Source organism: Mchenga conophoros, linkage group LG2, assembly GCF_057382185.1.
Source record: "Mchenga conophoros isolate Kocher_MC1m ecotype Shallow Benthic linkage group LG2, M_conophoros_male_GT1.1, whole genome shotgun sequence".
In the NCBI taxonomy this organism is placed as follows: Eukaryota; Metazoa; Chordata; class Actinopteri; order Cichliformes; family Cichlidae; genus Mchenga; species Mchenga conophoros.
In genome coordinates, this window is record NC_140527.1 from 8,411,729 (window position 1) to 8,555,907 (window position 144,179).

The 144,179-nt window shown below is 41.5% G+C and overlaps 1 protein-coding gene across 2 annotated transcripts; it reads left to right on the plus strand.

Annotated features, from left to right (window-relative positions):
- The first annotated feature begins 12,065 nt into the window (after positions 1–12,065).
- fat4 (FAT atypical cadherin 4) lies at positions 12,066–111,995 on the plus strand. Of its 2 annotated transcripts, XM_085285473.1 has the most exons (17): positions 12,066–17,662; positions 62,844–62,975; positions 68,442–68,703; positions 69,326–69,676; positions 72,092–73,014; positions 75,078–75,252; positions 86,057–86,237; positions 87,975–88,225; positions 88,450–92,799; positions 94,381–94,485; positions 94,906–95,213; positions 99,501–99,586; positions 101,193–101,372; positions 101,829–101,953; positions 103,950–104,167; positions 105,785–106,046; positions 108,820–111,995. In XM_085285473.1, exons 1-17 carry the CDS (start codon positions 12,560–12,562, stop codon positions 110,727–110,729), a joined length of 14,922 nt encoding a protein of 4,973 aa, XP_085141599.1. In that variant the 5' UTR covers positions 12,066–12,559; the 3' UTR covers positions 110,730–111,995. The 2 variants fall into 2 exon arrangements, with proteins under 2 accessions (XP_085141599.1, XP_085141606.1); XM_085285480.1 differs by lacking the exon at positions 94,381–94,485.
- The last annotated feature ends 32,184 nt before the right edge of the window (positions 111,996–144,179 follow it).

Here is a 144,179-nt window from a genome sequence, read left to right on the forward strand (position 1 = left end):
GCCTAGACCTATTGCAGCATAACTGAGGGAGGATTCGGGGTCATCTACATTGATATAAAAAAAAAACACACAGAAAACATTAAATCAACTGTCTTCACACCCAACATTTACCACAGTCCTGAGTAGTTATGTCAGTATCTTGGTTAGGTCTTGTTTGCAGAGTAGCATTAGCTAGTTTTCCCATCCAGGAGGTGTAGCTTTCCATTGAACAGTGTTTCATAACCAGTGACAGGAGCTTCTTTTTAATATCCTAGTAAAGTATGTTGGATAAGTCAACCTGTAAGACTCTGCCAATGATGTGCTTTAAGTGCCAGCTATCCTATACAGCATCATCGTTAATCCTTCACACTTTAATAATATTAAGTGAAGCACACGGACAGATCTTAAACTCTTAACCAAAAAAAGGGAGCAGCACATTTAAATCTTTGTCATGTTTAAAGTTGTCCTTCAACCATGTTCAGGGCAAATGCAAAATCTCTAACCCAGCACTTCTAAAGGACGTCCAAAAAAACAGGGCCCAGTGCTAGTGTGAAATGGAATAAGGGGTCTAATGAACAGCAGCACACTCCACTCGCTGTGATTTGTCACTGTCCGCCTCACTCCTCTGCAGCCTCAGTCAGAGTACAGTTTCATATCAGTTTCAAAGGAATCCAGAAGCAGTCGTCTTCATTTTTCTTATCTCCACTCAGGATCATCTGCACAGCAAAGCAATTTGCAGTGTTTGTATAGGAAAGCCACCTCACTGCATGATCCCCATCTGAACCTATCAAAGGTCAGATTGTTATTTAAATGACTTCAGTTAATTTAAATTGGTTGCTTTGTGTAACCTCCATCTGCTCCCTGGAAATACTGCATAATAACAGGCACAGCCAAGGTGGCAAGGTATTTGAAGTTTTAAATAAATCACACAGATTTTAGCTACAGACTATACAGAAGTCAACTAAAATGCATTTGAATTGGTACTTCTCATAGCTTTGTGTTGGTTTCAGCATTTTCTCAAAACCAGTCAAATATCAGTGACCCCTCTAGTGCAAAAATTACGTGATAGTTCATTAAGCATATAAATGTCTGATTATCTTGCCATTTTTGCATTATACACACACATGCAATCCCTTTGTTGTCTTACAAATAACCGAAGCAATTAATGAATGAAATTTATGGCTTCTGTGCCAGTGCTGTGTTATTTTGGCATTCCTATTTGCGGTTTGTGAGATGAAAAGGCAGAGAACTGGCCAATTCCCCTCTGGACTCCCATAAAAATATTCTGGTTTTTCCATATTTCCATTAACATAACTCGGCTATAAACAGGCCTGTGTCCTGAGGAATAAACAGTTTTTAGTTTCCCTGCTTATTTCTTGATGGGGGTGGGGGTTAAAAACTTGCACTGTCTCACTGGAGCTCGGGGGTCCTGATCAAAGACTTTTTAATGATGCAGCATTGACCCCTGTAGGTCAGCTGTGGTATTGCATGTAGAATGGCAGATATTCCCTGCAATATTTATTGTCTTTAAGTGGTCTTGCTTTATTTGGCTGAGAGGTATCGGCTGTGTAGATTTGTGGCAGATTTTAATTGTCACCTGAACGTCTGTATGTTGCTGTTTTTACTAAGAATCAAAAACAGAATGCAAAAAGACTCTTATAGTGCTATCCTGGACATTTGTCTATAATTGTGTAAAAGCATCATTGTACATATACTAGCAATCTTGCATTATGGTAATTATAGTTTAAAGCAGTGCGGATCTCTAAATGAGAAAGGAATGAAGTGACATTGTCCTGTTTGTTTGTGGTGTGGTCAAATACAAACCAATACAAAAACATTAGGCCCAAAAAATGACAGTTGACATTTTCATTTTACAGTTAGGGTGTGGACACTGGTTACATTTTTTGCCTCTGTATGCTACCATGGTGCATTTTAAATCAGGCAGTTAGGATTGGCGTGTAGACTTTCAGCTTTATTTCACGGTGTCAGACAAACGTACTCTATCAACTGTCTAGGTATTGCAGCTATTTTTTACACAGTCTCCCATTTTCAGTGCCCCATATGTAATTGGGCTATTGACCAATAAGCAGTTTCTTGGCCAGTTGAGGTCATACTCAATAAAAATTTAACAAATGAAAGATGTGGAGTGGATTCCAACTGCTGTTGAGTGAAAAATTCATTACGAGGTCCAAAGTTACACTAATATGCAAAAACTTTAAGAGTGATGGTGTACAGATGCTAAATTTAAAATCTACATATACAGTGGCTTGCAAAAGTATTCGGCCCCCTTGAACTTTTCCACATTTTGTCACATTACAGCCAGATCTGGAATTTGACTGGGCCATTCTAACACATGGATATGTTTTGTTTTAAACCGTTCCATTGTTGCCCTGGCTTTATGTTTAGGGTCGTTGTCCTGCTGGAAGGTGAACCTCCGCCCCGGTCTCAAGTCTTTTGCAGACTCCAAGAGGTTTTCTTCCAAGATTGCCCTGTATTTGGCTCCATCCATCTTCCCATCAACTCTGACCAGCTTCCCTGCTGAAGAGAAGCACCCCCAGAGCATGATGCTGCCACCACCATATTTGACAGTGGGGATGGTGTGTTCAGAGTGATGTGCAGTGTTAGTTTTCTGCCACACATAGTGTTTTGCATTTTGGCCAAAAAGTTCCATTTTGGTCTCATCTGACCAGAGCACCTTCTTCCACATGTTTGCTGTGTTCCCCACGTGGCTTGTGGCAAAGTACAAACAGGACTTCTTATGGTTTTCTGTTAACAATTGCTTTCTTCTTGCCACTCTTCCATAAAGGCCAACTTTGTGCAGTGCATGATTAATAGTTGTCCTATGAACAGATTCCCCCACCTGAGCTGTAGATCTCTGCAGCTCGTCGAGAGTCACCATGGGCCTCTTGGCTACATTTCTGATCAGCGCTCTCCTTGTTCGGCCTGTGAGTTTAGGTGGGCAGTCTTGTCTTGGTAGGTTTACAGTTGTGCCAAATGTCTGGAATCATGTATGATTTTCATTCCACTTCTCACGTGTACACCACTTTGTGTTGGTCTTTCATGTGGAATTCAAATAAAATTGATTCGTGTTTGTGGCTGTAATGTGACAAAATGTGGAAAAGTTCAAGGGGGCCGAATACTTTTGCAAGCCACTGTAAAAAGCTAAAATCCACTAGAGGTAACACTATATAAAAAGCTTATGTAAACCCCAATAATGTTTCATCTGTCTAACACTAATGATATGAAGAGGAAGTCCAAGTAGTAACCCAAAGTTACTATTCCTATAGCAGAATTCAAATACAGATGTAGAATTTAGAATAGGTTCATTATTTTTATTCATTTTTACATAACTCATATCGCTGTAAACATATACTTATCCGTGCCTAATGGCTGGGTCCCACTAGAGTAAAAATAGGATGGCAACCTCCTTGCAACTAGGAAAAAATCATGGTTGTTTGGTGATTGTATGACATTTTTTTCATTCTGCAACCAATTGCAAGTATTTGCGATGGCAATTTTCAAGTTATATATAAGTAAAGGGTAAATGGACTGGCTCTTATATAACCCTTTTCTACTCTACCGGACCACTCAAAGTACTCTATACAACTTGCCTCACTCATCTGTTCACACCCCTTCATACATATATATAGGTGCTTTCCATCTAGCATTCTCATTCACTCATACTGTGATGGATACAAAAGAAAGCAAAAGCAAGGTTGCCAAGCACCTAAATCTAGTTAAATCATTTTCCCACAGCAACAACATTTAGAGTTGCCGTTTCACATAATTTAGGTTCTGGTTGGAGTCTGAACGTAAGCAATTAATATGAATTTTGATTGTGTCACAGGCACCAACTACTGTTTTTCTAGTATTACCCGAGCTTCAACCACCCCCATGCATTTCCACCAGAAAGATTGGTGCCTTTCCCAAAAACCTGGCACCAGCTTGAAATTAGGTTGCAGCCTTTGACATCAATGGCTACTGCATGACATTCACAGATTTCATCCTGAGATGCAGTCATTAGATTCTGTCTGCTATGGTTTTCTTCCCACAGAACTTATCCAAACTTCTGTTATTAGATTGGTCCTCAAGAAGCACTAAAGCAGATCTGCATCAGTCAAGTACCGACAAAGTGGTTCTATCTTAGCAGCTAAAGATCTAGTTGATAGAGGGCAAAAACAGAGCTAAAAGAGTGTGGATGTTAGACTTGCATTCACCAGTTTGCCAGAAACGTAACTAAAACTGAGCCAATATATTGCTCCATAACAACTAGATGCATGAATAAGCTACTGTTTGCCAAGTTTTGTTCACAGTTTTGATTTTTATGACCCCCAAGTGGCAATTTTTTTTCTCTTATAGGTTAAAAAGACAAAATAAGGATATGTAGTTGGTTTCCAGCATAAGGCGCAACCTAAGAGTATGAGTGAAGAGCAAGAGGTAAGTGGAGTGGTGGTAGCTTCTTTTGTTTCATGAAAAGACTAACAAAAAGGTGCATTACTGAGGTCTGCCACTGATGTTATGTGATAAAGTTTAGCTCTTAGGTAGGCTGACCATATTTTCATTTCAAAAAAAGAGAACACTTGGCCCAGTCATGAAGAACTTTAATAATACTGTTTGCTTAAAGAAAATTTTAACATATTTGAATTATGCCTTCTATGTGCGGATAATGAATGGTAAAATAAAAAATGTCATATAGGCTTTTACAAGTCAACAATTGCAAAAAAGAGGACAGCTGGTCACTCTATCTTAGGTAAATTTCCTATAGTTATTTAGCACGATGAAAACCACACATGCAATATAAATATAAATTTTCTTAAACTCCAGCATATATCATTAACCCACGCTTTCCCCATCTGACTAAATCTGGTATGAAAATATTGAAAAAACCTCCTGCACACTTCATCGGTGAGGTACACTGCAGTTTACAGTCCTTCACCCCACAACGAGACATTTTGGTTTATTTGGCAAATGCTGGTGAAAATGACATCTCATTTCTCACTACCCGTTTATTTCCTCTTCCTGATATTTCTTCTTGACGAGCAAATAAGGGAGATGGAAAATGGGATGAAGTGAGCATGCGAGGAAACAGCAGGCCCTCACATTAGACTCAGCAACAAGGAGTTACTGGGAAAACTAGCAGAAAACCAGGACGACAATTTAAAACCCAGAAGCAAGTTAAACAACTACAGACATGCAATAGATCGGCTGTCAGCATTAATGCTTGGCCGTTTCACACACTTGTTATTAGAAAAGAAGGCAGTGTTGTTTTGCTGGCTCTGGCTTCCCCGAGGCATACAATAACCTTTTTGTAGCTCGCTTTTTAAAAGCCTATTCAACTCCAGCCCCTGTTGCAATGATTTGCTTGTTTAAAAAAAAAAAAGTACTATTCTACTTCCCTCTTCAACCTGGTTTCTCTACATTTTAGCAAGGATGAGACACGACTGACCCTAAGGACTGCAATCAAGTGTCGGTGAATGAAAAGATGATGATTAACATTCCATTATCTGTCCTAATTTTTAATTTAACTCATGTTCAAACTCGATTGCGCTTTTTGCGTCAGTTCATCCAGGTCACATCCCGTTTCTGTACCCTTCAAGGGAGACACGACGCAGTGCGTGAATGGCTGCTTTGGATTACAGCAGCCCTTCATCTTCTCACTGATGCCTGCGTTTGATCTTTATGACCGGGCTTTGACTTTACAATATGTTGATAGATTTTATGAGAGTAGGCACTGTAGTTGCACTGAGCTTTTTTAAGAGTGAAGGAAACAGCCTTTGAACGTCTGAAGTAATCTTATTGAGGGGATTTCACTTTTCTGACATCTGCCTGCCTGAGCTAAATGTTTGGCTAACAACAGCGCCAAATATAATTTCATTTCACTTTTATTTTATCTTTCTCCCAGACTTATTTTGCATGCAGCTATCTACAAGGCATCAGAAAAAAAAATTAAACACTCCATAAGCGCTCACCATTTTATGTCTAATTATGATCACAAAAGTGCAGATGCCAGATTTTTGCATTAATGAACTAGTAGAACTGGTGGTTAGATCCCTGCATGGCTTAACTTGCCCCGCGCATGTGGTGATTTCCCCAAGCAGAGCATTGGCCCTCAAATAGTTTATAAGGCTCTACTTTATGTTGGAAAACATTCAGGAGAGAACTGCTTACTAAACAGTATAGCTGGATTTCATTAAGATATGACGAAGAGCGACCTGTATTCATGTGTTGTGTCTTGTCTATTTCTTTCCTTTAATGTCACCATAGTACAAATGTTGAGCACAAAGACACAATTTGCTGTTTGACTGAGGGAGCTAAAGGAGATCCTGAAGATTTTTATTTTTTGGAATGCCAATATTTTTCCAAGTCTGATCAATTGTTTGATTCAGCTTTGTCTTGATTGTTTCTCTTTGGATTCAGTACATTCAGAAAAAATCTACTTAATCCATGTAGACCTTACCACAGAGTTCATTAAATTGGAAAAAAAAATCTGGATAAGCCATATGGAATAATCATCACCTTTCAAATCAATTATGCCTAACCAGTTCTGTTATTTATGGTTTACTTTACTCAAGCATAATTAACATTTCACATATCATTGACTAAAAATTCCAATATTGGAAGAGGGATAGATTTATCTCATATAAGGTAATATATACTCATTGCCTTTAATATTCCAGTTGGCCCATTGTAAGCATTGGAAAAACCCTAGGTGGCGTACCCCAGATGTTGGATTCAAACCCAGGACTTTCTTGCTTTAAACTGGACGGATGGATCAATGGATGGATAGATGAAAAATGGTCAGATTTATTAAAACTAGGCACATGTAAGTGTTGGTTTTGGATAAAAAAAGTATGTAATTAATTTCTGCTGCCCTTTTTTTCCCCCTTACGGCGCCACCACATCAGATTAATCTGCATATTAGAGCCCAATGCTCTTCCTGACACAACTGTCCCCATTTATGATGACTTGAGACTGACACTTGAGAAGACTAGCTCACTTGTTTTGGTTAAAATATTAATACATACTGCAGTTTAACCATGTCTGACAAATTCAGACATGGCAGGAATGTCTTAAAGACATAAAGACCTGGATGGCCGCTAACTTTCTGCTTCTTAATTCAGATAAAACTGAGGTTATTGTACTCGGCCCTGAAAATCTTAGAAATATGGTATCTAATCAGATTCTTACTCTGGATGGCATTACCTTGGCCTCCAGTAACGCGGTGAGGAACCTTGGAGTCATTTTTGACCAGGACATGTCCTTCAACGCACATATTAAACAAATATGTAAGACTGCTTTCTTCCATTTGCGCAACATCTCTAAAATTAGAAATATCCTGTCTCAGAGTGACGCTGAAAAACTAGTTCATGCATTTATTACTTCCAGGCTGGACTACTGTAATTCATTATTATCAGGATGTCCAAAAAACTCACTGAAAAGCCTTCAGCTAATCCAAAATGCTGCAGCAAGAGTCCTGACAGGGACTAGAAAGAGAGAGCATATTTCTCCTGTTTTGGCTTCCCTTCATTGGCTTCCTGTTAAATCCAGAATTGAATTCAAAATCCTGCTCCTCACATACAAGGTCTTAAATAATCAGGCCCCATCTTATCTTAATGACCTTGTAGTACCATATCACCCTATTAGAGCGCTCCGCTCTCGCTCTGCAGGCCTACTTGTTGTTCCTAGAGTATTTAAAAGTAGAATGGGAGGGAGAGCCTTCAGTTTTCAGGCCCCTCTTCTGTGGAACCAGCTTCCAGTTTGGATTCGGGAGACAGACACTATCTCTACTTTTAAGATTAGGCTTAAAACTTTCCTTTTTGCTAAAGCATATAGTTAGGGCTGGACCAGGTGACCCTGAATCCTCCCTTTGTTATGCTGCAATAGATGTAGGCTGCCGGGGGATTCCCATGATGCATTGAGTTTTTCCTTTCCAGTCACCTTTCTCACTCACTATGTATTAATAGACCTCTCTGCATTGAATCATATCTGTTATTAACCTCTGTCTCTCTTCCACAGCATGTCTTTATCCTGTCTTCCTTCTCTCACCCCAACCGGTCGCAGCAGATGGCCGCCCCTCCCTGAGCCTGGTTCTGCCGGAGGTTTCTTCCTGTTAAAAGGGAGTTTTTCCTTCCCACTGTCGCCAAAGTGCTTGCTCATAGGGGGTCATATGATTGTTGGGTTTTTCTCTGTATCTATGAAGCGCCTTGAGGCGACTTTTGTTGTGATTTGGCGCTATATAAATAAAATTGAATTGAATTGAATTGAAATTCATGCAAATGGATCTTTCATTTGACCAAAGCAGCTGACAGCCACAAGGCAAAAACCTTAAGATAAATAACATAAGCAGATGAGTGTGCTGGCATAAAGAAAATTCGGAGAATATCTTCAAAAGAACCCAGTCATATCTTCTTTTTAATCTTAATATGATATGATGGCAGGATACAAAGTTAAGCAGCCAGCTTTAGAGAATGTTGAACAGGCCGCTACAGAAGTCACCTCAGCTTTCACTTTGCTACTGTATTTGCATGTGGTTCACTTTAACGTCAAAATTAGGCCTCGGATCAGTGACGGCGCATAAGAAACCCATCAGTCAGTATAAGGGAATTAGCTCAAACATAACAACAACTTGATATTTCTATCAAAAGCATCCTGCAAGCTCCTGGCTTAGCTGGTGTAATCAGGTTAGCTAAACATCTCCCGTGAGGAAGTAATCTACTTTGATGCTGCCCGTCTGCTACCGAAACATTAAATTTCTGTCAGGCTATACAGTCTGAGCAGCAACCGCCAGTCCAGCCCACTCTGTAATTCAATTACATATGTTGACTCATGTCCTACTTAGCGTCCAGGCAGTCAACGGCCTGATTACGGAAGCCACAAATTGTCAAATACCAAACCTGAATAAACATTTATGTCTCTCAAAACCAGGAGGGTTGTAATTATGCTCTGTAACGTTATTTCAGAGGACATATGAAGTGTGGTGCAAGAGTTCAGCAACAAACTTCATTTCTCAGATCATCTGCATGGAAATTTGAACAGCTGCTGCAGTTCCAATTCTCAGTGAACTCATGGACCCTGAACTCTTCCCAGAAGCTATAAACATTTAGGAAATAGAACAACATCAATCCCTGCAAACACAGTGTTTGTTTGTAGGATTGGTTACAAAAATTATTTTGTATTTTTTTTAAAGTATCTGGAATAAGCTGGATTTTTTTTTCAATTTCAACTGAGATTTTCTACCATCTATGTCATGCAGTTACTGAATGTACAGTGTGAACACCGATAGATATCCGAAGTGACCATAAAACTTTTATATACAGCACAGCACATGTGATGTATGCAAGTTAGCCACAATATTAGAACCGCTAACTGAAGTATAGGAAATCATTTAATTACAGTTTATCAGCGCAATCCCACCAAAGCTGGAGCGACCAAATCCCAACAAACTAAATATAGAGCAGAGTATCTTTTTGTGGAAGAATATGGGAAATTCCTTATGATGACAGGTAAACACACACAAACTATTTAGACAGATCAATCATGCTTTATTCCATCAGAATATTTTTTTTTCTTAATTGTTCCCTAAATAACTGCAATTAGTATTAGTGGAGGTTAGACTTTTTTTGATTGTCTTAAGCAATAGTCTTTGTACACGTGTGTGCTCCCTTTTTCTATAACAGTAATTGTTAAACTGCTAACTGTTACTACTAATGTTAAAGGATTCACTCGGCTTCAACATCACTCTGGGTTCTTGGCTAGCTGTCGGTGCAGATGCTTACAAAGAATTGAAGTTGCGTTAGCAGCATAATGCAATTGTTTCTATCCAGGATGCAGTTTGCACTTCACAATCGGGCTCTCATCTTTTTGTGCAATAAAAATAAAGTAACACTAGCGTCTATGTCCCCGCTGTAGACTGTTACACTATTTCCTCCTCTGGCACAGGGACTGGACAAGCTGATTGCAGAGCAAAGGCAAGCAGACTAACTATTCCAAGAGAACTTAATCAGTTCCCGATTCCCATCCGTAGGCCCCACCCCACAACCCACGGCAAAGTCCCCACTTACACAGGTGCTGTTTCCATGCTTGTGAGCCATTTTGGTAGCAACTAGTGTACCTGTTCACAGTAATGGTTGCTTTTAATGTTGAGATTGCTCAGTGTATATACATTGGTGGCAATCTTCTTCTCTTAAACTATGCATACGGGCCACATAAATTGACTGATTTTTATATAGTGCTTTTCTACTTTAACTGAGCACTCAAAAGGCTTTAAATTACATGTCTCATTCATCCAGTCATACAAACACTAAGTGCTATCTAACATCGGAGAACAACTAGGGGTTCAGGATCTTCCCCAGGGATGCTTTACAATGCAGACTGGAGCAGCCAGGAATCAAACCACCAGCCTTCCAATTAATAGATGATCTGCTCTGGACTCCTGAGCTACAGCCAGTCCCAGTACAGGGAGACATACATGCGAGTTTGGTCTGAAGGGAAATAGACCATAAAAATAAGAAATAAAAATAAGAAATGCAATTTCAATATTTTGCCTCACTGTTTCTCCATTCAGTCTGTCAACTCTGCTCCCTCTAACCAGGAAAACACAAGGGTTTGTCTCCTTGGTGTAACCATGTTACTTTTGTGTGCTGACATTAATGGTTTGGAAAACCACTCTCATGACACAATTCATTCTTAAAAACTTCAAAAATTGTGCTCTCCTTCTCTGCAGTTTTCACACTTTGAAAAGCAAACCACTGAGCCAGACAGGATGGCTCACTGGCGCCTTTGGCGAGCTGGTTCTGACCCGTGGGCCGTATGTTTGACACCCACCAGACTGATGGAGCAATTATGGCGTGACTGAATGTAATGTAACATAAACTTACACAGCAAAAACTCTATTTGTGCAGTTTTTATACAAACGGCAACAGCCTGCCTCCTGAATGACCACATTTCCAGTCATGTATCTGCCAGTAATTAAAAAATAAGTATTAATGTTCTGGTTCATGAATGTAAAATAATATGCTGTTCATGTTGTCATTAATTTACTTATTTGTAACCCTTAATTTATCCAAATGCTGTTTAACCATTCTATAATTATTACCAGTCTATAATATCTGAATTATATTTCTCTAAACAGAGTCATTGAAGATGGAAAATTTTGCTTTAATATTCTTATTTTTGGAGCATTTTTGATGTATTGGTTTCCACAGTGAATTAATTCAAGTGTTGCAACCCTCTTTCTGAAATATTAAAATCAATTTGTGTACTTATTTTATATATTTTTCAGGAGTGGCTTTGTCCCGTATTCACTATAGTGTTACAGTTTGTTCGGAAGTACCATAATCTGGCCACTAGATGGAGCGACTCACCTATGACTTGGACGCTCGCTGTACCTTACATTATATGCAAATATCTTACTTGATCGTATGATTCAGTGAAGAAAAAAACTTACTAATAAAGCTCTAATAAACTCTTAATTATAACATCTTTCGAAAGAACGTGGCCTTAATATATATAATATAAATAAGAATTATTTTTTGTATGTTAATAGTTCTTCTGCAGTTCAAACGCAATATGTTATTTAATAATGATTCATCTGAATTGTCATTTTAATTCAAGCAGCTACTTCCAAAGCAGCTTGTGAAATTTCGACATTTCTTTAAGTTCGTGCAGACTTTATTGTGTTTTGTTCACCATCTTTATATTTGAAATCGTTTATACATTCTGATAATGTGGTCTGGCATGTCAAAGAGGACTTTACAGCGCCCTGAATGGTTTTAAAATGATTATTTTGAAGAATTTCACCTCGTTTTATGCAAAGAATTTGTTAAACTATGCCTTTACTGTATACATTTATATTCTATATAAATAGTTTCTGTGGTGATCACTGTCTCCTTTTTTCTGCAGAAAAGATAATATGTCTCATATTATTTGACAATTAAGATCTCTTGGGGCATCCTTACCTGTCGTGTTTGACTGACGTCCTCTTCCACAAGCGGGGATAGCGAGCTGTACTCCACAATAGAGGAGGAAAGGCTGTGGGCGGGCAGGCAGGAGCACCGCTATCCAATGGGACTGGGGATGGGAGGGAGTTTGGCGAACTCCGGCTTTGTTCTAACTTACTGGGACTCCAGCACAATATGACTGAAGCGTCTGCACCGTTATTCTACGGGACGGTGCGTAGGCTCGCTCGCCTGCATACAGTTAACACCGCTGACTTGCGCTCCAACTTTGGATAAACTTTTTTTTACGCATCTCCAAGGAGTCGGGAACTTTTATTTTCTTTTGTCTTTCATCGGATTGTCTGATTTCTTCTTGAAAATGCTATTTAAAGAGTTGAAATGAGACTTTCCTGAGCTGCAGGAATCATTCTCTCCGTTTAGAGGATCTTTTTGCAATTAAACGGCGCGGTGCGCAGGATAAAATAACACTTCTGGAGCACTTTGGTACACTGACTAAGTTTCTCGTTGAGTTTTGTCTGCACATTTTCTGGAATACAATGATTTAGTGACTCGTCCAAACTCAGTAAAGTTGATGCATCATAGGCATGAACTCTGTCTGAGAAAGGTGGACTGGCTAACTGACCATGGCGCTCACAGGTATGGGCTCAGGCCGGCTTCATTTGATTCTACTGATGTTATGGACTCTGTCGCGGTACTCAGCATCCAGCCAAGTCCGTCAAGAGTTTCAAGTCCTAGAGGAACAGCCCATTGGCACCTATGTGGGCACGATAGGGACCAAGCCCAGCTTCACGTACCGCTTCAGCGAAAATCACAAACTTTTTGCAATTAACGCCACCACGGGAGTCATTTCCACTTCATCTGTGATTGACAGAGAGGTTTTGCAAAGTGATGTCATCAACGTTGTGGTGCTGTCCAGCCATCCCACCTACCCTACTGAGGTCAGGATAGTAGTTTTGGATATTAACGATAACTCCCCGGTGTTTCCAGACGCGTCAATTGTCGTGTCTTTTAAGGAGGACGCCAGCAGCGGCAGGCAAGTGATCCTGGACACTGCTACAGATTCCGACATAGGAAGTAACGGAGTCGATCACACCACGTACAGAATAGTGAAAGGCAACGAGCAGAGGAAATTCCGCTTGGATATTACAGTCAATCCTAGTGGAGAGGGGGCATTCTTGCACCTTGTTTCAACTGGAGGCTTGGACAGGGAAGTTACTCCCTTCTACCAGCTCCTGATTGAAGTCGAGGACAAAGGAGAGCCGAAAAAGTTTGGCTACATGCAAGTAAACGTCACTATTCAAGACATAAATGACAACCCCCCGATTTTTGAGCAGGACCAGTATCAAACCAGTGTTTTTGAGGATGCAGCTGTAGGTTCAAGCATCCTGCAGATTACAGCATCAGATCAGGATGAGGGAGCAAATGCCGAGATCAGGTACTTTTTAGATGATGGGACACCTTTCCAAATTGACCCCAAAGCAGGTACTATTATAATAAAAGAAGGTTTGGATTATGAGAGTAAAAAAGAATATTCTCTGACTATTCATGCTGTAGATAATGGGGTGCCCTCTCTGTCAGGCAGAACAGAAGCCACTATCAAACTTTTAGATGTGAATGATAATGACCCTGTCGTGAAATTCCGTTATTTTCCCACTACTTCTAAATTTGCCTCTGTAGATGAAAACGCACAGATTGGCACAGTTGTGGCTTTGCTTACCGTTTCAGATGCAGACTCCTCTACAGCTAATGGTAACATATCTGTTTCAATCTTAGGAGGCAACGAGCAGAGGCACTTTGAAGTGCACAAATCTCCTGTGCCCAATTTAAGTCTGATCAAAGTGGCCAGTGTGTTAGACAGAGAGAGAATTTCCTCATACAACTTGACTGTGTCTGTGTCAGACAACGGTAAACCGATGGCTAGGTCTTCTTTTGCTAGTCTGGTTATTTTTGTGAATGATATCAATGATCACCCACCCATATTTCAGGAGACGGTGTACAGAGTAGATATCAGTGAAGATATACCAAAAGGCAGCTACATTAAAGGGGTTTCTGCAACAGATGGTGACTCTGGGCAGAATGCCAACCTGCGCTACTCCCTTGTGTCTGGAAATGCTTTGGGCTGGTTCTCCATCAGTGAAAACAGTGGTCTGGTAACCAGTGCTGCTTTGCTGGATAGAGAAATAGCATCTGAAATTGTGCTCAATATTAGTGCCAAAGACCAGGGGCTGCAGCCCAAAATGTCTTACACTAAACTGATAGTCAACATCACAGATGTGAATGACCAAGTGCCTACATTTACACAGAGCACCTATCATGTTTCACTGGTGGAGCACGCTCCGGCCGGCACAGAACTGGTGGTGCTGTCTGCCTCAGATGACGACCTTGGGGCCAATGGAACTATCCGGTTTTCATTTGATGCAGAGACGCCAGCCAGCGTCCAGGAGCTGTTTCGCCTGGATGTCGTGTCAGGGCGATTAAGCACAGGCGTGGAGCTTGACAGGGAGGATCAGGCCTCCTACTTACTCCACATCCAGGCAGCAGATGCAGGCAGCCCCCCTTTGCACTCTGTAGGAAAAGTCAATATCACCCTTTGGGATATCAATGACAATAGGCCAGTTTTCTATCCTGTACAGTATTTTGCAAATGTGAAAGAGAACGAGCCCTCTGGTTCTTATGTAACCACGGTTTCAGCCACAGACCCCGATTTGGGTAGGAACGGCACAGTCAAATATATAATTACAGCTGGAGACTCTTCCAAATTCCGCATTAATAGCAATACAGGCAAAATTACCACACTGGTGCCCCTGGATAGAGAGGAGAAAACTGCTTACCAGTTGCAGGTGACAGCAGCAGATGGTAGTGGCCTGCGCTCACACACACCGGCCATTGTGACTGTAACTGTAATAGACACACAGGATAATCCACCAGTGTTCAGCCAGAAAGTGTACAGCTTTGTCATGTTTGAAAATGTAGGTGTTGGGACAGTTATAGGGACAGTGTCAGCAACCACAGTTGATTTAAATACAAACATTTCATATCTGATCACCTCAGGAGACCAGAGAGGGCTTTTTGCTGTCAACAGTGCAGGTCAGATCACAGCATCAAGCCAGATAGACAGAGAGGAGCAGGGCTTTTATCAACTCAAAGTTGTAGCCAGAGCTGGGGAGATCACAGGAGAGGCCTTTGTTAACATAACTGTAAAGGACTTAAATGATAATGCTCCTCATTTTATTCACGCTGTGGAGCATGTGAGCGCAGTGGAAAACTGGAGCACAGGTCATGTAATATTCCAGGCCAAAGCTTCAGATCCTGATGAAGGTGCAAATGGCATGGTGGTCTACAGCCTCAAACAAAACCCCAAAGGACTGTTTCATATTCATGAGAAGCATGGCCTCATCACGCTGACCGGGCCGCTGGAGATCACGACAAGTTCCTATGAGATTGAAGTCATTGCATCAGACACGGGAGTCCCTCAGCACACCTCCAGCCTCATCCTCATCGTCAGCGTATACGACGTCAACGACAACTCACCTGTATTTGACCAGCTCTCATACGAGGTCATCATCCTGGAATCTGAGCCTGTCAACAGCCGTTTTTTTAAAGTGGAGGCCACTGACAAAGACTCCGGTCTCAATGGCGAGATTATGTATGACATCGCTGGTGGGAACACAGGTGATGTGTTTGGCATTTTTCCAGACGGGCAGTTGTACATCAAAGCGGAGCTGGACAGAGAAATCCAGGACAGATATAACTTGGTGGTTACAGCCAAAGACAGGGCTGTGGAGCCGCTGAGTGCCACTGTAAATGTAACAGTGATTCTAGATGACGTAAATGATAATCGTCCTCTCTTTAACAGCACCAATTATGTGTTTCATTTTGAGGAAGAACAGAAGAGAGGGTCGCTTGTTGGGCAGGTTTTTGCTGAGGATAAGGACTTTGGCCCAAACAGTGAGGTCAGATACACATTTGAGACTCCACAGCCCAACTTTGAGCTGAATGCCATCACAGGGGAGTTGACTAGCACTTTGCAGTTGGACCGGGAGTCACTCATGAGACAAAGAGGCGCCGCTGTGTTCAGTTTTGTGGTTGTCTCGTCAGACCAGGGTCTCCCCAAACCCCTTAGAGACCAGGCCAAAGTGCAAGTTTACATACAAGACATCAACGACAACCCGCCCAAGTTCACCAAAGACATATTCCAGGCCTCCATCTCTGAATCAGCTCAAAACATGACACAGCTGCTACGGGTCTCTGCCTCAGATGTGGATGAGAACAAAAATGGACTGGTCCGCTATCACATCGCTGAAGGCAACGAGGAAGGCCAGTTCACAATCGATAGTAGCTCTGGACAGGTGACTTTGGTTGGAAAACTTGACTATGAATCCACATCTTCATATTCACTAAAAATCATAGCTGTTGATGCTGGGGCTGTGCCCTTATCCTCCTCTTGTATGCTTAGCATTAGCATCTTGGATGAAAATGATAACTCTCCCATCTTCCCTAAATCCTCACTGTCGGTTGACGTCCTGGAGAACATGAGGCTAGGGGAACTGGTGGCCTCTGTGACCGGCACCGATGCAGATTCGGGTCAGAATGCAGACATAACGTACAGCATCACAGCCACAAACAACCATGGCACTTTCAGCATCAGCCCTAACACTGGCAGCATTTTTTTGGTTAAAAAGCTGGATTTTGAAACGCAGTCATTTTACAAACTCAACATCACTGCAAAGGACAATGGCAGAACTCCCCGCTCCTCATCCATTCCTGTGGTTATTCGTGTCAGGGACTTTAATGACAACCCTCCCATATTTACCGCTGGAGACATTTTCAAATCCATCCCTGAAAATCTTCCTATCACTGCCTCAGTTATGACCATTACAGCTCAGGACACAGATGCAGACATAAACGGCCAGCTGCAGTACTCGATTATTCAGCAGATTCCACGGGGAAACCACTTCAGCATTGACCCAAGCACTGGGCTTATATACACCAGCAAGGAAATTGACAGAGAGTTCTCAAATCTCTTTGAGTTGACAATCAAAGCCACTGACCAAGCAGTTCCAGTTGAATTTCGTCGCTATGCCCTGAAAAATGTAACAATATGGGTCACGGACATTAATGATAATGTTCCCACTTTTGTGTCCCAGAATGCACTTGTGGCTGAGCCTAACATAGTCATCGGCTCCATCTTGACCACAGTGGTGGCCTTTGACCCGGACGATGGTGCGAATGGGGAGGTGGAGTATGAGCTTGTGGAAGGTGACTCGGACACTTTCATCATGGACAGGTACAGTGGGGATATTCGCCTGGCGTCCCAGCTGGTTCCATCCCGACTCATGTACACCCTCACAGTGTCAGCCACGGACCACGGCACTGACCGCAAGACCTCCAGAACTGAGCTGACCATCATCCTTCAAGGAGTGGATGGACCTGTTTTCTCCCAGCCCAAATACATCACCATCCTCAAAGAGGGCCAGCCACCGGGCACCAACGTCATCTCCCTGGATGCCTCGAGTCCTAGAGGCTCTGCAACCAAAGTGGAGTATTTCATTGTGGCGGTGCGCAGCGGCGGAAAAGCTGTGGGTCGCCTTTTCACCATCGGCCGACACACAGGAGTGATACAGACAGCTGCAGAGCTGGATCGAGAACAGGGGTCTGACCTCTACCTGGTGGATGTGTACGCCATTGAGGCAGACGCCAGCCAGCCGAGAACACAGCGTGCTGAGGTAAGGACACTGCTGACTTTTCTATTCTCTGCAGGTACTGGAAAGCCACCTTATATTTTGCACTATTGGTCTACTTGATCTGTTTGGCAGGAAAAGGGCATGAACTCACCCACTGGCACTTGTTAGAGACATTTGGATTAAATAAATGTAATGAGCAAAGTTGGAGGGTGGGTGACTGTCCAAGTCACACATAAAACAGAGCCACCAATTGCATTTGGGTGTGCATTCATTTTTTTTTTTTTTACACACACACTTTGCATTATATTAAATCATAATTTTGTTGGACACGACTAAGAAAACCTTGTTCTTTGGCACGATAACTTTATTGTTCTCGTTTCCAAAGCATTCTAGCCATAACAATTCATCTTGAGTGTGGCTCCTCTAATATTTGAGTCTCGGAAAGGAAATGAGCATTGCATGTCTTCTGCGGAAGCTCCTCTAGCGCTTTCCTGAACTGAAATATTCTTATCAGCAGGTTATGAACTGCACAAATCAAAGAAAGACCACTTTTTAATTTCCCTACAGTTGACATAATTCATTCAAGGCTGCTCAATTTCAAGACCCACAATGGTTTCTTTTGTGTGTGAAGCAGAAATGAAAAGGAGAGCCATTCATACGGTGTTCCAGTACAGGTATGCATCATCAGCGCTGGTATTACTTTGAGCCTTTGGGCCTAAGGCTGTTTTGGCACTGGGGTGGTCTTTGGGTGCCTTTATACCACCAGGAACCGCTCCACAGGCAATAAGTGACCATTAAAATTAGTTGACCTCTTAAGACTTTGTAAAAGGATCAGGACAGAGAGAATGAAATTTAAGCTTTCCATTGATTTTCTTTGCATTATGCGATGCACTGTTTTTAGGTTTTCTCTGAAGGAGATGGAGTTAATTCTCTCAAGTGTCATGTGGAAACCCTAAGGCCAGTTTGGTTGACTAATACCTAGCCGCTAGTCAAATTAAAAGCAAATGTGATTCTATATATGTTTTTGAAATTTTAGCCAGGGCTTAAAATACCATGTTGTTACAGACTCGATGACACACATACCTCATATATTTAAAGAAAAAATGTGTTTCGTGTTAGTGCATTTCTGAGGATGCCTGATGCAAAATGATTTAGGAGTTTAGGATTAGCAGTTCAAGCTTGATGCCTTTTCAACCAAGACGCATATTGAAACTGAAATCCAATACAGCAATCTGTTATTTGGAGACAAACTCACATATTATTGAAATCAAGGATTACTTGGCAAAATCGTGTTAGCAGAGTTAACTTAAAAGTTTGCCCAGGCCAAATGGGAATATCAAATGTTCTCTCACTTTGCCTGCAGCAAAGATGGCAAACTACTTTCCTGCAGACTCTGCTGTCGGGCTAATGAGAGAATATAGTGCTTCACTGCTTCATTCCCAAACGTTAAACTCTAGATTGGTTTCATGCTAAGTTTGAACTTTCTCACCCCTTGGAGAGATGACTTTACCATACCACCTGGCCGAGTAGTCAATCTCTCCCGTTTGAGAAGCGTGAGATCTAATAACGTAGTGGAATTCAAATGACCGTCCACATTTGGATACACGGGCTGGTTTTTGTGCTGCAAGGCAATAAGCAGTCGGTTTTATGACCACATTTTTTTAACAGCACAGATGAACAGGTTCTGTTCAGACTGTTTGGGTCTCCTCTGTCAATGGGACCTCAATGCACAGTGTGGTACAACAATGTAAACCTTCTGACTTAGACTAATGTTTTTCCAGTGCAGTGTTTATACACCAGATACCCGGTAGCAACTTGGGGAGTATTTCCATCCAAGAGGTTATGACCCTTTCACATTCTCCATTTCCCATTTTCCCCATTGATTGGATGCATGAGAGAAAACTGGCATTTTCTCCTGCACTGTGCACCACGTATGATGTTTTGGAAACACTTAAACACAGAGAATCTAGTTGGACATGCTTTATCAGTGGCTGCAATCTCAAACAGCTCGGGATGTTTGTCAGTAATTGTTGGTTGGTGCCTTCTGGCAAACATCTGGGTCATATGTAATATCCAGTGAGGTCTTCATTTAACCAAACAGCGATTCTACTTAAAGTTTGTTAATCGTATTTTTGCTGTTGTCATTTTGCATTTGGAAATGTTTTTCCTATGACTTCATTACCCAGAGATCTGAGTTTCTTTCTCCTGTTTCCTACTTTGGGTAAATATGCTGGGGAAAACATGTCTTGGCGGCAGCTTTATCTATTGTTGATGAATTCATTGAGTGTTTAGAAGGATGTTTTTCATTTGAGTCAAAGTTTTGATTCATCACATCCTGGAATGTACGTGTTTACAGGCGAAGAAATATGTTGGTTCCACTTTGGGCCATCGGCAACATGACAGGAGGTGTTTATAAGCTAGACGAAACACCTGCAATTAGGGTTTATATGTTAACCGCCAAAAGTAAAATGGCCATTACATGCAAATGTCACCTGCCATGTGACAGTGGGGCTGCAGCAGACTATTGTTTATTATTGTTCTTTAGAATGGCAAAAGCATCCATCAAAATGACCCAGAAACCGTGTCTTGTATATTAAAATCATATTTCGGCATTACTCAGAGTCATAGCCTTTGATCAGTAAACGCTAAGTGACTGAACAGTTTGCTGGTTCTTAGAGGAGAAATGAAACTGTAGTTGCAAAAGCAACTCTGTCTATCTCCACTGTCTGTATTGTACTTTCTGGGTAAAATATGTCTTTGTACCCTTTAAATGAACTTAAGCATCCTAGACATGTCACACAGCTTCCATTTGTGTTGGCAGTTTTTGCAGACTTTTCATTGCCACCTTTCAAAATCTATTTTTTCTTCTTTTTCAAGTTGCATATTTGGTTGGAGCATTCCTTTGCATAAAGGAGTGAATGCTGTTGTAGAAACCAGAGGTCTTACTGGTCTCTGTTTCTTATCCTCTCTGCACACTCTCCCTTCATCAGCCTCCTCCTCACATTCAGATGCATCAGCCCCTATACAATGTAGTGCTACAACTGTTTTCTTAACTCACTGTGAATCAAAATGAAGTGCTGTTTTTTGGACAGACCCTCAAGTGCCACGTCAGGCCTTGCCCCCTCCTCCTAAAGGCATTGTTCCCCCCTTAAAAGTAAACACAGTCGCAGTGTTGAACAGGCCTTCCTTTGTTTTACTTTCGCGGATAAAGTGTTGCGCTGCCCCGGCCGCGATTCGAGAGGCTTTTATTATTTTTTTGTCTGTGCCAGCGTCTTTCTTTGGCAGATTTAGGCATGTGTATGGATGCCCCTGTCAGCCAGCTTTCCTCCCCTGTCTGCACCACTGAGCGACGCACAGTCAATCTGTTTGGGCTCATGAAACTGAGGAAAGAAAAGAGTGTTTTGGGAGGGTTGTGGACATGTCAGACGGTATTATTGGGAGTTGTGGGAATAAAGGAAGAGGTGGGGTGACGGGAAGCGTTATTAGGAGGGTGTTCGAAGTGCCAGACACAGGGACCCTTGCAAGGACATGGGAAGTGAGAGGCACAGTTGTGGTCCAGGATCATGTTCCAAGCAGGTTCAAGAAAGAGGGATCAGTCTGCTAGCAGGTTTTGGACATCATAGTCGGGGAATGCAGTCAGATACTAGGCTCAAATTAGTGTTGGTCTATTGTTATGGATAGTTTGAACTCCATTACTGTAGATTCATCATCCCCTCCTCGTTAAAGCTGTATATCTTCATGTCTTTACATCTCATTTGTATCTGCGTGCCTGTTTTGTGTCTCTGAGAAACTGCTTGTAGTCTCACTGTCAGATTCATAAATCTCAATGGTAGCAAAATGTCAAAGTCCTTTCGCTTTCTCCATATTTCATGATGCTGAAGCTCCTCTAATGTGAATTCTGAGGGAAATGTGATCAGAGGCATCGTTGGGGTTGTAGAGAAGACAAAAAAAGCCTCCCTGAAATACAAAACCTGTAAAGCCATCCAGGTCAGCGAGGCAGGAGAACAAGGTCACGTACATGATGATGTGATATGCATGCTGGTTCTTCTTTGTGCATTCGTGTCGTTTTGTGAGTGTAATAAAGGCTGAAATATTGATGACTACAGTTTCCACAGAAAAGAGGGAATATTATTACCGATAACTCCAGCTGTGCATTTAAATTTCCTGCATCAAAAAAATAGGAAAAAATGCTTTCATTAGATTTGAGTCATATGCAAGTTTAGTATGAAAATTTCATGTTTCTCAGAAGGCACATTTTACAAGAACTGGATGAAAAATGATGCAGAACAAACTGCATCCTTGTGTATTGTAATTCATGCTTTAATTGCGATATTTTGCTTGTGCACATGTGCTTGAGAGAGGGTGGTAATACACTATTCTAGCCATTACCCGGGTTGTAATTCACCCCGTAATCTGGCTGGACAAGCGATTTAAAATGGTGACCGAAGAGGTGACGCATCTGCTCAGCTCTCCTGGTAGGTGGTCTCTTCGGGTTTTGGGTGAACCTGTGAGTGAACTGGTGTTGGGGAGTGCCGGTTGTCTCAGAGCGTCTATTCGTTTTAACGAGACGCAATCGCTATAAAAGCTGAATAAACATTCACTCATGCGTAGACGCCTGCAAGCAAATGCTGCCAGAAACACAAACACACACACACACACACACACACACACACACACACACACACACACAATCTCACACAGACTCATGAGCAGAAATATGAAATGGTAGCAACAGTCAAAATAATTGTTTAATTTTAATTAGTATGATTATGTTACTGTCAAATAAGATCATTGAGAACTCTTTTCTGCGGATTCAAAGTCAAACTTATGTCGGCCTTTTATTGTATTGAACTGTCTGTTTGCGTTTGCCTTTTATTTTGTGCTTTGCTGAAATTTTGCTTGTTTTACGTTCTTACAGATGCTTGTATTAGTGATGAAGATCAAAAATACTGTGCTATACATTTTTTTCTGAAGAGCTCTTGTACGCTAGAGTAGTTGCTACAGCAGGCCTCCTCAACATATGACTTTTTTCTCATAACACACACTTATGAAACTCGGGCCTGAAAGGTCAAGACCTGGATCATATTGTTCTGCTGTGCCATGTTCTATAAAGTTAAGCCAACCATCGCATTAGTAATGAAACGGCTAAAGTAACCCTTTTTTTGGCACAGAAACTGGTAAATCCCACAACTCACTTTCAGTTTTTCACCTGTTAAAATGAATAAGGAGTCAGATTCTTTAATCATGGTATAATCATAAATGAATCTCCATGTGTTGTGTAGCAGTTAGGCTTGAAACTTTCCTTTATGTTATAGTTGAATAGTTAGAGTTAGAGCTGGATCAGGTAACTCTGAACCATCCATTAGAAAGGCGGCTGTGGGTTCAGGCTCCTGGGGGACGTCCCATGATGCACTGAGCATTTATTCTCCACTTTGTCTTTTCACTCACGTTGTGTATGTATGCCACTACTGCAGCGGTCCCCAACCCCCGGGCCTCGGACCGGTACCGGTCTGTGAATTGTTTGGTACCGGCCGCGAGAGTTGAGGCTCAGGTGTGAAATGTGTGGTTTTCAGGGTTTTTATCGGTTTTCAGCGTTATTTTGTTATCGTTTTTATCGCTAACTCGGTTTTCCTGGGTCTCTTCACGTGTGTTATGAATAACTCTTCTTTTTTTCAGTTTCACTAGTTTTATTTTGTTGTATTTTTCCGCGACACCTTAAAGGCCGGTCCGTAAAAATATTGTCGGGCATAAACCGGTCCGTGGCGCAAAAAAGGTTGGGGACCGCTGCACTACTGCATGTCATTACCTTTTTTAAAAAAATTTATAGTTGTGTTTTGTCCTTGTCTCTCTACGCTTGTATTTTTTTCACTTTGTCCTTCCCCTCACCTTCCAACCATTAAGAGGAGATGGCTGCCACTCCCTGAACAGGGTTGTGATCTCTTCCTGTTAAAAGGGAGTTTTTCGTCCCTACCATGCCAAGTGCTTTCACATAGGGGAATGTTTGATTGTCTCTAATATTTTAAGGTTTTCCTTGGAATATAAAGTGCTTTTCCTAGCTCATAAAAGTTCTTAAATGTTAAATATTGTGCAAAAACAGATAATTAAAATAAAGTTCAATCAAGAAGTCAGGAACAGAGTCATATTATGTATCTGACCTGCAGTTCAACTCAGTCTTTTGGTATTTGGGAATTGGCAATGGTGCTTTGGACACATGTCGAATCCAGTAAAATAAACTGACATCCAAGTAAACGACATCACTGTTAAGATTTCACTGGCATTGTCTGAACTTTCTAACACTCATTGTATTGTCTTCTGCGGGAAACTGAATTGTGCTGGTGTGGTAACCCTACCCTGTTCTACTCTAAACAGGTTAAAACAAAAATTATTTACATATTCTATTTAAAAGAAAAAATGGCTAACCGCTAAATTATGTTCGTGAAAGGAATGTACGTGTGTATTAAAAGAAAAATCTTTAACTCTGCAGTTGACTGTCCGCAACTTAAAAAAACAAAACAAAATAAGTTTTTCCCCCTGCTCTGCCTCATGAAAAGTCAATGCAGGACCTTCGGTTAGAATAATAAATGAATGCGGCCAGAGCTGTGCATGCTCTGCAGAGTTTTGCATCATTGCGTTTATTTTCACTTCAGAGATTCATTTCTCTTGTTGTGTGACTTTGATTGTCATGCCTCATTTGGGAGGGGGTCATTCCTCTGTCTTAAGCACACATGCTCGGACCAAATGTGCGACTGAAATAGTATTAATCTCCGCTGGGAATGCCTTTCTCCTTTGGTCTGCAGGATCTGGCGTAATCAAAAGGGAGACCTTTATTGTTTGGTACTGTAGCAGGTGGGATTTCTTCAAGTGCAATCAGAAAGGTCGATGTGAAGCTGTGATCTAAAGTTTCCAACCTTTCCAGTCACTCAACCGCAAAAAAGTTAGATTGGGAGTAGCTGAAGTGGGAATGATCAGGTAGAGCTATGATTTGGTTTGTACATTTTGCCTGAGCAAGTGCTACATAAGGATATAAATCTTTGAGAGTATGACTACATCCCTGTGATTTCTTCATCACTCCTCTCTGCTCTGCTCTGACTGTGAAGGGACCATAAAATATACCCAAGTCTCTCCAGCTGAAAAAAAAATGTTCCACTACTTTCACTTGTAAAACGAATGGAGTTTGAGAGAGAGAGAGAGAGAGAGAGAGAGGCAGAGTGGTGGGTTGATTTTGGCACATATTCTCAGTGGTAATAATGGATCCCAGCTACAGAATGATTTGTTCTTCCACGTGACTTACCGAGCTCTTTAGCATCAACAAACACTCCACATGCAGAAATACACACAGCAAATTTCCATTGTTTTCAGAGCTCAGACTTGACTGTGGTGCCTGGTTGACCTGTTCGTCTGCTTTGTGTCCCAGAAAAAACAAAAAAGAGCTACTTGCTGCTCTTTTTGCTCATCTCACTTCCCTCTCCCTCACGTCCATCAGTGGCACCCCTTGAGTGACATTTGGTGCTTTTGGCTCACTCACAGATCCTCACATCTTCAGGGACATCAAACAAAAAGGACACAGAGAAGACTTCTGCTGTGCATGCAGAGTTCTCACGTGCACAGCAGAAATGCATAGCCCTCATCTCCCCTGCTTGCGGTAAGATGAGTGACCCGCAGGCAGGAAGGGGTATCTCCCACAGCCTGGGCAGATAATTTAGGATCTAGAGATGGAGGGAGGTGAAAGGAGGAGGGGTAAGGGGAGTTAAGGTTGGAGCTGGGAGAAAGGGAGGGAGGAGTGGAGTAGGACTTTAGTGTCAGGAGAAGGAGACAAGCAAAAGATAGACTGGCACCAGAGAGCAAGAGCTTGTGTTATTGTTATCTCCCATCTTATTTTACGAGTTTTCCATCAAGAGAGTCACTGTAGCTCATGCTCTGCGTGCGCCACACTTTTAACTTTATTAAGAGGTTAACCATACCGTGATTTAGAGTCTAAGCAGAACTTATTTTTTTATGTTTTGTAGCTGTGTTGTTGTGATAATATTACTTTTCAAGCTTGCAAAATCTTTGCAAGCTTTGTCTTGCTCAGTCTGCTGTGCAGGTCTTAACTCAAAAAATAAGCCAAGCTGCGGTTGATTTGCAGCTGTTTTCAATTTTAGAATTGAAATATTTCAGCTCTCAAAATGTCCCTGCATGACTTTTCCGGCACTCAATTTCTGTGCAAGTTGTTAGATTTTTAGAATCATGCAATGGAGTGTTAGTCGTAATTCTGTTCATGCTCTTCATTTGACAGCTTTTTGGACGTTTCTTGGACTTTGAAAATCCGCTGACCAATCTAATGTGATCTAATGGGTTTTCCCCCCATATTATAGCTGATTTTAATGTTTTGTTTCTTTTTGTTTTCTAATCCTTTCTTTTTCTCCTCTTAGAATTGTGTACTGTGAATATTATGGAGTGCTACTGAGGTCATTACAGACTCACGCTGTGCAGCCAGACATTGTTTAAAACCACATCATAAATCAATATATCAGCCTTAATTTGATAGAAATGTGTACAATGTATTTTTTTTTAATAGCTTCAGCTGAGGAACCGAAAGAACAGCCTATGGCTGAGTGTTTAAAGGGTTGGTTCACCTAAAAAACAGAAATGTTATCGTTATTTGATGAACAAGTTAAAATAAGCCTAGAGAGAGATTAAAAAGATATTTATGTTTAAGGTTCTACTTAACTGACAGGTGCCTCTTATCGGGTGTTTCTGGGCAGATTGATTGCTTCTGAACCACCTTACAAACAATCAGAAAACTCAAGCTGCTTAAATTCCCCATATACATCCTCCTCCACTGGGTTGTTTTGCTCAAACGCTGTGGTTGTTTGAGCACGTAGTCGAGTGCAACGTCCCGGGAAAATTGCTCGTGGTCACCAGGACAATAACTGGAGAGTATGAGCTTCACTTTGTAGGATTATTATCTCATTGAAGGAGATTCTTGGATCCGAGTTGTCTCCGTGCTGGCGCTGGTGCGCTGTATTTCCAAAGCAATAATCTTAAAGCATCTTTGATGGTGAAATCTCACAGAGTATGCTGGGTGCACGCTTCGCCTTCAAACGTTTCCGTCTTGCACGGCATACTGTGTGGCTCTGCATGGCAGCTAGCAAATGCTGGCCCTTGATAGCAAACAAAACACAGTGTTTACACAAATTTCGAACAACTGATCTGCTGTCAGAAACAGAGCAGCAAGAACTCCTGGCTTGAAATAGCTAACCATTTTGGTGAGCGCGGCCCTGCTCTCCCCTCCTTGGTTGGTCAGTTTAATTGAAACCAGCTGGTGAGGGTTCTGGGTAGCGATGCGCAGGGGTCGACTCAGCGTGACTCAGGCTTTTACCTGAGCTGCCCCCCTTTTGCTTTGTTGTCAGACAAAAGTTATGTTTTAAGTTTGTGATATCTCATGCAGCAGACTAAAGGAAAGTCTGACTGTTTTCAGCTCCTAAACGAGAGGGAAAAAGCTGTGGTTCTGGTTTCGATTACATTCGTTGACATTGTGCTATTTTCGCTTTTTTTTTTTTTTGCCCACTCTGTGATTTTCCTATGCAAATGGATGAAGTGGCCTAATTTCAGCAGGTTCTTTTGTGTCGAGGTGTAATTTAACAAACTGCTGCTCTCAAAGTTGACTTTATGGTCTTTCCTTTCAAACACTGTTGTTGACTTTGTATACATTTCTTAGTTATATGTGTGTTAAAGTGCAGATACGTGCCTGATTGCTCACATGCACGCGTCCGTATGCATGCCTTTAACCTACTGTTCTTGCATACTTTTTACCAAATTTTTCTGAAGTTATCCTGCTCGCTGTCTCTGGCACTGACATGTAGTTCACTGAGATGGGAAAAAAAAACTAAACAGCCCACTGAACAATGAATCATCCGAAACATCGTCTAAACTTGGCTGGCCGGCTGTTGACAGACAGATCATAATGAAGTTTCCCTCCCACGACACTAAGATTTAACGGTATTACATAGAGGGTGATCAGATATTACATTATGTTTCTATCTGCTCCGGGGGTCTTCTGCTATTGAGGGCTTCACTTACAGTGAGGCGTGCAGACTGAGCGCAGATGCCTGTGGGTGTATGAGAGCAAAATAGCAACAACTCAACACTTACAATTCAAGCAAATCGAAATCTGCTCACGTTCTTCTTAAATAGCCAAAAAGATCTATTATTCTTCTCATTGAGTCTTTTTTTTTTTTTTTTTTAAATATTTGAGTCTCTTTGTAATCATTGTAAATGCCATACTGAGGTAATCAAAACAAATATTTATTCTAGGAAAATGTGAAGCAACTGAAGTGAGCTGAAAACAGTGCCAGCTTGCTCTCTGCGTTGTCAGTTTCGTTTCACTAGATGAAGGACTTTAAAAAGAACTGCACCTTTTTTGCACGTTAGCATTTTGGCGCACGTTTTCATGCATCTAACTGATGAATTATCAAATTATCAAGGCTATGAATAAGCTTGGACTTGACTCCTGGAGTGTTTGTTTAATGATCAGTCATACTAGAGTACCAGCGTCTCACCTGGAAATACCATCAACGACCTGCCCAGCACCCTGCTTCACACCCAGTGTCAGCTGACATTGGCTCCGGGGCCCTGGTTGGATAAGCTGTTAAGAAAACAGATTGATGGAATTAATGTAAAAGTATAATTGAATCAAGGAAACTGACATTTCTGAGAGCATCAATATATCCAGTGTGTGCCTGACGGCTTACTTAATGAACTCTGAAATCACATAACTGAGCTGTTCAAAGGTGCAGTGCTTTTTTAGAGATATCTACTATTAAAGACACTTACATTAGTTTGCATTTTATTGAAATATGTCTCTTGTCAGATATTAAAGTTTATTGAAATGCAATATACAAGTGATGTCTGCATTCTTCAGGCGCGCCAGCTAGCTCAGTGCTAATCCGTCCTCCTGCAGATTTACACATGATCCTGCACAGGTTTCGTGCCATTCGATGCAGCTATTTGATAAAGACTCAGTGATCCGATGAAATGCGACACTCTCGGGATCCTTCCCAGTCACTCTTGTGACCTTTGACCCCACTTGGCAGAACTGGAACGGAAGCACAGCAACATCTCTTGGCAGCTAAACAGCCAGCTATGTGTCTGTCACAGTGTCTGTGTGAGTGGATATACTCTTATAGAAAGTGCGATTGTGTTTCATCAGGCCGAAAAAACACTTGTGCGTATGTGTGTGAGAGCATGTTAACATGTGACAGAGTCCTGCAGCGTGGTAGACTGGCAGCCTGAGCGTGAACTCTGCATGCTTTCTTTATGTCTCTGACGTCTGACAAGGCTGAGGCGCTGTTGGTAATGATGTGGTTATTACTTCCCATCATGCCTCACTGCAGGCCGGGCCGTAAAACAGTGCGGTATATTCACTGTGTCCCTCACCGACTGCCTACTGTGGCCAGCACTTTGTGGCTGTTTTATGAAGCGTTTTCCACTTAGGGATACACTCATGGGACCTCGTTCACCAAACTGCTCTTCAATGTGATATCATCATGTTGTGTAAAAGATACAATTAGAATTTTATTTGCTTTTGTCATGTCTTTGAGACAGTATTTTAAAATTTGATAGCTGGGAGATATTCTACATTAATAATAAAAAAGATACATTTCACATATGAAAAGTTTGAATATTTTGTTGATGTGTTGTCTAAAGTCAAATGGCAATGCAGTCTTCAAAGGCTATTTGCTAACAAATATATAATATAAATGGTTGCTTATAATAGGGAACAGACACCCGACAAAGAACTGTCAACTGATTTTGCATTTTTCCTCACTTATGTCCCTCAGTTTTATAAATCCATAATCAATAATGAGAAAGAGAAGTATCACAGGAAAAGTCTAATTTTCAGGGCTTCCGTTACCTTTTTTCCACCTGCGTAGTGCCCAATCTTGAAACTTTTCCACAGGTTTTGACAAAAAACAAAAGACTGGTGCCAGTGCCAGAAAACTAGCACTCGGCATGCCACCACGGCAATTACTGGGCCCAAAGTTGTAACCACTTACATTAGTGGCTCTGGGAGGGGCTACTGCAAGAATTTAAACAGTAATTCATAGATGTAGACTCCAGATATCCATCTTCTGTGACTTTATTCCCACAAAAACTACTCCAATTTCTCCCATATAACACTACATAACATTAGGTGCTTAAATCGGACAAAATGTGGGCTTGTCTAAGGTAGAGCTGGCACCACCACTGGTGGAAATTAGGCGTATTGTTAAATTGACTTACATGTGGTCATATCAAGGGATACACTATGGAGGACAGCTTCAAGAGCTGAGTGCAACTAGAGCAACTTATTCACTGAAGCTAGGATTATCTTGTTATTCTTATGACAACATATTCATGCCTTAAGAAATGTTCAAAGAAGATTGTAATGACACATTTTTTTATATTTAATGGCTTTATAGTTTTTACAGTGTTTTCTTTGTCTCGCTTGAATTCAGGGTATTCTCTTTTGGGAATTATACTCTCGCCGTGGAATGCAATCAGTAAAAGGGGCTGGGCATCGGATTTCAAATTGTCTTTGAAACTCAAGATTTATTCACAGGCTGCATACATAACCCCCGCTGCTGAGTTGCACGAGCTCTCTACTTAGGCTGTGAGGAAACCGTGGTTGCCCCGGGCCTGGAGAAATGCCAGCTGTGGTCATATGGAACCAGTTTGAATCTCTAACTGTCAAATTCTCTGCGTTTCCCCCAGCATATAACTTCATATAGAGGATGCATGGACATGGTGCTGTTTGGCATTAACAAAACAACGACGTCAGTTTCTCACGAGAGTTAAGATTGTATCCAGCTTACCTTAATGATGTATGGGGTGCATTTGAGAGTGATAACATGATCATTTTAATTTTTTTAAACCTTAAACTCACTGCACATTGCTCGGGATAATCTTCGGAATGAAATAAATTTTAGAGTTCACAGTGGTGAAATCCGTTAAATTTGCACAATCTTGAGTTCAGTATCCTAAATTTATGCTAAAAAAAAAAGGCAAAAGAAGGACCAGCATCCCTTCTGCGCCATTTAAAATCTTCTTCAAAAAAGTATTTGTGTCTCCCTCATTAATCTTCCTCGTCTCGCAAAATTAAATTCATATCATTATGACACAAATTAGCCCCCTACAATGATTACCCTATTGTTGTGTTGTTTACATTGTTATTTTTCCGCTGCTCTGCATACATCAGTTCGCTCCGGTTTTAATTAATTCTTGCACAGAAATGAACATGGGAGCAGTCCCGGGGTGATTCATTTAGGGTGTATATGATTAGGACCGACCTCGAAGATCAGAGGTTCTTTTTATTCTGTGGCATTGATGCTAATTCATTTACCAAAACCCCCACAAGTCTCCTCCTTCTCGCAATCCTTTCCTGTCGTGTTGAGGTTTTATTCTTTCCGATCATAAGAGTCCCAATTCCACTGCGCTGTTTGTGTTGGATGGAAATGAGGTCTGTCCATTTCTTTAAGGATGGGTAGATCAATGGATGGGGGTGGAGGGTAGAGAAGCTAGTGTGCAAGCTGTCTCTCCAGGTCTCCATTGAGATGAGATTACATCGTTGGTTGGTGGCTGCAAAATGCAGCACTCTGCTGGCAGACACCAAGCAGGACTCACAGGAGTCTTTTCAAATCTCACCATTGTTAGCGAGGGATTATTCTTTGGGTTGTTATCCCATTATGCTGTAATGGTAGCAATTTTCTGCTTAGGAATTTGGCTTTTTCTAGGGGGAAATACATGCCAGAATGTTTTTAAATCAAGCATTTATCATGTGCAATTTGTAAAACCTGTTAAATTGTATTTCCACAAAGAGTGACATTTTAGACAACTCTGAGTTCTCTGCTGGATTTATTGGGGAAATATTTGTTTACACTGATATCCTGATATCTTGCATTTCAGCATTTTCTTTTAGTTTAGCTGAAACCTTATATTGTCTTACAGAAATACTGTAAAACGGGACAACGGTCAGGTTGTTTTTAAAGTTCCTCTCTGCACAATGCTGAAGTCAAATTCTTGAAATATTTTGGGTATTAATTTTTTTCCTGACGTTAGGGAATTGTCCTTTCTTTAATATGGGATGGGACATCAACAAGGCTTTTCAAAGTAATGCTCTTAACAGGTCATTAAGCTTTTTTTGAGTTTTTCTGTAAGTTTGCCCAAACACTAAAACCTTGTGTCTTTCACGTCTGATTAGTGACACTTTAATAAAGTCGTTTAAAGTTCAGCGGACTGAATTTTCCACCTTTTCTAGTGTTTCTATGGTCACAGGGAAACGACCTGCATTCAGGCCTGTACGCAATCTTTTAAATGCAAATCCTTTAAAAGTAACTGTGTAATTCTGTCTATGGGGACTCTCCCAACTTGGCTGTGAGAGAAAGTGTTCTTTTTATATAAGGCAACCACGGCTGTTTTTCTTTCTGTCTTCTTGATCTGACAGCAATTGACTAAGCCAGTCCTTAAGGCATGACAAAAGCTTGGCAAAATCTTTACATTTCTTTTCCTCCTCTCTCCCCCCTCTCTCCCTCGCTCTCTCTTTTCTAACTTTTCGTGGATGGGCCAAGGTAGACAAAGCCTGTCTTCTCTTCCACTTGATTGGGTCAGAAGGCTGAGGTTAAATGTTTGGTTCAAAATTGTCTTAGCATTCCCAGCGTCATGTTTTTTCTTTCCTCTTTTTTAATGGCGCTCGGGGAAGCTCGGAATACTATGTCGAATCGGCCACAATCAAATCATTTACGGTGAGCTCACAACGAAGGAATTAATGCATTTTATATGAGGATGCCGAGTCTGAGGTGAAGTCCCCTCAGCAACATGTGAGAAAACGCTCTCTCTCTCTCTCTGTTTTACTTATTGAAATTATAGCTGTCACCCATTTCACAAGGAGGAGAGCTAAGGGGAAGCAGGTCATTGACTTGATTTTCATGGGAAGGCTGATTCGGCCATTCAGGGTCTGATAGGTCCAGTATTGACAGCCCTTTGCGCGAGGGGAGGGGAGCATGCCGCCTTCATTGTACCCACGGTTTGCTGAGGAAAAACAAGAGAACGCCTGGGAGACAAAGACCTCAATGGGAACAGTAGCCCCTGTGTCCCCTTGCTTCTGACTGCTGCTGCTGGGAGGCTTGTGTCTTCCATTCTGGCCTCAAGTGCTACTCCCACCCTCTCTCAAACACCCCGCCACCCACTTCTCCCGCTCTTTTTTCATCCTGTCAAGTGGCTGCAGAGGTGTTGCCGTTTTATCCTCTGACCCTTGACACCCTCCCTCTGAGTCGTATCGTCTCTGGGTGCAGAGGTTGTTTGTCATCTTCATTGGACGAAGAGTACTCTTCAGATCTATTTGTTGCCGACCGTGCTAGGAGCATTACTAGGGTTCTCAAGTGGGGCTTTTGCTGTAACTGGTCACAGGTGTAGGCCCAAAAAAACAAGACCATATCTCACCCTTATTACTTCAAATGTTGTACTGCACTTTCTTAGATCCTCAGTACTGCACCAAGTTTGTGGTGCACCAGAGGAATGATTGTCGATATAGCAAAGAACACAAATACATGCAGAGGTTTTGTGTCACTCCTTCTTGCTTCTTACCTTTCATTAACCTATTTCTTTTCTCAATAATGTATGCAGTCAGTGGGTGTTGGCAGCAGTTGTCCAGCTGCTGTCATTTGTATTCACTTCAAATCCTGCTCTCAAGCCCTTGCTCTTGTATTAACAAGTTTGTGTCAACCAGAGAGCCTTGGCCAGCCATCAGAGTGTAGTACATTGGTCTAGGTTTAAGGTTATCGGGTCAGTCTTATCGAGCCCTCTCTTTGAAGTAATCCCTGGCTCTGCTTCCCTTCTGATAAATACTGTATGTGGGCTTTGTCTGGGCAGGCGTCCAGCATGTGTGAAGGATGGAATATTTGCTGGTAGTGCTTACTTAGAAGTGTTCCAAAGCCCCAGCTAATATATTACCAAGGTTTGCCAGATATAATTTTAAACCTGACTTGGAGCTTAAGAACGCAGTTGTTGGGTGAAAACACATTTGAGCTCCTCTGAGTTGTTTCTACAGATGCAGAACTCAAGCTAATCAAAACAGTTTTTATTTTCCTTCAGTCTGATATGATCCTAGGTTTCGTCATTGTCACTCATGCTTACTTATCTCATGCTTTTTCACAGCTAAATCTGTAATCTCTCACACCAATTAAAAGAACACACTCAACAGAAGGTGTTATGCGATTACAGAAAAAGATGTGGGTCAGAAGCTAGCTTTTACCAGGGTTTCATGAGCAGGGAAATGAAATACGATTGCACTTTAACCCTTCCCGACTTGGCATCCAACCTTTAGAGCACTTTCTGACCTCTAACCTTTGGGCTAACCCAGGAAATTGTCCCGACTCCCTTTGACAGCGAGTAAGTACCATCTTTCCGACGTTTGAATTTCGAGAACACACACATCTTGGCTCCCTTCAGATTTTTCCTTTCTTTTGGTTACCGCAGTGGATCGGCATGGTAGACTTTGTAGGGGGACTCTATCTTCCACACATCCCACACACCCTCCTGCTCCCTTTCCCCCTCAATCTAATACTGGCTTCTTTTGAAGTGAGGATTTTCTGGAGAAGTGCTTCAAAGCCCCTCCCCGCCACCCCACACCCAAATCTGTCTATTGAAGTATGAGGGCCCCAGCTTTCATATGGGGATATGGTCCTTCGATTTTGGGTCGTGAGCTCTTTATCGTAATTTACTGTATCAGGGAGTGCTTCTCTCCTGGTATGTGGAGATTGAAAGGAATGGTCATGTGCTGAACTGATTAAGAAGTTAGCAGTGACCCGAGGTTAAACCCTTTGAGTGGAAGGGGGGCTGGGGGTGAGAATACAAAAGACGAGTTGGAGTGGGCATAGTGGGTGGAAAGAGGTGGTAAAAGATGGAAAAATTATCCCAGTTCCAACTATACCACTCAAGAAGTGAAACTTTGCAGGAACTAAGGTCAAGGATTCTTTTCACTCGCTACTCCCAGTGCCTACACCCTTAAAGAATTTGAGATAATGCCATTAAAACTAACCTTTCTATTGTCACAGTGACTTGTTTTGGTAAGGACACATTTTCCTTATCATGTTCCATTAACTTGACATTACCTCACTCTTGTCTCTCCCCTCTCTGTAGCCTCACTCCTTTTCACGATTCAAGGCACCACCAGACTGTTTTTGTAGCTGGCTTGTCTCTTTGGAGGACCGGAGTAAACTGAATGGTGACAGCTTTGCCTGCCAGGCGAGTTGTGTGGCGCAGTGTCTGTATTGAGTCTAGGCTTGAGTTTTTTTTCTTCTCCCTCTGCCTCTCCCCTTTCTGTGTTTGATGAGAATCAGACAGATTTAGCCGAGGTTTGAGCAAGCACAGAGGCCGGCCGGCTCTCCGCGCACCACTGCTGCCATGCTAATAGTGGCACAGCCTGGGACCGCAGAGATTATCTGTTACCAGGCAGAGATGTCACAAACCCAGGGGGTATTTGTTGCCTTCAAAGAGACGCCTGGTCAATCTTTCCCCTCGTTAGTTATCACACTGATTCAAATGAAAACAAAAAAGGGCAAAAACAGGGGAAAGAAGTTGTGAACTGTGACACATCTCATCAGCCAGCATTTCTAGTCTTTCTTTTTCCATCCCATTATACAGTCTATTGACTATCCTAGAAGTTTTTATTGCAGGATTTCCGCTTTTCACTTTGACAAATAATTGAGGGCTGATGTCCTTCCTGGCAACGGATTTAAATTAAAATGCTCTGACCCGTTTTGATGGTTAACTTAACCCAGCTGAGCAAAGCTCGCTCCAGCAATCAGATGTAACGGCATATTGCGTTTAATTTGGAAAAAGTGTGTTAAGGAATCTTTTCTTTGAGCCTAAGTTGCCTTAAAGGGAGGGCGGATCGGAAACTTTCTATGCCAAATCGGTGGTCAAAGTCACAGTTTCTCTGCTTCAGCAGCGTGACAGTAGCCTTATCGAACTTTAACAGCTCTCCCACAGAAGTGAAGATGTCTCAATGCTGTCTTTGTAGCAAACTCTGTCAGTCAGTGCTCAGTGAAGACCGTGCAAAATTGAGCTAAGTGGAATTAATGAGCGAATTTTACCCTGGAGACCTGAGCTGCCATTGTCTTTGTTTGTTAAAATGAACGTTTTCACTGCAGTCCTCTCACCCTTGCATTGGACTTGCCAGGATTGCTTGGGTCCAACAGGTAATTCCCAGACATTTCCCCTTGTTTGGCTAAGGGAAAAAAAGGAGCATCCACCCGTACTACCCATCCATGTATGTAAAAGTCATTAGCCATCGGGAGAGGAAAAAAATAGAGAAGAATTGAGGTTGATGTGTGCAAGAGTGTCCTTAATGCTCATTACTTCATTCAGAAAAGATTTGTCACATCTTGGGAAATGTTTTAAAAATGGAGACATTAAGAAAAAAGGAGAGAAGTGGCTTGTCAAGTTAGGGTACATTTTCTACATTTGTCTCAATGCATTTAGCTTTCAGTAATGGAACAAAGTTTACTCAAATATTAGATGTCAGTTGCCAGGATTTCCATTTAACTCGGCATATGTCTGAAAAAGAAGCAGTACTTTTAATTCTGCTAAAACGTGAACTTCCTTAAATGAAGCCGTCTTGAAGTTTGGTTTACATAAAGCTTTGACAGTTTGGCATAATGGAAAGTTCAGTATGTCTCATTGGGTTCATGTCCATGATACTCATATCTCATATCTCTATTCTTTTTTTTTCAGCATGCACTATACATACTCATTTTTGATGATGCAACATGTGTGTGTGGCAGTTTCAAAGCAAACTAATTGAGCTATCGGGACAACAAAAGTGACAAAGAAGGACAAAAAAGCCTGATTTCCAAAGATTTGTTCTGGCCAGATCTTCCTGTAGTAGTAAATCACATCCTCGTTTTCTTCTGGGTTGCATTATGGTGTGTAATTTAATGAATTCTTACAGTATCTGATAATTTCTGTGTCTATAAGGAGATAGCCATGTCATGCATCACTACTACAAAGCATTTTCTCTACAAGAAGAAATTAAAAATCCAAAGATATCTGCTTTATTTTCACCTAACATAAAGAAAAGCAATAAACTGTAACAATTTCAAAGCTGTAAGTAAAAGACATTCTGAATTTTTGCAGTAAAATTGGTGATTAATTGGTAATAATTGAATTTCTATGAATGTGTAAGTATTTGTGAATGTGTATTGGCGAGGGGCTTTGTGGGTCTTAGTGGGGATCCTCTCGGGCCCCATGGGAAAATGATAAAAGCCTTGTGGGCACTGAATCACCGGCCTTTGAGGATTTCCACAGGCCTGAAAGGCAACTGTGATAATTCAGGGACAATCCTATCCCGGTGGTCTTCCCACTGGCATCCCTTAATAACTATATTAGCAATTAAGAGAGGACGCTGAGCCGCACTCGGAGCCTATAGATTGTCCCGTTTTCCCTCATCTCGGTCAGCTGTGGCAAGGCTTAATGGGCTGTGAGAAGACATCATCCATGTACTCTTTAACCCTCATCCATTATGGTCTCACCATAATAGATAACAGACTTAAGATAATGTCACTTGACGATATAACACTATATGCGGTGTTTATTTTCAGTTGCCGTCCCTCGACGGTTGCTCAACATTATAAATGAGCAGATTGTAGAGCAGCTGAGGGTGACTTAAATTTAGAGTTTGAGGTTACAGATATGGGAATTTCTCCCCTGATTTCAACACCTTCAAGGAGGGTGAGTGATGTGGGGCCCAGGCAGGATCTCATGACGGATTCTGGGTAGCATTCTTCTAGACAGGCATTAATGTAATGTAATGTAATTTTACCTAATTCACCAAGAGGATAACCCAGCTTTCATTCCATAATCATAGTAAACCTCACATGTGCACATTTCTCGGGGATGATTTGCAAACCTCCCCTCACAGCCCAGTGATCTGTCAGCTTACCTCTTTATGAATCTCCCCTGAGGGTTCATAGCATGTTTGCATAGAGCTGTTGTTGGATGAAGCCCACATGTAAGATACATAACTGGGCGCTATCATATTCAGTGCATACTTAAAATTTGAGCAAGCCTTAAAATGTTACAAATGTTTCCTAATAAATCTGTATTATATGTCTTATGTGAGAGACCAGTGATTTATGCCCCACTATTACCTTACTGGTTTGTGTCATTTAGCTAATTTTTTAGTCTTTGGTTTAGTTTCCAAAATTGTGCTTGTCACTACCGTTTATTTTTGGGTCGATGTACATCTGTAGGTAATATTTTGGTACTTCATTATGTTACCCACCCACCACAGAAATGAGGCTTTAAATATTGTTACATACTTTGTTTTTTTTTAAATTTAGGTTCATTTTGATGGTAGTGTCTTTTCTTGCAGGTTTTGTTAATCTAAGGGAAACTACAAGACAAGCTCAAGCATTTTTCTGTCCAAACTACTGACTCAACTTCATAATTGTGGCAAACTATAAATAATCCATAAACTGCAGTACTTACCAGTATATACATTGCCTCATACAGAATTGTTGTACTGTATTTGAAAAAGAGTTATCTTGTAAAACAACAAAGGAAAAACTCAAAAAATACAAACATAATTTTATCTAACGAGAAGTTATTCTACATTTTGCATGCTCTGAGATTTACTGATCGGGTCCAGACCCTAAGGCTTGGAAACAGTTTTGAGTTGATTATTTACGGCATTTTATCGTATTAAATTTCTTTCCTTCCTTTATCTTTCAGTCCATCTAGATAAAATATGTGTGTTTTATATTCCTAAATCAATACTATGACTTTAATTTTAATTGCAAAATGGCCAACAATAATAAGTAAGCACATTTCTCAGCTGATGGATCCGTGTGAGTCACAACCATTTCTGTGTGAAGAACTAAAGAGCTTGTGTGTAGAGCTCAGGTTGTATCATAGCGCCTGGAAGAGAATAGATGCTGTGAATTATTTGCTGACAAAAAAAGCTAAATTTGCCATCAAAGTTTAAATAAGTTTCTGTGTAAGCAATTCTTTTTTGGTTTTTATTAATTCTTTTTCTGGCATTTGCTACCTCGATTTGCCTCCTCTTACCGCACAGCGTTTCTGAAACCCTGTGGTCAGCGAACGTTAAGAAGTTATGGATAAGCATACTGATTCTGCTGATGAGCAACACTACCCCCCCCAGCCCCCCCCCATCCTTCCTCTATTCTGTCCTAATAGGAAACAGGGGAGATTCATCCTCCAATCTGCTGTCCACCCTCGGAGGCCCATGATTGGGGATGTGTATGGTGGGGAGAAACCAGGGATGACAAATAAAGGCTGAACTCTTGAATGGCAAGGTTCTGCTTCCCGTGGCTCTGTTTGCAGCGTGGACCCCGGAGGCCATAGCCCCTCCACCCGGGGGGTTGTCAGTTACTGATGGCACTGTTGTTGGTTCCAGTGTGAAGGGGGCCGAAGAAGCCCCACCACAATCCCACTTGTTAAATAGCATGAATTAATGAAGTGGCAGAGCTGGGAACTTCCTACCCCTGAGCGACTTGGGGGAAAAAAGAGGGCCACTTCCTTAGCATTTCTATGGGCCCCCAACTTCTTTTCATCCTGTCGGCTTTTTTCCTCCCCAAAACCCTCACCCCCACCCCACCCTTCTACACCCTCAAAAAGTTTTTTTTTTTTGAAGTCCTTTAATCCTCGGGATTTATTCCGGGTTGGTAACAGCAACTGATAAGCAGCTTCAATAAGCAAAAAATAAAATGGCTTTTGCAGAGTCGTATATGTAAATGCAAATGTGAACAGTGGTCATGGCTAACGGCACGGAAAGTCGAGATGAAAGAAAGTTTCTGCTTCTTCTTTTTTTTTAACTCCCTGACTGAAACGCATCCTGCAACTATTTTTTCTTGTAGCTCATTTTACAGTTCATGTTCCAACTTTGTCTCAAACTTTGTCTCTTCTCACACCAACTGCGCTTCTTTAAATATCCTTTCATAAGACTGCAAAGAATAGAAATTGCCTCAGCAGCAGGACACCATTCCCATGGAGCACCGGTCTCTATTTTTATTGCCAGCCTGCCTTCTTAATATATGTAATTTATGAAAGTTTCTCAGACTTAGTTTCTGGTTTATTAGCCTTGTGTTACTTGTGATGTCAGTTTCTACACACCTGATTTACAGACAGGCAAAGACAGAGTAACACTTTTATAGAACTGTAAACTGCTCTGGTGATGCTGATGAATAGCAGTACTACAGTGCCTTTAGTGTTGTGCATGACCACAGGGGCAAAATCCCCTACAATTACAGATTCAGAACAATATTTATCAACTCTTAAGTAGAAAACTCCAAAGAAAAATCCCACCTTTTTAGATATGCGTCAGGCTGTTCTAGATGAGACTGCTATTCTTAATGGTCCGTGAGGCTCATACTTGTTGATTTAATGCACACTTGAACTGTAAAGGTTCACACAGAGCAAGTGTAGGATTGCTTTGAGAGGCGACACACATGGATCCAAACACGCGGACATCTCTTGTTCTTTCATTTTGAGAGTCAATTTTATGGAGATAGATTGGCCTTTAGGCCACGGCTGCACTGAGACCTGGCTCGTCTCAAAGTTCTCTCCGGCAGTCCCCAGTGAATCACTCGGACTCAGGCCGAGGCTGCTTTGCAGATAACACAGATCACTTTGAGGTAAAGGTTGGTTGGCCGCCAGTTCCCTAATGGGAGCATGTTTATACTTTGAGTTTTTATCTGCTGTTAAGAGTGCTCTGCCATACAAAGGCTGGAATTCCTCTCATAAATGCTTGGTACCGCAGCGCAAATCATGTGAATAAAAAAACGAAAGGGCTCATTCGTCAAGGTGGGTGGAAAGGTAGATGGATGCCTATTGTTCACATAATGAAGGGGCTTCGATGTGCGATGATATCTCCTCCTCTGCCCAGACATTTACGGAGGGTCCACAGCCTCAGAGCCTTGGTTTGTTTCCTTTTTTAGGGGCAAAATACTTTAAAAACTGTGATCCTGAGCTTTGATAGGGAGTTTTCCACAATACCTTTCTTCCAAGTGAGCACCACTTTGGGACGGCAGCTGCTGCAGGCAGAGTAACTGATGTAGACATGTCTGGCTGCACCAATTTCGAAGGCGGCCATTTAGTGTTGTTATTATTGAGTGATTATAGTTGGCTGTTTTGGTAATACACAATTATTGTTAATTCATTGAATGTTATTTCAAGCGTATTCAGTCTATTTTCAGCTTCATGTAGAAGAAACAACTTCCATGGTTGGCAAATAAACATTAACACTCTTGTGCACAAAGCCAAATGACTCTTGTGTGAACAAAATGCAGTTCGGCCAAAATTAGAATCTGAGTCACTTCACTTACTAAATGAAATAAGCACAAGAGAAATTTGTTCTGGCAACACTGGTGCATGAACACATAGCCATGAATATAATTCCCTGGACTGGACTCCACTACTTATTTATAAGTCCAAAGTTTTAGGATATGAAGGAGCTTTAGTACTAGTGCTAGTTAGCTTTACCGGCTAGTTTAGGTAGCTTTTAAATGTAGCCATTAAAATTCAGAATAGACTTAAAAAAAGAGCTGGCAGTGTATTCAGTGGATTGTTTTATACACAGAAGAAATAGTTTTTAGTTGTACTTGGTAGATATGTAGTGCTAAAATATCAGATTTAAGTGAGCCTAGTAGTAGTTAGCCTATATTTATTAGCATAAATATATTAGCATCTCTTTTTGAAAGTTTCTCTTGCTGTAGCAGTCATGTGTCAAGCTAACATTAGCGTGTTAGTTAAGCTTCTTTAACTATGTAAGGTGACAAGTACTGGGTGTGACTAATTTATCTCAAAAACTTTCTCTACAACCAATTTAAATGTAACATTTGAGTTAATTAAGTAGTTTTGAAGCACTAATGCACCAGGCTTCCTAAATTCTATTCCTATAAAACAAAACGCAGGCAGTGTTCTGTTCAAATAAACCTTGCCAGGCACGACACCAAATGTGCTCAATTCCCTGACCGGCTTGTTAGCTATGATATCACGACAGCACCCCAGGTTGAAATAATGAGCAGGTCATAGACTTTTTACCATAGACAAAACACTGAGAAGTGACCAGCTTCGCTCTGGGCTCAAAGGTCTCCCCGTCTGGTCCGTGCAATGTGCCCATTATCTCCGTGCTGTAGTTCCCTGTGAAGGAACCCCCTGCAGTCGCTGTCTGACTCTCATCCCCCACCGCCACAAAGACGCGAGGATCTGCAGGTAGCGATGCTGAACTGGCTCCTGTTTTTTCAATTAGGGCCTCTGTGTGCACCCCTTTGAGAAGTTTATGAAATTAACCAATTAGGACCTGCAGGGTAGTGAGATAGAGACAAGAAAAGAGAAAGAAAGAACCTTCTCTTTTGCTCCCTCTCTCTTTTCTCACACACACTGCCCACTCTCCCAAAGCCCAGCATGGATTAATCACTCTGTCTGGGAGAATGAATGGCCGTTCACATCGCCGAGGCCTGTTATTTACAATTAAGTAGTTAGACAATAAAAATTACGCCACAGAGTCTGCTCAGTCCTCAATGGCTTGCTGTGAAGTACTTTGTCATTTTATTTTTTTACCCTTTCTCATAGTTTTCTCAACTGTTCACACCCCCTTTATCATCTCTGATTGGTTCTGTTTTTCTGCTACTTTCTTTTTTACTCTTTCCTCTCTCCATCTACATTTTGCTATTTTTAATTCTTTTTCTTTGTTCTCTCCTATTTTTCTGAGAAGAAGCAGAACCAGATAATGAGGCGAGGAAGGGTCCCGGCCCATTAGTTTCCGATGGAGGATAGCATCAGATTTGTATGCCTCTCATGTTTTTATGGAGTCGAATCACTTGAGTCAAATCGCTCAGAAGTAAACATATTGATATGCTGACTCATGTAACCGTAGACACGTCAGAACATATCTGCACCGCAAATACTCGGCATGTGTTTACTTCTCTGTACCCCTGTGTATATATTACCAGCAATTGTGCAGTGCTGGCTGCATATTTTTAAACAAAGTTTCAAGTAATTTCTTTCACTGAGAAATAAATACAGATAAATTGCTACTTCTGAGTGTAAAGGAAACAAGAAAGAAAAGCAAGGATGTTGGGAGCTTCAGATGAGTGGAAACAAATTCAAAGCGCTGCACTTATCCACAAATTCTTCAGAATGGGTTCAATACCGCAGAAAATGTGAATTTTTTTGGATATTTTAATGTCTATTATACGACGGATTTTGTTAGTGTTTGAATTTCTGAAAGGCAAAAAAGAGAGATTAATGAGAGATTTTATTGTTCATCCTGGCTGCTGTGCCATCATTACTTCTATTGTATGCATGTGTTTTTGGTAGATCTGCATCCGTTTGCAGCACTGCTCTTCACTAAAATTTTCTGAATTCCATACAAGCAAATGACCATATAAAAGTCATTAATAATGCATATGCAAGTTGACATTCATTGAAAAATGTGAAGCAAAAACAATAAGCTGACTCAGAAACAGCGAGTCACGGCACATTCAATTCTACCCGTGCATTCACATACATACGACCATATGTCTACTCACACGGAGTTATGCAGACAACAGTGGCGGTCAGAAGACAAACGGCGACTTGTGTCCAGCATTACGGTCACTCATATCCCCCCAGAGAGTCAGCGTTTACTACAAAACAAATAACAGGAAGCGGCGCTGGCAGTGCTCCGAGAATTCCAACAATCCCCACCCTTGTGTTTCGTTCCTTCCCTTCTGCTGCTGACTTAACTTTATGACCTCCTTCAGCCTCGTGTCACCTCGGTCAAATCTGGCCCAGAGTGGTTTGACACTAGGCAGTGGCACTGGGTATTGTTTCAGTCACATTGTGACTCAGAGGCTGTTTGTTTGTCCAGTCACAGTATAATTTAGAAGCAATGACCAAAAATGGAAAAGAAGTGGACGGAGTGTGTTTACGTGTACATACATTGTTCTTCATAGAAATGGCGCTTAAAAAAAAACAAAGCAAAACAAAAAAGAGAAACTATCTGAACTCTGGCTTGTTGCAAGCTTTGTGTGTTTCGGGCTCAGCTGCTCTTCGTCAGGGTATCATTTTCCTCTACTATGCTGTATTTATTCTAACTGCAGAAGTAGAGTTTAACTTGGATATGCTCACTTCCATCTTAGATCTCGCTCACTTGAGGCAACTTTTTTCCCCCCATGTAGTGTTCCTCCAAGTAATTTGTAAAAGTAGTCCACTAAAAGCTTTTCTGCCTTTGAAGCTCATGTTCTGAAATGGATAAAGACGCCATTTGAAAACTGTCACATTTCCTCTGATTAAATTACTCCTGAGATCACAGTAAATGGATGAGTTAGTGGTTACTCTGTCTACTATAAACAGCCCTGTGATTGATAACTGAGCCAGCTGTTGTCCCAAAACTTTCAAATAATATTTTCTTAGAAAGTAAGTGCAGCATTTAAGCTGTTATTCCTCGCTGTTAATCTTCACACGTATAGTATGTCGTATATGAGCATATAGCTTCCAGTGGCGAATACAGTGGGCTAGGTTGTAAATCCCACATACTTGTAGTCAAGCTGATTAAGAGACATAGGAGCCACAGTTGGTTACATTTTGAATTAAATCTGGCTCAGCCCTGTTTATCTTCTAAATCTGGATGCTGGAGAACCTTTAATTACTGTCAGTAGTGGTTTAATTATTCCATTTGTTCTCATGTCTTATGTCATGGGCAGCATATATACATTTGTGTCACTCTTGTGGAACACATGAAAAATGATCTTGATGTAGTACCCATAAATTTGACATCCCCCCCTTACTCACCAAATAGAGCCTGATCATCCTCAGAAAAGCTAATCATTATTTACTCCGTATTTATCCTGCTTTGTATTTCATTTAAACAAAAAACAGGCCTTTCCTGCCAGAGTTTTTAATCATAATGTAAGAGTATGGGTTTGAGAGTCTTGATGTTTCATCCTTAAGCATGAACCAACTTTGGACAATGTCATCAAGATAGAAATAAACAGCCTGGCCGAGTGAAGGCGGGGAGGTTTGGAAAACTGATTACAGGCCTTCGATTTCTAACCCACATTTGCCCAAAGAATCAACATATTTACTGTATAGCATTTCAGGAATAGATGAGAAGAGAGAGCAAACACACACACACACACACACACAATAAAAATAAAACGAAAGAGTGTTTAACAGAAAATAGCATCACTCGATAGGATTGCCAGCTACAGAGCATTTGCCAATAACAACATTGAGGGGAGTCTGTTGCAAAAAGGAGTGCACTCCTTTTGGGATAGATTACATTTACAACCTCTGTTGTAAGAAAGAAGAAAGGAAAAATATAACCACTGTCAGTCTTTTGGAAGCTATGGCAGCATGTTGCAAACACTCTGCTTTTATCTGCTCCTGAAAGCAGCGATACCACATTTAGAGTGTTTGGGGGTACGTTTTACCCTCTGTGCATTCGCTTTACTTTTGCCTTGGTTTGACTTATTGGGGATATATGACGTCTGTAATCGCTGTTTGTTTTCATGCGTGTGTGTGCGTGCCTGCTGGTGTGTGAGTGTAGGTGAGATAATGCGGCATACATCAGCTGGGGCTTAGATTAAGTTTAGAGCATGTTGAATGATTCACTTCTGGGTTATCTTAATTCTTTAAGATAATGTGGACAGTTCTCAGACTCCCACACTCTCGCTGCTCCACTGTCCCCGCTGCCTTGGATCCTACCTGTAATGCAAATTAATGGGAGCAATGGGAATTTGCCATTTATGCAGATAATTGGGCTCAGAAAGCAGCAACATTTGGACAGCAACTTGATCCGTTCAATCAATTAAATTTTCCAGATTGAGCCAGAAAGCTCACATATTACGCAGCACTCACCAGGCAAGAATTACGTTCACATTTGGGTTTGATTCCCATGCATATGCTACATTGGCCTCAAATGGCTCCTAGTCAGGGCTCCAGCCAATGATCTATTCTCCAAAGACAAATGGCAAAACTGTATACCACTTATTTTCTTAACCCTAGCCAAAGTATAATGAACATCTGCAAAAATTACACATCTTAATAAGATTTTCCAAACAGTTCTCCATGGTTTGTTTGACGTCACTTCAACTCGTTTTCATCCCGTTTTTACCTCGAAATTCACAGTTCCTTTAAGAAGCAGGCGTTCCCACTCTGTGACAGACACCATTCATTAGTCGCCCATATTTGTCCATGCTGTTCATCCTTCTCTAAACAAAGGAATTGAAGCAAACACCCAGGAGTGTCTAATGGTCTCTCCAGCTGTTGATACACTAATTGCGGAGGCCTCAGCTCTCAGCGTATCTATCTTAGAGGCTGTGATGGATCTTTGAGAACAGTTGCAGATCAAATTGGTCGGCAATGAGACGACGCATGCGGGGTTAGCATATATCGCTCCCCATTTTTGATAAATCATTTCCTTTCAAAAACACAGCTGCCTAGTCAAATTTGGGCCCGTTTTTTCCCCTTTTGCGCTGACGCCCCAAGAATAATGAAGAGGTTTTTATAAATGTTACTGTCCAGCACACCTGAAATTGCTCACAAGCGCTGTATGGGATGGATTATCCATGTGTGACTCTGCAAGACCGTTTGACCATTCTCAACCATAACTCATCAAGAAGTTGACATGCCCTGAAACCCTAAAATTATTTTGTAATAGAGATGTGAAAATGTGCAGAAATGTGTCAGAAAATGACTTGTTTTGTTGTTGTTTTTTTAATTATTGAACACTACACTTACAAAAGATGAGAAAATACAGGATAGCAAGTATAAGTATGTTGAAAAATCATACATTTGGGGATCTTTGACTCTTTGTTTCTTTGTCCTCGTACTTGAATTCCCACATACTTGGTCCCCTCTGGTATGCAGTAATAGCCACAGAGTGTAAAGCACAGCACTTGATGCCATTCGTCATTGTTTGAGAGGTTAATCCCAAGCACCTCACAGTGCCACGAGACCTTTATAAACTTGGCAGTGTGCATGATATACTCTAATCTCACAGTTATGTCTGACCACAGTTACAGAGTGATACAGTGAGGCTGGAACCCATGCTTATTCATCAACACTGGCAGGCATCAGGCATTCCACACTGAAATATTGTGTAGTGGGCAAAATAGGAACCAAAGCAGAAAATAATCCAGAAGGGTGGAGCAAGAAGATGTAATGATATTCCATGACTGTGGTCCCAGCCTCGACAACCAGCCTCTGCAATACTGGATGGCAAGAAGCAACCTTTTAAAAGCAACCATGCTACATCACTGGTGGTAGAGTAAGTCGCAAGTTTGTCAACCAGCAGAAAGTGGTTTGTGGCTTCTTTGTAAGCTTTCTCACCACGTTGTTTTCATTCGCTGTTTTGTTTCTTTTTCATTGTACTTTTTCGCTGCTTGGCTTGGTTTAGGCACCCAAAAGTTCTTCATTAGATTAAGGCAATACAATCCATTGGTTGTGTTTGGAAAAAGATTCTGATCTGGGTTAAATCATGACACCTTACACCATAAACATGTTGAAAAATGATGCTCGCAAGTGCTTTTGAGTCTAATGCAAAGGGGTCCTTTATATTCGGAGCGAGACCCATCTCACTATCTCCAAAAACTTAGTGCTTCGTGTCACTGACACCAAAGGACATCTTGTGTGCATCTGTTTAGTCCCAAATGCCCTGGGGTTAGGAACAGGCTGGCTTTACACATGAGTGGGTATCCTACTGAGTGTATAGAATAGTCCAGCTATATTATAGCTTTCACTCTTCTATACTTTCACACATTCAGAATTCAGTGAGGGGTGGATGAATCTCCCGCTGTTTCATTGATGTGAAAAAAAGACAAAAACATTCAATATATTCTGTAGGTGGTGCTGTTGCTGGAGTAACAGAAAACTATTTAGGATTTTGCCTGTCAACAGTACACTCACGAAGAGATGTTGTGGCTCTTACATTTATCTGTTGAGTGAAGATGGGATGGATGTGAAATGCAGATAAAACTGGGAGAAGTGTGTCTGTAAAAGAAACGTACTGAGTGAGAAAGTCTGTTTGTCTACGGTCAGCAGATAAGTAGAGGGTGAATTAGACACAGTTTTGCTATGAAACCGATAGGCGTGCACTTCGCATCTGCTAATGCTATCAAATAACCCTTCGTCTGCTCGCTGCTCACACCTAACAATTCTCTCGTTAAATTTCCATTCCTGGATCAGTCCAAACAGACATTTCTCACAGTGATCTTTGTCTGGTTTGGAGCCTTAGTTTAGCAGAAAACAAACAAACCAGTAAGTTGTTGGTGTGAGATTATGTCAAAATCTTCTCACGGTGCGACAAAACCCTGAGTCCATTTGGTGTTTGTTTCACGTGAGCATGTTTGGCTTTCAAGTAATGAGCCCGATCTTTAAAGGTACTCAGCAGGCTGGGGAGTGCCTTTGACAATTCCATTCCCCGCCTGGCTGACCTTAATCTGGATTAGTTGATTTTCTTTCCTTGGATTAACAGCTTGTGGTTCAATTAAACATCACGCAGCCCAATGAGTTTGAATCATGGCTTTACACAGTGCTGCAGGGAGCTTTAAGCGTAACTGAAAAAGCTCCAAGCTCAGTGTTTCCTCCGTGGGAATCCAGACCTCCACTGTCCGGCCAAACCATCTGGCTTGGAGAGGTTTTTTTGGTCTACCAAGTCTAAGGGATGCAGTGCTATGTAAAGGCATTCCTAGACAACGTGGAGACATACAGAGCAGCAGTAGCTAAAGAGTTAGAAGGACTAGTTAGAAAGGGAGTTAATGAGAACATACCTTAGAAGTATTATTGCTTGAGTTGAACCATTATGGACAAAGACTTCTTTTTTTTTAGCAAGCTTTAGGTTCAACCAAACCATGTTAGCCTACAGAACACTGTGTAGAGTTTGCATGTTCTTCCTGTGGTTGTGTAGGTTTTCTAACTTCCTCCCACAGCTAGGACATTTATGGTAAGGCTTGAATAAGAAACACTTGCTCAATGTCAAGCCTTTAAGTGTCCTTGAGAAATCAACTCATTCAAGCTACATCAACTTCAATAAAACTTCCTAGGTACCAACAGTAGATGGTAGTAGTGTTAGCACTGAGCAGCTGAATGTGTGTAGATTTATGAGCGTGAAGCAGACTGTACTTCAACGTCTGCACAGCAAAGCCTCCCTGGGTAGAAAGATGAGAATTCAATGGTCCACTGATGAACCAAGCTTGGTGTCAGATGGAAATTATATCACGCTAATAGAAAATAAACCTCTTGCTGTGTGACAGTCTGGTGTGCTGAATTTCACACAGTGAAGCCATACAGTAGTGTTTATTGTCTTAGAAGTATTCTTAGAAGTATTGTTCTCAACTTTTGAGCTATTGTTCTGTCAGGTAGGAATAAACAGTTGGGGTTCAGAGCTGGATTTACTTGAAACCTTAGCTGCGTGTCAGAGGAACCTCAAATGCAAGAGGAGCTCTTGTGTGCTGTGAAAAAATAGAAAGTGGAATCAAGAATAGAGTGATGTGCATGTGAGCATAGTGGATGGTTTGGAGATACACAGTAAGACTTAGTTTGACTGATAGTGGACGTGGTTAATATATCTTCTGGCATTTTCACAATAGCTTACAACAGCTGAGATTTTCTGCCTTACTTTGGATGTCAGATCCTATTTATGGTTTAGTTTACAATTAAATTATTTTTCAAATGCCAAAATAATCAGCTTAAGAATTATTTGCACATCTGTAACAGGACATGTACTAAAAAATTAACTTTTATTAGGGAAACTTGGCTTAAAGTCTACGCTGTTTAGGAAAAGACTCCTCCAATAAATTAAGCATATATAGTTTAGAGGTGCTGATTTACCCTTAATGTCTTTATAAATGCTGTTGTTTGCATACACCCACTCTTGTATACAAATGGATGTTTCTGTTATTGAGCCTACCCTAATTAGATGGACAAAATAATCAAGATTAGCCAATTTAAAGGTCGCATGAGAAGGTATTACTTCCTCAATTTGGTCTTTTTCCTGTTCAAACAGGATGCGCAGGCAGTATATAGCACAATGAAGGATCAATCTTGAGTCCAAAACAGTCTAAAATGGGAGGTTATGATGTTTTAGCGTATGTCTAGAAGTGGAGGATGAGATCACCGCTATAGAGTAAGTGGTTACTTTTATTCGAGGCGCCGAAAGGTCATAGCAGTGTTATTGCAGAACGGTTTGTACTCTAATAATGTCTGCAACTTTTTTTGAGGAAGAACATCCCCCATATCCGGATATTTAGTGCATCGCCTCAGCTTATTGGTATAACACTACGCTGTAGAACAAACCCTGCAGGACAGCTGAGAGACAGACTGAAATAAAGTGTGTATATGTGTGTGTGTGTGTGAAGAAGAGGCTAAGAGGAGGGGAGCGTAAAGGGAAAAAAAGGCGCAGAGAGGGGAAACAAGAGGCCCGATTGACTTTAGGGCCTCACTTGTCTTTTTCTGCCTTCTCAATTGCTGCCCTCATTCTCTTTTTCCACTTTCTAAGCCCCCCCTTTTCTCTCAGTCCCGTCAAGCCAAGTGGCTGATTTCATCCATGCATGCCATGCCACGGCTATGGAGGGGGTTGGATGGGTGGAGGTGGAGGTGGTGACTGCAACTGTCGGTGACTAGATCATATGTGACACGGTAAGCCTTTTTACCCCGCCTCGGCCCTTCTTAAATCCTCTTCTCTGCACTGAGTGACAACAACCAGACGTTCTCCGGCTTAGACGTTAGGAGCTCTTTTCCCTTCTGCGTTTCATGACGTGCAACTGTCAGTCCGGCATTTCGACTTTTTGACATGCACCGCCTGTTGCATGGTAGTGATACTGGCGCAGTTTCCAATCACACGCTTTGCCCAAATCCGCAATGAAGTCATGAAAGGGGTACTGACAGTTTGTGGGTAAACTCTGGCTTCGTTATGGGCTCATCTGTGACATCCCGTTCGAGTTTCCCAAACAAAAAAAAACCCATATCTGATGTATAACATTGTACATGCCCAGGATCAAATCTTGCCCACTGTGTATTTGTGTTTTCCAAAGCCACTCAGTCTAAACATATCTCATAAAGATTATGGTTCCGAGGGCAATCCGCCTTTCCCTTTGTTTAAAATGTTGTATAAATGTTGAATTAATATGCCACTTCTCAGGCTCTGTTTGTGTGCTTGCCTGGGTGAGGAGTGAGTTCTGGACACGCTGTATATGTTATGTTTCATCTCCACATTGCTTGCCACAGATATTGATAATGACATTTGAATTTTGTTGTTGCTGTCTTTGCTAGACTAAACAATTTCCCCACTAGTAAACATCAACGTTTTTTTTCTTGTTCACCGTTGTATGAAGTCCTTTGTTTGAATGCTTGCTGATTGCTGGTTTCACTTCCCAAGTAAAAAGAAGAGAAGAACAGCATTGCTCTTTTGTTGTCTGAGTATTTATTTCTGTCAAATTCCCAAATACCCACAAGTCCTGTTGTCTGGGCAGTCTGTCTCTTTTTTGAGGTAAAAGTCTGGAGGATTTATTTAAAGCAGCAAGTGATAGAAATGAACAACAGAAGTCATGTGCTCTCCCTATCCTTTTTGTCTTTCCCCCGATCGACAAAATGCTTGTCAGAGCCGCAAGAAAGGTCAACTAACAAATGACACCCTTGTACTAAACTGAGCTTTTGACCCCAGAGTAACCAAGAACTCCCACAATGCAACTTCTCAGAGGAATTAATAATAACCTCCTGACCTCGTGCTCTGACCCTCTAAACCCTTGAGAAAACCTAAAGGTGTTATGGATAATAGTAGAGACAGCTAAAACTGACGAGGAGATTGAGAAAAAGAGTCCCAGAGTATGAGGTGCTTCCTCTCACATGGGGCGTGTATGGGGCCTTTATGAGTTGACAATTAATAGCCTCTGTAGGCGTCCTGAAAGCAGAATTGAGACGAATTGTCTCTTGGCTATTCAGCTGCGTTCAAGCGTGCCGCCAGACAAAGAAAAAGAAAGAAAAAGAAAAGAAGAAAGCAATGGCTGTGAAGGCAGATTACCCATAAGGCTGTTTTTGAGACATTTCCTTTTTGTTTTCCAGACATAGGCCCTATGGGAAGACCCCATGCACTCAGACGCACACACCACCCAGAAAAGTGACCATTTCGAAAGCCAGGCATCTGCTAAAAAGGCGCCACTTTAACATAGTGATCTTTCAGCGGCTCTTCTTATTGCGAGCCGTAGCTTCAGAACTGGTGAGAGAAAACAGATCATATCGAGGCTGACGTTTGTTTGTTCGTGCCTGACGTCTAAAGGCAGAAATTATATTCACTCGTTTCGGTAGCCGCAGAGCGACATGCTATACGTCAGTTGCTTTAACTTTACAGACGGCGAAGGCAGTGATGTTAAGGCCGGGCTGTAAATCAAGAGGAGAGTGCCTCAAATTATGTTGAACTTTAAAGGAATGAGAAGCAAGGCTCTCGCTGCATGGAGAAAGTTTTGGAGCTCATTGGTTAAAAAAGCCCCAAAAACCCAGAGGATGAAACTGGGAATTGCCACAAACAGTGGGAGATAATGAAATATGCAGGCAACATGGGAAGGCCGTTAAAGGCCGTTTCTTTTTTTTTGTTTTTTAATCCACTAATGATGTCTTAGAGCTCTAGAATTCGTCTTTGGCCACAGGATTTCTTCCCATGCTGCTTTGTCGTGGGGGCTGAAGCGCATACAAATGGCTTGTTAATTAAGATGGATGGTATTTCTAAAAGGCCCATCTTCATCATAATAATAGGGAGTTAAACATGTGAGGCCTTGTAAGACCTCTATAATGTGGAAGCGGAGGTATGTGTCCGGAATAAAGGGGGGAAGGGTGGCCATCACGCATGTATGAATGAGCATGTCACGGCCTCCTGTGTGATCGGTGCAGAGTCTGCATTTTCATCCGTGATTGTATCTGTGAGTGAGAAGAAGAAAAGAGAGGCAGAGCTGTCTCCAGGCCCTCCAGCCCGTTTCCATGAATGACTTCAGCAGGGGAAACTGTCCCTCATTGTCAAGTTATTTGGCAGAAGACTTTTTTTACACCACCTCATGTTAAATTCATCAACATTTCTCCGTCAATTTTTTTCCTTTTACCCCTCAGAATGTCTTCAGATCAGGTTTTCTTGCCAAGCTGTTTCCTGCTGAGGCCTAAATGACCGAGGCAGATGTATAATACACCAAAATTACATTTCATGGCAGTGAAGCAGGAATAGGAATAAGGTATTTATAGGATCAGGAATAACACGGTCAAATATGTGACGTGGAGCTGTGATTTTAAGAGCTTTATTAGTGTGGTCACTGGGCAACTGGTGGTCACTATTTTTTTAATGTTATTACATGATCTGGTCAGTAGAATCAGAATAGAGGGCAAAGGGGCCACTGTTATGGCTTTTAGCAGTCGATTTTACAGTGAGGCTGAGGCTTAAGTGGGATGAGTTACTGTGTGATATTTTTGTGTTGAAATTGTGCCTTTTTTTACAATAATCGACAGGACATGATACATTTAGCTTAATTTGGTATACAGATGACTTTTCCAGGAATTTGCGTACTTTAGCTTTAAGACCGAGAGCAGGTGGAAACACTGATATAATCAACGTATATACATTAAGAAAGGTGTTTGTTTTTTTTTAGGTCGTTTCCCGTTTTTTGGTGTTTTTTGATAGAATGCAGATGTTATGCAGCTAACAGAAGTCCTAGGTGGATGGATAAACTTGCTTGTAGTTACAATACGTAACTCCCCATAAAACCACAAATTGCCGTTTTTACATTTCAGTTTGTGTTTCCATTTTATGGTCAGCTCAGCTAACCGCTGCCCGGTTCAGGCTCCATGCGTAACACACAGACGTGAGAGCGGTGTGTATCTTATCCAATGCTCGGTAAGAAGGAAAATCAGATTTCCCGGAGCGTTATACACTGAAAATTCCCCATATTTATCTTCAACGTACTAAATGGCGTTACATTTAAGCATCACACAAGAATAGAAACATCTAAGACCATCAAAATGTGAAACCTAAACGTCCGCCCATTGTTCCAAATTATCACTTAAGCTACCATGTTATTTTTCATTTAATCAGCAGGACCTTGGGTGGCAGTCAGGCTTCCTCCTGGAGCACAGGTCAGCCACAAGTTGACTACTAGAGCTCCCCCACATTCACACACACACACAAATATATCCACTCTACCTACCCCCACTCTGCTGCTCCTCTGCACTAATGTTTTCAGGGCTTTTTCACATAAACAGGGGCTGCAGGGGGTGCCTGCAGCTTTTCACACAACAATCCAAGTCCTGTTTTGGATTAAAGCCGGTTTCTACACCACCGCTCACATAGACACGCACAAAACCATATGTGTACTTATATTCCTGACCCTTCCACTCATGCACTTTTTTGTGTTTCGTTCAGTTGATTTCTTTTTATCTTTTGTAACTTTACTTGCAAAGCAGTTATTAAATATAGACCCTCTAAGTCAGTGGAGGGATACATGCTCTGTTACTAACAAACAGGTAGATGAAACGTCTGGGAGGGAAATTTCCTTTCATCTTCTTCCAACACGTCACCATGATGGAAGTCAGATCTAATGGACAGATAATCTGATCAGTCCTAAACATCATTAGCATAGGCTAATTGTTTAATTATCCTCAGAAGTAGCAGACTGCATTGGGGATGAAGGGGGAGAGTGTTATCGCAGATTTGATTTATTAATAATTAGGTCAAATCCAAACAGAGATCCTTCGTTAATGTGTTTTTTCATTCCCTCAGCTCCTGTAAATCTTATGCATTTATCAGTGGGTGACAGTAACAATGAAACTGATGCCATAATGGTCTTTAAAGCCTCGCACAGACCTTCCAGAAGTCTTGGAAACCAACGCTGGCTTTAGAGAAAGATGCCTGATATCTACTGTATGTCACTCAGATTGAGCATTTATCTGTAAAAATCCCACTACTGCGAGGTCTGTGATTACGTGCATTACTTGGAACAATTTTCCAACGGCTCCAGACATATTGAAGCAAATTTGCATTATTAGAGAAAAATATTACTTGGTCCTTTTTTTGAGCACCGCATTGAAATAATAGTTTGTTCATCTAAAGTAAAAAATGTACAAGAGCCTTTACTGAAGAACCTTCCCATTAGGTGTGTTAAGTAGTTTATGTAGTAGTTTGTAGGCCCTGTTTTTGATGTTCTAAGTGATCCATTTGGCACACACTCTGTCTTCATTACTGTTAAAGAATTTAATCTGTGGCAAAGCATCTGACTTTACTGCAGCTACAGTACGGGATGAAACATGAAGCTTTGTTTTTCCATTATTTTAAATCAGTTTATGGATTACAAGCTCATCCACAGGCTGGGAAATATTCTCAAATCTCTTACCCTTTGCAAAAATGTGCTGTCATTAGGAGCATTTTTAAACAAAGCAGTATGTTAACCCTTAAGAAGTAAACAGTAGGACTAGATGCATTATTTTGCTCTGAAACATAGTGCAAAGTATCCAGAAATGATACTGAGGCTGATGAAAAAGTCACTGGTCACAAGTCGTTTTCTATTAAGCTTTAGGCACGTTGAGCCATTTCTACAATAATTAATGGCTTTTTTTTTTTACAGAAATCAGTCCCAGAAATGGTTAAAAATCTGAACATAGTTGTGTTTTTGATCTATTTTTAGGGGTAACAAAGTGCTGTGTTTCTCATTTGCTCTGCTTTCCATGGTCTGCACGGCTTGAATGCCGTGATTGGAAGTAATTGTAGCGAGAGCGAGTGAGAGTGATAAGGCCATAGACTCACGCAGAGTCAGTGGCACCAACACCGAGACAGGCGGCCATTATGGTCTCCTTCCATTTTTAAGAACTCCTTCAAAAAGACAGACAACTGATAAAAACAAAATACATTTCTTCTCTTATATCTTCAAAGCATACTTCTCACAAATAGGCTAATTATTTTGTTTTTTAACTTTCATCTCACCAGAAGGAGAAAATGCTTGTTTTGATGTTCTTCTAACCTTTTAATCCATGGATACAGAACGCGCTGCAGTTAATAGGCTATGGTAATTTCAGCGATGGCTTTGAATTGTACTCCAGCTTCAAGGAGAGCGAAATCTTGTCTCTACTCTGATCTTGCGCAAGGTCTAATTAAACTTTCCATCTAACTCTCCCAGGTAGGAATAATGGAGAAAGAGTTATGGCTGTTTATAGTGAAGAAGAACCCCTGTATGCGCTGCTCGCAGCCGGATACAAGACCATTAAAAATAGCAATCCATCACAATTTTTTTTCACTCTGCTGTGTGCAAAGATGGCCCAGAGCCTGGGTGAAACAATACGCTGGCCCACATGACCTGGAAGGTTATTTGTTCTGTTGGATTATACAGTATATTCCGCTCGAAACACTTGGAGGGAACCTCATTTGGCAAGAGTTCGCAGGGGGCTTGAAGAGGCCTGCTGTAGACAAACAATCTTTTAACAGTTGGTGAAGTGGTCCACCGAGAGCAGAGTGATCCCTTTTATTAAAACCACTTGTCCAACATCGTCTCTCCCCTTGTTGGTTGCTTATGGCCGAGGTGCTCTCTGATCATTTGCAGACTCTCCTGGGTTTTTTTGTGTTGTTTTGTCTCTCATTTTATTCCTTAGTGTTGTTCTTTTTTCTTTTTTTCATGGGACTGCAGAAAATTTTAGGGGGGACTTGAGGGGGATATGATCGTATCCTGACTTTTCCCTTACACTGTGCGTTGAGGTTTGGCTGACATCCAGCTTTGTCTGCTTTTTCCCGGGCACGTTCCCATCTCCAGCAAATTCCTGTCTCCAGGGCGCGCATGCACTTTGCCGAGCCTGATGACTGCGGTTGGAAGATGAATTACTCTGCAGGCCTTTGTTTGACAGATGGAGCCAGTTGCGATTGTACACGTGTTAAAGAAGCCGTACAGAAGAGCTCCATTTGACCTTGTCTTAATTATTTAGTTGTGTTTCCTTTTGTTGTTAGAAGACTGAACCACTTTTACCAATATCCTTGACCCACAGAACTCATGACTTCTTTAGCTCCATAAATCTGGAGCCAAGAGTCTACGATGTTCGGTCTAAACAGCTGAAATAACCACAAGAAGAGCTAGAGGAGGAAGTGAAGATGAAGTGAAATAATGCTGGTCTTTGTCTGTGTGTCTCTAGAGCTGCGGGAAATGTATCATGTTGAATGTGGCCTTCTATCATTCAGGTCCTCTTTACAGTTTCTCTTTATACATAGCAGGGAATTCATCAGATGCACATGGATCATGCCATACGGTTTTCAGATTAAGTAAGGCAAACACAGACACGGGCCTGGGCTTTTTCTAGACGGTCGGTAATCCATTTCAGTTCAGAGATGACAGATTCCTTCATACAATACAGTGCCCCTTATATAGTGCAGGAAGTGTGGAGACTCCATGATTTTCCAGTATGTTGCGAGTTAGTTCGAAGTTCCTGGAAGTTTGATGCTTTGTCGAATCAGTTGTGGGAATTGTTTCAGATGTCCTTACTGACCTGCCTGGGTGTGGTTCCTCAAAGGTTTCCCAGTTAGTGGTTGGAAGGGATGTAACCTCTCAGAATATGAGAAGGCTCACTGATGACTCTTCTGCTCCTTTTTGGAAACGCAGCACTTGAAGTATTTTTCAGCTTCTGTTGAAATACTCAGCTAACCGCCACGAGCTGTACCAACCTTCAACTCTTTATAGTCCTTGCATTACACCAGCTGAAGTGTTAGATAAACAGAACCTTAGACGTCCATCACGTCGCTCTAAAGAGACAAACATCGATGGAATTCATTTTGGTTATTTATTTCTTACACGTCATCATAATCAAAGGCTTTTAGTGTCAACTCTTTTATGGCTTTGCAAAAATCTCTTTGTCCAATTTAACAGTTTCGACTCGGCCAAAAAAGCCTGAATAACTTTAACAGCGTATGATTCTGGCTCAGACTCTGTGATGAAGTGGAGTATTTTGGATTGCTTTGTGATCCCAGTTTTTAACACATTAGGCCCAAGTTGATCTTCGTGCACATCAGTGAAAAGCGGATGATGCAAAGTGGAATCGTTCAATCTCAGAGGCCGAGTATAATGAGCACGGGAAGTCGGTGCTTCCCCCAACCCTTGACCCCAAGTCGTCAACAGCATCTAATGAGACATTTAATCAAATGATTATTTCCAGCAGGAGGCGCACCCAGCTCCAGCAATTTTTTCTACTTTTTTTAACGATCAGATGATCTCAACATTTACAGGCCAACTGTTGCATCAGTTGCACTCAGAGGTCACATTTTTTTCAGCGAGGTTGGAAGAAACGTTTGTGCTAATGATGTGAAGTTCACCCTTTTCACTCAGAGGTTCGTGGCGTTCAGTGGAGCAAGCATGCACTGCATTACTCATTTTTAATGCACACCATTGCTCACTTAATTATCAGACTCTCTACTAGTTATTAAAAACAACTGAGTCGCTAACTGACAAAATGTGTGTGCAGTGTACATGGGACCGGACTCAAATAATACATCTTTTGCTTCTACATTAAATCTCCCCCCTGCCTGTGTCTGACTGTCTGCAGTGGACCTGGCAAGAGAGCAAGTATGAGATTTTTTAAGTGGGAAACATATGAAAACCTGTGCAACTTCCACTTTTTAGATGTGGTGAAAATGGCATTCAAGGACGCAGGTGATAGTTATATATTTTTTTCCAGCTGTAACCACAACTGGTTCCTTCTCATTGTGGAAAATAAAATGTGGTGGAATCGAAGACGTGTTCTGGTATATGCTGTTACGCTTGAACTGAATTCCTTTACTTTGATATTGCTTTTAATCTACGAGCAAGTATTTCTAAAGATGGATAAATGTGGAGTGTTGGTACCTGGAGGCAGCCTCTCGTGTTGAGAAACTGAAGCAATATGGAACTGCAGCCAGAAGCTGCAGTTCCTTGTATTTCCACTTTATGTCACGCTCCAAAAGTCAATCGACCCCCACTATGTTAAAATTCCCAAATGTACAGCAGAAATAAGCATGTCTACAACCTTATGCCAAAAGCAGTTTGGGTTTCTATGGCTGTTTTATCTCTTTATAGTAACTGTATAGGGGTTGAAGTTTTTTCTTATAAATGACTGATTAGAATTTATTAAGACCCAAAGTTAGGGCCTTTTTAGCTGCTGGGTGTTTGTTAGGCTTCACCTATTAGGCAGCTATATGGTAAGATTCACTTACAAGCCATCCAAGTTGTTGATTTTATGCATTTTTGATATATTGCTTTGCAATAGTTTTTAGTTTTAGTGTAAAGTGGTCATGAGCAATAGTTTTCTAGACTTTCTGAAAGAAAACACTTGCAGTGGAAAACTACCAGTCATGGATTTGCCTCGCCACAGTGCGGACCTCAACATTATTGAAGCAGTGTGCTATCATGTTGACAGAGAACAGGACAAAAAACACCCAAAAAAGGCTTTGAATATCCTACTTAAGGACTACTTAAAGAAATTACAAGAAAGTTTAGGCTGTGTTGAAGAATAAAGGTGGTCACTCCAAATATTGACTTTAAAGCTCATCAGAATTGTACAAACTCTGTTTCCATGTATGTACCCACATGCTTCAATAAATCTCTGCACCTTTTTCCCATTTTCGTAGCAAAATGTAAAGAAATGAGGTGTGGCTCAAGATTTTTGCACAATACTGTGCAGATTTTATTTGTGATGATTTTTAAAGTTTCAGTTCATCATCTTTAATCGTCCCCAGTGTTCTGTATTGGTAGAAAGAGTAATGTTATATTGTAACAGGGACATTTGTACTAGAAATACACATTGCTTTTGAAATACTGAAATATATCATTTTAAAGCTCTAAGAAAAGCAAATTTGACAGTTCCTTCACTCGATCTGTGTTGGACTCGCAATCAAAACAGAGGTCGGTGAGAAAAACGTCTCTTGTGGTTTAAGGTGAACTTACTCTTTAAATTTCAACTTTATGCGCAAGAAAAGAGATTTGATTACATAACATGAGCTCAGACATCTAACTTTTTCCACCTGTCATTTCTGCATGCATCATACAAGCTCTGGGAATTTTAGATGAATTTATCACTCCTGAGCTCTGGTCTCAGGCTCTCGGACAAATACTTTCCATCACTTACGGTCTTATAATCGACAGCACTCAGGAACCGCTTGACACCTGAATCATTCATACCTCTCCATAAATAATAAAACTCTGGCGGCCAGTTAGCAGCACCTGCAACTTGAAACAGTAGTTCGTGAAACACAATCTTTGCCTTGTAAACTAATGTGTTTCACCTGCCTGGGCCACGGCATCTGGGTTAACCGCCTGCTCGCCATGAGCAGCAGACAGGTAGGGGGAACAAAACCTCTCTTCCTGCCTCTCTCAGCCTCCCTCTCCTGACCTCGCTTCCTCTTCCTCCGATGAATTTTTCACCAGAGCGCTTTGATATGTTGCTGTCCCGTGGGAGCCTGGGTAATGCAAACTGGAAGCATAAGGCGTAATTATTTCTCAAAACTGCACTTCTACCCTAATTAGTTCACTCCTCAGAAGTGGGCCTTGCATTATTTACACATCAAGGGGACACACAGGGTTGGAGATAAATATTCATTGTTTGTTGACTTTGCCCCGGTCCCTCGGCTCGGGCGCAAGTTGAGTCGAGAGCCGCTGTCATTGTGGTTGTTTATGAGACTTCTGTATTGCCGGTGCCCGGGACATAATCTGTCTTGTTCTTCTGTAATTATCTCCACTCATGCAGACAGACAGACACCAACTCAGAGTGGGTTTAATAAGTGGACAGCATCCTGGCATCCAGGCAGTGTTAAGCGACTGGATTCATTCTAATTGTGACCTTGCTCAGACTTGCCCTCGCGGTGTCACATTAGTGAACAGCAGAAGAGTATTTTATTCAGTCAGGCTGTGACACTATTTCAGCCATATCCCCCATCAGGCTTTTTGTTCTGGGTCAACTTTAATTAAACTTTTCCCAAAAGGCGTCAGTGGCAGCTGTTATGAAGCGCTTCCTGTTTCTGTTGGTTGCAAAGCAGATTTGTGGGACATGTGAAGGCCGCTTTTCCTGTAAATAGCCCAGTATGAATAGACCGCTGTGTTTAAGCCCCCCACCTCTGTGGTCATACGGCCTTGAGGCCTGTTGTCTGCTCTATAAATGCCCACTGGGAAACTCTTGTTACCTCAAAAAAAAAAAAAAAATGCGGCACCCACTGTAGACTTTTAACAACTGTTCTTTTCCCATTTCTTTATATCATCTCAGTAATGCCTCGCTGCGTGCGCGTGTGTGTTACAGTGATGCCTGGCACAAGAATTACCATAATCACTGTCAACATTAATGGAGATCCTATCACTGGAGAATTTAAACACGGCTTTTCCATATTTATAGAAGCAATAAACAGAGAATGCGCAGCAAAATGTCTGTTATGATTCAAAAGCGAGCCATGTTTACTGGCTTTGAAATGCATATTTGGGTTAGTAGATGAGGTGGAAGGGATAGCAGTTTAAGTTGTGGGATGCGAGTGGAAATGTAATATCACCACGCTAGACGCAGAACATCTGAAGCCATAAATGTGTCACTCTCACTGTCTCCAGGGTTTCCACTTTCCCCCTCAGACGGACAAACGGGGTCATGTGACTGCTCATACTGTGCTCCTATACCATAGATGGCCTGCATTTGTATAGCGCTTTTCTAGTCCATAGAAAAGCGCTATACAAATGCAGCGCTTTACACTACATTCAGTCATTCACACACACATTCACACACTGGTGATAGCAAGCTACATTGTAGCCACAGCTGCCCTGGGGCGCACTGACAGAGGCGAGGCTGCCGGACACAGGCGCCACCGGGCCCTCTGACCACCACCAGTAGGCAAACACGGGGTTAGTATCTTGCCCAAGGATATTTGGCATGCAGCCAGGATGCAGCCTGGGATCGAACCACCGACCTTCTGATTAGGGGCTGACCTGCTCTGCCACCTGAGCTACAGCCACCCATGGTTGAAAGCAAAGCAGTAAACTTATTGCACAAACCACTGAAAATCCATAATGTGCATGTCTGTTGCTTCTACCTTGTTGGATTTCATTCAGTTTTTTTTGTAAGAAGACCTGGCTCACGGTTAGCATTCTAAATTATCGATGGAGTACCGATTGCTTCTTTATCATCTGCGTTAAGCTTTATCAGTGCGCGTGCTGGCTAAGTTGAGCATAAAAGATCATCAATTCAAGAGTTCCTTTACTATGAACAAACAACTTGTCCAATCAAAAGCACAACAACAAACATTCTTGAAAGGGACGTCCACACATGGAGTATTAGCTGCAAGCCGGGATGGTGGCGGAGGGTTCTCCACGTGTGGTCACAGAACGTTTGTGCTCCACATGGTCTTGAGTGAATGAGCAAAAGCCAACGGACGCTTTGATTCACTTGAAATCGTATAATTTCTATAAACAACTGATCTAATCATAGGTTTCACTCTTCCCACTGTCGCATCTGTATTAGATTTAATTTATTAGAACAAGTATTTCAGTGTGGGGGGGCAAAGTTTTTCCACATGGGGGGTCCGTGGTCTACTGTAATGTGTGTTTATTTTGGTTTGTAAGACTTGAAAGTGAAAATCCCTGCGCTGCAGTTAGTTTGCTCTACTGTTACATTTGCTGCGCGTCTCTGCGGAAAAGAGCCTCAAGTCAATTTGTAAATGATACAGTTTCCATGAGCTCCAGTGACAGTGGGGTATATGAGGTCTACCATAGACCCACAATGCACTTCTCTAGATATGTTGGTTTACAGAAGCTTATCGTGGGTTGGTGTCGCACCTAAAGCAGCACCAACTTTCAGAAATTCACTTTTTCTTTGAACTATATTTATCATCACATTTTTATAGAGCATTCACTCTCGAGCATTTATATAGTTCTGTCAGTTTAAGATGTGACTTGTTCTGTTAGTAGATCGAAAAATACACGAACTTTGGATGGGAGAAAAATTCAGGCTTTCTTGTTTGCAAGCTTTCACGGCAAGACTCGCAGCTGATAATTTCACACTTTTTCCTCTCTATACCCCGTGGAGCCAGAAAATGATAAATTTCCCTGCTAGTGCAGCTTCTTCATCTTCTGAAACCCGAGACGACTCAGACGGGGTTTTTTTCTTTACAGCGATCTCAACAGCTGTTGCAGACAGACTGTAACAGGTTGGCAGTACTTTAATGGAAAGTGTGCTGTTTATTCTTCCTCCACAGGTGGAGATCACGCTGCAGGATGTCAACGACAACCCGCCCGTTTTCCCTAATGACATTCTTGACGTGACCATCGAGGAAAACGTTGGAGATGGCTTCAAGATAATGCAGCTAACAGCCACGGATGCGGACGAGGTAATGGCTCGGTGTCTTTGTGCTTTTCTTTGCCCGTTTTCCACTTCACTGCTTTCGGAATAGATATCCTGGAAGCGATTTGAATTAAAAACGTGCTCTAAATTTTTGTTCCTACAGTGTCAAAACCACTAAAAATTCAAATGTTTTTTTAACATCGTTGTCAGTTGACCATTTTCATACCAAAATTGCAAATATTCAAGGCAAAAAGAAATGGAAACAGTCTAGACTGCATGTCCCTGATTGATTATGATTGTGAGTTCATTATTATTCTGATAAGGGTAGTATTTATTTTTACAGCAGTTCTTAATTTTACAGTCGCTGTCATTGGCAATAAAAGACATAACCTGGTATATGGAAAATCTCAGCAGTATATTACCTCAGGATTAAAAAAACATTATTGTCAATTTTCTGGGTTTTTGCTGTGATTTAAAGATGTTGCCTTTAGCTGTGGGAAATTGTATTTTTTACTATCATCTATAGATATTGCTAATTATTTGATTAAATTTCATTAAAAATAGGGAATTGCCTGTTGTAGAGTACAGCGTTAGTTGAGTTCAAGGTCAGATGTGCACGTGCTCGCGACTCCACACAGTGATACAAAGCAGCCAAGACAGTTTGGGAAAGCACCATCCTTGCCTGCCTCAACTCTTACGCACTACCACAAAAGCATAAATCACCGCTTTGTAGCAATTAATGTGCTTTCCCCTAAGACACACGCACATTTAGAGTCTGCTCATTTTCACCCTTAAATGTTGATGTTATCTGAGATGTCTTGAGTCCGCTGGTGTCGCAGAAACATCGATTGATTCTTCGTCCTGTCATTCTGATAGTCCCTCCGCGGTCCCCGTAGTTCACATTACATCAGCAGTATCACTCTGAATTAGTCAAAGGCTCCATCTTTGGCTGCTTTCGGCAGGATACGGACATTAAATCCTGCCGCGAGCAAAAAGCAGGCCCTGCCGGCATCTCAAAGGTCTGCGGTCCCTCGCCAAAGCCAAAGGACACAGTTGAAGTGAGTGGAAAGACTCGGGCCATAGAGGGGCGAGAGATTAGAACGCAGGAATATGGACTCAGATTTAATGTTAACTTATGAGGCCACACGTTTTTATTGCACAGCTGTTACCTCGCTCCCATCTCTTTGCTCTGAATGTGAGAAAAGTCATACAAAGTCCCACTTTATGCCAATTCTCTTTTGTCAGAATACTATATTGACTGTAAATCTCGGACCTGGAGGCAAGTCAGTCTTTTCAGTAGGGGGATTTAAGGACGTTATTTGATTATTTTCTTTTTTCAGTTCCAAACTATTCACAGTTTTGATCTTGAAAGGCTTAGCATATGGTATTGAAATCAAATTGTGCAGTTGTTCACTTTTTCCACATATCTGAAGTTAAGAGAAGCTTGACCTGTGGTGCTTAGGCTGAAATCGAAGGCTTTTCGGTAATTTGTAGAAAATTAAGAGTTCATTCTTACAAGCACGCATATGCATATGAGCCGTGCTTGAATTACCCACCTAAAGAACTTGAATTCAAGAGAAGTCACATTTCGCTTCCAAGCAGGGATTCAAATGAAAAAAAGAAGCACTTAAAGAGAATGTAGAGGAGCCTTTTTAGGAATTACAGATTCTAGTGATGTTTACTCCAAACTTCAGCGCTGCCATGAATAGGCTGCTAAATAGAAGCCTGTGCTTCATTCCAGCTCTCACTCAGAGCCAGATATGAGGCCAGCCAAGCTTTTGCCCACATCCTTACGCAGGAAACTTAAGTTGCGCTGACACTAAGCGTACGGAACGCATTGGAGCTCTTGTTGAGAAAGCCACATGTGTGAGCCAGCGCAGAGTAGCCAAGAGTGCAAGCTGTTGGCCAGCTGACGGGCTGAATTCAGACATCATAATGATCCCATCCAATTTAACAGCGCTACATGTGGGATTCATGTGTGAGGGTATTAAAATGCTGTTTCTACCCATCCGCTTTTCACTGTGCCCATTTCCACCCCAAAAAAGGAGGAGGGGATTGCAGTGGGGTTGAAAGGAAATCAATATAAAACGCTGCTCTTTTGTGTAATGCAAGTTAGGCCTCTCTGAGAATGTTTCTCACCTCATTTAAAAGAAATATGCAGCCATTTGTGCTTTTGGAGAGACTGTGAGCATTTTATTAGAATTCTGACCTTATGTGGAAAATATGTCACAGGTAAAAAAAAAAAAGAAAAAAACTTTATTAATGAAGAAAAATGCAACAATAGGGGTTTTAGGAGAGATCCCTGCAAGGAAGCACAGGCTCCAAGTGAACAGTAATGCATTCCAGAGGCCTAAAAACCCACAACAAGGAGATTTCTGGCTATTTTGCACACTTGTAGAATGGATTTACACACCAGCAGCACAGACTGTTGGGTCATCCTTACCTCTCTGTATCTGTAGCTGTTAGTGACAACACATTGCTTGTTTTCCAAGAGTCTATGTTATGATTGGCTTGCTGTCTTGGTGCTGTTGCATACAGGAAGCTTGCTATCCCCACCGGCGCTGTCTGCTTCGCACCTCTCGCTTCTCATAGGAACTGCGTGCTCCCAAAAGCCACTCATCTACTAAATGAGTTTCCTTCTGCCCCTGCCTGGTGCGCTTCGCTCCCTGGAATGCTGCTGTTTAATTGGCCAGCCTTCGTTTTTTTTTTTTTTTTCCTTTTCCTCCGAACAACCCTCCGTGTCTTTGGAGAGCCGTAAAGTAGTCAGACTCTTGAGTGGAGGTCAAGAGGGCGAACAGTGTCGATGTGAGTGTGTTTGAGTGCGTGTAAAGATTTTACGAAAAGAGAAAGACATGGGATTGTTCAGCAGAATCAAACAGTTTTAAAAGAGAATAAACCTATTTTTAAATGCATGTGTTTATAGTTTTTGTTGGTATGTGTGTGTGTTGGACTGAAGCCTAGATGGACCCCCATCTCGGCCTCTCCCACCTTCCTTGCTCTGCCTTTGAACCCTATCAGAAAATTAATTGGCAAACCATGGTGTTGGGTTCCGGACTGCGGCCCAGGTGGCTAATGAGGTTGCCAGATCTGGAGCCACTGATTGATGACAGCAGGGTCCTTCGATGAGCAGAACCTCACTCCGTCCTCCTCATCGCCCCCATTTTTTATTGGGCCTGGATCTCAGACCAAGTCTGGTAATGCAATGAGAGACGAGGTCAATAAGACGTCAATAAGAGTTTTTATCTATCATAAAAAACAGGCCATGGGAAAGAGATAAGAGCAAGTAAGAGAAGTTAGCCCTGTGATTATATTTACTCTGTGTGTTAACTGTCTGCTTTTAGGCACAAGGCCTAAAAGCAGACAGTTAAAAAATAAAAAGTTAGACAAGGGAAGAGAATATTTTATAGTTTCTTGTGTTTTTCTTCTGTCAGACATGGCCAAACAGTAAAATCTCCTCTACATTCACTTAAAGTTTTTAACCTTTCAGAGTTCACTGATTTAATGACAGGATCACTTTAAAGAATCCTACAGTAAAACATTACATTTGCATTTGACTATGTACTATATGTATAAATAGTTTGTTCAATCCCACATGCATTTTAACAGTGAGCCATTTAAACTGTGATTACCTTTCAAATGTCTTTCAACATCAAAAAGTAAATAACAAGTTCCAGAATTCTTAAATCAATTGAGGGATACAATCAATAAGATGTGGCTCTGTGGTGTAGAGGGGAACACACATATCAAATCCGGTTTGATTCCAGGAGGAGAGATGGACTCATGTATTCCTAGTGCCAGTCCCAAGCCCTGGATAAATGGGAGGGTTGCCTCAGGGAGTGCATCCAGCATAAAATCTGTGCCAAATTAAGCATGCAGATCCATTCCCTGTGGTTTCCCCTTGAGAAATAAGGGAGCAGCTATTTTCTTACACATGCAATTATATGCATTATAATACTGTAATTGAAACCAGTTAATGAAATAAACAGTTATAAATAAATATTGTTCATATTAACAAATGCAAGTTCACTATCTGTTCAATAGATTTGGAAACGTTAAAAACCAAAACAGTGATCTGATCGACTTGAAATTCTTTAGTTTTACAAAAATATTTGTCTGAAGACTGCTTTACTGCCAAAGAGAGGTTGAATCTGTAAAACATGGAGGAGCTTTATACCACAACGGCCAACTAACACATCATTCTCCAGCTGATTTTACCATGAAGCACCGCTGCGTACATACAGTTTATTTCAACACAGCTTATTCACTTAGGCAGTAAATGTGTCAATACGCATATAAAAACCAGCTTAATGCAGCACTTCTACCCTATAAGCCTTTCCATTGTTCCAAGGGGATCAAAAAGCATCACACAAACATCAGGCATAGCTGAAAGAGTCTCTTTTAGCTTAGCTCTTAACCAACTGTAACCGGAGCCCTCGCTTCATCTCGCTGAGCAGCAGTAGCTTTTTGATGTTGCTTTTGCTTTTTTGGCAGAAGACACAGAGTGAGACAGTTGTCTGATCTCCTATTGTCCCCAGCACAAATGTAAACGTCAAGCTCTGTCGTCAGCCTCATTCACAGGTCATAGTGCATTCAGTCCCCGTCTCTGATTCCAAAGCCTCTCGCTATAGTGATCGCATGTGTTATGGCGCTTGTACTTGTCCGATGTAATAGATGATCTATTAGTTGCATTTATAGACGAACACTATACCCCCCAAAAGTTCAAAGAGGAAGCGCAAGTCTCTCGTGAATATCACCACTCAGCTCTTGTGTTTCTTCGTATTTTTTTCTGACTCGTTTGACCTTTAATCGTAAAAAAGGCCATTTAGGTTTATCAGCTTTCCAAAAATCTATTATTCCGTGTCATTTATGCTTATAAAGGGGTCCTCTGTGTTGTTCAGCAATGTTGCCTTCGTCCAAGAAAACCTGTTCCTTCTCTCTACACTGCTAGACATTTTCTCTTAACATAAAATCTTAGTGGTAAAGCAACAACATTAAGGTCCTGATAAGATGGGTGGATTTCTCATTAGCATGCTCAAAGCTTGTTTGTTTGTGAAGGTCAGTGAGATGTAATCCCTTCAATTCAGTGTTTTCCCACTTGTGCTTTATTTGGTGTCACTATCTTGATCTGTGATCTTCTTCATGGCCTTTTTGAAATCACAAGACTCCACTTTATGGACTGTCTCTGTGGAAAAAGGCCATGTTAGGGGTTTCATTCATGCTAGACAAGCAGATATTTTGTCCTAGAGACATGGCATGCTAACATGTAATAAACAATCTAATTTCCTAGTAGATAGATTTGCTTTGATGCCTGATGGTCTTCCTCCTGTATCTGAAGAACTTAAATTTCAATCATGGTTCAGCACAACAAATCAAACTGTTTTTATAAATCCTCACTTGCAAGTAATGAGTTTGGGTTTACTAGGAACCCAACAAGGAAAAATCATATTGGAGTGAAATAGATGACTCTATCCCAACTTGTTGTTTGGTGTTATCGCATTCTTTTTAACCTCAGGGTCCCAATGCTCTTGTGACGTACACGATCATCAGTGGGGCAGATGACAGCTTCCGTATCGACCCTGAATCCGGAGATCTCATCGCCACCAAGAAACTAGACCGGGAGAGACGTTCAAAATATTCCCTCCTGGTGCGTGCAGACGATGGAAAGCAGTCATCTGACATGACGCTGAACATCACCGTCAAGGACGTGAACGACCACACGCCAAAGTTCTCCCGTGCAACGTACTCATTTGATATCCCTGAAGACATGGTGCCCGGTAAGATGTCTTTAAAGATTCAAGATTGCAAAGGCAGACAAGCAATGTTTGATCTCATTCAAAAGCCCTTCAGACTAGACTTCTCTGTTAAGCTCATCAGTTACAAATTATTGGGGGTAAATTCTTTGTAGTATTTTTTTTCCTGTGCATCTTCCTTCAGGGGGAAATCATGAGTTTAATGGGTCAAAGTGACAGTAACTGATATTTGATTTATATGGAAATCTATCAGCAACAAGCAGGATTTACTACAGTACTGACAGTTCTCTGGCCTCGCGTCCTCACTCCTTTCTCCACTTAACTCTCAAGAAAAAGACGCATAACTTTGGTAATCAAAGATTAATGAGGGTGTCATTTAGAAATGTTTCATGTAAAGCTCTAATAAAACACTTAATGATTAGCTGTGTGCTCAGCCTCAGCTGTAAGCTGAAAACATCAGAGACTGCTTTTAGTCCAAAGCAGAACAGGCCAAGACATTAAAAAATCATCAGTTATTTTAGCAACTGGCGCAGCAATAACTGAGTCACTGGTATTAATAAACCTCTCTCTAACCCCCTGCAGTTAGTTTTTTTCGAAAGGGCCATAAAGAACTTCTCGCCTCTGTGTTACAACTCGTGTCTCACAGGCTCCATCGTGGCAGCAATCCTGGCCAGCGACTCTGACTCAGGGGTGAATGGAGAGGTCACCTACTCGCTGGAGGAAGACGACGAGGACGAGACGTTTCTCCTGAACCCCGTGACGGGATTTTTCAACGTGACACGTCTGCTAGACTACGAGACTCAGCAGTACTATATTCTGACAGCGAAGGCTCAGGATGGTGGGGGGCAGGCCAGCACAGTCAGAGTGTACTTCAATGTGTTGGATGTAAATGACAACGCGCCTGTTTTTAACACTACCGCGTACAGCACGTCTGTCTCTGAGATTTTGCCGCCTGGATCCAGTATCATCACCGTGGGAGCCACTGATGCTGATGATGGTATGTATATATAAGAATTTACATAGGATATGGTAATGTGCTAACACCTGACTAGTACTTTTGAGCTCATCCAACCACAGGACCAGCATATCAGTCTGAGCAGGTTCACATGAGCACAAATGTGAATGAGTCTGGAGATGTTATGATGAGCACTGCAGTATGTTGCCAGCGTGACTGGTTTGGTAGTGGGTCAGTGAAGGTGCCCTTCAGACCTCCACATGCTAGCCAACAGTACCCTGACTTTTGTTAGGTAGTAGGACAAAGTCCCAGTGTCAGACATTATACTGGTGCAGTGGGTTCCTCCTGGTGCAGGATAATATCTGGTGGCCAGAGTATCTAGGCAATGGTGAAGGATGATGAAGGCATTGATCCCAGTGACTGGCCCTCACGTTCCCCAGACCTGAATCCAACAAGCACCTGAGGACACATTACTGAGCAACATTATGACAGAACTTGGATGAACCTGCGATTTCAATATTTAACCTTGACTTTGGCTGTGATTTTGAGTCTAGGTCTCAAAGGGTTGATGATTTTTTTCTCCCCTGATTGTTGGTATGTCGTTCAATATTTGGAAAAAAATGATAAGATTTACATCAGTAAAGATTCTTTCGTTTGTCAAATCAAGGTGTGATTTAAGTATTAATTTTACATATACTTGTATATATAGTGGAGTGTATATATAAACACATACACTGCTCACGTCATTGTGTGTAACCATATTAAATATGACAAAAGGGCAGGGATACCTCAGTAGGTAGAGTGGTGGTCCCCTTCTAAAATAAGCAATGTGGAATTTTCCCATGCTTTGATATATAGTGTTTATAATTATATATATTTTTTTCATTTCTTGTAAGCTTAGTTTCGTATTAAACATCACTTATCAGACAAAATGAGAAATACTAGTGCAGCTGTGGCACTGATTTCACTCTATGCAACAGTTCAGATGACTTAAAACTGATATGCCACTAAATGTTTTGCTACATTTGGAACTATTTGGCACTTGTTGAAGATAAATATGTCTGAAGATGAGCCTTTTTTAACTGTACTTGAAAACACAGTCGTCAAGTTAAGTCCTGGAAGTATTCCGGTGATGTCAGTGTACTCATAAACGCTGCTCAGTGGGCATGTTTAAAGCAGTAATGTACTCTCATCGTATAAATCAAGTGTGAGCTAGCCTTAGTAGATTAATTTAACAGAGGCCTGTCACTTTGTTATGACAGCTGGTTACACAGAAGCTCTCAAGCCTACATTTTATTTTTCGTTTTTATTTTGAGTCGCACATAATTGATTTGATGAAATACAACATCTTCACCATGTGATTAAGCGGCTGGAGTTATTTCTGCGTTTCAGGTGGTGGGTTTCATGTCTGTGAAGAAGCGTGTGGTATTTGAACGGCCACCGCTACTCTCCTCTGCTGTAATTATCGCTTCACCCGGGCCTAATGTGGTTATTGTGACCTACATTCCTGGGAAATATGCTGCCTAGTTCTCAACCAAAGTCTGGCTTCTTTCTCCACTGTCCACATAATCTGACCACGTCGTCCTCTCAGATATATAGCTGCCGCTCTGCACTGTCAAAACAAAACACTGCCATTGTTAGCGCTTCCTAAGCCCTGACCCCTGACCCCCAGACTTTGGCTCTAGACAGCGTAGCCAAAACTCAGATAGAAGTAGCACTCAAGCTTTTGATAAGAGATTACTTGTAAACTGTAAATGCACACAAGAGTGTGGGAAGGTGGCGGCGTTTTCCGCATGAATACCCTGTTGAGTTGAATTACAGATGCTCAATTTAAGCTTGTTTTAACCCCCACTTCCAGGGCGGTTGTACAGATTAGGCCAGATTTCAAGGTTGGATAGTTTAGTGCATCCATCCATTCATTCACAGACATTGTAGTTATGTCGCTTAAAATAAATATTTCAGTTCAGAGGGATTTTCCAAAACTATCAGTTGAGGAAGTGGTTACAGTGGTATTTCTTTCTGATAGCAATCTGTCATTTTACATGAATAGATTGTCTACTCGGATGATAAGAGTAGCACAGAGCTGTTGCACATGCACAATTTGTGGAAATGGAAGTTGATAATGTATATAAGTGCCTAATTCAAAAACATGGAGAATATCTAACAGTTATATCTAGAACAATGGATGTCAGTCAGAGTTATCAGTATTTGACCTCCACCATGCTGTCCTTTCTGTTCAAGGCCACATCAAATAATTTCATTTAAACTCAATTTAAAAAATCAGAGTGTAAAATGAGGTCTTTTAATTTGAAAGAAGTAACTGCATGGAAGATGATATTTAGGTATTTTCAGTTATCATATTGGTTTGGTGCAGAAAATCTAACAGATTAATCTAACTTTCACCTTCCTGATATTGTTTTTATCTTCTAAAGACCTGCATCTTGCCATGTTTTTCAGGCCAGAATGCACAGCTCCTCTACAAAATCGCATCTGGGGATCCCCAGGGCCACTTTGTCATCACCAAAGATGGGGTCCTCCAAACTAAGAAGTCTTTGGACAGGGAAACCCAGTCTTTCTATAACCTGGTAGTCACAGTAAATGACCTAGCCCCACCTCCCATTACCCGCTTCACCAGCACTGCCCAAGTGTCGATCATTCTTCTGGATGTCAATGACTGCCCACCGACCTTCACTTCTCAGAAGATGACTTACATCCAGGAGAACACTCCAGTGGACACAGTCGTGTTCACGACCCAAGCCACAGATGCTGACAGTGGGCCCAACAGCTACGTGGAGTACTCCCTCAGAGGCCCGTTCGGTAACAAGTTCAGCATTGGTACAATAGACGGAGATGTCCGGTTGATTGGGGAACTTGATAGAGAGGAGCTTTCCAACTACACGCTCACAGTCGTAGCTACAGATAAGGGCGAACCGCCTCTCTCTTCGACAATGGATGTGACTATGGTGGTTTTGGACGTCAACGACAATACCCCGAGCTTCTCGCAGAATATCTATGACATCGAGATCGAGGAGAACATCTTGACGGGGACCGATGTCATCCAGGTGTTTGCTAGCGATGCTGACGAAGGCACCAATGGGCAGATCCGTTTCTCTATCTCTGGGGGAAACACCAACTCTGATTTCCGGATCGATTCTGTCACGGGGGTGATCTCAGTGGCCAAACAGCTGGACCGAGAGGCGCGTTCATCCTATTCATTGGTGGTCCAAGCTGCAGACCGTAGCAGCAGCCCCAGGGTGGACCGAGCAACAGTCAACATTGTTTTACTGGATGTTAATGACTGCTCACCTGTTTTTGAGCTCTCTCCTTACACTGTCAATGTTCAAGAGAACCTTGAGAACCTACCGAAAAACATTCTGCAGGTTAGTTTTTGGGCTTTATTTATTTTCATATGCCAAGACATTAAGTGAAATTCACAGAAAGGTCTTCCAGGGTGAAAAAAGGTTCTAACAAGCTTAATGCCTCAACCAAATTCGTAGTAGTTAAACTAACTTAATAAGTGCAGGTGTGTGAGTGCTATTAGGGCACTAAACCACTAAGTTTGGTGATCTTATTTTGCTAAATGCTGCAGCAAATACTTGGGTGAAATGATAAAGAAATGATATACAACTATCATTTGTTCTGCTCAATTAGGGCTTTATAGGATTTCAGCGAAATATGAAACTCAGCTAAATTGCATGACGAGACGATTAACATTCTAACCACCCTGATGACTAAATGAGCCATACATAAAAAATGGACTGGAAACGCAGATTTCCGGTGACAGAGTAAATTGCACTTTCACTCGTGTACCCAGTGAGGAAATGAGGATACAGTTATGGGCCCAGGCGCAGTGGGTTTACCCACAAAATGTAGCTATACCTAACTGATACATGCACAGGAAAGCCCACAATGCATCTGGGCACACCAGTGAGTAGTTGCAGCAAAGTACGATTGGCAAATAGTTTTATACTTTAGAAACCATTAAATAGATGTCTGTCTGCAATTCCCACAGCAGCCCACAGTGTGTGACTCTGGTTTTCTTCTTGGTGGATTCCCTTTGAAAGTCTGATTCGACAAAGTGAATAAGTAATGATCTTCCTTCCCTCAGCAATTACCTTCATGGTGCCGCTGAACACCGTGAAGGTAATTAAGCCTCAACTGTGAGATTCAGTGAGGTCCGTGGTTATGCTGGGTTACTTGCAGACAGGGTTAAATTGATGCAGCTTTGTAAATCAAGCTCCCTGGGATTAGAAAAAAAGGAAAATTGAAGTTTGTTAACAGCTTATTTTTGATTTTAAGAATATAAGATCTTTTACACCATGTAAAACGGTCTATTTGCTCAACACACTGAAATGTCAAGATTATTTATACAGACCAAGAAACTTTTATCTGTGCGTACACACAAAACCTGTACCTGAACCTAATTTTACAGAACTTACAGAAATAGATAACTTTTACCATTATCCTGTACAAGACATATAGGTTGAGAGGAATTATTCATCACTAACCTCATTCAGTTAATTTAGCTGCATATAAATCTCAGTCAACATGTTTTATTGCTTTTCGTTCATAAGAAGAAGGTGTTGTATCTTCTTTTAAAAGGGACACTGTTTTACTTTAAGTATTTATATTTTACAGTTGTATTTTTCTTTCATTTGCATTCTGATAATGTGCCCAAAGCCTGGAATAAGAAGTTATTTAATAGATTTAATTATGTGGTTAAAATGAACTCGTCTCATAAAGCTGCAAAATTGAAAAGTTAACACATAATAAAACACATACTAAACACATAATGAAAAATTAACAATAATTACAATCTTTTCTTACATAAAAGAAGAAATATCAAATTAAAATAAAAATGTTACAAAATAAAAAAGTGTGTTTACTGAAGTAAAAGAGTATTATTAGTAAAGTTTAGTTCAAAATACTGACTAATGAGGCTCTCTGTGTGTTGTATCATTACTAATAGAGTAAGTTTAATGATCCAAATGCAATTACAGACTTATTTTAAATTCATTGACTGCCATATACTGACTAATCTGTTAGCATATGGCTCATCTTTTTCCCCTTCTGCACCTCACGTTTACATATCTTATATAAATCCTACATTTAAGATGTTTCAGCCTGCCCACAGACCACTGTCTCTGCAAGCTACTTCACAACCCACCCTATCAATTTCATGTCTGTTTTGTCTCAGTTCTTACTTAGTTCAATTTTATCTAATGTTCTCATGATAGTAGTAACAGCAAATCAAATGTAGTAAAAAGCATCATGCGATTTCTCACCGTAATTGGAATTATGGCTGGAATTTGTATAAAAAACGAACACAAACTTAAATTACTTTAGAATGATCCATTTTGTACTTTTCACCTTTTGCTTTTTGTATTTTTTTTTAAATTTTTTCTGTTTGTTGTAAATAAACATATTTTTTCATGATTTCCAGGTTATTGCTAGAGACGATGACCAAGGTGCAAATGGTCAGCTAAGCTACATGCTCAGCGGCGGGAACGATGAAGGCGCGTTCACCCTGTCCTCCAGCGGTCAGCTGAGCCTGACCGAGACGCTTGACCGGGAAGTGCAAGAGAAATACATCCTTCTGATCACAGCCACCGACTCAGGTATGACTGCATTGAAGGTTTCGAGCCGCGAAGGCAGCCGATAGCATCTTGAAATGTTTGGCGCTTTTTAAGCAAAAGATTATTTTATGCAGGCTCAGCCGCCTTATGTTTCAGTATTCCAGAATCAATTGTTTACATCTGAACTCATTCCACGTGTAACGTGTTCAAGTTATCATCCATGATCTGGTTTATCTAGTGAGCTCTAAGTATTGCATATGTCCCTATATGGACATTGTTGAATTTAAGCAAAGCACAGGCAATATTTTGTAATCAGCCTGCAAAACACAGCTGAAAAAGAATATTGTCATGAAGTAACAGCAATGTCAACAAACAGCATTTTGATTTCATAGTCTGCTCCGAGGTCTTTTTGTGTGGCACAATAACCCAAACAATCTGGAGTTTTTAGCTTGCAAACTAGTGGGTGTTTTTTTTTTTTTTTTTTTGACCTAATCCACAGAAGTCTTTTCAGCGGGTTCAATTGAATAGCATCCTCTGTTTATTTGGATACTGCGGTAGAGCTTGTTATAGCCAGATAAAAGGTTAACTTGTTATTGCATAGAGGCCAGTTAATGTGCAGTTAAAGCAGTACATGCATATCCCCGTTGCAGCCAAATCACATGGTATCCCAGTTAAATATATGTTTCCCTGAGCTCCTCTGGTGCGGCCGTCATGGTCTCAGGGTGGTTCCGTTTCATTCCTGGATTGACCATGTGACCGTTCATAATGCTGTGTATTTTTGACTTTATGCAGAGACTTTGGTGAGAATTGGCTCGGTGTTGCCTGGAGTATCTTGTTTTGAAAAACACTTAAGCAGTATATTCATTACCTCATCATTTAATCATTGGAATATTAGAATATTTATTATAAAATTGTCTATAAATCACGTAAAATCAAGTCCCTGCTCAAACATCTTTTTTTTTTGTTTTTGTTTTTTTTTGTTTTGTCAAAGTAAGCTGTTGTGAGATCTGTGCCACATGGAAAAAGTTGCTTAACAAAGTGAACATGCTAATTAAGATTTGATCTCATTTGTACCCTTCACGCTGCGTCCATATTTAAAACCCTGACAACAATTCCAAAATATTTTGACAGGACATCTCAGTACAATGCCAAGGCAGAAAGAGGGATTTGGGGTAGAATATCTAAATATCAAAAACACCATAATCATAGTACAGTCCAAATTACCCAGCAGCATTTTCTCACATTTTTGAGGCCTCAGTCAGTGGAGGGAAATGTTTCTCCCAGGCGCTATCTGTCAGGAAATGTTTGAAGGTGGATGGGGCAGACATGTCTCCAAGTCTGCCGTCTAACGTGACCCATTTGCAACCGCACGCATTCATCTTTACATGTTAAAGCCCGCTTTTGTCTGTCGTAACATAAAGAACATAGAGAAAAATAAATCCAGAGGATTTCTTATGCAAAGGCGTCCTATTCTTTCAGAAAACGTCTCGATTGTCTGCTTGCTGAAAAACTGGTGTCGTGGTTGTTATGTAAAATCCAAGGGAAAATCTCCCTGCAGCCATTGTGCCCTAAAAACTTGATTATGACTAAGAGAAACTGCTACATCCCAAACTTCTTCTTTCTTTCTAACTCAGCTTTTTTCTTTATACATTCTATAAATAGATCCTAGTCTTTTTCTACACTGATTTCTAGAGCTGTGTCCCTGTGCATTTTTGATTTAGTGGTCCCTTGTCATGTGAACTCATTAAGAGAACTCCTGTATTCTCCCTCTGTTGTGCTAACGGCGAAATCTGTCATGAAATGGTTGGAAACAAAGGCGCCCACTGGGTGCTTCTCATAATGTGTTCTGGCTCGTGAGAAGAACACAATTTGGTAAACTTCTGCAATTATTTGAAAGTCTGTGCTCAGCCCCCACAACTTGTGGCATCCATACAAGCTGCGTAAAGGTGTTTTACAAGGCATCATGTAGAGAGGAAATCTGACACAGAATATTTCTTCTCCTTTTTTTAAGTCTCCCTTCCTTGTTTATGGGAATTTGTTTTGTTTCTGCATTTTTGAGTTTACTAGTTGTGCAGATACATGAAGATATTTGGGGTTTGGAGTACGCAGACCCGGACTGTTGTTTTTACTCAGCCAACATCTGGGATCAGCTGCAGGCAAGTCAGATTTTCAAGCCACTGCTTAGTAATGTACAAGTTTTGCCTGCTCGGAAGAATGCACAACAGTGAGATCTCCCACAGAGTCGCAAATGCTTTTGCAAAACAATGTTGCTGTTATGGCTTTAAGTAGGCATCTGTGGTTGTGGAGAACATATTTTCATGCACACGGCAGTTTGTCGGGTTTGAGGTGATCTGATCAGCTTTAAAGTTAACCCTAATGCTTTTGATTAATATAATCTATTTTCTTATATTGTTTTTCCTGAATCCATGAATTTTTGAGACAGTAATATAGCCAAAAGCTTCTTTTTTCATACAGGAGTTTCTTGCTGTCTGCCTTGCTTTGTTAATCTCTTGGATCTTTTTAAAAGTAGGTATTCCCACTTGAACTTCCTCTTTTTCAATGTTTTTGGAAACCCTTTCAACTAATAAAAGTTATAAAAACTGACCTAATTTGATTTACATTAGCGATTAACTGATTTGTTGCGTGCTTATGCTTGTGTCTGCAGATTAGTAGACACGCAATGATTATTTGTTCATACATATGTTTTTTTGTGCATTTGTGTGTTGCCTTCGAGTTTGTGCAAGTCTGCGTGTGGTGGTGAGAGCATCCTCGGGGCGCATTGACATGCAGAGCGTTTGACCACATTTATTAAAGAGAAGGCACAGTAAATCCCTTGGCCCATGCCTATTATGGCGGATACGAGCGCATAGAAATCCCATGTCTTTCACATCCCTCCAGCACATCGCTCCATAGTGCCGCGCTGTTTGTATATGGTCTTTTGGCTGGTGGGTGAGGGGAGAGTTTTGGGGGGCTAAACGACCGCTTAGCAGATAAAGAATTTTAATGACCATGCCTATTTAAAAGCAGAATCCTTTATGCTCTTAAATGGCTCCCATGAATCTGGCGTGTAAACCCTTCCGTATTCTTGAGTTTTCTTTCCCCTGGACTTGTTTGGTTGAATAATGATCTGTCAATCTCCAGCCTGTCGTCAGGTTTTGAGCAAAAAACAACAGAGAAAATTTAATGCCAGCATATATCCATCAGTCTTTGTCATATTAGGCAAACATGGACGGAGCAAACAAAGTCCTGCGCGTACGCTGATAACGTGGCGTTAAAACGTGGCCGAGACATCGCTAGATCACTGTCCAACACTTGCCATAAAAAATCTTTAATAGGGTCCATTTCTGATGGTTTCACCCAGTCTGCAGTCTAGTGGCAACAAAGGACTTGGCCAAATAAAATATCAGGTTCCTCAAATGAACTTTAACAGAGCAGTAACATTCTGGATCAGCTCTTAAAAAACTCTGCAGTAACAATGTGGTCTTGCAGAGTTTTTTCCTATCGCCTGTTTTCTCTTTTCCACTCTCTGGTACACACTAACATTTGCAGGATCTGAATGTTTGTGTAAATAGCTTTGGTAAGTTGTGGAGGAGGGAGAAGGCGTGTATTAAAAAGGTGGTGTGGGCTGAATGATTGGTGCTTCGGCCTGGCAAGATCCACTTTTTAATGATGTTTATTCACCGAGGAGCCTGGCTACCACATCACTTTCTCACAAAAATAAACCCATCAGAACTATATGTGGCCATTGCTAACGCACTTTTTTTTTGCTTACTGAAAATCTGTGTAATATGTATGTGAATATAAGTGCATGCTTTCGCTCTTAAACACTTTTCCAAAGTCATATTTCAGCTTTATGTGGCCCATGTATGAACATTATAGAGTTGTGTTATGAGCAAGTTATTCTGGCAGTATAAGTTTTCCACCTCTCACACTATGTTATGATCTGCTGGTATTGCTGTGTCACCATAAAATGGAAAGCAGTCACTGAATGGTGCACAGACCCAGTGCTAGATTGGGATTTCCAAATATTCTTCAACACAGCAAATAAAAGCACCACAGTAATAAAAACACAAAAGGCAAATCACTTCATTAAATTTCACCACGGGCCCTAAACTATGAAAAAAAGCTCCGCTCTGTGTCTGTCGATAGGGTTTTTTTTTTTTTTTTGCATGCTTGCAAACCGCCAACCCGTATCTGTAACATATGTGGAAGAAATTATGCAAAAGCATTCAGACGCAGCACTCCATAAATAACCAGGGAGCTGTATAAGATTCTAGGTTTAATTTGATGGATACCACTGACATTGCCATATTATTAGGAATATTCTAGCTCCCTTTATGCTGGGTAGCAGCTTTGAGTGTTCTGCTGAGATATCCCTTTCACTCTGTTGCTTGTTAACTGTGAGAAAACCTCTGTTTACTCTGTTATGTTTGGCAAACTGTGCAGTGGGACAGCTTGCACCCTGCTCTCGGCTCCATGAGGTCTTTCATGGGTGCCGGACAGGGTTGCATTAAAAGAAGCTTTGTCGCAAAGCAACAGGTTCTCAGAGGCAGAAAAATGTCAATTTTGGCTTGTTGGCAGCCAATTCTCACCCCCCCTGAGTAATGATGTGTTTTATTTACGCTGTCCCTTAAGAGCACAATCTAGCCGCAGTCCATAAACCGTAATTAACCGTTTAGCCTTAAGCTTCAGGCTACAGATGGGCTGTCTCATAAATTTACACATTCATTCGTCTTCCCAAAGTCAACCTGTCCTCAACTTCCCACTTTAATGAACCTGGCTGTTTGGACATCCCAGCTTTGTCCTTCCTCATTTCTTTTTTCGATAAAACATCAGGCAGTCGTATATTAAAGGAAGAGATTATCTCTTGTGCCAGCACAGACACTCAAACCTTCTTCTTAGCACGGCTTAAGCTGAGCAACTCGGGGTGACTCGCAGCTTTTCCCAGGAGGTGAGCGCTGCTGTCTCCTTCAAAACCCCCCGTGAGGCTCTCACAGCGCCGTGCACCCTCATAGCAGCTGCGGCGGTCAGAAAACACGTAGCTTAATCATCATTAACACGTGTATTTGTACCCCCTCTAGTTCAGAAAGTATGGCCACAGCACCTTCTTAAAGGTTAATGTGATTTGTCCAGCGGTAATGTACACTAATAAGGTGCTTAGACCCTGCCATATGTTTTTGCTAGACAATGCTTTCTGACTTGAGAGGCTTATGGGGAAACCTCTCTGTGGATCTCTTCGATGGAGGAGGCTACAACAGATGGTCAGTTGGTCTACTTTAGTCAGAAAGCTTGTTATTTTGCACACTCCTTCCTTGGGGTTATTCTAGGCTTTTCCAGTTTCCCCCAGTTGTGATTCGAACTGAAAGAAAGCTCTTAGATGTGATCTCAGATGCAGCAGTGAAATATTAGTGGGAAGGTTTAAGTGTCAGTCCCATTGCCAGTTTAACAAACACTTTAAGTTCTTTTAGGGTTATTGTGAAATATCAAACAGAGGACTCTGTTTTAGTTGTCACTGATCCAGCTGTGTCATTCCTAGATCTGAAGGGGATGCGCTGCGTTTAATTAAATGGTAATGGTGCATCGAGATTCAATTAAAGCAAGGAGGAATCGGCTCGAGCACTTTGAGCGCCCCTTTGTGTGCACTGACGCCTGTGTCTTTTTCCTTTATCCTGTAGTGCAGCGGTCCCCAACCCCCGGGCCTCGGACCGGTCCGTGAGTCGTTTGGTACCGGGCCACGAGAGTTGAGGCTCAGGTGTGAAATGTATAGTTTTCAGGGTTTTTATCGGTTTTCAGCGTTATTTTGTTATCGTTTTTATCGTTTACTCGGTTTTCCTGGGTCTTTTCACGTGTGTTATGAATAAATCTTCTTTTTTTCGGTACCGGTACTAGTTTTATTTTGTTGTATTTATCCGCGACACCTTAAAGGCCGGTCCGTGAAAATATTGTCGGGCATAAACCGGTCCGTGGCGCAAAAAAGGTTGGGGACCGCTGCTATAGTGTAATGGCTGCTCACGGATAAAAACCTTTTATCTGAACACCATCGGTCTGATGTCTTGCATTGGAGAAAACCCTTGAACAGAAGGCAGAGTTATCACATCAGAACTTAGTGGCTCTGGTACAAAAACACCTCATGGAAACATGGTGCCAGAGAGTTCACTATTTTCTTTACTGATTGAGGCAGCACACTCCTCTCGGCTCAAACCTCGATTCCTTCTGTGCAACAATAAATAATACTAGGGGCAGTAGCTTTGAAAGCAATTTTCTTTGACATTTGAATGAGATTTTAATGAGACAGTGCGTAATAATGCGAGGTTTTACTCACCAGAAGTGTAGTGTCGGTGGGGGGGCAGGTTTGCTTTCCTAAATGACTTGAGATTAACCCCTGAAATAGGATTACGCTCATGGCACAAACATCGGCAAGAGGTAAGGTAGTGCCTTGATTACCTTATCTGTCTTATGGCTCTTAAGGCATGCTGGTGCTATGAATGCAAACAAAACTGATCACGCTTTCCTAATATCAACTTGAATATGCTAAATATGCTGGTACATATGTTGTTGAATATTGTCTTGGATAGTTTTTGTTTCATGGAGGCTAATAGCATTAGATTACCTTTACAATGTCTTTAATGTCTGTGGTTAATGCAGCCCTATAAAAGTTTAAAATTTACCTTAAGAACTACTGCTCACATAAAAGAAAGGGTCTGGGGACAGGACTTGCCAATGGAAAAAATATTTGTCTAACCGCAGTGCATGGCTGCCACTGGTAGGCAGCTGACTTCCCGCTGCAAGTTTCCACCAGTTCTCTTTCCATGGTAAAATGATGTCATTTGTCGTCCAGCGGTGGGCCAAATTGTGCTCTGCCAGATCCAGGCAAATTTCCTCGCCATATCCCTGCCGTGCACGAGGTGACACCTGCCTTGTCTGCAGTAATCTAAATCATTGACCCTGACACTCTTCCCTGTGCTTTGCCAGATTCCAGCGAAGACTGTTTGGAGGAGATGCTGGCATTTCTCAGCACTCTTGGAGAGCATTCCTCTCCTGTTGAGTCACTCCCTCCACAGAAAGAAGAACTGGACGGAGATTATTTTGTACGTTTAAAAAAAATGCTCTGGGATTGATTTCTTACTATTACAGGTACAGGATGCAGAGGAAATTTAAGAATCGGAAACAGATGATGACTTACTCGACTGCAGCGCTGACCCTGTTATTTAGTCTGCCGTCATATGAATCTCAACAATGTCTCACACCAGCCATAACTATTTGAAACAACTGTCATCTACATACATTTGCATACCTGCCAAGATATAGTGTTCCTTTACTAAATCTGTCATCCCACGCAATGTAACAAGATAGATCTGAACTATTTACACATCGAACAGGATGCTTGGAGGGGGTAACAGCTGCCAGGGGGTTATGTGATATCAGTTAGCCCCATGAGGCCAAGAAGGCACGTTCAGAAACTGCACGGAGTTGCATGATGCTGTGAGAAGTGATACACCAAGAAAGATGTGAAAAATCCTCAATTTGAGCCCATGCCTATCATCTGCTGGGTCAACGCAGGTTCAGCTTTGGACAGAGCGTTAGAGGGGGTGGGGTGTCTCTGTTCTGTGCTTGCTAAGGATTAGCTGGTGTAACAGTGCCCTGGGCCCCAGAGTCCCTGATGTGTTGGGTGACAGAGTCTTTGAAGGTCCCAACAGAGAAGGCTGACCGTTCACAGGCAGTAAACAGGTTGTGACATCACATCCTGTGCAAAAATGAAATGCCTAAAAGGAGGGCGGTGTGCTCCACATACACATAGATGCACACAGTCGGTGCTAGCGTTTTAGCTTGGCTGGCTTCCTCTCTTAGTGAGGGGAACAATGCTATTGAAATGCGACTGCTGCGCTCGGTCGGTATCAGTTAAGTTCAGAAAAATACTGCGGTGCGCTTGATATTCAAAAACAAATCATTCCTGCATTGACTGCATTGGTAGACAAAGCCACTTAGCTCTCAGAGCCTCTTATCAGCCATCAGCAGCTCCAGCCTGTACAGAACATCTTTGATCAACAGCAGTCTTAGCGAGTTGCTGACTGTCAAACACACTTTACTTACCACCTGCGGCTCCTTGCTGGTTAATTTAAAGTGATACAGACGCCTTGCTGACTTGGATCGCTCCTCAATTAAGAGGATCACCTGAGGAGGAGCGAAAGCTGCTCTAATCTATTGCCATAACAACCTCCTGAATGATGATTCATGTCAAATGAAACTTGCTGAGACAAACGATACCTCGGGTCCAAGTATAGGCGGATTAGAAAGCTACAGTAAAGCATGATGTTAATTAAATAATCTTGCTGACACATGTTGTGGTTATTACATAATAAGTCTGCGATGAAGCTATATAGAGGGGATTGGTTTACATTTTATGCTCAGATTATGTTTCCGCCACTGTTAATTCTTTGTATTTGGCACCAAATTTGTGGTCAGATGTCCCGTGTAACTAGCTGCAGAGAATGTTGTTTATAAGCGGATTTTTCATAATCACAAATATTTGTAAAGGTGGAAATACAAAATTCAACATTGCCTATGTATGGGTATAAACACGGGAGTCAGTATAGCTAGAGCAGCAGAGGGCTCTTCAGTGATTCGCTTTGGTAATGAGTCACTAAAGATTAGTGTTGTATGGTTTCTGGGTCTCTTTTGGGATGAAATGTGTTTACTGTCACCTCTTTTTGTGTCATTTATTTTGCTTCTGGAATTCAGCTCTGTTTATTCTGAATGCCAATGTTAGCCACTTCTGTTCTGACCAGAAAACCTGGGTGCATTACAAGCCTGAGGCCAAATGTCTGTTTATTATCATAAAGCCAGGCAGTGAAGTGATGTTACGGTAAACTATCACAAATCTCGTTTTTTGAGGAATCCCCAGCCCTCCTGAAAGAAGTGGCTGCGGTATCCAAGCCCCACAGTAATGTTCAAATTTGTTGATGTTCACAGGGAAAGATCTCTTTTGTGCTCTCTGCCCGCAAGGACCCAGAACTCAGTGTCAGCAATTCCCAGCTGTAGAGCCTGTGGAGGATTTTCTTTGTGCTCAAACACACAAACACACACACTCTTAAGTAGTTTGAGCATAGTTTGCAGGGAGCGCCGATTGCATGTAATACACAGGTCTCTAAATTATATTGCTTTTAATACTGATAAGGTAGTAGCAATTGATATTCAGTTTTATTTATATAGCGTGAAATCACAACAACAATTGCCTCAAGGCTCTTCATATTGTAAACTAAAAAACCCACAATAATACAGAGAAAACAGAGAAACCCCAACAATCAGATGACACCCTGTGAGCAATCGCTTTGGTGACAGTGGGAAGGGAAAAACTCCCTTTTAACAGGAATAAACCTCTGACACAACCTTTTAGTGGCGTATAAATATGACTGAAAAACATCATTGTGTCAACAGCACTCTCGGGAGACTGCAGCAGCAAAGATGTTTCATCTGACTTCCAAATGAGAAGAACTGGTGCAAAATATAACAGCATGTTGGCCTGATTTCCTCATATTTATAACTAATCCATGCTGGCTGTGCAATAAAGCCATAGAATCCCTCTAGCTTTCTTTCTGACCCTCCACCCCTCGGCACCCACTTTTCTCTGATTCTTTATTTAAGAGCATTAAGAGAGAATCTTGGTGGCCACCATCCAAATGTTTTTTATTATCTCTTATTAATCCAGGCCTCCACGGTACACAAGTTCAAGCATCTGATGTTTTGAGCAGCTGAGTACACAGGGACATGAGACACAAGATCGGGATCGTGTATGTTTTTATTTGGTTGTATTATAGTTGACATATTCACACAGATTCCTGAAGAGAGCTACAGGAGGGAACAACTACATGTAAGAGGTGGGAAAAATAGCTCCTACGGCTTTCACATCTCAGCTTTTTTCAGTCCTCAGGTGCTCTCTGTCCTTGTATTATTCATACTGTAAACCATATGGAAATCATTAAGAACTCAAAATAGCATCAAGCTTTTAAGGATGTCTCCAGATCCCATATTGTGACTTTCAGTAACAAGCCTGAAAACTCGCGCTTATGTTTGGAATATAGATTAGCCAGTTCGCTGTGCCTTTTAGGGATGTATTATAAAGGGCAGCTCAAGCAAGGCAGATGCCTGAATGTCTTTTTTCTGTTCAGGTTTTTCTGCATTGCGGCTCGTTTTCATCTGCTATTGATTTAAATCCATCCCCCCGGGTCGCAGCAAACCGTGTTTCGTCACCTGCTCTGGGAAAAAAAAACGGTCGGATTTTTGCTGAAAATAGCACTTCTTCTCGCTCTAATATCTCGCACAGTGCCGCGCACCTTAAAATAGATACCTCTCTGTGGAGATTAAATCGGTGAGCGTCCAAGACCCCAGGAAGGACGCCTGAAAGATTTGGTTTCAGAGACATTGAGCCCCTTTGATGTGTTTTTCGCTGATGTGCGTTGATGTGACAGTACAACCCGTGGAAAGTGCATACCCACGACTAAAGACATTTTCTTGAATTAAATGCAGCAGGAACAGTGTGGTCGAGCCTTTGCAGGAATGTGAATTGCTTCAGTGTGGATCTTGCTGCAAATGACAAGTCGTGTACAATAAATCATGTGTCCAAAGTCAGAAGGGGACTTAATGGCACTCACGTGTCCCCACAAAAACAGAGTTTGTAATTCTGTCACTTGGAATAATCTCCATATTCGGTTTGCTGAAAGGTTAATGAGTTGTTTCTGTCCCAACAAGTGAGTCAGTTTCTCCTTCACTTCTCTTTAAGGTGATCACTCAAGGAGAAGTAAACTGCTACTGTCAGTCATGTTTCTTTTTTTCTTTCTTCCATCTCCAGGCACTCCATCACTGAGTGGGACAGGGACGGTAACAGTTATGGTGGATGACGTTAACGATAATGTCCCCGTTTTCACTTCTTCTATCTTTCACACCACCATCATGGAGGATGCCCCAACTGGGACAGATGTGCTTTTGGTCAACAGCTCTGATGCAGACGTGGGAGTTAATGGTGTTATAAGGTATTCTTTTTCATTTTCAGTTGTTTATTCCAACCAGACTCCAACTTATTGCAGTCAGTGGGACCCCTGGTATGCTGTAGATATTCTGATCATTCAAAGTGGGAAATGGCTCTTTTGAACAGGATTCATAAAATGAAACCACTCAAACATATTCAGATAGTTGAAGTTTGAAATTCCCTGAACTGACTTGGAAAATCCGAGTTTTCCCAAAGATCTTTTTCTAAAGAACATGAAATATCAAATAGAGTAAAATAAAAACATTAGTGTCCACACGTCACTGAAGCCACTTCTTATAAGATGTCACTCTATATGGTCCCAGGAACTACTGAGTTCCACAGTCAGGCCAGCTTCAGTTTGATTTCATGCTCTGATTTTACACCCTGGTGTGAAAATACCCTTTTGGGGCCATACAGTAAAACTCTTTAACTCACTTCCAGCTCTGTAAAATTCCAGACCAATGTTGCAATGGATGATAGAAATTTAGTCACGGAGTGTAGCGTCATAGTCAAAACCCAAAGTCATTGTTTTGGGGTGCGATTTTCAAGCTTTTTCACACTCACAAGCCCCTCCAGGGGGAAGCTTGTAAGAGTTTCTGGCCAGTCTCTCTCAGGCCGGACACTGACTCAAGTCCAGCCCCCTCTCTTTCTTCGGCAGCCCCACTGGGTACACATTTGGGGGTACCGCAGCGTGCTCCAGTTTCCCAAAACATAGTAATGAGGATGTTAATTGTCTATGACAGAACGAGATGTACCCATCAGGGGTTCGGGGCCCAGAACTGGTTACAAATAGTTATTAGTTTTGATTTTCACAGCCCGTTAAATGTAAGTCCCGAGCTTGGACTTGTCTCTGGACTATGTTCTGACCACAAGCATCTGTGGACAGTTTACATTGTTTTCAATGTCCAAATAAGCTTTGCACCAGCACTGCATTCACACATTGTTCTGCAATTTGTCATCCCATCTCTGGAGGGGGATGCTTTTTCAAGAAACCTTTTCAAAATATGCACTGGTGTGTACATGTATGTGTCAGCTTACATTTATGTCTGGGTCCTGCTGGAGACTCGGGAGATACAGGGTGAAACCTGATATTTGTTTGAAAGCAAAAGATTTTAGCCCCCTGAGTGTTGACTTGATATTATGTATGTTTTGTTTGCTTTCTGTACCATGTATTTTTATAAGTATTAAAATTCTTGTCATTTTTGGATTACACAATAACAAATATAACAATGAGGAAGATAAATCAAATGCATGATTCTGGAGAATGCAGCCTAGACCCCACAGAGCATGAAAGCAAATGGACACTTTAGTTAAATATGTCACTGATTTGATGTGACCGCAGTGTAGTGTGGGGACCATCTCTGACCATATTCCCCCCTCACTGTGCTAATGTGAACCTTGAAACAGTGCCCTCTATAGGCAACTTTGTCGCACTGAACAAGGTGCTTCAGTCAGTGCAGAGTAGCAGACTACATAACTACAGTCTATATATATGCAAGTATTTGATGTCAGAATCAGAATACTTTAATAATGCCCAGGAAATTATGTGTGGATGAATTCAAAATTGCTGTTTCAATAAAGAATAATAAAAGATATCCAATAACACCAAATGAATAATATTGATTTGTATTAAAGATGACTGCAAAAATTCCTGATACAGCATCATTATCATCATCAAATTGGTATGCAGTCTTTGTTTTTGTTTTTCACTAAAACATGTCCTTCTGTGTTTATCCTACAGCTACAGCCTGACCGGAGGACGCGGTCAGTTCTCCATCAACCCAGCTACAGGACAGATTATCACCAGCTCCCTGCTGGACCGAGAAGACAGGGCCAATTACCAGCTGCTGGTAGTGGCAACAGATGGAGGCCAGCCCGAGGGCTTGTCCAGCTCTGCTACTGTGTCCGTGACAGTGGCCGACATTAATGACAACCCCCCACGTTTTCACCACCACCCCTATGTCACCCACATCCCCGCATCTACTGCAGCAGGTGAGCACATGCATTAAAAGGTGCTAAATAAAAGTTGTGGTGTGCACCTTTTCGCTCTGTCATTGTACTGTGTTATTAGGCATAGCTTAATATTTTAACTATGTCAGAAAATGCTAAAATTAACTAAAATGCTAAAATAAACTCTATTTTTTAATGTCTACATAAGTAATTAGTCTGCTAAATCACTGTGCCAAAGACTCATTCATTCACATTTATGTCTTCAGGGTCCTTGGTCTTTGCCGTTACTGTCACTGATGAGGACTCTGGTTCAAACGCCCAGCTACACTACTCCCTGATGGGCCGCAATGCTGAGAAATTCAAGATCGACCCAGTCAGAGGTGCCATCACTGCCAATGAGAGGCTAACTGGAAATTCAGAAGTTACACTTACAGTTCGAGTAAAAGACGGCGGAGCTAATCCCAAAACAGATACGACTACCGTGACTGTTCGCTTTGTTACTGGAGGAAACTTCCCTGTCATTAAGTTGAGGGAGCATGCATTCACATTCCCTGAAAGCCAGCCAAGCAACCACATTGTTACAACTGTGACCGGGTCTTCTATGAGAGGCGGGCCGCTGTCATATTACATTGCCAGTGGGAACCTGGATAATGCTTTTCATATCGACCAGCTGTCAGGCAAGTTGTCTATCAGACATCCACTGGATTATGAAAACATACAGAAGTATGTCCTCTGGATTGAGGCCAGAGATCAGGGCTTCCCACCTTACTCCTCTTATGAGAAATTGGAAATAGCTGTGCTGGATGTGAATGACAATCACCCAGTATTTGATAAGGATCCCTTCCATGCTGAGATACTGGAGAATCTTCCACCCAAGGGGGTGCTTATGGTCTCTGCCGTTGATCTGGACAGTGGGCCAAATGGACAGCTGGAATATGCCATCATTGAGGGCAACAAAGAGAACAGTTTCAGCATCAATCGAGCCACCGGTGAAATACGAACCACCAGGCCACTGGACCGGGAGAAGGTGGCTCTGTACACTTTGAAAGTCAAAGCCACTGACCGCGGTTTGCCACCCAAAAACACAATAGTCAAAGTACTAATCAACGTACTGGATGTGAATGACAATGCCCCCAGGTTTTCCAAGATCTTCAGTGCTACAGTGGCTGAAAATGCCCCTGTGGGTTACACTGTCACCAGAGTCACCACCACTGACGAGGATGCCGGTTCAAATGCCATTAGCCGATATTCAATTACAGATACCAGCCTTCCATTCAATATTAATCCAAACACAGGAGACATAACAATTAGCAGGCCACTCAATAGAGAAGACACTAATCACTACATTGTCAAAGTGTCTGCCCATGACAGCGGCTGGACAGTAAGCACAGATGTCACCGTATTCATAACTGATATTAATGATAATGCCCCCAGATTTAGTCGACCGTCTTACTATCTGGACTATCCTGAGCTCACAGAGGTGGGCTCTCTGGTCACACGGGTGTCCGCCACTGATCCCGACGAGGATTTCAATGGCAAAATTTTCTATTTCATCCGATCCCAGTCAGAGTATTTTAGAATTAATGCCAGCACTGGAGAGATATTTGTAAAGCAGCAGTTAAAATATCAGAACTCAACAGGTGCTAGCAGTATAAATATAAACCGCCACAGCTTCATTGTGACAGCCTCGGACCGAGCACTCAAGCCTTTGATGAGTGAGACAACAGTTATTGTGAACATTGTAGACAGCAATGATAATCCCCCTGAGTTTAATTCCCCCAGCTACTTTACACCTGTCACTAAAAGTGTAAAAGTTGGCACCCGACTGCTCAGGGTTGTAGCTCAGGACAAGAAAGATTTTGGCCTTAATTCCGAGGTAGAGTACCTAATGACAGGTGGAAATAGCTCTAGTAAATTCAAACTAGATAAAACAAGTGGATGGATTACTGTTGCCTCTTCGCTTACATCAGATATGAATAAAATTTTCCAGATTAAAATCACTGCAAGCGACAAAGGAAATCCTCCGTTGTCTGCACAGACGACAGTGAGTATAGCAGTTACGGAGGAAAACCACCACACACCCGAGTTCTCGCAAAGCCAAATCTCAGCTACTGTACCTGAAAGCCTTGCTGTGGGAACAGCAATAAGGACCCTGTCTGCAAGAGACAAAGACAAAGAGATGAATGGCCTTATCACGTACAATATTACTTCAGGCAACGACAAGGGTCTGTTTGCACTTAACAGTAGAACTGGAGTGTTATCCTTAGCTCACCCTCTGGACTTTGAAGAAAAGCAACAGCACGAGCTTAGGGTTTCAGCCACTGACGGTGGTTGGATTGCAAAAACAAGCTACGTCTCAGTCACAGTACACGTGACTGATGTGAATGACAACCCTCCTGTGTTTGATCCTGATGAGTACTTCCCCATTGTGCAGGAGAACGTTCCCAGTGGCACCACCGTGATCAAACTGAATGGTACAGACCTTGATTCGGGAGCTAACGCGGTCATGGCTTATGTGATTCAATCGTCAGACAGTGACCTCTTTGTTATTGACCCGAACACGGGCATCATCACCACCCAGGGCTTCTTGGATTATGAGGCTAAGCAGGTCTACCATTTAACAGTCAAGGCCTTCAATGTCCCAGACGAAGAGCGCTGCAGCTTCGCCAACGTCAACATTCAGCTAAAGGGAGCCAACGAATACGTGCCGCGCTTTGTCTCCAAACAGTACTACTTTGAAATCTCAGAAGCTGCTCCAAAAGGAACAGTGGTAGGGGAAGTATTTGCCAGTGATCGAGACCAAGGAGAAGATGGAGTAGTTTACTACCTCATTTTTGGTAGGAGCAGAAAGAAGGGCTTTGGCATCAACAAGAGGACGGGCCAGATTTATGTCACAGGTACTCTGGATCGTGAGAAAGAGGAGAAGGTTTCACTGAAGGTGTTAGCCAAGAACGCAGGAAGCATCCGTGGGGCAGATATTGATGAGGTGTTTGTGAATATCACTATTCTTGATGCAAACGATCCGCCTGTTTTTACTAATGAACTTTATGATGTCCAGGTCAGTGAAGGTCTCTCACCCGGTGGTCTGGTGACTTTTGTGAGTGCTGGAGACTCGGACTCTGTCCCAAGCTGGAGCAGATTTTCCTACTCCATAGCTCCTGAGTCTGATAAAAATATTTTTACAATCAACGCAAAAACTGGCCAAGTGTCTGTGGCTGCAGAGCTAGACAGAGAGACAATTCCTGTGTATAATCTGACGATTCTCGCTGTGGATACTGGCACACCTCCCGCAACCGGAAGCACCACGGTGATTGTGAATCTTGAAGATATCAATGATAACGGCCCGACTTTAACTAAAACCTACGCTGAGGTCATGGAGAACCAGAGAGCTGGCACTGCAGTCACAACATTGACAGCCTCTGACCCAGATCTACCACCCAACCAAGGCCCCTTTCTATATAGCCTCCTCAATTCTGGCTCTGCCAAAAGCTACTTCAGTCTTAGTCCAGCTGGAGTCTTAACCACAAGTCGGGAGATTGACAGAGAGCAGATTAGTGATTTCTACCTCTCTGTTGTGATCAAGGATTCTGGCGTGCCGCAAATGTCCTCCACGGGAACAGTTCACGTGAAAATAAATGATCAGAATGACAACCCTTCAGAGCCCAGGTCCATGGAAATCTTGGTCCACTACTTTGGAAACATGTTTCCTGGTGGTTCTTTGGGAGACGTTAGACCCCAAGACCCGGATATTCAGGACAGGTTCCACTGTTCCCTTATACCTCCATCTTCAGGTCTGTTTAGTATCCCAACTGGAACGTGCAACCTCAACTCTAAAGCTCGCTCAACAGATGGAACGTTTGACCTAACCATCCGCAGCAGCGACGGTGTCCACGGTTCAGTTAGTAACACAGCCAAAGTCCTCTTCGTGGGCTTCAACAATGCTACGGTGGATAACAGCATACTCATCCGACTCCACTCTGACGGAGTCAAAAGCTTCCTCACCAACCACTACCTCAGCTTCCTACGCATTGCCAACTCTCAGCTAGCAGGACTAGGCACAGGGGTGCTGATTTATGGAGCATTTGAGCTCAACAATCAGACTTTCGTGATGGCAGCTGTGAAACGTGGCCACGGACAATATGTCAACCCGAGCGGCGTGGCCACATTCTTCCAGAGTATCAAAGACATTTTATATAGACAGAGCGGGGTGCAAATAGATGCGGTGGACCATGATCCTTGCACACGCAACCCGTGCCAGAATGGAGGCAGCTGCAAGAGGCGTCTCAGTGTCGGGCCTGATATTAAGACAGAAGAAAGCGTCCCAGTGATCCTTGTTTCCAACCACCCCCTGCAGCCCTACGCCTGCAGCTGCAGGCCAGGATACACAGGAGCTCTGTGTGAGACGGACATCGATGAGTGCCAGCCATCGCCCTGCCACAATGGCGGCACCTGCCATAATCTGGTGGGGGATTTCTCCTGCACCTGTCCAGAAGGTTTCACCGGCAAGGCCTGTGAGAGGGATGTCAATGAATGCCTTTCCAATCCCTGCAAGAACGGGGCGCTGTGCCAGAATTTCCCAGGCGGTTTCAACTGTCTCTGTAAATCCGGCTTTGCAGGTACTACACACGCAGGAGTCACATTTTCTGTTTGACCTTAAAGCCACTCGTGTTAGGCTTGGAAAAAAGCACGCGGGGACACGCACACATGCGCGCATTAAAACTCCCACAATACTGGAGTCACACAGATGACTTTAGGTCCAATGAAAATATTTGCTTCTGAATGTTTCCAGGAGGTGTTGTAGCCATAGCATACAAGCATCACTGCCAAAAACAGTTTGATTTTTGGATTGCTGTTTGGGGGGCGGGGGGTATCAGCTGTGATGCATATCAGCCCGCCATGTTTGCTTTAATAAAGAGGATGATGCGAAGCTGACCGTAGTCAGGACTTGAGTCTAGGCTCCACACGCAGTTCACCACTATCGCATTTCATTGTGTGTGTTCATGTGCATGCAACTCTGGCCACACACAGATACATTTCTGATCCAACTGTATACACAGGAATTTCTTAATCAAGGATTTCTCATTTGGCAGGGTTTTGAGCTGCATGACAAATGAGCAGCTTTATAACAGATCCAATCAGGCCTTTTAATTTGGAAATGTAATGAATATGCTTCATTATTACCCTTGATAAAAAGGGAGTGGATTTTAAGTGGAATTACATTCAAGGTCATTTGGACCTGTATGTTGTTCAGCCTCTGACTGTAGCATCTGAAAGGCATTTTCAAAGCGGGCTGTAGCAGGCAATTTGCCTCAAGTCAAGTCATTACTGTCCTTTTTTATTATGATGATAAAAAATGAACACAATTCTTTAGGTTTCATCAAGATAAATGACCCTCCTGCAGAAAGGCACCTATTGACTTACAGTAGTTTGCATGCCCTCCTGGTGAACTCTCAACTTCCTGTTTCCACAACTGGTGTTTGGCAGCAGAATCTGTCTCCATTAAGCAACTTGTCTCAAGATTTACAGCATAAATGCATTTTCAAAAGTTCATTGTCAATCTTTTTCTATTTAACCACTCATGAACCGTTTGTTCTCTCGGAGCCAGTGTATTATTTGTATTATCAACGTCGCATTCCTTATCGTGATGTTTAAACTTCATTTATATGTTTGTTTGTATGTATGGTGGCCATTTGTGTACATTCCAACTATTTGCCTTTCTGCCCTGCAAAAAAAAATCCCACACAAACAAAACAAAACCAAAACCAAAAAAAAACAGCCTCGTCCAAACATAATTTGCAATGAGTTTGAAAATCTGATTATTCCTAGTGAGAGGAATCTGCCAGTTGAATGAGATCATTTCGTTTTTTTCCTATAAAAGTTTCAAGATGTTGTTTTTGGTCAAATGATATCATCTTGGGCAAGCAATGCTATTTCCAAAATAGCTTTGTGAAACTGCACTGAAACAGGTGAACTTACAGTTTTCACTTTTATCGTATTGTTGTTTGAGCTTGAATGAGATTTAAAGGTGTAGTACGTAGTTAAATGGATCTTTTTTTTGCAGTGCATTTCTCAGCTGTGAGGCGATGAAAGGCGTGCATGACTTGGCCTGTGGGGAAAGTGAACTGTGTTCCCTTTGGGGTTTTCCTGTGTTGTCTGCCACCCCATCCATTTTAATTTGTGTTGTTCTGTGAACCCAGGCAAAACGTGTGATTCCATCATCAATCACTGTGAGTGTAACCCGTGTTTTAATGGCGGGTCCTGTCAGAATCGAGTGGATGGATATTACTGTCATTGTCCATTTGGTAAGTAATAGTAGGAAACTTTCAGGGTATTACAGAGTCCCGCTAAATTGAAAAGCAAGATGGACAAATTCAGATGTGCACTCTCCCAGCAGCTATTTCATTCTTAACCTTTGATTTCTTAAACAAATGTGGAAACTGTCATTTCATTTTTTGTCTCCATTTTTCATGTGTTGTATTGCTGTCCTCAGTAGTAGTCTCCAGTTGATGCAAGAAAAAAAAAGTTTTCAACTTTTTGAAGAGTCTTTTGCAAGACTGTGATCGCACAGCTACGATATCTGCTTTGTTACTTCTATATACAAAGCAGATAATGCTGCTTGATAAAGATTCTGTTTTATCTGTAGATATTTTTATCACAGCAGCACTGTGAATCATTCATTGGCTTCCTCCATGATTCCACTTTCGGTCTGTTTTTTTCCTCAGGGGTTTTCGGCAAGCACTGCGAGTTGAACAGCTATGGCTTTGAGGAGCTCTCCTACATGGAGTTTCCGTCTCTGGATCCCAACAATAACTACATATATATCAAGTTTGCTACCCTGAAGAGCAACGCGCTGCTTTTATACAACCACGATAACCAGACCGGAGACAAGGCGGAGTTCCTGGCTTTGGAGATCTTCGAGGGACAGATGCGCTTCTCTTTTAACTTGGGAAGTGGAACTTATAAATTGATGACCATGATAAAAGTTTCGGATGGGCAGTTCCACACAGTCATTGCCAGGAGAGCTGGGATGGTAAGAATTCCTGTTTTTTTACGATAGAAAATATCTCATACTCTAAATGTTTCTCATCATTCGCTCTTGCTTTAAGTGGCATATTCGTTTTTATGGGTCTAGCAGCAAAAACATTTAGGAAAATCAGAAAATGCTGCATAGTTGCAAAGGGACTGCACATTCAATAGCATTTATGTCCTGAGCTTTTATAGCTGAAGCTGACTCCAAATTTGGCCTTATATTCTTTTTTGCACCATCAGATGATAATTAAACTTCCCCAAACCACGGGTAGCTCAGCTTATGGTTTTCATGGTTTGTAATTATATTTTATTGCTAGTTGTGATTTACAATACCAGGATCCAAAATGGCCATGAAGGTTGAAATCCTGTCTCCTGTGCTCTGAATGAGAGGCTTCTCCCTGCCAGCAATGCAGTGGCAAGGCAGGAGGAGGAAAAAAATCCAGCTAGGCCCTGTCAAGCCTTCTATAATGTAGCTCTCCTGCTGGACTTCAAATCTGTCATTTCCCACTGTGCACTGGGAGTTTCATAGGAAGCTGGTAAAATCGTTAAATTGTCAGTTTTGAGATGGTGCAGAGTGACGGGTGTAAAGGAATACAGCACACGTTGAAAGCTGTGATTCTGTCTGCAAATGGTACCCGGTGAATATTATGCGAAGGTGGTCGTGTTGGGGCTGTTGAAGAATGAGAGAGAAATGTGAGTGTGTCACGCCTGAAGTGCCAGCTCCCTTGAGCGGTGTAAAGTGAACCTGATCACCGTGTTTGCAAAAGGTGCTACGGGTCATTTCGGTGGCCAGGCTTGAGGTCTGTTCTGCGTTCCTGCACCTAAATTCTGAGCCAATCCCGAAAGCAGACGCAAACCACGGACACGGTCATGCACTGCTTCACCGTGAAGGCTCCAAGTAATCAGAGGGAGCAGAGAGTTCACAGATACTGCAACCATCTCAGTTACTGTCATCTCTGCAGGAATTAGTTTTAATTGTCAAATACCATAAATGTTAGGCAAATTGTCTCAGTCCAACGAGTTACAGTGTACGAAGACGTCAGTTTTAAACCACAGTAATGGAAAATGTTAATAGTTAAAGGCTCAGTGGAGCGTTTAAGGAAGGATGTAACTGTTTCCAGCTTTAAAGCATCCAAAGCATCGGTGTCAAAATTCAAACAGCCATATTGCCTTGTTCCAAGTGAGTTTATCTTAATGTCGCGTCCTTTAATATATAATCTACAGTACCATTAACTGTATTTAGCAAAAGCATTTGAATGCAACATCAAAGTGCATTTCATAAAGTTTGACATGTTTCTCTTTGCTTCTGTATTCGTGGTTAACACTGCAGCTATTGGTCCAAGTGCCATAAACAAAGAAAAAGAAAAAGTCATTTCTAATGTAAAATGTGAAATTTCTCAACTGTTACTCATTAGCTCCCAAACAGAACCATATCCGTGTCAGATTTAGCTTATTTTTTTAACCTAATGAAGGCCAACTGGATTAGAGCTGTTTTTGAGAACAACTACTTCTTTAGGCGTTGCCACAGTGGGTGATTTGCCTCCATCTCACCCTATCCCTGGCATATCTTTGTGTCACAACAGCCTTGTGCACGTCCTCCTTCTCTACATCCATTAAACGTCTCTGTGGTCTTTCTGCCTTCCTCCTGCCTGGCAGCTCCAACTACAACATACTTGTCCTCGTGTTGCCGTGCTGGACCATCTGCTCTGCAGTCTGAAAAGCTGATCAATTTCATTTTGCAGAGTTTGTAGTAATCTTTGAGGGCATGAAAAAAAGAGGAGTAGTGGTTGAAACTATAAACAGAAATCTCCATGGAGATTTGAGAATACAAAAAAGGAAAAACCTTGGATGAGTCATTCTTGTCAAAGATGCAGTGTTTCTGTACTCTTAGATCACATTTTGGTGGTGAGTAGAAGAATAATAAGCATTATTTGGATTAAATTATACATTAATACCAATTACAGTGATATCGTGTGAGAACAAACTCAAATCTTCTGACAATGATGTTTCAAATTCAGTTTGACAGTTTAGGACTGCCGCTGATTAACACCAGCAGCAAATCATTAAGTTTTGGATTAGGTGAGTTATTTGTCCTAGAAACAAGCACAAAACAAATGTTACTCAGCTCATGTACCACAACAGAGAGTAAGGTTGTGGTCCCACCCCCCCACCCCCCACCCCATTGTATTAGTCATGGGGAAAACAATGATCTCCTGTGGTGCTTTCTTCAAATTTCCTCCAGTGCTAGCCAAGCTGAAAAATACACTCCTCATTTTTTGGGGGATGCATTTGCTCTTCATTTCTAAGGTTTCTTTTGAGAAATTATTCCTCCTGCACAGCTCGTGACAGTTGACAGTGAATGCAGAAGCATGACTGCAGTGCCTTTGATCACAGGAAAAACATTAATAAAATGTTTATGTGGTTCTGATGTTCTTTATGGCGCCTCGGAGTCACAAATGCGTTCTGTTGTTCTTCGACTCGTTCTTGTCTCTGTAGTTTTTTCTCATTTGATTATGTGTGTTCGTGTGTCTGACTCGGGTGTGACACGAGTGTACTAAATGAACTCTGTGTGTGTGTGTGTGCCCGGTGGGTTGTGGATGATTTGTGTCAGAGATGCAAGCCAGTGTGGTCCGTATTTACTTAAGCTCCACGAGAGGTGGAGCGTGATTGCCCTGGTTTTTCAACACGTTCACACACTTTTCCGGGCAGTTTCCTCACCAGCCCATTTTTATTATTTTTTTCTAGCAGGGTCGTTTCTTCTCTGAGCACAGAGGGAGAAAAGAGAATAATCCACATCTGGCCAAAAGCTTTTGTCCCATTAACGGGAAACGGGAAACGCTTGCTGTAATGTATGGCATTTCTGTGCCCCTCTCCCATTGAACACTCATGAAATAAAGAAAAATAATGTGACTGCATGGCTTGTGGTGAACAAAGCTCACATTAACCACTGAACAAGACTTAGGAACACAAATGTTCAGGAACATATACTGTAACTCATCTGAATGAAGTAACCCTCAGCTTATGGTGCCAGAACTCATGAGTAAAAGATATGCCAACGGTGCTTGAGAAAATATTTATTTATATTCACACATTCTGATGGGTTTTAGGGTTTAGAAATTTGCCTTTAAATACTTCAGGCAGGGAATCGGGAAGGAAATACAATTGGTTTGAGGATTTTGTTCTCTTGTGACAATAAACTTTGAACAATAAGCATATAGCACCCATCAGGTTGCTCTGTCCCTCTGTCGTTCACTGTCACAATATGGGGTTTAATTAAACAGCTGTTGCCATCTTTAGAAGAAAGAAAAAGCTTAACATTTTTGGAAATACTTATTCACCATCTGGTATAACAGAGAGAAAATTAATACCGCTTTCATATATAAGTTGGATATGATTTTACCAGCGCACAGCTTAGCTTAGCACAAAATGGAAAATCTTTTGAGTACTGAACTTCAAAGATGATGCTAGCTGGATATTATAACCCTCTGACAGAATAAGTCTGTACCAGGTTTTGTGCTAAGCTAAACAGCTTACGGCTATAGAGGTCGTGCTGACACGTGAAGCCAGTCATGGCGACAATTTAGGATCAAGTGACAGAAGCCTAAAGACTGGTCTGCAACCACCTGGCAACCACTGGTTATGAGGTGAATATGAGTATTCCTTGACCACTTGTCGGTGGTTGTTGGATGCTGAAGGCAAGAATTTAGCTCAATTTTCCACAGGTTGTAGACTTTTGTTTTGTTTTATTTTAATGAAGATATAGTCCAAAATATATTGAATTGCTCCATTAATAACATAAAATTAGTTTAGTTACTCAAATATTTTATTTAACCTGCAAAGAAAATGGTTTAGCACTGGTGCCCTATTTTGAGCATATTTTTAGCATGTGTCCCTTTTTTACATGGGACTGTCTTTAAACTGACCACTAACAAAAGGAGTATAGATACATTTGCTAAAAAACAATTTGAAATGCATCCTGTGTTTAAGCCCCAAATGAAAAGCGCGGGGGGGGGGGTTTCCACATTCTGGAAAAACACTCTTAACAAAGAAAAAGTGACTGATAGACTGATATTGACTGAGTGTTTTATGGCCCACCCCCACCACAAATAACAGTGAGTGACACATGTTGTTGGTGTTTATGTCAACCACACTCTTCCAGAAACATTTTTTTACTTAAATGTAATTTCCTCCCTGAACAATAATTGTGTGAGTCAGTGTAGCTTCACAGCTGTTTCTCTTAAAGAGAATCACACGTGACAGCAGTATGTGTGTTCTTGTCATCATGCAGGCTGCATCCCTGACCGTGGACCTGTGTGGTGATGACCAGGAACCAGGCTACTGTGCTGTGAGCAACGTGGCAGTGCACACTGACTGGTAAGAAAGCAGCACACACACACAAAAACACATATATGCATGTATTGCCCAGTACGCTGAACAGCTGTTTCTATGATCCGTAGAAACTGTGAATGGGAAAGCGCTGTTGACAGTTTCACTTCTGAGGACTGGAAAACTTGATGAATAATTTTTCACAACTGTAAAAATAATGGAAAGTCATACATAACCAAAAGGTTTTGTATACCTGGTGTGAGCATACTTGTCTAATATTTTACAGCTGTTGCGTTGCGCTCTGCAGTGAATCAACACTTCATAATCAAGAGGTTTAATTAACCACATATTGTCCTTCTCGTCAATGGATGACGATCCGTGTTTTCCAACATTTTATGGCTTTAAAATGTTGCTGTATGTGCAGCAGCTTGCACAGATGTTCTGTATCCTTGAACTTTTCAACTTTTCTAGAGGTTACCTTAGAAGACTCATTACTCTGCCACCTCCTTAGTACAAATTCCATTTAATGTCCAAGTGTGTCCTTGAGGCTCTACTCAGGCACTCGTGTAAACCAAACTGTGTATTTCGAGGACTGAGAAGACATCTAACGCAACATCCAAGGTCTCGACTGTATTCCTCTGACATTCTCAATACACTTGTCAAAGTTTACATCTGAAAATGAGAAAACAGCTTACGTTTCAGCTGCCATTTCTCAGGATAAACTTAGCATGGTTTATTTCCCTTTGCTTAATTTAGACATTTTGTGAGTTAAAGGACCCACAAGATGATTCATAAGAACAAAGTGAACTTTGTTAGGAAGCTTCATAACAGTAAGCAGCAATTTATATTTTTGTCTTGCCTTAACTGTTTTTCTTTAAGCAGTACTTTAGAGATGAATTGCAGAGGTTCAACCTTTAGTTTCACAGTGATGCTTCCAGTTCTATTAAGTGCTAATCTCTAAAGTAGAGAGCAAAGAATGAAACTTTACTTTTGTTCAAACAAATATTTCTATATTTTTTTCTAAATTTTTATGGCTATTCTGGTTAAAGTGTTGACCTTTAATTCTTTTTATTATAGTGAAAATTCCTTAATGCTGTAGACAAAGCATTGTGACCTTTACTCCTGTGTTACTGTCTAAGTCTTCCGTTGTATGCAAATTGCTTAAAATGCCTTTCTCTTACATATTTCTACACAAATAACTCAAAGTCAGAATGAAGTCATCTGTTGCAAATATGTGATATATGATGTAAACCGTCATTAAATTTCTGGATGACCAGTGCTGCTGCACAGAGCCAGGCCCTGTGGGGCGAAAACTTTAGACTGTGCATGTTTTCCTGTGTGTTTTTCGCTGTGTGTGTGTGTGCATATTTTATATGTGTGTATGCGTGAGAGACAGATTTGGCAGATGAGGAAAGGCCACAGAGATCAGCAAAGGTTTATTTTGCAAGGGTCTTGGGACCATATTGTTGTGAAACTCGCTGACCCACGTTGTTTTTCTGTGTAAGCTTGTGAAAATGTGCGTGTCTGTGTGTGTGCTTTGAATACTTGAATGCATTTTTTAGCGTTTGGGTTTCTGCTCATATGTTCCTTTCTGTCGTGATCCATTTTAAGTCTTTGTGCACTCCTGTTCATCTATCTGTGTGCGTGTTTGTAGGATCCTCGATGTGCAGCCCAACAGGCTCTCTGTGGGAGGCGTCAGGTCAATAGAACCCATCCTTCATCGGCGCGGTCAGGTCGCCACCCACGACTTTGTCGGCTGCATCATGGAGTTTGCTGTCAACGGCCGCCCGCTGGAGCCCAGTCAGGCGCTGGCATCGCATGGCATCCTTGACAGGTCCGCATCCCAACCTCTCCCCCTTTACTCCCGCTCCCAGCCTCTCTCCATCTCCTTTTTCTTCTTCCCATCTGTCCGTCTTCTCTAACCTCCTTGACTCTCGCTGTGGGACATCTGTTCACACTTTCAAACCCTCTCGGGAGTTTTTAAAAAGATGTCTTCTTTTTTTTTGAAGTACAAATGGAAGATTTTTGATGGGGGAAACCAATTGCAGAATTCCAGAGAATTTTTTTCCTCACTGTCTTCCTCGTGAATAGCGAAGCGAGGACAGATCTTTTAATATGCTAATTCTCTGAGGTTCTTTATGGGGTTTTTTGTATTGCCGCACGGGAAGAGAAATCACAGCTCATCTGCTCCTGTTTTTGGAGTTTCCTTTTTCCGCGGACCCCCCGTCTGTGTGGCTGACTTGTCAAATTCACTGTCTGATTGTCAGTTTGTGTGTTATTGTGTCCGTAGATGTCCGAGACTGGAAGGAGCCTGCACCACCAGCTCCTGCAGACATGGGGGCACCTGTGTGGACCACTGGTCTTGGCAACAATGCCAGTGTGTGGATGGCTTCACTGGCAAATTCTGTGAGAAATGTAAGTATATGTCTTTGAAGTCTCTCTTTTTGCTGAGTTTGCACTTACTTAGGAATATTCTGCCATGATTATTTATGAATTATCCCTCCTGAGTCATCATACTGCACCATGTAGCTTAATATAGACCACATCGGTGGGTTCTGAGCTTCATTTCAAAGCATTTGTGTACTTTATAGGAGATAAATTCGACTTGCATCAGAGACCTAAAAAAATGCAGAAAACCCTTTGAGACACATGAGAACTGACAGAAACTTATAGCTACTGTGTAAGGTGCAACATTGTGTTTTGCGGTGTTACCGGTAATTATTACCAGATTTTTTTCAAAGACTTTGATATTGTTACTGGAAACAAACAAGATCATTACTGCGAGCTTTTCCCTGTTTGCCATCAGGTTTGATTTTGTGGGAAATCTGCTGGTTTGCTTACTGGCACGAAAAAAAGGATGAGAGACATTTTCTTCTAGCACACATGGAGCAGAGCAGGCTTTCTTAGTGCCATATGTATTGTTTGCTGGAAAGAGAAAAGAAAAAAAATAAACAACAACAAGAAATGCCGTGAATAAAATATGTCATGTAGACTCTAGGGCCCTGGTTAATTTAATTTAAAGAACAGATTGTGTAAAGATTTACATTTTTGAACCCTGTGAATGTGGGACAGAAACATTCATCCTCAGATAATAAGTGGCACGACAGACTTGTGCTACAGTCCTATTAGAGAAAACAGTGGTTGGAGTTTGCGGCACAACCAAAATTATTGTGATTTGGTGCATTGAACATGCAATTTTGCAACTTTGTGGAAATTTTTTGGAGATAATATGCCAATTAACTGTGATAAATTAGCAAGAAAAATCCCATCTACTTTCACAATAACTGCTTACATTCAGGGTCAAAATCTTACAAATAGCGATAGTTACTGCAGAACGGTGACTTTGCTACAAAATGACATAGGTGCTCAGCAACATTGCTCTTATTTGGGAATAGAACCAGAATACAACCAGCCGAGTTGAGTCCCCTGTTGCAAAGAGACCCATCGCAGAGAAGTTGCACCCATTAGCACAGACTGACTGAGACTGATTGCAACATGTTGGGAATCTGTCTGGATCAGTAAATTAGACGGCAGTTGTCTCAGATGGAATGTAGTTCAAGTCAGACTACAGTTGTCTAGACACAGGTTGCCTCCCACACCTGTCCAGCCGTGCTCGTGCAGAGGTTGAATGTGTTGCAGGCTCAATCTCTCGGCAGGAACTGGTCACTGCAACTACTTGCAGTCAGTCTCTGACAGTAAGAAAACTCACCAACACCAATTTTTCTGAGTCTCAGTGACTGTTGATAAATCTTATAATTTGTTAAAATTCTGTTTCATTCTCATCTGTGCTCTTATTTCTAAGCACATTTTAAATAGAAAACTTAAAAGTGACTTTTGAGCTTTTTTACCTTTTTCCAAAATATACAAATATCCTCATAAATACACTGCTTTCATGAAATAATCACATCAGTATTTTATTAACATTCATATGGCTATTTATCCTGGATAACATGCTAATCTTTTAATAGTGTATTAGCAAGAGGGCTCATATTCATTATAGTAATAATGAAATATGCCAAAAGGCTTGTTGCTTCTTGAAATGAAATGATGCAATTAGCAATGCCTCAGGTTTATAGTTAACATGCACACAAAATTCACGTGCCATCCCACTAAGTAATAATGAGATGGCTTGCAGTTTTCATTTCAGTTATTTTCCTACTTAATCTCTATTAGAAATCATTATCTTGCTCAGCGATACACGGGCTGTTCTGAAAACTGACTCGATGATGTTATGGGAAGATATCAGTAATCGCTGGTAAGAATGGAAGGACCGATTCGTGGTTATGGCAGTCGGATTAGGAAAATCATTTGCACCTGACCGTCCGCCAGGAGCAGAGTGGAAATGGAAGTTTAAAAGCCGCCTGCGAAACTCGTGTGAAGTCACAAGATATTTTCTGTCTTTCTCACACAGACATGACAGCCGACACCGCTCTGTCTCTGGATGGTACTGGCCGCCTGGACTACACCCTGAAGCAGGGCCCAAAACGTGACATCTTGCTGAGACGGTCTCTGCAGGGAACGACCTCTGACCCCATGGGTCCCAGCAACTTGAAGGTCAAGTTCAGGACACGCAGCAAGACCGGCACTCTGCTGCATGTGCAAGAGAGCAGTAACTACACTACTGTTAAGGTGAGGAAGGTTGCCTTGTGTGTGAGTTTAATGAGTTGGCAATGAAGAGTAAATTTCACAATAAAAGCTTTCCAAATCATGCTTGTGAACAGTAAATAAGTAGCTATGCTTAGAAAGGGAGGCTATTCACTAAAATTTAAAGCCCTGGATCAACTCAGGTCTAGTAAAATGAAGCTTCTGTCTTTGATGTTTCATAGATTATCTATGAAGTTACTATGTAGATGATATTTTAAGCATCTACATACCAGCTTCTTTTGGTATGACAGAGCTGTAGACCAGGCAGTATCTTGCATCACTAACAGTATTTACGCCACAGCTCCTGATACACTGTTAAGACACCTTGAACATTTGTATCCTAAACATGTCTAGGTAATATATATTTCTGTGTGTGCTACGTTCCACTTTCATTCTAGGAAATCTACCCCGTCTTTCTCACCCACTTTCTTTTACTCCAGTCTGTCTTTTCTCTCTTCTCGTCCTGTTCAGTACACCCTCCTCCCTTTGCCTGACCGTGGGCAGCTGCCCAAGGAGGCCTGAGCGTTCATTCATCCTCTTCAGTTTCCATGTAGACACCCTGCAGTCTCAGCAGCATCAACCCGTTCCCACTTCAGCATCGGGCTTTGTCTCTTATGATTTTGTTTTCCGCCACTGAACAGCTTCTGGTGCTCATCAAATCACCACTGCGGCTTCCTAAATAGTCCAGAAAAGTATTATAAGTGCTTTGAAACCTAAAAACAAAAGAGCAGTAGGGGAATACATACTGTGGGTGTACATATGTTGAGAGAGAACTATATAAACTGAGAAATGAAAAACAAGATGTTTAATAGATAAACTCCTTGATTGGTTTTCCAGCTTGAGCGCTCTTAGTATTCTTTGGCTGGGGAGACTTCCACTTTTCCCTTTTTACATCAATTCTTCCGGAAGCGACTTATCACTGCTGATTTTGGGGGAGGTGGGTAGGATTACTTTTCCATCGAAGTCGGGAGAACACATGCGATTACCATACACAGTGTAAGCCACAAATTTGCTGTGCGTGCCAAAGCGAGCTTGATTAATTTCTTTTTAAAGCACAATCGTCGTCCCTCTTCAGTAAAGAGCCTTCTCTTGTGGCCGTTGGAATATATGCGCTTTCCCTAAATTTGTCGTGCTTGAGCTTCTGATCATCTTCTGGCTGAGTGACTGTAGCTACACACACAAGTTGTGAGAACATGATTGACTGCAGTGTGTCCCAGTGGGAGAAAGATTTATAGTATGAGCATCCAGCTGCATTTTTGTTTTCGATCTCCGACCATAGTCTGAAAGCACTGCTGTGGTAGTTTTGTGGGGACTGAGACAAGACTTCCTCTCATCGGTCATGATTGATACTGACACGATAACTTATTGCATTAATCTAAAAAACTGCAGTTTTAACCACTGTTTATCTCGACTTTCTTCAAAGACTATTTTTATTTTATGCTTGACATCAGAAATAATGGCAGTTTGCAGATTCACATGATTGTTAATGTCTTTTATATACTGTTTATATGCATGTTTTTACCAAAGCCAGCTAGATCCGGTTTACTCTGATCACTCTGAGCTGTGAGCGAATAACTAAAATCTAAAATTTGCTTCTCTTAGCTGAGGAACGGCAACATCCACTACATCTCAGACGCTGGCGTTGCGGGGAAGGTGGAGCGCACCGTGGTAGACGCAGTGGTTTCAGACGGCCAGTGGCACACGCTACAGCTGGTCAAGAACGGCTCAGCCACTGTGCTCCAGGTGGACAACGGCCAACCCAGGGTCATCCAACATCCCACACAGGATTTTGGAGGTCTCAGCGTTTTAACCTTTTCGCTTGGTGGGATTGGGCCGGGGCCAGCTCAGCAGAAAACTGGAGCAGGTAAGCCTGGACAGTGTAGCTGTTACCTGTCATTTATTGGGGGGAAGAGTAAAAATGATGGACATGTGGACATATGGGCATTTGGGGTGTACATTTTCCTGCATATAATCTTTACCAGCTTTCAGTTTGGATTTGGGAGACAGACACTCTCTAAGATTAAGATTAATCTTAAAACATTTTCCTTTTGGTAAAGCTTATAGTTAAGGCTGGAACAGGCCTTCCTTAGTTCCTTAGTTATGCTGCAATAGACTTAGGATGCTGGGGGCTTCCCATGATGCACTGAGTATTTCTTCTTCACTTACTTACACCACTTTGCATTTAATCATTAGTTATTATTCATCTCTGTCCCTTTTCCACAGTATGCTTTTTGTCCTGTCTCCCTCCCCTCACCCACAACCAAGTCTCAGCAGATGGCCACCCACCCCTGAGCTTGCTTTTGTCTGAGGTTTTTTCCTCATAAAAGGGAGTTTTTCCTTCCCACTGTCGCCAAGGGGCTTTCTCTCTATTCTTGTAGGGTCTTTACCTTACAATATAAACTGCCTCAAAACAACTGTTGCTGTGATTTTCCACTATTTAATTCCAGAATTTAGTTGGAATTGGCAGGAAAACTGAAACTTTTGGAAAAAAGCTCCATGCAAAATAAAACCTTTTCTTCACAATGACATACCCTGTCTGTGACCAGACACCTAAAATAACTTCAGAATTCCAGGGTTTGAAAAGGACCAAGATGATTGCCAGAAGTTGATCGAGAGAAAGCATGTTGTTCCTTGTAACAGAAGGTTTTGGTTAACAGTAGTCACTCACACATAGTATTTTTTGCTCTCTACATGTTGGAACAATCAATATAGCTTAACTAGCCAAAGTTAGTGGACTAAGAAGTAGAGAGGCTATATGTAACATATATATTATCTATATAGAATAAATAGTTAAAGGTTAAAAATGGAAGACATACAATAAGTTTTCTTCCATATAAGTTTTATTTATCAATATACAGGGTTTGCTGCCTATAATCACTAGTTAAACAACACATACTGCTGCCACTGTCAGAAAACTACACTACACACTGTTGCTATGACTTGACGCTGCAGAACTGGTGGCAGAGTGGGACGGTGAAACACACCATCCGTTTGCCAGATTTTCTTGTAACTGGCTGCTAAGAGCTCACTTTAATGTACTGTGACTGTAGTGTTGCAGAGTTGAACCCCCAAATTACAGGACAAATTTGAATGGGAAAAGTTAGAGAGGGGAGTTTGCCCTTCCTTAATTCCACTACAGATCCTGACACAAGACTGTTGGTGTGTCTAAAGAAATCGCATTTAGTCAGAACAGCTCCTGTGCCTCCTCTTCCTCCTCCTTCTCATTAAAAAGGCTTTTTTTTAAAAAACTCATCACATTTAGTCAAGAAAATCAAATTTTAGATACATGACGGTCCAAGTGGAATACAATTAACAATAGTTTCACACACATGTTAATGATTTTGAAAAACTCATTCACTCTTTACCCAGCGTAAGTTACACATCTAGCAGTGTTTTTACATGTTATGGAAAGCTTTTCTGCAGACTAAAGGCATGTGCATGGACATATAGCACAAGTATGCGACAGCACACGTGAGCTCATGAATCTTTATGAATTCAGTACTCATTTTTTTTTCTCCTGCATATGAATTAATAGTCTGCTCTTTCAATTGCTGACCATATTTGGTGGCGATCCAACAAGACTCTGAGTAACTGGCCTGAAATCTATTTCTATTTGACACTGCGAAGATTTAAAGTTATGAATTTACGGTAGTTAAATAAATGTTTCTTTATCAGAGTATCATTTATGGACAAAATAACTAATTATAATTTAATCTGACTTCGCCTTGGAGCGTCTGTCTGTGAAGCCTCATCGACTCTTTTCTTAGTTTAGATTTAAATCACAGATCAGATGTCCTCGAGCATGAGTTAAGAACAGTTTGGAAAAGGTGAAAGAGAGGGTTTCCAGGAGGAGGTAATGCAGCACAGTAAATTTCAGGGTTTCAGGGGAGGGAAAAACTAACCTAATACTATGGACTAATATGGTAAAAATGAGCAATTTGGATGATTTGTCAACCTCTTTTACACAAAGACTGGGGCATATTTCAAAACAAACATATCCTCAGCACGCAGATCTGTGGCAGACTGTTTGTGAACCCACCCCCTAACTCAGTGTGTATCTGAGCATTTGTGTAGCGCTGCGTACTCGCTTTCTGAGGGCTAATGAAAAGACACAAATGGATTTAATCTGCACTGGGATAAATTCAATAAAAATGTAATTGCACCGGTGAGGCAGCACTGTTAGGCAACACACAAAGCAAGAGATTAAATTAGACACAGAGACGTTCATCCAACCCAGATGGATGTCTTGAAGCTATAATGCCTCTGACGATGGATTCTCTGTTAGAAAATATTTCATATTTCTTCTCTTAAATTGACCAGTGATTTATTCTGCCAGTTTTTAGAATATGATTTTTCTATTTTTTCATTGGAGGAGGTGCTTTCCATGATGAAAATCTTTTTATCCTAAGCTTGAACCAATTACCCATCTAAACAAAATTCCTTCAGCTCTTATTATAGTTGCCAGTTCCTGGTATTTATGAGGAAGCAATCCAGCTTCAGCAGACGTTTTGAAAAAAAACATTCGGTCTGGTGGCAGTCAGAAGCAATTCCCCTTCAGGCCACTGTAATGTCCCTGTTAGCTGCTGTTGGCTGTTTCTTGTTATCTGAGCCCTTTCTTTTCTTCTTTTTGTCCACAGGTTTTGACGGCTGCTTGGCCTACGTGAAGTACAACAGAGAGAACCTGCCATTTATGGGAGAGCACAGCCTCGTCACTTTAACCAAGACCAGTTCATCCGTCAAAATAGGCTGCAGAGGTCCCGACCTGTGTGAGAGCAATCCATGCTGGGATGGCCTCATGTGCGTCAACCAGTGGTACACATACCAGTGTGTCCCGCCTGGCGACTGTGCCTCTAATCCCTGCCAGAACCAAGGCAGCTGCGTGCCGGACCCCCACTCTGGTTTCACTTGTGTATGCTCCGAGCTCTACACAGGCAAGACTTGTGAGACCCTGGTGGCCTGTCTGGGAGTCGAGTGCCCTCAGGGTACCGTGTGCAACACGGCGAATAATGGTGGATTTGTCTGCAGCCCCAGTCCCACATCAGAGACAATGGTCCTTCCCATCTGGGCGGTGCCAGCTATTGTTGGCAGCTGTGCCACTGTCCTTGCCTTGGTGGTGCTCAGCCTGATCCTGTGCAACCATTGCAAGGACCGCAACAAGACCAAAGTGCCAAAGGAACCCAAGGAAAAGAAACCCAAGGAGAAGAAGAAGAAGAAAAAGAAGAAGGGTAGCGAGAATGTAGCATTCGACGACCCAGATAACATCCCACCATATGGAGATGACATGACTGTACGGAAGCAACCGGAAGGGAACCCCAAACCAGACATCATTGAGAGGGAAAACCCTTACCTGATCTATGATGAAACAGACATTCCTCACAACAACGAGACGGTCCCCAGTGCTCCCTGTGCCCCCTGCAATGCCCCAGAGGCAGATATTGAACATTATGATATAGACAATGCCAGCAGTATTGCTCCTTCGGATGCTGACATCATCCAACACTACAAGCAGTTTCGCAGTCACACGCCCAAGTTTTCCATCCAGAGACACAGCCCGCTGGGCTTCGCCAGGCAATCTCCCTTACCTCTCGGAGCAACAAGCTACACCTACCAGCCCCAGTACACCCAAGCACTGAGATCCACCCCCCTCAGCCATTCCCACTCAGCCTGTCCTACTCCAAACCCTCTCTCCAGACACTCTCCAGCCCCGTTCACAAAGCCCTCCTCCTTCTACCGAAACACTCCCACCAGAGAACTCAACCTGGCTCGTCGTGAAGGCAGCCCGCTGGATCTGCACAATGATATGTGCCAACCGCCACCCATGTTCAACTACGCCACCCGGTTGGGGAGGCGCAGCAAGAGTCCACAAACCATGGCCGGCCACGGCCACACCTCGAGGCCCGGCAGTCGGCTGAAGCAGCCGATCGAGCAGATCCCGTTGGAGACGGGGCCTCCTGTGGGGCTGTCCATCGAGGAAGTGGAGCGGCTTAACACTCCACGTCCACGCAACCCCAGCATCTGTAGCGCTGACCACGGGCGCTCCAGTTCAGAGGAGGACTGCCGCAGGCCGCTGTCAAGGGTTCGTAACCCCGCTGATGGCATTCCTGCCCCAGAGTCCTCTTCAGAAAGTGACTCACATGACTCCTTCACCTGCTCAGAGATGGAGTATGACCGGGAGAAGCCTGTGTCCTACAGCTCCCGGGTCCCCAAGCTCTCGCAAGTCAACGAGTCAGACGCTGACGACGAGGACTACGGCGGGAGGCTTAAACAGAGGCGTTACTCGAGTCGGAGGGCAGAAGGAGGGCCTGGCGTTGCCCAGATGCCCTCTACTGACCAGCACTACACCCTACCCCACAAACTGGGTCAGCAAGCCGGTGGCTTCAACTGGGACAATCTGTTGAACTGGGGCCCTGGCTTTGGGCATTATGTAGATGTGTTCAAGGACTTAGCCTTGCTTCCCGAGAATGCGGCAGCAAAAGACATTGAAATGAACAGTGGAGATGGCTCAGTGACCATTCTTAATGAAGGAGAAGCTGAGCAATATGTATGAGACTATTTATTACAATGTTGTACAATATGGTGTCGTTCTCCAATTTAAAAAAAAAAAAGAAGAAGAAGACTGTACATTTCCAGAGAACATTGGACTTCATGTTTTTTGCATAACTCAAAATAATAAGACGACTTTTAATGCAGTAAGGCGGAAAAAGGGCACCTGTAAAAGAACAGATTTCATCATGAGCCACCTTGGAATGGTTTACCAGTCTTTTCTAGGTTCAGACTGTACATTCGTGCATTCATCTCTCTGAGGCCTCATTACAATATATCCACTGACACTGAAGAAAGAAGTCCATGTCTGAATTCAATTTGGTGACTGCAAAACTCCATTCACATTATCTTGATTAAACACTTCTGTTCTTTATTACCAATACTGCTTCTCCTTTCCAGAACCTTCTGTCACATTCGCAGCGGAGAGATAAGAGCGTAGATAATTTAAAAACTCACAGGAAGAGAATTCCATAGAGCAAGAGAAATCTCCCAGTTTCTGTCTTTTTAGGATCATTTTTCTAATTTACTTAAAAGGAAGCATGTGTGTTTGATCTAACTGCACCTGTAGGTGACGGGACACAGCCCTCAGTGTAAAAGTATGAACATTGCTTTGCTCGCACGGTATTGCAGACCCCACCGATGTTATGATCCCTCTGTCTGTCCGTCTGCCTGCCCTGGTGTGTTTTCTTAGAGAGGACTGGCTAAACGCTCCAAAAGTGAGATTTAATCAAGCCCCCTGCCTTACAGACATTTGAGGATTTCAGTACGGGACAGAACTATTCTGGTTTTTGGGCCCAAGTTCAGGAAGAGAGGAGATTTTTCAGGAGGGATGATGGTGAGGGTGTCGTTAGTCACAAAACCACATTGTCAGACAAGCCAAGTGTTTTCAGGCAACGATGATGATGATGATGATGTATGAATCCTGTAAACATGACCCCAACTAAAACACTATGAACTTGTGTACATTTTTTTTTAAATTCATGAGCAATCATGGAGTCATTTGTCTTGATGTTGGCGTCCCTGTTCATTATTTTGACATGTATGGTTTCTACATTTTTGTACTGTTTATTAACTTAAATTACTTAAGCTGTGTTTTTATGAATATTTTCATATGCTGAAATGTATGTTCTTACTTTCGGGGAAAGTAAGATTGAAGACTTATTTTTTACATTTGTTACAAATGTAACATCAGTATTTTCCACTTTTGATAAAACTATAACATGCTGTATGCTTTGTACCTGTAAAAAGCCAATAACAGAATAAAAAAAGTATTTATTTAAATGTGCTTTGTTTCTCTTTTTCCCCTCCTTTCATTTAGATGCATGTATGCGTTGGCAGTTTTTAAAAATAGCCACCTTCATGCTCAGATTACACCCCTTCCCAAATCATTCGGGTGGTAAGTTATGTATTTTTGCCTCACTCTGTGCAGTTTTTCATTTGTGCAGAGTCTCAACTAAACATTTGAAAAGGCAATTCAGGACCTGAACGAAACTGAGCCACCTCACTCGCAGCCAAACAAAACATCAAGCGGACTCCACGACGCAGGGCCCTATATTGCTTTCAACAATTATTTACATCTGTCTTATTGAGCAGAAAGGCTTTTTTTTTTTTTGTCATAGCTCAGTGATTCGGCATGCAACATGCTTATCTGCTCCATCATCGAGGGGAGAGAGGCCACGAGAGAAAAGGCAGGGAGCCATGAACCCCGTGAAGAGTGACAGCCTGAATCTGGGTAATATACCGCGAGGGGCTCGGTCTTGCAGAGAAATCTGTTGACCAAAGCCTCTTTGAAAAGGCTCTACCACTACAATGCTGAGATAATAAAACAATGATAATGAGGAGTTGGTTAGGTAGTGGGACGAGTGAGTGGGAGATGAATTCAAATAAACCTCACAGTGTCTTCTCTGGTGTGACGGTGGGGGCTCTGAGACATCGGGCAGAGGCAACTTCAGGAGCAAAGTCCCCCCACCATCCTCTCTATAGGTAAGCAGAAGAAGCTTGTATACCTAAAGGGAACATTGTTCTACAGTGCACAAGGACGTAAAACACTCATGAAAACTGACATGGATCTGTCTTCTTGATTTTCTTGGGGGTTGGTTTTGTGACGTGATGTGTGCGCGTGTCTTTTTGGGAGGGGTGTCCTGCTGTTTTTGGATGTTTTCCAGATGGCTCCTTGACTTTGGTGAACAGCAGAGGCTTATGATGTGTTTAAGGATTAATTGTGGCATATGTCTTAAGTGCAAAAACTGCATGTTACATTATAGGACGTGGCCCTTAAGAAAATACAGCATCTGTTACTCCTGTCAGCTCACCTGCCTGTTATTTCAGTAAGCATTAAGCTATTTGTGTTAGTAATGACACAATTATAGAATACGCTACCATGATTGCAACTCTCATTTTGGAAAGACATGTAGCAAAGAAATCACGTGTGTGCAAGTCAGCCATAATGCATTTTGCAGAGCTTCACATGAACTCGAACGAAGGTGTGAAGGAGGCGTTGTTGGATTTCCCAGGGAGCTCCCCTCCTTTTTTTTTTTCTCACACATGTCATCAAAACACGATTCCCATTAAAATGATTTCCATGTTGACTCAAGAGTTTCACTTATGTTTATAAAAGGACATGGCACTGAGCTCTGAGTAACTTTCTTAGAGCAGCGTCTCACCCCCACAACAAAATCCTCCCGAAGCTTGTTTATAAAGATTGATTAGTTTGAGCTTCAGTCTCCTGATGCAGCAACAGTGCCTCCAAAGGTTTGAATTAAAGGGCTCATGATAATTAAAAGCACATTCACTGCGGGATCAAAAAACACATGTCACTCCTTTTCTCATTAGTCGATGCTAATGGACCATGAGTGTGGATGTGTGCTGGACAGACGCTGAGGGTGAACAACCCAACATCAAAACAACTTTAAAAAAAACCCAATGAAGCTATATCTCAGAGGTATGGAAGCCCGTTTCCGCCACTAAAAAAAAAAAAAAAGCTAGTATCCATAACTCGAAATTTCGAGTTATTTTCTCGAAATTTCGAGTTATTTTCTCGAAATTTCGAGTTATTATCTCGAAATTTCAAGAAATATAACTCGAAATTTCGAGTTACTTTTCTCAAAATTTTGAGTTAGCTCTGCCAATCAAAAATATACGTGAATGAGGTCGCTTTCTTGTTACCCGGAAGCATATGGTGCAGGACCGCGCACTCAAAAACGGATCCCAACAAATTAAAGTATGTTTGCTGATAGTAACACCATGTGATTCAGCTAATAACACAGGGATTTCATCATTTGTGAAGCCAGGCTGAAAACACTCAGCAATCTGTGCATTCACGACTGGATGTAATACCGGTAGCTTAGCTGTAGCATTTGTAGCTGAGGGCTTCAGCTTCCGGGTAACATGGAAATGACGTCATTCACGTAGATTACTAACTCGAAATTTCGAGTTGCTTTTCTCAAAATTTTGAGTTAATATGTCGAAATTTCGAGATAATAACTCGAAATTTCGAGAAAAAAACTCAAAATTTCGAGATAATAACTCGAAATTTCGAGAAAATAACTCGAAATTTTGAGTTATGGATCCTTTTTTTTTTTTTTTTAGTGGCGGAAACGGGCTTCCATACAGAGGGAATGTGTCCTTCAATAGATGTAAGTGAATTATTATGTTCGGTTGGCATATCCTGGCTTTCTCCTTGCTTTAATTCCCCCTCTATGCTATTTAAACTAAGACAAAATTGATGCAGAATATCTCCTAAAATGTGAGAAATCTCCAAATCAAGCATGTTTACCAGGAAAATTAAAGAAGATAGACTAAAGAAATAAAGGGGGAAAGTGTCTTTGGAAGGTGTTGGCCCACTTGAGGCTGATTTCAAAATGTTTTTGGTCTTTATTGAGGTTTCTCATGTGACATCATGCACACATTGCTCAAAGAGTCGGCTGCCATATTGGACAAAATGCAACCGCAGTTATATCATGTATTTGAAAAAGTGTGTATTCCCTGATTAGCTGGCAGTAGTTGCTGGACATGGCTGGCTTTTGCTGAGTGAAACTGGTTGCAAAGAAGGCACTGCACCAAAAACCTCCCTATGAATCTTTGGTTGCTCACAGATTGCCATGATTGCATGTAGTTTTCATGTTTGTCTGCAAATGCTTGCTAAGTACAACTGTATTAGTAACATTTGAAAACATATAATCCGAATGAGAAATGGAGAAGGGTCAACTTCAAAGTAAAAAGTTGCAAAACTTCTAGTTGCAGCTTTTAAAACACATTGACTGCATTACTGAGGCACCGTCTCCATTTCCAGTTTGCATCACAGTGTTAAGAGTTTCACTGCAGCTTGGAGAGTTGCTGAACTTTGTTTTGCAGACAAGTCTGTCAGTCTGTCTTCCCTTCCAACCAGCAGCGCAGCAATATGCCAGCGACCAAAGTAATCACAGGGAAGTTTTTGCCGCCTGGTTGAGGAATATATGTTTGTTGCAAGGGAGTCACTGACCGGTCTGTAGATCTGCATGACTTGGACTGTTGGCAATTATTTTCCCAGTGACTGCTATCAACCTCCAGCAACCCTTCACAACTAGTTTAGAAAGCCTCCCTCATGACTGGTTGTTGCCAGATGGTTGCAGACCAGTCTCTAGGCCAGTGTGACTTGGTCCAAGGTCCTTGGACCCTGTCAAACTTCCAAAATTTTGCACAAGTTAATGTGTTTAGTGGTCACAAATCTGGTCAAAATGCAACATTTTCACTCCTTACTTTTCTATGTTTCCTAAAATTTAAAAACTTCTAGGTTAAAATGCAAAAACAAATTTCATTTATCTATGTTTAATGTAACTGTGTCAGTTCTTTTATTTATTAGTTTTTAGAAAAAATGCAAATACTCAATAGTAGCACATTCATACAGAAATGTTACAAACACCACTGATGGGACAGATTTTTCTGACTGACTGGTCACGTTGCACCACAGGCGTGTGTGGCTGTGCTGAGCAGGACGATGATTTGTGCATTGTTTATTTACAGTTTAAGTATCAGACATGGTTCAATACATTTGATTTTGACGTACTTTTGAAATATATGCAGAGACAGGGAAGTTAAGATAGCAAACATCAGAAATGTTTGGAAAAGCCGGATGTTCTCGATTTTGTCATTGCACAGCTGGGATTCTCAGGCCGTGTCTTTCGATGGCTTTTCTCATGCTGCATCCCATTTGGTGCTTTCATGATGGTGGTGATGACTGCCGTCCAACAAATCCATCTCCTTTAAATGTTCAGTTCATGTTGAGATGTGATGACTGCAGAGCCTGTCACATGATTTCATACTCATCAATCACTTCTCTGAGCCTTCCTGAGCCAAATTGTGAAATGAAACCTCTCCAATTAGGACAAAAACATATTAATCAGAGGACTTGCAGTGATTTACACAGATTTTTCAGACACAAAAGGACAAAATCTCACTAAAGACACTGTATCGCTTTCCTGAAAGGTTCAAAGTTTTTAATTAAGGGAAATTTCTACTGCTGAACTTTTGCAAGCATTTTTACTTAAAGAAACACCTAAATAGCCTCACTGTTGTCAAAATCACCCCCCTGAGTCACAAAGCACATTGTAAAGGTAGTGTTGCAGGCTGAGTAAAGCTCTGACTGATAATTAAATGGATCTGTTACATTAATATTGACAATATCGCCATTTAAAATAATCTAAAAGGTGGTTGTTATTATGTGCATTGATGGTTCTATTGAGCGGTTTTGCTGGGCATGAATATATATATAAGAAATGAATGACAATTAGTGGTTAGATTATTCACATCCTCCTCTGTTCAGTATCCTCAGTACCCATCGGACAACTCACTACATCTCCCCTTGTTAGTCAGGTCTTTGTTCTGCAGCAGGATGGACAAATCACCAGTCCGTCTTCTGAAGGCTTACACGTGAAACAACACTGATGCTCCTCAAGTTATGCCCCAATCTTTGGGGCTCTCTCGTTTCTCATTTCACATCTGCATCAAAGCTGCGAGGCTCGCCTTCGATAAGTGTTCTTTAATGCTGTGTGTACTGCAGCCAGCTGATGCCTTTCAACACACATGAAAGCTTCTGCGAGGAGTCTGAGTTGTTGGGAAATGAAAGGGAAAGATAGATGTTTGTGTGTGGTTGTGTGAGGAAGATGATGACTGTCCCATCTTTGGAAAAGCTCCTTTCTTCCTCGGTAAAACCCTGCGGTTTTACTCCAGCACCGAGGGCCCTGGATTAAACTCGGCTCTGGTTGCCACCAGCTTGAGAACATTTATAGAAGTGTGTGATGGATGCTAAACAGACGATATTGTCACCAGGAGACCCCTGGCTCGAGTGTCACTGCACTGTCAGGGAGCCACTCTGTCAGGCTCTGCAGAAGCAGCACATCTGTTTGTGATCCCAAGTGTGATATTCTGCTGCTTCAGCAATTTTTGACTTTTGTTTTGTTTTGTGTTTCAGGAAGATGCTGCTGAGTTAAGTGCCGGTTAACTCACTGCATGTTTGGCAACCATCAGAGTCATACATATAACTCTGTATACACTGTTTGAGTACACACTGTACTCCCACCAGTTTCTGTGCTCTTAAAAAGCATACAGTGGGGCAAAAAAGTATTTAGTCAGCCACCGATTGTGCAAGTTCCCCCACTTAAAATGATGACAGAGGTCAGTAATTTGCACCAGAGGTACACTTCAACTGTGAGAGACAGAATGTGAAAAAAAAATCCATGAATTCACATGGTAGGATTTGTAAAGAATTTATTCATAAATTAGGGTGGAAAATAAGTATTTGGTCACCTCAAACAAGGAAAATCTCTGGCTCTCACAGACCTGTAACGTCTTCTGTAAGAAGCTTTTCTGTCCCCCACTCGTTACCTGTATGAATGGCACCTGTTTGAACTCATCATCTGTATAAAAGACACCTGTCCACAGCCTCAAACAGTCAGACTCCAAACTCCGCCATGGCCAAGACCAAAGAGCTTTCGAAGGACACCAGGAAAAGTATTGTAGACCTGCACCAGACTGGGAAGAGTGAATCTACAATAGGCAAGCAGCTTGGTGTGAAAAAATCAACTGTGGGAGCAATCATCAGAAAATGGAAGACATACAAGACCACTGATAATCTCCCTCGATCTGGGGCTCCACGCAAGATCTCATCCCGTGGGGTCAAAATGATCATGAGAACGGTGAGCAAAGATCCCAGAACCACACGGGGGGACCTGGTGAATGACCTGCAGAGAGCTGGGACCAAAGTAACAAAGGTCACCATCAGTAACACACTACAACGGCAGGGAATCAAATCCCACAGTGCCAGACGTGTTCCGCTGCTGAAGCCAGTGCATGTCCAGGCCCGTCTGAAGTTTGCCAGAGAGCACATGGATGATACAGCAGAGGATTGGGAGAATGTCATGTGGTCAGATGAAACCAAAGTAGAACTTTTTGGTATAAACTCAACTCGTCGTGTTTGGAGGAAGAAGAATACTGAGTTGCATCCCAAGAACAACATACCTACTGTGAAGCATGGGGGTGGAAACATCATGCTATGGGGCTGTTTTTCTGCCAAGGGGACAGGACGACTGATCCGTGTTAAGGACAGAATGAATGGGGCCATGTATCGTGAGATTTTGAGCCAAAACCTCCTTCCATCAGTGAGAAGTTTGAAGATGAGACGAGGCTGGGTCTTCCAACATGACAATGATCCAAAACACACCGCCCGGGCAACAAAGGAGTGGCTCCGTAAGAAGCATTTGAAAGTCCTGGAGTGGCCTAGCCAGTCTCCAGACCTCAACCCCATAGAAAATCTGTGGCGGGAGTTGAAAGTCCGTGTTGCTCGGCGACAGCCCCAAAACATCACTGCTCTCGAGAAGATCTGCATGGAGGAATGGGCCAAAATACCAGCTACTGTGTGTGCAAACCTGGTAAAGACCTATAGTAAACGTTTGACCTCTGTTATTGCCAACAAAGGTTATGTTACAAAGTATTGAGTTGTATTTTTGTTATTGACCAAATACTTATTTTCCACCCTGATTTACGAATAAATTCTTTACAAATCCTACCATGTGGATTCATGGATTTTTTTTTCACATTCTGTCTCTCACAGTTGAAGTGTACCTCTGGTGCAAATTACTGACCTCTGTCATCATTTTAGGTGGGGGAACTTGCACAATCGGTGGCTGACTAAATACTTTTTTGCCCCACTGTATGTTGGTATATTTTACACCAACTTTGGTTGGAATAAAACACAACTATTTAGAACATTATTGCACAAGACCGAATCAGCCTTAAGTATGAGTACAAATGTTTTCAAACATCATAAAACTGATTTATTTTGTTAAACAGTAACAGTTAATTTTTCCCCTCTATTATGAATTGTTTGCTCATTTGCTATACAAATGTTGAAAATGATGGTAGGAAAAAGTGCGGAAAAATGAAAACCTTCAAATAATGGAAAGTACTTTCATCGCAACTGAGAAAACTCTGATAACGAGGATCATGTGATGGGGTTGTAAGCTCCAGAATAAGCAATCAGCGGACTTTGAGTTTAGATGAGCTGCTTGAGATGTGCTACAGTTCCGAAAACACACGAATCAAATAAAAATCTGAATCTGTAATTAATCATGGCAGTAATTGGAGGTCCAGCACTGAAATGAGTCACAAGGTTGCAACTTGGTCCTCACTAATTTTGGCTTAAAAGCAACATTTGATGCTTGAACTAAAATTCAGCAATGGCGGAAATCAGTTATTTTCTTAACACATGAAGCAAATGTGCGTTAAAACCCTTAGATTTAGTTAGGACTCTGATATTTAGTTAAATAATGTCAAACTAACTGCAACTAAACTATAGCAACTCTTACCTGAGTTTAAATGTAATGGTCTTATTCACCCTTTTACTCTGATCTACACTACAAGCTTCATTCACAACATTTTTTCCTATGCTTTTCTATGTAACATTTACAAATGTTCATAATCTGATTAATGCATCAACAGCATCTTGGGACCCATCAGATTGATCTTTTTCTCATTTATTTGTTATACTTCCTGTTACAGTGCAGAACTTTCACTCAAGGGCACAAGAGAATAATGCTCACCTGGTCACCTGTGGTCCCCATGTGCCCTATAAATATTACCCACAACTCACTTCTGCTTCCCATAAGCCATTGTTTCCTCCCCTCACCCCCAACTGGTCACAACAGTTGGTTGCCCCAACGGTTGTGAAAAGGGAGTTTTTCTTTCCCACTGTCACCATGTGCTTGCCCACAGGGGGTCGTCTGATTGCTGCAGTTTTCTCTGTTTTCTTGTTGGGTCTTTATCTTACAATATAAAGTGACTTGAGGTGTCTATTGTTTGGCACTATATAAATACAATTTACTATAATTATGTCATTTTAAATTTATGTAAATATGAAATTAATTAAATGGACTGCACACACTGCCAGAATGTAGTCATTAAACTCCAACCTCCACCTCTGCCTCACTGTTTGTTCCATTTCCACAAATACAGTGGCTTGCAAAAGTATTCCGCCCCCTTGAACTTTTCCACATTTTGTCACATTACAGCCACAAACATGAATCAATTTTATTGGAATTCCACGTGAAAGACCAACACAAAGTGGTGGACACGTGAGAAGTGGAACGAAAATCAGACATGATTCCAAACATTTTTTACAAATAAATAACAGCAAAGTGGGGTGTGCGTAATTATTCAGCCCCCTGAGTCAATACTTTGTAGAACCACCTTTTGCTGCAATTACAGCTGCCAGTCTTTTAGGGTCTGTCTCTACCAGCTTTGCATATCTAGAGACTGAAATCCTTTCCCATTCTTCTTTGCAAAACAGCTCCAGCTCAGTCAGATTAGATGGACAGCGTTTGTGAACAGCAGTTTTCAGATCTTGCCACAGATTCTCGATTGGATTTAGATCTGGACTTTGACTGGGCCATTCTAACACATGGATATGTTTTGTTTTAAACCGTTCCATTGTTGCCCTGGCTTTATGTTTAGGGTCGTTGTCCTGCTGGAAGGTGAACCTCTGCCCCAGTCTCAAGTCTTTTGCAGACTCCAAGAGGTTTTCTTCCAACATTGCCCTGTATTTGGCTCCATCCATCTTCCCATCTACTCTGACCAGCTTCCCTGTCCCTGCTGAAGAGAAGCACCCCCAGAGCATGATGCTGCCACCACCATATTTGACAGTGGGGATGGTGTGTTCAGAGTGATGTGCAGTGTTAGTTTTCCACCACACATAGCGTTTTGCATTTTGGCCAAAAAGTTCCATTTTGGTCTCATCTGACCAGAGCACCTTCTTCACATGTTTGCTGTGTCCCTCACATGGCTTATGGCAAACTGTAAACGGGACTTCTTATGGCTTTCTGTTAACAATGGCTTTCTTCTTGCCACTCTTCCATAAAGGCCAACTTTGTGCAGTGCACAACTAATAGTTGTCCTATGGACAGATTCCCCCACCTGAGCTGTAGATCTCTGCAGCTCGTCCAGAGTCACCATGGGCCTCTTGGCTGCATTTCTGATCAGCGCTCTCCTTGTTCGGCCTGTGAGTTTAGGTGGACGGCCTTGTCTTGGTAGGTTTACAGTTGTGCCATACTCCTTCCATTTCTGAATGATCGCTTGAGCAGTGCTATGTGGGATGTTCAAGGCTTGGAAAATCTTTTTGTAGCCTAAGCCTGCTTTAAATGTCTCAATAACTTTATCCCTGACCTGTCTGGTGTGTTCTTTGGACTTCATGGTGTTGTTGCTCCCAATATTCTCTTAGACAACCTCTGAGGCCGTCACAGAGCAGCTGTATTTGTACTGACATTAGATTACACACAGGTGCACTCATCAGGCAATGTCTATGGACAACTGACTGCACTTAGACCAAAGGGGGCTGAATAATTACGCACACCCCACTTTGCAGTTATTTATTTGTAAAAAAATGTTTGGAATCATGTCTGATTTTCGTTCCACTTCTCACGTGTCCACCACTTTGTGTTGGTCTTTCACGTGGAATTCCAATAACATTGATTCATGTTTGTGGCTGTAATGTGACAAAATGTGTTCAAGGGGGCCAAATACTTTTGCAAGCCACTGTATGTTGTTTATTCTCATCTCAATGATCTCAGGCACTCTCCTTTTCTCATTTGACTTATACTACAGCACAAAGTTGATATTTCTTCTATCTTATTCTGTATAAATGTTACCTCCATTAACCCTGGCATACTTGATCTGAAAAACTTTAAAGCAGCACACTAAAAGATAAAGCTTTACTTTGTCATTGATGAAGGCTTTGAAGCAAAGTAACAGTTTGCATCATCTTTATAGTTTTCATACTGTCATCTTTACCATTTCTGTTTATCTACTGTTTACAGAGTGAAGCTTGAGAATGCCCACATATTCTAAAACAAATTTCATAAATGCATTACAGTCAGGCTCTGGTTTTTAGAATTTATCATCATTTGGGGTTATTTATTTTGTTGTGCGGCTTTTCTCTGTTCTTCTGCAAAGCAGTGTGGGATTTTTGTTTTGAAAAACAAAGGTTGCTATCATACTCATGAAACAGTCAGGTTTTCGTTTCTTGACTCATACAGCAAAGGCGAGCAGCGATGACACATGGCAGTACGTATGACCAGGTCCGCGAGGGTGGATTTTCTCATATAGTCTTCTTCAGAGTTTTTAAACTCTGCGGCTGCAGCGCTTTAATCACACTCAATTTGTTTGGACCACAGCTCCGGCTCCATGGGAGGGGTCTGCCACGAATTAATCATGCTTACACACAAAAACACTGCATACATGATGGTCAACAAGCAAATCTTACAAGCACGGCCAAAACTCAAGGATCGGTATATAACACGACACGCACAGAGGTCTCCATGTGGCCAAGTATGCCTGGTGTGGGTGGACCGGCTATCTAAATGTTTACTTCTCTTTTAGCCACTGATAACAGCCACTTTGAATACCTCAGCTGCACTTTAATGGGAGAATAAAAGGGAAAAGGCTTTATTTTTATATAATGTCGAAGAGTTCATTTCAAAGCTTCAGGGCCAGCAATTATATCTAAAGCTTTAATGGTTACAGTGCAGTTATCTCAATCATGATTAGCCTTAGATTGAGGAAGTGGATTATTTAATTACACTTCAGCAACTACTAGGAAATGAAACTGAGTGCTTCAGTATCAAGTTTATTGACACCAAATAAAATTAGTGCCATAAGATCCTCCGTTATTGAGTGTGCTTCTCTTTGTTCTGCAGCTTACCTCAGAGCTGTGTGTGTGTGTACGTGTGTGTGTGTGTGTGTGTGTGTGTGTGTGTGTGTGTGTGTGTGTGTGTGTGTGTGTGTGTGCGCGCTGCAGATTCGGTCAGGACAGTAGTATTTCTTTTATTGTGCTGAGTAAAGGAGAAGCTTGCTGAGAACAGAAAACAATGCTACTTCTGCTGCCAGGATCTTAATTCAGCAAAACAAACATCCGTGATGAACTGAGGGAGGTTGTTGCTGCTTGGTCCAAACCACAATCACAAACCATCAGCAGAAGAGTGGAGGAAAAAAATGTTTATTTTCTGTAGCAGGGTAGTACAGGGATACCTCTCCTCAGATTTACATTACACAAAAACCATTCTACTGCCATGTCGCACACGTCGTAAATAAGACTGTGTAGTTGTCATGCAGACTTTTCTGCCTTGGAGAAATTGAGAAGGACATTGTTAATATATTTATATGTGAATGCTGCTTTCTGGATGATGAACACAGGGATTTATGACTACTGAGTCTCGCGCTATGCTTTGTATGTTTGTGTTATATGCTTTTATGCTTCTGGCTACAAGGAAAAATTTCCCCACAGGGACAATAAAGATGAATTGAAATCGAGAGGATCAGAGCGCAGAAAGGAGCAGCAGCTTTGAGCTTTCAGTTTCTTGCTGAGGGTACCCAGCGGAGAGTTTTCACGGTAAACAAACAACGTTCAGGGTTTCACACCAAAACACGTTGCGCCTATCCTTCACGAAGAACAAACGTGCTGAATGCACTGACGAAACCTTTAAAAAGGAGGTTTTATGTTATTAAATCCTGAAAATTCTAAGCTGATTTGCAGCAACTGTGTTTTCTTTTTCTGCTCAACTGCGAAGCTACACTCTCTACGTTAAAAACTAGTCTTACAACTTTACTTTCTGGTACAGCTTATAGTTACTGCTCAGTCAGATGACCCCAAGCTCTCCCTTAGTAATGCTTCAATAAGCTTGAGCTGCTGTGGCCGTGCAATGTTGAGTGTTTGTCCTTCACACATCTCTTTTTACTCTCTGTGTATTTTATGCCACTACTGCATTTATTTAAGAAGTTATTAAACTCTGGCTCTTCTCCCATAGTTTGCCTTTTGTCCCGTCTTCTTCTGCTCTCATCTTCAACCGTTCCAGGCGGATGTTCGCCTCTCCCTGAGCCTGATTCTGCCGGAGGTTTATTTCCTGTTAAAAGAGAGTTTTTCCTTCCCACTGTCGCCAAGTGCTTGCTCATAAGAGTTCATCTAGTCTACTTTATATTTACGCTTTATACTATTGTCTCATTTCTGGCAATGTGGTTGGCAATATATCTATATGCAGGTAAAACCTGTGGAAAGTAAATTTATTGCCATAATAAGAGCCGATTCCAAGAGCAGATTAAATGGCCTTCATGCTAAAAGTCAAAAAGCTTGAGGTTGTGGTTTTGGGAGTAGTGTGTAAATACATTTCTTAGGACAGAATTAAACTTGAATTGAAGAGTTCCAGTATTTTCTGTAACCTTTGTAACTTTTTTATTGAGTGGATTATGTTATTAAACTGAACAAGTTTGGTAAGTGCTTCAGTTGTTTTATTTCTCTGCGACTTTCTATGGTTTTGTTGTTATTGAAATGAAGCCTTTTATGAGTTTGTGGAGCTGGAATTTAGCATTTTCTCCTTGTAAATATGTTCTCATTCAATTGCTTGTGGGTTTGGTTTCTGGTTTTTTGATTGGGTTTGGAGACCAAGTGACCACAGAGAAAAATTGGACAGTTCTAAAACACTTATTATGTACTGTCGATATGTTTCTCCTCAGGCATTCCATGATTTTTCTTTTTCCCAAATGGAGCTGCATGGGGCCCGTGGGAAGTCAGAATCGATGCAGCACTGAAAATTGTCCTTTCAAAAAATATCTCCTCCTTTTAAACATAGTTTTTTCTCTTTGTTGTGGCCAAGTCCTGCCCATAAGAAGTCAGATAATGTTTAGGTCTCTCTCTAATGGCAACCTTATACACACACCAGACACTTTATTAGATACACCTTGCTTGCACCAGTTTGGGGCTCTCTTTACCTTCAGAGCTGCTTTAATTCCTAATTCCTGTCCGTGCAGATTTCACCTGTTTCCTGATGTTTCTGTTGCTGTTGCCCCTCTGCTCCAGCCTTCAGCATGTTAAACTTCTTTGCTGTGGCAAGTGTTTAGTCGAATTGCTGACTTCCTATTAGCTCAAACCAGTCTGCTCATTCTCCTCTGACCTCCAGCATCAACAAGACATTTTCACCCAAAGAACTGCTGCTCACTCGACTTCTGAAACCAGCCATGTTTTTTTAAGCAGTGTTTTTTTTTTAAGTCATCGTATATTGTTCAATGACAAATAAAAGAACCTTGAACCTCGAGAACAACAATCAATCCCCATTCAGAGTTACTTAAATCACCTTTCTTCCCCATTCTGATGCTCAGTCTGAACTTCAACTTGACTATGTCTACGTGCCTAAAAGCATCAAATCCATTGAAAAATTGTCATGTAATTTAGCCAGGGCATAACTGTGATTATCCTATAATAAGTCCACTATTTTCTAGTGAATCCCTTGCTTTTGATGCAGTGCATCACTCAGGTCCCTGGTAAATGTTAATTAGCCAGCAATAACATTGCAGACATCATAAAAATGAGTCAAGCTGGTGTTAGCTTTAGGCTAAAGCCTTATCTTTCTAGTTTTTTACTATCATAAAAGCATTAAGGCTCAATCTTGACTTTGATTTAATAATAACAGTAAGTTAGAATAAAACTTCATCAAATGAGTACAAAGTCAGCTTGAACCCAAAGTAAAAATTTCTCAAATATGCCACCCATTGATTTTAATTGTTTAAACTGAGATTGTCTCTCCCCCTAAACCAGACACAGTTTCGCATCGTGGTTATTTCTCAGGCTGGGCTCAGCGACCCACACTAATGTGAAGCTGAAGTCTTCTCTCAGCGACAGCACATTATGAACCACAGAAACAGCTGCTCTGCACTGTATGCAATTACCACATTTTCTCTGCAGCCTGCTGTTGTGATGTTTATGAAAGCCGAGTGTTTCTGCGTGCACGCTGCTGCGAGAGTGTGAATGTGTGTGAAGCACGTACGTAAACTCTCTCTCGCACACACAGGTGCATGAATACACATGCAGTAAACAGCTCTCATGCTGTTTACACAGAGACGGCTGTAACTGCTCTTTTTGACCTTCCTCTTACTTCATCTGCACTCATTTCCAGCCTGTAGCACAGGATGATTATTAGTTATGAGGTCTGGAAGTGAAACAAAAAATCCTAAATGTCCCAATCCACAGCACCAGTAGAGATAATCTATTTCATAAATTTGAAACTGACTATGTTGGGAGGATCGGGAGTTGACAGAATGACGTTATTAGGATAGAACTACAGATTGAATTTATCTGACCTGCTAATTTGGAATTCCTCGCAGAAAATGGAACAACATGTGAACAAGCGGCTCATTAAAGCAATTAGCACAATATGGGCCTTTTAACGGCACATCAGTTAGTGCAATCTAAAACAGATCCCCATTTCTGCCAACACCTGATGGAATTTTGGAGTTGAATAGTTTGCAATAGCCCCCACTTTGCCTGTCTTTCACGCTCCTGACAGACTGGCATCTATATGCAGAGCGAAACAAAAGTCACGTACAAACAAATGCCACTTTTTAGGTATGGAGGAATGTGCTCACACTTGGCAGCTGATAGGAGCCCATAAATTTCCACAGAAAAGAAAAAAATGCTCATTGCCTCATTGTCCCTCCTTTGCTCATTGGCTACTTTAGTGGCCTGCTTCCCTTTGGATTTTCCCATGCCCTGCTATCTTTTCTCAAGTCTTAATCTTTTCATTCTGTCAGGCCCACTCTCGGCAGCCTCCGCGCCATTTCCAAAGGTCTGGGCTTCATGCTAATTGTCTCTCAATGGCACGGTTACCTCCCACCTACATAATGCACCTTGTTTCCTCCACTCGGTCCGGGCTGCACCATTTTTGCTCATTCAAATTCAGGAGGGAGAGGGACTGTAAAAGCACTGCCTCAGGCTACGGCGGAGCAACGCAAAGAAAATACACACACACACACTCACACACAAAAAATTGATTTGCTTCCCTGTTTTTAGAGGGAAACTTCTGTGGGTGGGCTAACCGGCAGGACATTTTGAAGGATGAGTTGCATGTGATTGCTGTTGTGTTAGACAAAACGTAATTTCTCAACTACAAGTTCTCCGTTCCAACATTTATCACACAGTTCATCATGTTCCTGCGGCGGTGCTACCGAAGCATGCAGGTTATTTTTGAATTAGCTTCACTTTCAATTCAAGTGCTTGTAACGCATCTGCCAGCAATTTGATCTATAGTCCTCAGATGCAGCGGAAAGGCACAGAGAGGTAAAGGTTACGAAAATCATAGTTACAACATGAATGCTGATCCCCTCTCTTGGGTTAAACGGGAGTACTGTCGTGAAAGGCACACATAAATTGTGCTAATTGTGTCCACGTAGACCTAAATTGGCTGTTTTTCTTTCAATGGAGAGATCTCGGCCACTCAGGACTAAGACGACAGCCATGCACCATTAACATCTATTGAAGTGCGCCCGCTTTGATCTTCTCTCTCAGAAGGAGAGCAATGGGGGAACACGGGGAGAAAAATAAGGAGAAAAAACATCATCAACAATTCAAATGCACCCAATTATTGGACCATAAATAAAAGCCTAATTAGCATAAATTGCTTCCACATTGTTGCTATTTTTGCATCATTTCTTCTTCCAAATTTCAGGCTTGTGTATTGTGTGCGCAGGCTTCTGCGTTAGTGCTTGAGTTATGATGGAGATGCTTAATTTCATAGTGAAATTGCTGCGCTAATTAAAACTGGTGGATAAATATTTGCTCGCTGCACAGCACCCACATGTGTTTTTATTTGGAAGCACAAAAAAGCGAGCTGACCCCGACTGTCACCGCAGCAACATTTGATCCGTATCGCAAAACTGTCAATGCAGCATCTGCGACGCATCGAACCGATGACTTCAGTTTGCATCTGATGTCACGATCATCAACGTCAGCAGTTATGTAGCCATCAAAGGTGGCGGGTGGGTTGCGTGTAGTTGTCAGATAAGTTCAGGCTCAGTTGATTTTGAGTTTTCTAAAATTAGGAGCAGAGCGAGGGAAAGTACTGAAACACAGCAGCCAGAATTAGATTCACACGTTGCCCTGAAAGGTTTTTGTTTCCCAGCGTGATGGTGCTCATAAAGGGCGGCCTGTCTGCTCTGTCTGGTTTGGGTTATGAAGTCACTTTTCAATACAGAAACAAGATGGTGAGGATCAGGTTGGATAAAAGTTCTTTCCCAGCGTCTCCTCAAACATTGTTTTTGGTCAAATAGGCCAGGATCTCCAGAAATGGAAACAGTATCTCACCATTCCTCTCCCCTTTTAACTCTTAAGGGACACTTAGTTGGAATCAATCTCTCTGTGAATTTAAGGCACGGCCTGCTGGGAATTAAACCTGCCTTTTACTGGTCACAAATAGGTCTTTTTGACCAGTACAAAATGATTATAATGAGGTTTAAAGATGGCGTTCCCATGCAATGTAAAAACTAGCTCTCCTTTGCAGCCTCGGGGTTAAAAACCTCAACACCCAGTGATACTCCACTGTCTTCTCCCACACAGTTTCAACACGTCTGGCCAGCGGCTCGGCCTGCCATTTGACTTCAAGACATCTTTTGTTCTCTTGTGGTTTCTAGTTCAGTTTTTATTACATACTCCAATTCATCTAATTCCAATTTATAATTTCCATTCTCAGGCGTAGAAGGTTACAATAATAAGCCTCAGCTTCCATCAAGTTCGAATGTTTTCCTTGGTCACCGTTGATGTCATTGAGCCATTAAAATGCCAAAAAGTGACTTAATTGTAATTTCCATCCAAGTCGTGGAAGGAAAGCGCACTGATTTCCAATAAGTGTCCCTATAGATTAATGCATGTGGTTGTTTTTGGGGTGGTGCAGGTTGTGTGGTCAGAAAATAAAAGTAAGGGTCTTTTTTTGTTATCCAGTTTGGCTTTGTTAAGAAGTGGTGTCTTGAGGTCATTTCAGGCCCAAGTGGACACAAAATAGGGAAGTTCTTTTTTTCCTTCAGTTTGTCTGACTTTAACTGAAACTCATATACTATACATAGGTCTATAAACCATTTCTTCCATCTGTTTTGCAGCTGGGATAAAATGAAAAAAAAAATCAACCAGTATTATACATTAAAGTATTTTGTTTTATTTTTATACTCAGAAAACACATAAGCACAGATCCCTGAGCTTCCCATTAACTCTGTGGAGCATTTTAGTGTCTTTGAGTTTATTATTTTGGTTTAACAGGTGACTGGTTTCTGCAAAAAAGACCCAATAAACTCACCAAACTACACCTGCTCAGCAATAAAAGCTTTAAATTTTGATAAATGCCTTTCTATTCAATTTGAGCACTCAAAGCACTTTCTAATACAAGCCACCTTTATTATCAGTATCAGGCAAGAAATACATGGACTTTTTCTTTGTGTTGTGCCACCTTTGAAAACTGACATAATAAATGGCACGATTAAATTTTTTGGCAAGATTGATTGAGACTGAAATCTGACAAATACCGAAAACATTGGACAAAATGGATAGCCTATAAGACCCATTCAACCCCATAGGGCATGGACCCCTCTTCGTTGGGATGTTTGTTTGTTTTTTCATTCAAACTGCTTCTGGTTTTTGACCCTTTGAGGCGAATGGCTGGGCCCTGAGAGAATGGGGCCCTGCTATTTCCCACTCTGGGTTCAAATATGTTAAGACTGTGGATGGAACTGGACCTATCGGGGAGAGGACCAGACATCGGGCCCTGTCTGGCTCTCTTTGTGTGGATGTAAGGGGCGGTGTGGATGGTGTTTTTGGGACGGGATCGATAGGACGGTACTTTGGGCATACCCCGGCTGATAGAGTCCCCCCTCTCTTTACATATGTGTATAATTAGTTTTTTCTTCACCCCACAGATTAGGTGTGTTTCATCCTGTTTAGTTTGTTTCTTTTGTGTTCCTTTCGCTTATTTTTGTTTGTATGTACTATAAATTTGGAAAAAGTACAAAATAAAAAGTTGTTTTTTTAAAAAAAAAAGAAAAAAGATGGCAAAAAAGTTGTACTTGTCTGCCTCCCTTTTCATTGTGAGTGGGAGTTTGTGTGTAGGTCAAATGTGTGTGTGTGCCTAAGCACCAGACCACCTCTCCGTGTTGATCAATCAAAGAAAACCAAACACTGCTCTCCCTTCGCATCAGACGCCGTGAAATCAGGCATGAAGAGGAGAAGCTTCTCTGCTCCAACAGATGCTGAGGTTCCGCCTGCTTTTCAAAGCTCCTATCGTGGCTGACCTGCCACTGAACCTCACGGCTCTGTCTCATAGTCACTGCCAATGTAAGCAGATGCCTCTTCGGAGTTTGAGCTCGGTCTCTTATTTATGCATGGGATGATAATGCTACCCTACATGTGATACTTCAAGAGAGGGAAGAGTCAATAACTAATGGAATTCGTGCTTGACCAGCACTCCTCTTCCCTCTCGACGTACCACCCAGGTTTTCTGCTGATATGCTCACCTCTGCTGAGCATCGTCTTCGAGCCCACACAGTTTGCCACAGCAGCTTTAGCTCAATTACTGCTGGTCCTGCTGGATTGAGCCCTTTATATAAGATAAGATAAGATAAGATAGAACTTTATTAATCCCTCGGGTGGGTTCCTCTGGGAAATTCGACTTCCAAAAAAAGCACAGCAATGACCAAAGTTACAGTTACAGAACTGTTATATATATATATATATATATACACACACACACACACACACACACACACACACATATAAATACAGAGACAAATATAAATAAAATATACAAAGGGGATAAATAGAATAAATAGGAATAAAAAATAAAAATACAAGTGAATTGCACATTTCAAGTATGTGGGAAAGCTCACTCGTCTAAACTCTGAGAGCTTTTGGAAATATCTATAAAATGACATCCAGAATAAAACCCTCCCTCTGCCTACGTACATGGCTCCATAATACAGGGTTTTAGAATTTGAAAGAAGCCATCAGCCTCCGTTAAGTCCTGCAGGTAGATACTTTGCAGGCAAAAAAGTTCAGAAAAATCTAAAGTTTGACTTCAGAGTGACATTAAAGTTAAAGGACACGTGTATGGTTTGAGGCTTTACCGCCTCATTTTGATATGACAAAATGCCCTCTATTCTATACATCTTATATATGGTAGGATCTCTTGAAATAAGAGGCATAGCGCAATATTCAGGTGATATTATCTCATTTAATTACCTGTGACTTTAGATCCTTATGTTTTTGTGGTTTCTGTTTTATTATAGAATCTGCAGTACGGCTCCAAAACCCAGAATCCATATTCATCTTTGTGATCTGTAAAGTGATTCAAAGAGTAAACGCTACATGATTTTGACTGAAACTGAGTGGATTTTAACTCTGATAAGTCAGTGGATATTAGTATATACAGTACATGTTCCTATCGAACACCATTTGTTTATTTAGTTGGCTGTCAAACAAAAAAATAATAGTAGAGCAATATTGTACTGTTGTCTTCTGGTTGCATGTGCATTTCTTATCCTACATAACGTCCTAAACGTGCAGTGCTTTGGTCTAAAACTGCCAAAAGGATTTTTAGTGTTAAACTGGCTTTGCTCCTTGTGGTTCTGATTCTTTTGTTTGCAGATATTGTTATTGATTGACTTCTGCATAGAAAATTATTGATGCCTCCAAATAAATACAACCCCATGAGTTTGAGTACTGTAACAGTACTGCAACACTGAAATGGCAGTAACTACCATGTGACAAACTACAGGGAATTTTCAGCAGTAATTCAGTGTTCTTTGTGAATACTGTAAACACTGATGTCTTTGAATTAAAATAAATAAAAGTGTAAAGAATTGTACATATTTGTAGTGAAATGTAGTATTTTGTTCTTTTGCTGAAAGACTAGTGTAATTTCAGTAAAAGTGTGTTTAGGCTCACCCGTGGCTGAAAACTGTGCTAAAGTTGACTGTTTACAGTAAAGAATTGGAATGTTTGTCTAGCGTTCATGTTAAAATGTTGTTTGACATTGTGTCAGCAACAAACTGATGTCACTGATTGCAGTGGGCACAAATGAAATGAAATTTAATCCTGGAAAATCTAGTTAATTTACTGTAATTTAACAGACTTACAGTGTACATACTCCAGTTTGTTATATTTACTTTCTTTTTTTTTTAACAATAAGATAAATACATAATATGAGTAACTATCTCAAGCAAGAGGTAATTTTCCGTATCCTGAACTTTTAGCTGCTAAAAAAAAGCTTCTGAGCTGCAGCAAAAGGAAAAGGTTTAAGTTAGCTACTAGTTTGGATTTCTGATGATCCCAGCAGAGGCAGGCATGCTGCAAAATGGCAACAAATCAAAAAACACAATGACTTTTGGAGTTGGTTGCGCACTGGCATGAATACTTAATGCACTGTGCATGTGTGCAGAGCCAGAGGTAATTTCCATTTTCAATTCCAACAATAGTTACATCTAAAAAGCAACAAACAGCACCTTCTTTCTTTTACAGCAGCTGAACGTATATGTTCAGTGACTGATTTTAAATTACGCACACAAATACGCAGCTGTAGTAACGGAGAAATTATCTCCCACTATATAAAATATATGTCAAATAGGCTCTTGAGCCCACTGTGAGCAAAGCATAAAAGGCAAAATGTGAGAGTTCAATAGGTCAGCTAAGAGGAGGCTTTGCCTGAATATTTCCAGGCGATTAAATTTGGTGGTGAGCGTCTTGTGAAGACCCTCCAAACTCTGCACCTGGTTCGTATTCCATTCTTACAGTCTGCTTTCTTTGGACCCTGCATCTTCCTCTTATTTGATTTCAGCTCTTTGAGATATAAAATACATGCTGATACTTAAAAACTGTCTTTGGGGATGAGGAGGTGAGGTGAAGAGACAGGCCTTTTGAGAAAAAAACATTTATTGAGATTTGGCAGCATGCTGCAGACTGAGACAGAAAGCTATACAGTCTATAGAGCAATAATTATAGGATCTATTAATGCTTCTTTTTTTTGTACCCACCATTTGAACAAGTAAATCTGGGATTGTGTCCAGGCATTTTTACGAGACAGTTCAAAGTACTTATGGCACCAAATTTTCTTCACATGCTTCCTGTTGCTGCTGAACAGTGTCAGCAAACACATCATCTGATCAGATGGATGCTGTAAATGTAGAAGCCTACACAGACCTCAGTTCACATCTGTGCAGCAGTAAGGATGCTCTACATTTAAGTTTTTATTACTTAGTGAACGGAGGAGGCTCCAAGGTTAACAGATAGCAGTAAATTCCTGCGCTTCATGCCATTATCTTGAGTAAGGGCACGTATAATGGATCATGAAGGGTTTACTGGTACTCCAAAGTCCTTCCTGGCTACAAGTATGGAAAGCTACTTCTGCTGGCAAAAACAAAATAATTCATCAGAGACATGTAGATAGTCAAGTAATCAAAGCTGGAGACAGCAGATGCCGGTGTCAGCATTACTGGTTTAAGTTGTGCAGAACAAGAAACTGACTGAGCTGTTTTGTAGCCATAATTTGCATTGATCCAATGTATGACACTGTGATGTCACACACTGTGTTTTTGATAACCATTTCTAACACTGTGACACCGCCATGTTTGGTTATAGAGCTATGAGGAATTGCTCGACTGTTTGGGTAGTGACTGCATTATATCTATTTTACTCTAAACACTAAGATACAATATCAGCATCACTGCATGTAGAAGACTTATATATCCAGAGATTGTCGAAATAAAGTCAAGAGGAAAAAGCTGACTGAGGCAATGAATTAAGTAAGAAGTTGGAACTTCTTTGTGGAACCAGGGAAGTTGCCCCCTGCTGGTCAGCATTAATAAATACAGGTTTCAGATCTGTCTATCTTTCATATTAAGTTAAAGGTTTTGATGAATGTGCTTTATACAGCCAGAAGTCAGACTCTATTCATTTCAAACTTGGATTCCCCCCCCCCGCTCTCATTAGCCATGCTTATGCCCATGTCAGAAGCACAGGTGACACATATTGTCTTAAAGATGGTTCACCTCCCTCAGAGGTCCTAGTAAACAATGGGTTGTCAGCCACGCTGGAACTGCTTCAGCTATAATGAATACAGTCATTCTTTTTTTATTTAGTCAGCCCTTAGTTTTCCATCCCTTCCAATGCAGACTACTTAAACTGTCAGTGACCTGACTTCTGGTTTGGCCTTACACCAGTATGCTAACCTGCGGCCTCAGCTATGTAATCAGCTAACCCATAGTTTGGTGTTTACTTCTGGACATTTTGAGGAGGAATAATCTGTTTATACTGATGGTGGACTCACCTGCTACCCCTTAGGGGAAAAAAAACAGCCTTTCTGGTGGACTTGTTAGTAGGTTTGAGCTGCATATGCTTCCCTAATCTGCTGAGAGGCTACTGGTACACTTCATTAAGGTAAGCTGCCTGGTCTGTGCTGTTGTTGAAGTTGCTGTTCGGTGACAGGCTGTAGACTGATGCTACTAAAACTTAATTAAGGTCAGATGGATGCCCTCTGCTGTTGCCATTGCTTGTTTGCGGAGCTGCCAGATTTAACTGGTAAAAGCAGATACTGGCAGTGCCTGTTTGCTATGTACCACAAGTAATACACTGACAACTGTCAGTGTATTATTTTTCTGCTGAATAAAACTTTAAAAATATGGCAAATCTACCACGGGATCTGCAGTTCCATATGATTTCTTAGACAGTAAATGTAATTGGAAGGTGTAAGTCACAATAAATTTAAACTGATGTGCTTCATGCGTGTTTTTTCGGGTGAGAGTTCTGGCTTTGGCTGCCTCTCAGTGTGTGGCTGGAAACCAAATGGTACAAAAAGTACCCAAACTCAAAGATAACAATCCACCCAAATTAATTTTCACCAACCCATTTATAGGAAAACATTTCCCAGGTGGGCAGAAATCCAGTCTGGCAGTCCTGATTATGTGTTACTTCATACTGATTTAATGGAGCTGATTTTATTTCCCTTGCTGCTTGCAGCCTGTATTGGGATGCTTACACGATACACATTTAGTAAAATGCGTAAGCCCACATTTAAGTGTTGTCTTTTAGAGTTATATGATATTGCAATTGCACTTTGGTGATATTGCTGATTGCTCTTCATGAGTCTGGTCCAAATGTGATGGATGCTTTGCTGTAGATTTAAACTTTAACACGGATGTCTTGCATCATAAAACCTTTCCCAGTGATGCCGGCCTTTTAACACAAGCTAACACAAACAGCAGGTCCATTCAGCTCTGTGGCAGAAATATTGGCTGTAGTTTTGTGTCACTTTGCATGACTGCTGTGTGGTAGTTAAAACTTTTACGTTCAATCTGCTGCCCATCATCACCATCATTCAGCATACTGTACATAAGTAAACAATTGCATGGGTTTTTTGCTATAAATGGCTGATATAATCAAAAAAGTCATTACTTTTTACTTTTAGATAGCAGTTTACTTTATGATGGCTGAAGGGGTTTTGTTTTTGGAAATAACCACATAGTAACTGCAGCTGTCTAGCTCTATATTTTACCATGGTTTGGTGTTTAAACTTTAATTATTACCAAGACAGTCTCTTCTCTGCTGAGTTTGATGAATGCTTGCATACATATTTACAGCAAATGTAGTTGAGGAGCAGTAACGGACTTTAAACATGCTTTTTGGCATTTGGGTCTCTGTATACGTTTGCATTTGAGGTGGATTCTGGCTGGATTCAAAAGAGTAAAATATGTGCAGAGAAAAACAAAAAAGCCATATTTGTCATACTTCACATTCCTGCATTTTGTGGCTTCATGATAGTAAAGATGTTTTCCTGACTTATCCATTCCTCAGATTGTATCTGTGCAGACCAGAAGGAATGTAACACTGTAGGTTCATAGGCATTTGAAGCCTTTTAAAAATATATATATTACTATGTTGTATAGCTTTTTTGCCTTGTGTAGACAGCTATTTTACTGAGATGTTCTTCACCTATCACAGTACATATGTGGGATTTTGGCACCATCATCTTCAGAATAAAGCATGCTTTCAAACTCTTTCCTTTAAAATAACTCATATCGTAAGATAATTAAGTGCTAACTATTTATTTTGCTCCACTTTCCCACCGTTTAGATTAGACTTTAATTGTCAACTGCCACCCACAACAAACTATCTGCTCTGTTATCTCAGCCGCTCTTACTCATCACTCCGCAGGCACTATCAGCTGTCTGCGAAAGTAATTAGATCATCTCCAAAAACACGGTATCAAGCAGAGAGGCTCAGCCTTCCACTCAGAGACGAGAGAGATGTTAAAAGACGTGTGCAGTTAGAGGTCGACCACAACTGTGATCCACAGAGATGCGGTCCAGTAATTGAGGATACTTTGGCTGACACTCAGTCCCTGAGATGATTTACAGCGTTCTGATGGTTTTCCCAACTCCAGGGCCTTGGCGTCACAGACAAAAGGAGTCTGTGCTGCCAGTCGTTCAGATGGATGAGACGTGAATGAAGCTGAAAAGGAGTGAAAGCCTGGAGTCTAAATCTGTAATCCGCGCTGTGTGCAGCTCATTGATGAGGTGCAGCAATGAAATGCTTCCTCTGTAGTGTCTCTGACAGCATAGGCTGTTTGTGATATCCAGAGCCAGGAGTTTTTCCCAAATGAAAAACTTTCCAATACCAATTATAGTCTCAAGTGACTTTAAAGAGCCCAGAACCTTTTCTGGTCGAGGACCTCTGGCCACTGGCTTGATTTTATTTTATTTTTTGAGTAGTTCAACATCAGTTTTTATCGACCTGAGAAAGCACTTTGTTTGCTGTGTCTAAGCAGGAGCCCTGTACACTTATCTGAGCAGTGGTAGGAGGCAGTGCACCAACAGAGCTCTGTGCGTTTGTGTGTGTGAGAGAGAGACGGAGAGTGGTTAGTGTTGGTCTGTACGTGTGTGATTTTTCTTTGAGTTTTGGGCTGGATAAGAGAGGCAGGACATTAGAGAGCAGCCAAGAGGGCCTGGGTTTTCCTGGCACACAATAGCAGGAAGTGCTGCCACGCTATAAATGGAAGTTAAAATAGTGGCAAAACTCAGTCAGCAAGGCCTTTCTGCCACCAGCCAATAGGATTTATGGGCTCATACTACTTTTTTTTTTTCCCCCAACTTCCACGCTGTGATAATGGAATAGAAAGGAGAACCAGGAAAGTTGTAGACTCAGGCCAGAGTGAGTTGTTATTCAACAAATAACTTTTGAAAGTTGACACTGGTGGATATGGTTTTGAATTGGACCTGCTAATGCTTAATTGGAGCCAAATTTCAGAATAAGCCTGACCACTTACTCCCATAAACTTTCTAAAGACGTTCTGGAGATTCATTGTTTCCTCCTGAAATGTGTTTTCTGGATGATGGAAAAGTTTTTTTTGGTTTTGTTTTATTTATTTATTTTTTAAGTCAAATTATTTATTTTTTAAGGCAGATTAACAACTTCCTGGCTTCATTTGTAGCTTTACAAAGCTGGCAAAAAATTAAAAAAAAAATCCAATAAACTTAAATCTTATCTCTAGCTGCAGTGTAATTCTGAGTAATTTGGCACAAATCACAGTTGAGGTTATTAAAAAGATCACATCCCCCGCCAAGTTCCTTTTAAATTACTAAATCTGAAAAGATTTATAAGCTCATCTCTCTTTGGCAGCTCAGCACAGTGCACCTCCTTGAAGAAATTAGTTTTGAGCAGATACTAGCAATCACTAAAGGTTCCTGTCGTGTTACAGCATGGAAATATTTAAAGGGGTGGTCAAAATTAGGCTGGTGACCAGTTCAGGGTGTTAACTGCCTCTCATCCAGTGTCAGCTGAGACTACAATGGTAAATGGCCTGTATTTGTATAGCGCTTTACTAGTCCCTAAGGACCCCAAAGCGCTTTACACATTCAGTCATCCACACATTCACACACTGGTGATGGCAAGCTACATTGTAGCCACAGCCACCCTGGGGCGCACTGACAGAGGCGAGGCTGCCGGACACTGGCGCCACCGAGCCCTCTGACCACCACCAGTAGGCAACGGGTGAAGTATTTTGCCCAAGGACACAACGACCGAGACTGTCGGAGCTGGGGCTCGAACCGGCAACCTTCCGATTACAAGACGAACTGCCAACTCTTGAGCCACGATCGCCCCCGAAGTGGTTTAAAACAATTCTCACTAAGTTTAGGCACACAACTAAACTGTATTTTAAGAAATGTAGCATAGTTCCTTGAGCCCTGGTTTAGTACCATTTTGGCCCATGATAGGATTCAAATGGATAAATACAGTGAGATGAGAAACTGTTTTTGCATATTTATCACACTTACATGATTATCAAAACTGTTTTAATATTAGACAAAGATAACCCAAGTAAATACAAAAGACCATTTTTAAATGAATTTCTGTATTAATGGGGAAAAATGTATTCAAACTACCTACCTGATCCTGAGTGAAAAAGTAATTGCCCCCTAAAACTAATAACTGGTTGTGGCACTCTTGGCAGCAAGAACTGCAATCAAGTGTTTGCAAAACCTGGCAACGACTGTTTTACATCACTGTGGAGGAATTTTGGCTCACTCTTCTTTGTAGAATTGTTTTAATTCATCCACATTGGTGGGTTTTCTAGCGTGAACGACCTGTTTAAGGTCATGCCAAAGCATTTCATTCGATTTCGGTCGGGGCTTTGAGTAGGCCACAAACCCCCCCAAAAAATAACTACATTCATTTTTTTGTTTTTTGTTTTTTAAGCCATTCAGAGCCATTTTTCCACAGTCTCCTTCCTATTGTTGAATCATAACTGTGACTTTAGTTGTACATTTCTTTAGATGCTCTTCTGGGTTCTTTCGTGACATCCTGGATGAGTCGTCAGTGCCTCTCCTGGGAAAGTTCACTATTGTTCCAAGTTTTTTTCATTTCTGGATAATTGTTCTCACCGTGGTTTGCTGGCGTCCCAAAGCCCGAGAAATGGCTTTGTAACCCCTTCCAGGCTGATATATGTCACTGACTTTATTTCTCAACTGTTTCTTTAGATCATATCATGATGTGTTGGTTTCTGAGATCTTTTAGCCTACTTGACTTTAAAGCTTAGGGTAAGGTTTAGGGTAATTATCTTAGTGGTCTCCAGAAGATAAGGCGCTAGAAAATATATTTTGTTACCTTTGGACAGATATAGGCTATAATTTTCTCCTTTCTTTCAGTCTTTCTGTTGAGATAAGGTTACTGTATTCTCGGGACACTTTATTGAATATATAGACATGAGGTGGGGATTTTACAGAATGTCCAAAAACTGTGGTCACTACTATTTCCAGAGGATATTGGCAGACGGGTTGCTGTTTTACCCAGTTTTTATAACTCATAGCAAATACTCCTGAAATATAAATTAGCCTAATGCTGAACTATGAGGAATCTGCTTGGGCCCTAGGACCAGTTACTCTACAGCAGAGAACTCAGTGGACCTAAAATGTTGGATACAAGAATGTGGGCTTAGACACTAAAAGGATTAAGTATGCAGCACTATTTTATAGAGATCTGCAGATTAACTCAGTCCCAACAAAACATAAAAGGTCTCTGAGGGAAAAGTGGGTCACTGCAGTTGCAAAGAAGATACTATAAGTAAGAAAACTAGTCACAAGGTGAAGTTAAATTTAAAAGATGGCACAGACCGGATGACAAAATGACAAAAACAAGAAGCCACTGGCTGCCTGGCCTCACTGTAATGTTTGTAGACATTCAGTTTACTTCTTCTTAGGCATGCTGATAAAGAAAGTTTAAAATTCATCACTTCTGGAAAAGACATTACATCCCTCCCTGTCTTGTGCTGTGTGGCTCTTTCCCAGGAGTCCATGAAAAACTTCACAACCTCCCCTAAATGTCAAGGGTAAGCTTAGTGAGAAGAGCAGGCAGGAGGCAAGAGGGCAGTCAGCTAGGGAGCGCATAGCTGAACATTTTCTATCCCAAGTATCTCAGCAAAAATGTGTAGTCATCAGTTTGAGGAAACAGAGACTTCCCTTATTGATGTGCTATGAAATATAAGAACCTTATGTGATATAACATTACATGTGAGTCAGATATGCTCTGTGCAGAATATATGGAACACCTTGTCCATTTAACATTTATTTTTAGCTGCAGATTTTCTGTAAGTCAAAAAGTGTGTGGGCAGAGATCCTTCTTTGGACAGCAATCTTTAGAAGTAAATCATGTGGATTAAACTCCTACCCTCCGTGAAGCCGACAGCAGGGATAATGGATCATTTACAGCGCACTCTCTGGCTTCAAACTTGGACCTTGTTTTTGACACCGAACACAGTATTTCCTTCACATTCCTCTCCAATGCTCCCCTTCAGTCTTTATGTCAATGATAAATCATTTTTATTTCCTCAATTTCATACATTTCATACAATTTCACATTTCCATAATGTTCAATTGTGCATTTGTGATAACAAATTATCCTAGCTTTCCATAAGAGTTTCACACATGCACTGTACAAAAGCTGCTTTTCCATTCCACTGCTTTAGGAGCATATTTTGTCGAACTGTTGTATGACAACCATGCAATTGTGCATTAGGGCTACATGCTAAAGTCAGTTCTTCTCACGTTACAGGAAGACACTAACTCTTGAGAGAATCTGTATGCTAACAGTTCTGCCAGTTGATGAGAATTAAGATGTGGGCATGACAGATAAGGTTAAGAAGCAAGGAGAAGGCTGCGTACTTCTTTTTCTGGCATTCTTTATATTCAGGGGCGATCGTGGCTCAAGAGTTGGGTGTTCGTCTTGTAATCAGAAGGTTGCCGGTTCGAGCCCCGGCTCGGACAGTCTCGGTCGTTGTGTCCTTGGGCAAGACACTTCACCTACCGCCTACTGGTGATGGCCAGAGGGGCAGATGGCGCGATATGGCAGCCTTGCTTCTGTCAGTCTGCCCCAGGGCAGCTGTGGTTACAACTGTAGCTTGCCTTCACCAGTGTATGAATGTGAGAGTGAATGAATAGTGGTATTGTAAAGCACTTTATAGCGCCCGAAAAGCGCTATATAAATGCAATCCATCGTTATTATTATTATCAGATGAATATTTCAAGCCGCTGTATGTTGCTGGAATGTGAACTTCTTCTTTCACTGGCTAAAGTTTTTAACTTTGCTCTTTGGATATAAAAAGTGTATTCAAATCATGTCAGAAGATTTCAAGAAATACAGACTTTTTCAGATGGTTATCTTTTGGCAGAAACTCAAAGCATGCATTTACCAAAGAGCAGCAATCTGCTGTCTAAGCTGAAACCTCTCGACAGTTTCTGTCTGTGGTAAATCTCACCAGTAGCTGAGCTGAGCCAAGGGTGGGTGTGGGTTTGTGGGTCAGCCTGCCAAGCAGCGGCTCAGCTGGCATGTCAGCCCGCTCTGAGATAATGTCAGCACATCTGAATGGTAATAGTAACCAAGGACCTAACACAGCAGAAATTCTGATAACATTAAAATGTCAGTAGCTTTTTGTAAAAATTCATGCACCATGAAATCGATCAGGACACGTCAGCGGAGCAGGACAGAAGGAAATGCCACGAAAGATCATCTTCGGAATCAGAGTTTCTATTAATCTCTGGCACTTTTTTACACCAGTAACATTGTTATGTATTTATTTGAGGCCGCATTCCCAAACTAACATAGACAATTCATAGAACAACAACCAAAAGTCCAGCATTCACTGTCCTCTTGTCTGTCCACTGTCTTTGTAACAGGCTAAATGTACCATTTTATTCACAAACCACCTGCTCATTTTATCCTAATTTATCCTTCTGTGACAAACCTGCTTGATATCTACAACAAAGCCTAGAGCAATACCTTTGCCGAGATATATACTAGTCTGTGGTGTTTTTCCATTGCCCCACAGTTTCACCACCAAAAAACAAGTTTGTCTGTTTCCTTTGAGTCCATTTAAAAGGTTTCAGCAGTAGTAGAATCCAGAAATGCATAGGAGGAAACAGCCAATCAGTTGTGGCAGGCTGTTCCAAGTCAGGTTACAGTATAACGTTTCAGAAGGCTTTGACTGAAAACCCAAGGTACGACTTGTGGTGTAAATCTAATGCAGAAGTCAGCCTTGCTGGAGCTTTCTATCAAGTAGTTTGTGGCTGCTGTTGCTTTAAACATGACAATACCGGTGATAGCGAAAAATAATGGTGAAGTTAGAGGTGGCAATAAAAATAGAGCAGGAAGATTCATTTATAACTGAATTCAGACAGGACAAGAAACTGTTGATTAAAAATTTCTTTTGCAGAGTATCCAAGGCAAAATTTCCCTAACATGTTTTTTCAATGGTGGGACTCCCAGAGAAACCATGCATACTCCCAGGTTTGAACTTAAACCCTCTTGCTGGGAGGCAACAGTGTAAACCACTGAGACATCTGCCTTCTGCTAAAGATGCTGAAAGCTCAGGGAGATGTCAGAATGGGGAAATTAATTTTTTTCTCTCTTTTATTTATTTATTTTTTTTTACTACCGAGAATAAACTGAGAAATATTTTATAGAAACGTTTTGACATGTGCAGCTTTAAACAAGTAAGTACTGGTTTTAAACTTGAGAATAATCTCCGCATGTATTTTCCCATGAAAATGTGGAGAGACAGAGCCATAACCGGGGTTTAGAAGACGTTGTTGTTTTTTTGTTTTTATGTATCATATTTCAAGTGCACTACCTGTGCTCCAGTGACAAGAAAAAAAAACTATAGGTGCTATAGTTTTGATACAGTTAAGTTTATTTTCTATATCTCCCTTTTTATAAGGAGCAACTGTGTATTCAGAATTATGAAAGAGCAGAGTGTTGTGTGTATAAAGCAAAATAAATACAGAGCTATTCCTTTGCTTCCAGTAAAATGGGACTGTGGGAAAGAGTTCTTCTGATTCACTTCTTGTGCCTAAACCAACCATCATAAACCTCATAATCATTCCTCGTGAACTATGTGTCAGCCTAACCCCTTAATCACAACCCAATCAGAGGCACCGTGGGGCAAGCCATAACTTCATAGAATTCCCAAAGAGTCTTTTCAAAGTAAAAGCCATCTAGAGAATCCCACATTTATGTATGCTGATTTATACAGTCTTATTTTGGAGGAGGGAAAAAAACAAGACCTATGTGAGCTCATAGCTGGTTACGGTCATGTATATACAGGCCTGTGAACATTTAAATTTCCTATTCTGCACAAAGACCCTGACAAATGAAATTACACATAGTGAGACATAACAGAATGGGCTTTACATAAACAAATGAAGCTTTGGTGTAAGTCCTGTTTAAATTAGCCTTAAACCAACTGTTTTTGATTATAAAAACTTAATGTTCCAAAGCCATAAGGATGGTACTAATTTAACAGGTCAAATTAGTTAAATGAGAAACGACGCTTAACATTACGTACAGCAAAGACTGGACTGAATCTGCAGATGCGATAAAATCGCAGGTGTAGTCTCCGAGTTCACTTTCCTGAGATTCGCTCGCATCTGGGATCCACACATCTTGCCACTATTCAAACAAGCTGATTGGATATCTACACAAAGCATGACACCGTGATTGGTAATGTTGCTAATGCACTGCGAGGAATCTTGGACAGGTTGTGGAATGATAATCATTATGCCTGCTGTGACTCACTCAGGATAAACATTAGCTTAGCTGGTAGATATTTCTGGCCATGTGCACCTGTTTGCATGTCACAAGCTAATTCATAACTCTTTGAGCGCCGCTTTATGTAAGGAACACATTTCAGTCTTAAACATGTCCATATGGACAAATATTCTTGTTGGGAAGAGTTTGGTGGATTATTTTTTTACTCTCCGTGCTAAATTATCTCCATACCACTGAGGCTGCGAGAGGCTGTGGTTCTAACACGAGCCATAAATTTGCACAACAGCTTGCACGAAGGATGGACATTCAAGTAAGGACTTAATAACTTAATTACTGCAACACCACATGCTGCTCAGATACATCTCTAGTGTTTCACAGCCAGGCCTTGTAAATCTTGTGTTTAATCAGCTTGTAAGGTGCTCAGGACATCAAAAGCTACTGCAGTTATTCTACCATGTGTGAACACCCGACTCCACACCGTACATTACTGGCCTTGTGCTCGTATAAATGACGACTGAGCTCATGCTGTTTTGTAACTCT

Excerpts from the sequence above, each read along its gene's own strand:
- fat4 (XM_085285473.1), top strand. The coding sequence starts at position 12,560 with ATGGCGCTCACAGGTATGGGCTCAGGCCGGCTTCATTTGATTCTACTG. Across the intron at positions 95,214-99,500 it reads TTGCCAGGAGAGCTGGGATG|GCTGCATCCCTGACCGTGGA; the intron begins GTAAGAATTCCT and ends GTCATCATGCAG. Across the intron at positions 101,954-103,949 it reads TGGCAAATTCTGTGAGAAAT|ACATGACAGCCGACACCGCT; the intron begins GTAAGTATATGT and ends TTTCTCACACAG.